The following is a 144179-nucleotide window of genomic DNA, read 5'->3' on the forward strand; positions in this document are numbered from 1 at the left end:
TAACAAACGAGAGAACTGAACGTATGGAATATTGCTTTCTAAACTGCGGTTATTACTGCCTGGGGCTATCAATGATGAGCAAGAGTTTCCCGGTCTTGGGGAGCTGCAGTGACTTCCCGCCCGGGGAGCGTGCGAGGGAGCCCCGCGGGCTCAGCCCCGTTCCTGCGCGGACACGTCAGGGTGTCCAGGGGCAGCAGGTGGATCCTCCTGTGCTCTGATACCGACCTGCTCGGGAGCGGCTAACACCAACTCGATTTTTGAAAGGAAGAGGGGGAAAAAGAAATGTTTGGCACTGTTGTTACTTCAGCTGTCCGAGCCTCGGTCGCGGCAGCTGTCGCTCTCCGCGCCGCGCTGGCCGCCCGGGTTTGAAAGTAGCGCGCAGCATCACAGCAGCTCGGCGCTCGCGTTTCTCCAGCGTCCCTCGCCACATCGTCTCCAGCTCCCCCGGCGGAGGCACCGGTGAGCGCTCCGCGCCCACCGGCGCTGCCCCGCGCCGGCAAGCCTCGCCGACATGGTATCACCCGAAACCCGTATCCCGCTATGGTGTGGTATATCCCGGCGCGGGAGGCGCTTCCCTCGGGCCGGTCGCGCCCGCCGCCCCCAGCCCGTCTCTTCCGTGGCGCTGAGAGAGCGGAGCAGGGGCGCGCCCGCCGCTCCCTCTCTTTGTGTGCGAGCGAGGCAGGGAGCGCGCGCGGGCGGGCCCGAGACACAGCGCGGAGGAGGGCGCGGAGCAGCGTGAGGCTGGGGAGCGGCGCGGGCGGGCGGGCAGGCGGCGGTTCTGAGCGCGCCGCGGGGGCGGGAGGAAGGTGGAGTGAGGAGCGCGGGGCGGGGGCGGCGGCGGCAGGGGCGGGGGGGGAGGGAGGGAGGGAGAGAGAGACAGAGAGACGGAGAGGAAAGGCGGGCGGCTGTGGCGGCGGATAATGATGGCGTGGTGTGTGCGGCCGCTGGGCGGCTGGGAACGCTGAGGGGAAGGAGGTGGCAGGACCCCCGCCCCCAGGTAGGCTGGCTCGGAAAGTTTGGGGCGAGGTACCGGGGCGGTTCCGCTGCGCGCCCCGCAGGCCTCGCGGCGCAGAAGCGCCACCACGGGGAAGCCCCGACTTGGGGCCGAAACTTGTGGATTCGCCCGTTGCGGGCGGCGCGGAGAGCCCGGGCCCCTCCGTCCTGCCCCGCCGCGGTGCGGGCGCGCGGTCCGGCCCGGGCCCGGCCTCCCCCGGGCGGCAGGAAGGGCTGGCGCTGCCCTCCCCCGCCGCCGCCCGAGCCGGCCTGGCCTGGCCCAGTCCGGGACGGCCCTTAGCGGAGGGGCGGCAGCCGGAGGTTGCGGGGGGGCTGCCCGCCGCCGCATCCCCCGCCAGAGCCGTCAGGTCGGTGCCCGGGGAGCAGCTGGGTCCGCGCGTCCCTGCCGACACAATGGGCTTTATCCCGCAGAGAGGTCTTGGGCTGCGATTCCCAGCCCGAGTTTCGGATGCGTGTCACACGCCGGCGAGGCCCCGAGTTAATGGAAACTCTCTGTCTCTCTGCAGATGGCTTTCCGGATACCGCGATCCGCGCTGGGGATAACTCCCGATGTGGCCATTCACGAGCTTTGATTTCTTTCTCTCCACGTAGCGTCCCCTGCGTTCCATTTCAATGCGAGCAGGGAGGCTGACTGAGTGAAAGGCTGCTTTTGGGATCTTCTGTGGGATATACACTGCCTGGTGTTGGAGGGTGGAAGCTTTGTGCTAGGGAATCGTTCTTCCCATTCTTCGTAAGGAGTGGTGGAAGCTTTCTCTTCAACAATGATGAAAACCGAAGGCAAGGGGGAGAGGACTTTAAGAAGTGCTTCTCCACACCGAAATGCTTACAAATCTGATTTCCATGCTATCAAATGCTCTTTTGATGGTGTAAACAATCCTGACAACGCTTCCAACAAAACAGGCTTGCATCAGAAGCTGAGCACCTCTTCCAATGGCGGGGGAAGTGACCCACACAGTCGAGGCAGAGCTGCCACTTACGGTAACAGAGTACACAAGATCAAAAATATGTTTCTGCAAATGGGAAGCTCTTGTGAAAGCAATCCACCAGCTGAGACTAAACTGATTAGCCGGGCCACAGCAGCAGAGTATGGATCTTCTCCAGGTAGTCCATCTTTTCTCATTGTCCAAAAAAATAATCTTCTTAATACAAGTACCAGCCCCAGTGGCAGTTCTGTGGATTCATTGTCCGTGTCTTCTGCTGCTGACAAAGTCATCCGTAGCAACGATGAGGCAGACTTGGACAAAGTAGCCCTGGCAGAAAAATTTTCAGAGACCAGGAAGCTCTTCGAGAGAAATATAAAACAGCGGAGCTCAGTGGACAGATATTCCCCCAGCAAATGTGAAAGAAGTGAAGATAAGAGGAGACATGGTTCAGCTTCTGATTGCAGCAATGTGGTGGACCACTTCAGTTTTAATACAGAAGCAAGTCCTCCAGTTGCACTGGAGAGGGCTGAAAATCAAAGTAATGAGGAGTTAAAGCACCAACATAGTAATAGTGGTTCCAAATCTTCCTTCCTGAATGCAGGGCCCATATCTAGGAGGCTAGAAAGCTTTCTGGGTGACAGTGATACTGAAGAATCCAAAGAAACTTCCAAAAATGATAATTCTCCAAGTCAGGACCCTTTGAGAGGCCAGCAGACTTTGAATTCATCTGCTATTGCTGAAGGATGCCTGGAGAAAGGTGCATTCCCCAAAGTGCCTGAGATCTGCAGAGATGAGCCAAGCAAGGCACTGGGAAAAGACAAAAGCGAGCGACTGGTACTTGAGAGAAGCCCGTGGAATATGGGCAGTATGCCTGCTCAGCAGATATCAGATAGTGTTTGCTCCTGGGTTTCTCCCACAGAGGTAACTTGCACAGAGCTGCCTGCACAAGATGAAACCTCAGGGCATGAAAAAAAAGGTTTGGAGAAAGATCACGTTGATGAAGAGAATCAGAAGCTCGTATGTGATGTACAGGAAGGGAAGAGAAGCGACTATGCCTTGGAAGTGGTAGAAGAGTTTATGGATGGCAGCAAGACCATTTGGGAAGAAGAAGGAGATGGGATGTCTGTAAGAGATGGTCCAGTTCCACAAGTACAAGATGTTCTAGAGCAGGAAGAGAGTACTGGAGAAGAGGAGCAAGTGTTAGAAAAGCAAAGTGAGGACTTCAGTGATTTTGGAATAGAGAATGCAGCTTTTGATGATGACAGGTACACAGAATCAGAAAACCAAGAGCCTGAAGGCAAAGAAATTTTGGAGGGAGAGGAGGACTATATGTATGACAGTGAATATGAGGAGTTTCCTGGACTTTCTGAAGAGGAAGATCCAGTGCCAGACCGAAAAGTCAAGTTCTCAACAGCTCCTATCAAAGTAAGTACATTTGAGTTTTCTTTTTTCTTTTTAAATTGTTTTGCAGTCAGAAATACTCAGGAAATACATTTTGGGGTTTTTGTGGTTTTTTTAGGTTCTAAAAGCATTTAAGAAGTGTAAATTTATAGCTTTTTTTCAATGCTAAGTATGAGAGAAGCTACCACTTCAGAAAATTTATTAGTTAGTCTCAAGTGATTTCTTAATTACAGCTGCTTCAGAAGATAGTGTAGTGAAGTACATTAGATTTTACTTGCTGGACTTTTTCAGCAGCAGATACAAACACCTTGACCTTTAATACTTTAATTTTTTTTAGAATTGAGGCGTTGCATTAGGAATTACTATTTTCAGCTTTCCTTTTGGCACAAAAGTTTAAAAAAAATCTAAAATACCCACCCACCCCGAAAACTTTGATATTCAACTTCAGACTTGTTTATGGAATTAACTATAAGAAAATATCAAATGAGTGGTTCTCATATTTTAAGATTCTAGAATTCTCTCCAATAATAATAATATATATGTTGTTTGGCTCTAATACTGATAAGGTGAATAAGCCGTAGGAGTGTTAACATGATTATTTTGGAGTTACGAAGTTGCAGATGTCAAAGTTATAGGGCAGACTGGCTAATGAGGAGTAGTGAAAGTTCTAACTTTAACAAATTAAAAAGATTTATGTGTCTGATCTTCCCCCACCAAAAATACCCACAAAATAAGTTGCTCCACAACTCAAACTATATTTACACATAGTCTCTTGCAGACTTGAATAATTCTAGTCTTTGTTAAACTTTGGAAGGAGAATTGGGAGACATGGACAAGGGTGGAATGGGGGACTGTACAGACTTTCCTCAGCATGCTTTTCTACTGTCCCATGACTGAAAGAAATAACTTTTAATAAACAGCTTTTACACTTTGTTTTTAGAGTCAGGACTCATTTTACTGATCAGAGGGATGTAAAAATTCTGTTGACTCTTGAACTTCCCACAGCACAGAGCTGTAATTTCCCAGTTTGCTAATACACTCTAGTGCTGTACCCCAGAAGATGTTTTGATTGTGGCAAAAAAAATTGGCAAAATGTGAGTTTTGTTGCGTGTGGGTTTTTTTATAGTCTCTCCATAGACAAGCTGACTTTATATGGCTTTCTTCTAGTTGATGTTGCTTTAGTGGTGACCTGGAGCAGTGAAGGGGAGAGTGCTGCTATTGAAAACTGCATAATGAGTCTGGTTAGGGCTGGGAGAGAGCCAGAGGGGCATCAGTCCATTTCTACATGCATTTGTGCACTCAGTATTTGAGCAAAGTGCCGTGTAGAGTCTACTGTAAATGTGTTAAGTGACTTCCTGCTGTAGGCAGGGTTTTCCTGATCATTGCTGATTTCCTACTGGAGCAGTGGCCCTTAACAGACTTTTGCCTTCTTTGCTGTGCCTATGCCAGACATAGTTGAAAGCCCTAGTAGAAATCTCAGTGCCAACTGTGATGGTAGCTCTTGTGTAGGCAAAACTCAAGTTTTGGTAACAAGCACTGTTGAATTATAGCTGCTTCTCTGAAAGCTACAGGAAGCAACCTGTCTCAGATTATCATTTACACAATCAAGAGATGAATGGTTAGAAGCAACTGGTAGCGGTTTCCTATGAAAAATAACATAGTACTTGCCAGAATGCCCCGCTTGGATTGGCAGAATAAACTGTACTTAATAGCAGTAGGGTTATTGAGATACTTTTTAAGGCCTTTAAATTGAAGCTTGTGATACTTGGCTTCTTTTATCCCCTTTCAGTGAAACTTGACTGTATCTTTCCTACGTCTGGTGTAGAGATCTCTTTCTGTGTGTCATTTTCAATAGGTTTTCCCTCTTTGTTTCTTTCGCCTAAGCAATGATTTCTGTTCCCATGTCTGCCTTTTTGCTTCATGTTTTCTATGATAATTAGTGGGAATAAGTCCTGGTTATATGGTTTTTGGGATTTGTATTCTATAAAATAAAGAATCCCAACTTTTTATGCCTACCCAGAACTTTCTTTAGTTCTGTATTTTTAATATCTCAATAACCTTTTAGAAAATCCCGGTTTTACCTCACAGAAGGAAATATCTCCATCTTTCTTCATAGATGGTGCACCTTAAATTGGAAGAGGAAAAAAAAATCTCAGTGGTAGCTAAAAGATTATTCCTGGGCCCTACCACAGCTTAGAGCAGTGCCATAGTGAGAAGTTTATCCTAGTAGCTTCTTCTTTCAGCTTTATTTAGACTAATAAGTTGAATAAAATGTGAGTGCCATTTTCAGACATTTGTAGCCGCTAGAGAAGGTCTGTGATTCTTCTCCTCACAGATGTTCCTGAGAGAGGCCAGGCTCCCCTTGCATTCTTGCTGCTTTCATTCTGAACCTCTAGTGATGACAAAGAAACCATCTGTGTCTCTTGCAGTTGCTGTTTAGCAGGTATCTAGTAGAGTTGAAGAATTCAAAATGTTCTGAATGTATTGAACAAGAAAAAGCACATTCTCAGATCTGCAGTGTTCTGCAGTGAGGGAGCTTTGACTGTTTAATTTGAAATATGCAAAAGGGAGGTTGGATATGACTGTTGGTAATGGATAGAACTTAAGGCACCTTAAAAATAGCATTTATACTGCTGCAACGAAGAGAACTTGATTAATATTTCTGTTTCAGAGCTTCTAGTCAGTTGTAATATTGGCAAGGTCTTTGGGTAAAAGAAGGAGACTGTGGAGCTCCCAGGGGTAGCTAACATTGTTAGCACTGCATCTGACCTGTGGTGGAGGTCTGTAATTGTTGACGTCTGAAGCAGGCCTTGAGAACATAATTTGATCTGATAATTTCAGGAAAGATGGAACATAATTACACAAATACTCTGTTATTTTGTGTTGCCCTGTGCCTGTGAAAGCAAGCACCAGATGAGACTTTTAAAAAGAAATGTTTAAATTCCATAGAAGCTGTTGATAAACGACATACGGGTTTTTTTACTTGCTGTGAGTGACCAGACTCGCTAAGTCCTGCTGCTGTTTGATCTTTCCAGACCCTGGGGAACATTTTATCTCGGTTCTTGTTTTCCTGGAGTAGTTTAGAGAGTGATACAATACAGTTATTAGCAGAACTTTGCAGCCTGGGTTTCTGTTATGGTACCTGAGCAATTTTTAGTCTCTTGTTGCCACATATGAAGCCAGTAAGGAATGTAAAGCACACTCTGCAGTCCAAGGTATTTGCAAGGGAACTGAATTTGCCTTTGTCTTGAAGTTTTCTGAGTAAACTGTGTAAACAATCAGCATTACGCACAAGGCAAATAACATCAGGTACTTCTTCTGTCATCCCTTTATATTTCATTTTGCCTTTGTAATGTAGATGTTAACTTGCTGTCAGTTATGAGATTACCTTGAAAGGCTTTAATTAACATAAATGTAATGACTGAGTGCTGTTTGATGTTTGTAATTTTGAAACTTTCTGTTTGGAAAACAAATGCTTGTTTTCAAATTGATTTCTTGAGATGTTTTCACCTCTGACTGTGTCAAACTTTGTCCTCCAAGCCTTTAATAGCACAGTGACTAACTTCTGCAATGATTTATGATCCTTAGAAATTATGTAGTTCAGGTAAGCTGAAAAGATAGTACAGCTGCTGCTGCTGTTTGCTTCTGTTTAGTTATCAGTTTTATCTAGTTTATGTTGCATGGGAGTGTCTGTTCCCAGCTTTTTGTGAATAATCATATATTTTGAGCTGGTTTAGTCAAGAAAACAGTTTAAAAAAGTAAACAGAACAACCCCCAAACCTTTATAAAGGCATTACTTTTATATTTGTCACAGCTGAGCATAAATTTGTTTCATAAGGAAACTGAAAGCAGTTTCACAGTCTGTGTGTTGTCCTAACCAGCCTAGTTTCAGCTGCTTCTGAGAGAATATGGGAATCCTTCCTAGTATTGCCATTTGTCTTGCACATCACAGTAAAGCTGTTCTATGTATAGCTGGGCACAAATGGTGGTGGTGTTCAGCCTTTCCTATTCTTCAGTGTTTTTAGTACAAAACTGCTTACTGTGGAAGTTAATGAAGAACTAAATGAGATAACCTTTGAATTAGATTTTGACAGCATACCTGCAAATGCTTTTAGAAGATGCACTTTTAGGACACGCACAAATTTTCTAGGTCAATGTGTAGACTCTGGTGTTTTAACACAATGTTGCAGTGTAGTGCTTCAGCTTCATAGAGCCTCTGAGTTTGGAACCGTTTGTTCGTGTACTTACGATGTCGTACACAACAAGGGGTACAAAATGCACTGCTTGGTTGAAGGTACCCAAACCCTGGACTGTGTTCAGCTGTTAGAAAATTGATAGCTGGTCAATTGTCAGCCATTGCTCAAGCACGTCAGTAAAGTACTTCTGTGGCATTAAGAAACGAGTATGTGATGTCGGTGAGGGTTGACAAAGGAAAATAGAGATTTGATTTGAGAGTAGATTTAAACAGAATTGACTTATATGTGGGAATTAATATTTTGTTTCTTGACAGAAGTAACATGTTTTTCTGTACTACTTTGTTTGGGATCTTTTCCAATGACAATTTGCTTGTTTAAAGTCGTAGATTTTAATTGTTTTGAAGCTCTGTTTATCAACATTATGACATTTGTAATGTAACATCAAAACAACTTCTCTTCATATTTTCATCTCAATCTCTCCATGGTGCTTTTCAGTGACTTTTCACAAAAAATAATTCTGTTTTGTTCTGTCTGCATCTGAGAGTATGGCATTCCTGCAACTTAACAGTATGAGAGATTAAAAATATGGATAATAACTGGAGGAAGAAGGTATATATTTTCACACACATTTGAAATTTTTTCTTACTTTGGGTTTTTTTTTGAGTAAATATAATCTTTAAACCTTTATTGAAAGTTCAGTTTTCATACAAGTAAAATGTTTCTTAAGTTAAATGTTTATTAAGCCTAAATGCATTTAATTCTTCTTATAGGTTTACCTGTGTTACAAAGTTCTGTACTGAATCTCTTGGGTGCCTTTATGGTTCTCGTTTTTTGAGGCTATGATGGTTGTTCAGCTGTCTGGGAAAAAGCTCTTTCAACTCAAGCTGTCTTTGGCTTTTTTCTTTTTTTTAATCATGCATCTTCTGATTTGATTTTTAGTAAATGTTTGATATGTAATTTTTACAATAGTAGATTGATTTGGCACTTCAGGAGTCTTTGGATAAGAGTTCTGTGCCAGGACATGAGGGTGTAGATCAGAAATCTGAATTGGAACAGAAAAAGTAAAGAATTTCTTTTTATATCCTGGCTCACTGCTGGAGCAGCTTGACTCTCTACATAATTATGTCAGTGTATTTCTAACTGAATTATTCTGCAGATGCAGTTAGACAACATACCAGCTGACCTGCTTAATGTATTTGATTATGCTAGAAAACTATAGAAAAATAAGAGAATGTTGAGGTTGTGGGGATCAGGTGAGGTTATCACCTGCCTGTCCTCACTCTCCTTTTCAGTCCCTCTAGCTTTGAACTTCTAGCAATTTCACCTGGATTTATTAGGAAGGAGAGAGGTGTTTTAAAAGGTACTCTTAAAGTACTGGTTGGTTTGTGGGAAATTAGCACTTGTATCAGAGGTGCATATTCATGGCCTCACTGAGATAGGGCTGCAGCTTTAGTTTAAGTTAGTTGTTCATTTTGGCTTAATGTTAGCTGATCACTACCTATTCCCAGCCTGCATTCCCAGCCTGCACTGTCTTTTACTTTGTCAGAACAGCTGTGGGGAGCAGGAGGGAGAAAAGGAGGTGAATATGACGCACTTGATGGTTTCATGGGAGATGATTAGAAGAAACTTTGAGGAGGTGGTGGGGATCAGCAAAGATAAGCAGATTTATAGGAGACAAGTTCAGTAGATCAACAGTTGAAGTGCTGAAAGATTCAGTGTCTTTTGATGATGAGTAGTGTTGTTAGTGTATGAGAATACATATCCTAGCTGAGTAAAAATGAACCAGAAGGAGCTGAAACTTTTTTGCAGTTTACCTCTGGAGAGATGGAAAAATAAGTTATCTCCTTTCCATATTATTCTAACAAAAAGAAAGGTGAACGCTAAGAAGAACATCAGTAAAAAGATGCTTGCCTGCATTATCTGAGTTCATATTTTGTAATCTTGAGATCATGAGGATTGTGCAGAGGTTATTACAGGGTTCTTACATTTTTATTTAGTAGGAAAGTATTATGCAATATGTCAAATATCCTATTTTTCAGACATTTTCTTTCATCACCCTCTAATGTGACTTGGCATAGTGAATTGACCCTTCTTTTTAGAGCTAGGGTATTGATCATTGCTAATGGTAGTATTAATGCAGATTAGGTAATTGAGTTGATCTGGTACCCCCGATGACAGGGTTATTTTGTTGTTTCTTCTTAAGGACTTTAGAGTACAGCTGGACCTGTGTTCGCTGTTATTCTTTTGAAGTTCCCCATAGTGATTTGCTTGCTGTTTGGATTTGGTTGGGCCAAGATTTTTGTTTTGGAATACTAAATAGATACATGTGTATCTATGTGGATTACCAGAGGTAAACTGTTGGTACCAAGACACCTGTGAAGTTTACAGAGGTTCATCATTGAATCACTCTCTTTATACACATATATAGCTTTCAGAAGCTAATTTTTTTATGTGCTCCCTTTTATGTGGTATTTTGAATAGTTTTTCTTCTTCTGGTCATATGCTGCTTATTTTGGAGCCTTTCAGTCTCTTTGTCAGTCCGAGAGCATTGCCATCTCAACTTGAGTTGCTAGAGGAATACAGCCGGGTCAGAGCAGAGCTCCTCTGCAGATGGAGATCATGAATTGTCTCTGAAGTTCTCTGAATACCTGATATGAAATAAAATCAGTGCTCTGAATCTGAATGGATGCTTTTCTTTGTCTTCAATATTTCTTCCACTGGGATTTAAAAAATAAATACTGAAAGTAAATGTTTCTCCTTCTCAAGTAGCTAGCGTAATCTGACTGAAATAGATGCCGTATTGTCTGTCTTATTCTTTAGCAGGTTACAGTGTTTAAGCTCCTGCAGTGAAAAACAGAACTAAAGAATAAATTTTACTGGTTTTATTGAGAATTTAAGTAGAGAATGAGACTGGTAAAAAACTGGTTTATTTATGATGGCATTGTCCATATGAAATTGTTTGTATTGTAGATGTGAAGCAAGATTGCGCTTTTGTCTTTATGTAAACTGACTTGGTTGGGGTTTTTGATTAAGTCATACCAAGCTGCAGTACCAAGGACATAAGTGTGCAAGGCCTGCCTGTCTACCTGGTTAGTAACAGAAATTGCCATCTTGAGTGTAATTGTTTATAATATCAACCTTTAACAGTTGCCAACCATTCTGAAAACTTTTTGAAGAGTAAAGGTGTGAGTATGTAAAAAGTCAAATTAAACACTGTATTTCTCTTCGCTGCTTCTGTGATTATATAGCCTGAATTGAGTTAGATCAGATATAGACAATTTTTACTTAAAATATACAAAGTAGTGCTAATGAAATACCAACCACGTAGCTTTTGGAAGTAAAGAGAAGAACAGGATAGCAGTAGCAAGATGTCTATTTGAACAGAAGAGGGATATAGTAAGAGTAAACTGTAAGGTGTACATTAGGCTTCAGTCCTACTTCAGTGCTGCAATTTCAAATGATTATTCATGAGCACTTCACATTTTGCCCGGCATCACAAAGGTCTCAGTTTGGAAAGCTGAAACTGTTTTCTATTGGATAATTTTCCTTGAGCTTTAACTTGTGTTTTGTATGTTGGCTTTATGGAGTGTCAGTAAACAGGCACATTCACAGTGAAGGCAGGTGAACCAAGGGCTGTGGTCCTGGCTGGGTGTGCTCCAGGCAGGGATCAGTAATGCTCCAGGGCCTCTCTCGGATGTTCAGTGTTGCTGTAACTGCCTGTGCAGGTGTTGTGAGGCTTCCCAGCAAATGCTGCAGGATTACATGAGAACTTTAAAGTGATGTGGATGTTGCTTCCATTCTAATTAGCTGGAAGCCCTTCCAAGCAGTTCCTGATTTCCTAATCTTACTGTTTAATTACTTTTGTAATGTTCTGCTTTGCATTAGGCACAAACAAATCTATATACTGGAAATGAATGATGGAATGGAAGTCTTTGGACTGTGATTTTTTTACTCTGCAGCACCTCCATGCAAGCACATGGTAAATTAGTGTTTGCCCTCTAACTAATTAATATTCTTCTCAAAGTAACATATATAAGTAGACATTCTTCTGTGCTGTGAAGAGTTTGAAGCCTGTGAAGGTCATTGTTGTTTTTTCTGTGATAATGCTGTTTTCTGTGTTGGCACTAAGATGATACAAGAAATTTTTAGTTCTGTAATAGTTACAGGAACTAAACAGTAGAATCTTTTAGACAGGCTCTGATGTCCAGCTTTTTGAGTGCTGGTCTTGTCTTGAGGATAAGCATCTTCATAAAAGATGCAAAACCAAGTTTCGTATCTTCACACCAAATTTTTCTGGTGTGAAGAATGTAGCTAGTTTTCCCTCCAGATAAATATATATGCTGTTCAAGCACTAAGTATGTTTGAAAATTTACCATTATGTGTCTAAAACAATTTAATTCAAATAATTTTTAAAAATTCAGCCTTCTATCAGAACTTTTTTTGATTCAAGTTAATTGTATTCATTCTGAAGGAAAAAGATTTTAAGTGAAACAAATCAACCTTTTCAGCATTTTGTCATTCGTTAGCTTGACAGGATCCAAAAGTTATTAATGTTAGGGTAACCTCCTGGATATATAACAAGCTATGGGAAAAGGCTTGTGAATTTCACATGGTTTCCATGTAAAATTCATCTGTTTCCCCTGTATTGAGCCAATAATTTGTGTTTGCTAAAGTATATATTTTAAAGATACCAGTTGCGGTACTAATAATTTTTAAATCTCTAGCTAGCAGTGGTTTCTGAATAGTAAGATTAGAATTTCTTTTGTCTGTAATGCATTTGATTCAGTCACTAAACCCTGCCAGACACAGTGTAGGGATGAACATGTTTAGCTTTCTCATCAGTCTTCTAAACTGTGAACTTACATTATTTATTATCCACATTTAAATGTTACTTTTGCTACTTGGCAAGAACAACTTGCTGACCAGTTCTGTATTTTCTGTATTAATATCAACATTTTTTTCTCTCTCATAAAAGATGAACACAATGTTATGATTCCACATGTACACAATAAAAATTTCTGTATTCTACCCTTGACTCTTCAGTCATAGTTTTTGTAGTGTGCTTTTGCTTTTCTTTCTGTTTTTGCAGTGTTTGGCTTCTGGTTATAAGTTTTACTTTTCTTCTGTTCTTTGTAAATTAATGTTTTTCCTCAAAATTATTTTTCTGAAGTTTGGAGAGGGTTGTGTTGTTCTTACTATTTGGAAATGGGGCCAACTTCTTGTAATTGTGAGGTTATGGTTTTTAGAATATTACCCAAATGTTCTCATACAGTTGTCAACTGTCACTTTAAGACAAAAGTATGAATTCTTTCTCTTAGTGAATTACTCAGAATTGATTTCAAATCAGCTTTTCTTAGAAAGGTAGTATGCATAAATATTAGGATTCTTTATTTGCATAGAAATGTTTATGCCATTATTTTATTAATAGCAGTTATAAACATCACTGGAATTTAAGTGACTGCTGGTTTTAAATTCTGTTATCCGCTTCTGGTAGATGAACAATTCCGATCATCAATTTTGCATAAAAATTAGCAAATTCCATAAGATTCTAAAATATAATTCTGTTACTTTTAAGTTGGAAGAGTAATAAATCATTTTTAGAAGTTCCAGAGATATTTTAATGCTGGTGGCTCAAGGCTTGCAGTGTACATAATGCTGTTGTTACACTGCAGCTTTGCTTCCCCAAATTTCTAGCACTTTGTAGTGTTGTGCAAGGAGTCAGTCATCCCTGTGGTAATGTCATTTTTCAGTAGATAGTAACTACTTGCATCATCTTCTGCTCTCTTAGACCACTGAGTTGTAAAGAGCTAAGAAAATACAGTTGTCACTGTCTCCAAAATGAACTACTGCCATTCTCCACATTTTGCTCAACCATTTGATAGTTATCTTTTTTATATTGTAGTCATACTGTTAATACTAGATTATATGTATATGAATTTATATGGGGTTTTTTTCATGCCTTGGTATTTGATTTGCCCTCAGGAACTCAGATCTTCTCAATAACAAGTTATCATTTGTCCACTCATGAACTTCCTTTTTATTATTAGTTTAAAATTAATCTTATTATAATTTGACTGTTTTTGGAGATGCTACTTCTTCTGTTGGGTTGAAAAATAAAGAAACTAGGCCAGTCTTGTTCCAAAGGATGAATAATGCTTCATTAAATGCTTCTGCTGCATATCCTATTTAGTGATTTGGGGGCTGAGGAGGGTGATTAATTTAAAGAACGTGGCCACCTTTTTTCTGATAGTGGTAGAATAAGACCATTTAGATGGTTTTTTGTCTGTTTTGCAGATTTTTTCTGTAAAGTTCATGGAAGACATACTGTGTGACCCTTGTTGTCTTTCTGTGTCCAGTTGTTGCCTACTGGTATCTGTATGAAAGTCACAAGGAGTTTATTTATTGACCTTTATGCAAGACTTAGGAATAACAGCTTCTAAGGAAGGTTCTTTCATTGTGGAAGACTTAAGATTTCTGAGAGTGGGTTTCTTCCTTCCCTTTCAGCTGAGTGGATCTAATCTTGCTTGCTGGATTGCCCATGCCACCATGGCTGGAGTAGGTGTTTTTTTGCAGGGATTGGGAAAAGTTTGTGAAACTGATCTCAAGCTGTAGTCTGAAGGGGATGCATGATTGCAGTTACCTGTTTGGGTAGTCTCAGCGGAAAATACAACAGTTGCTAAAATGTAGTAAACCAGTGTAAATGAACTTAGTGTCAGTGCTGCGTGTTCTTGATTAGGGAGATGGCTGCCGCAGCAGCCTTGAGTGCTTTTTGTCTTTCAGTGGTGTTCGATAAAACACTCAGTGCCTGCAAAACATTTAGCAGATAAACCTTATTTTTTAGGATAAATGGGGGTGTGATATTTTTCCTTTTTTTTCCAAAATTCTTAATTTAAAGGCAATTAATGAACATGCTGATATGCCTGTTATATATAGTTAATTCTTCCTTTCTAGATTTCTGTCTTAATTTGTGTTGTTTGTTTATCTTTTATTTTTAACAATTCAGAAACTCAGCTGGAGTGAATACTAAAAATAGTAATGTATGTAGCAAGGCATTTCCTTTTCCTGGGAAACTGCGTGATTCCCTTGCAAAATCAGAAGACTACATCTGTTTGAAACACTGCAATTGGCAGATGGTGTGGGGGGAGGGAAGAAGAGAGGAAGGATTTGGTGGAATGTGGTCCTAATAAAAAAAGTCACACGATATCAAAGAGGAGCTGACTGATTTCTTTTAACTCTCTGGTGCATTTGCAAAATAAAATCTGTTCAAGTAATTGGTTTGAAACTTAAAATGTTACTTCTATGCAAGCTGGAAACTGTGTGACAGCAGCAGCACCTATTAAATTGATGGTTGTTTAGAAAATGAGATCTCTGAAAATACCACTTTAATTTCCTTACGGATTGTCTTTCAATTATATGATGTTTGAAAGGAGGTGAGAAGACATTAAAAAAAGTTTTCTGTTATATTTCTTAGGTTTTCAGTACTTACTCAAATGAAGACTATGATAGACGTAATGAAGAAGTTGACCCTGTGGCAGCCTCAGCTGAGTATGAACTTGAGAAAAGGGTGGAAAAAATGGAAGTGTTTCCTGTGGAAATTGAAAAAGGTGCAAATCAAATCTTGAATATTTGCAGGAGATACTATGGGAACAAAAGATAAAACTATAAATGTATATTCCTGGGATTTAGGTCTTGAATTTTTGAATGTGTGTCTGGGGTTAGATTTGTGGCAAGTTCTGGTGAATTTAGTGAGTATTAAGTGCAGATTGTCGTACTGAATTGAAGTTTGGAAGGCTGCAGGGCAAAAAGGCTATAAGTAGTGTCTACATATAAAATATATTCTACTTTTTTCTCTTTTAAAGTGAATTTCTATTATCTTTTGTGTAGAAAGACTTGGAATGCTTTGCAACAACTCAGTATTGCTAACTGTTACATCATATGTCATGCAGCTAATGTTAGATTTTTGAATCCCTTAGGTGATAGGGGTCTGGGCATCAGTATCATTGGAATGGGAGTTGGTGCTGATCAGGGACTGGAAAAACTAGGTATTTTTGTAAAAACAATAACAGATGGTGGAGCTGCTCAGAGGGATGGACGGTGAGTTTTTCGTTGAATTGATTATGCTTTTTACAAATTTCCAACTGAGCCCTGTTGATTTCATTAGATATGCTGAATGCTGTGAATAAAAAAAAAAGGCTGAATGCAGCTGAGTGATTATTACATTCCTGCTTTATGTTAAATTTTTAAAAAGGAGGTTTTTTTAATAGGACATTTTTGCTAAGTAACTTACAGCATATGTGAGAGATGTTCAAAATGAACTCATGTAGAAGTACCACAAAATCATGTTGACACTCCAGAACACCAGTCACTGTGTAAATAATATAAAAAACATCGAGTCAAATACTGTGTAAATTTGAATTGGTGATTTGCATAGTAACAGAGGATGAGGAGACTATTTTTAAGCCATGAATTTCAATAGAGTCAGAATTTATCATTGTAAATACTAGTGAGTTTTAAGTGATATTTGTCATGTCAAAAATGTTTCAAGCCAAAATACTATTGTTTACCTGATAGCTAAGCATTTATTTATTTTGCAGAATTCAAGTAAATGATCAGATTGTTGAGGTTGATGGCATAAGTCTAGTAGGAGTTACTCAGTTCTTTGCAGCCACTGTACTAAAGAACACCAAAGGCACCGTGAGGTATGTATGTTTTCTCTGAAATAATAGTTTCTTTTTGTCATTTTTCATTCATGGATAATACAAAACCACAGTATGAAAATTTTACAAAGATATTGTGGAAGGCAACAGTGTAGCAAACCCATTTCCTAAGCATGTCTTAAATTTTTTTGCTGCAAGATAATTTGGTTTTTTTTCTGTAGGTTCCTGATTGGGAGAGAGAAGCCAGGGGCTGAGAGTGAAGTAGCCCGACTCATTAGTGAGACCTTAGAGCAAGAGAGGTGTCTGTACGAGCAGCACTATGCTCATGATGATACAGAGCAGGTAAAACATTGCTCATGCTCTGCTATGTGGCAAATGGTGGGGGTTAATCCAACTGAGGCAAAAAAAGTATAACAAGGCAACGTGTTAAAAACAGGAAAATAAGCACCTCATACACTACTGTTGTTAAGGCACGTGGCTATTGCTTTATCACTAATCCAAAATACACTTTTAACTGTCAGCTGTATGTGATAATTTTGTGCATGTCTTTCTTAGCTCTCTTTTGTGGAACTTTGATGAAGGTGTTTGCAAGTCATCTTTAACACTTACCATAGGTAAAATAAATTTAAAAGGAATAGTAACTAGTCAAGAAAAGTTTTGCAGCTGGTTGGATTCCTTGACTGTGTGCTTTGGTTATTGCTACTACCTTAATGCAAAAGTGTATGTGTTATGGAATGTCATGATTTTCTCATTTTGTCAGGATGATGACTATGATGATGATGAGGAGGATACATATGAGTCACATTTACATGGAAAATCTGTAGAAGTTTTTGATCTTCCTGAAAATGAAGATATTGGTTTACTACTGGATATGGATTCAGCAGAGTCTCTTCTTAAATTTAAAGAGGTGTTGTAGCAGTTTCTTAAACATTCTTTGTGATGCACTGGGGAGCATCTGAACCTTGTAGGATTTGGATATAATCTCCTTCATGTTCCCTCTCATTGCTTTGGGGTTTTTTCCCAGTGTCACCAATAAATATCTCTGGTAAATGTCCATTGAAATGTAGGTCTTCTGTAATTTTGTATATCCAGTTTCCCTATGCATATTTACATTAAACAATCTTTTGATTTAAATTTAAAAAGCCCTTGGAAACAGGTGGTAGAACCCAGCCCCAACTCTGTCCTTGTTGTCTGAGTATTGCATTAGATAGACAGGATGCTTTTCTTAGTTCTCCTGTGGCCCATTGGCTTGTGCTTGTGTTTGCTGCCCAGTAGAATGGCTTCAGCTGCAGAGAGCATGGGGGTTGTGCAAATATGCCTCTTCTGAATAGTCTCAAGTGTTGTTGTTAGATGTTTTTCAGGAAGACAGGAAATACATATCTAATTTCTTGGTTTAGTCCCTGCAGTCTTCTGAGATATCTGTGTACATAAAAGACTTGATTCTGTAGATAGGCGTATTTTTGGCTTGGAGAGTATTTTTATGGTGTGTTTTTTGGAAGGAATGGATTTGTAAACCCAATAGGGCATTCCAGACTCAGAATCACAACATAATTGGAAATAGTACGGTTCTCTTTTCCCAGGGTTTTTATAAAGGAGCATATTTGCTTTATTCAGGGCTGTGGGATTTAGTCAGGGACTTAAATGGTACAGACTTTGGCATTTAGGAGTCCAGGCTTCTCTGGTAGATTTAAGTGCCTGTCATTTTCACTCTGGGAGGAGAAAAATACACTGCAGATAAACTGTTTTATCAGATGCTATTTGCTGCTACATCAGCTTGTTTTTGTGTTGGTATTGGATTGGTATTTTGCAGATCTCTCCAAGTTTGGTCTTGTTGCCATTGTCTCTGCCATTCCTCTTGTCATTGAGGAAGCAGAAATTGCAGGCTGCTGATCTCTAGAGAACATTCACAATTTTTCTAGGTTTGGAAGCATTGCAGCAAGCTGAAGCTTCTTAAGTGCTGTATTTACTTGGGATACAATTATAATCTCATGTGGAATCATTACTGTGCTGTTACTGGCATAATCTAAATGAAGAATAGTCATGGACTCACCAGTTTTAATTTGGGATTGGTGCGATGTGCCTTGACAAAAAGAAAATCCCCACAGGGTTACAGATGGAAAGAGAGATATAAGGAGCAATTAATAACTTGTTAAAAAAATCTTTACATTTGGCTTAAGTGTAGTCTTTTTGATTTCTAATAATCCTATGAAGATTTGTGGTGTGAAAGTACATGGCTTAATTTTAAACTAAAGCTAACACATTTATTTTTAAGTACTGATTGTAAAAATATTTAGTACTGTTAAGTTTTTCCTTTATTCTGTCTCCCAGTAGTCATCTTAAGTGCATTGCTGCTTTTCAGTACCCTGGCACATTGAAACCTTATCGTAATCTTTTCAGCTTAATGCATAGACAACAATGGGAGATTTTTAGAGTGGTTATGTACTGGGGAACTTGTTTGAAGTTTGAGTAATTTTTAATTTTTTTTAAATAAAAGCCCATGATGACTTCTCTTGTAAATGACAAGTAATTATGTTGACTTTATGCCATTCTAACAATGGTTTGGGGAAAAAGGCTATCATGGAGAAATACTTAAAGCTAACATTTTCAAATGTAATTTTGTGTGTGCTCATACAGTTTTTTTCATCTGTTCCAGCTACAATTAAAACATGCAGTAACGATAGCTGAAGTGAATCAACTGAAGGAGAAAGTAAGTTTTCAAAGAATATAATTATTGGTAAGGTTTTTTGTGGGGGGTTTTTATTTTGTTTTTGTGGCTACTGATTTTACCAGGAATAGGCTGAATGCAAAAGGCGGCAATCAGTTTATGCCTCAGGCGCTCTCTACTTTATGCTGGACAGATATTTCTAAGCTGAAGAGCTATGCTCAAATTAAAAATAAAATAAAATAAAGAAATCAACCAAACAAATAAAGCCCCAATATCACATAAAACAACTAGAAAAAACCCCCAAGTCTCCACTTCAAAAGGAGCATTTCAGTATTACTGCTTAGAGTAGCTAAATACTGTGGACAGCTGTATGAAACAGCTCATAAACAAAAATGAGAACATTATCAGTGGATTGAACTTGTCTTATTTGAGATTTGGCCAGACAATGGTTTGTGGCTGTCTTTCTGTTACCAGAAAGTTATTTCTGTTATCCTCTTTCCCTCCTCAAATTTCTGACCTGGTCTGGCAGAGTGGTTCTTTTCCAGTAGTTTTGTTTTTTGCTGAAGATTGGTTCAATGCCTCTGCTTATTCTGAGAAAGTGTTTCTTGTTCTTTTTTGCTGCTTTTTCCACTGATGCAGATTTATACATGGCCTTTTTCTGAAAATACTGTGTGTGAGCAAGCAGCTTCTTTTATTCCATTGCCCTTCTATGTTGCCTTACTCAGAAATGCATATCCTAGGAGGAGAAGTTGCAGCACATTGCTAGGAACAGGTAGCAAGTGAAGAGGGCGTAGTGCTTCAGTTTGCAATAATTGTCAGTAGCAGTATCTATTGGGGTATTTCATGCCCTCTGCAATTGTAGAGGCAAGGCAGACACAGCTACTTATGACAGTTCCCTTTCTGATTTCTGACAGTGCTCCTCCTCTTTCTAGTATTTTTGGTATGTGGCCCAACTGGATTGCACAAAAGCTGTTAAAAATATTGGATTAGTACAACTTACAACCCCGTTTTTAAATTCAGTAAAGTCTTGGTCCTTTCAACATCCTTGTTCCATTGGCAGGTGATCTTAACTGGCTTCAAAAGCAGTGATTTATTTCTTCAGTGGGAGTGGTGTCCCTAGAGAAGGAAACATGGACAAACTAAGCTGTATCTTGCTTGTTCACTCCTCCAAGGCCCAGAGAGCTTCACATGTTAACATTCCCGTGTGTAATGTGGCTGCTGTCAAGCTGAAGGGGTGGTGCCACTTTCCTTTACTGAGGGAATATTTGGTGGTTTTGTACATCAGCTCAAGAAAAGGAAACCCTGCACATGCCATCATTGATTTGGAAGACCAGTGTCATATAAAGTTACCAGGGAATATAAGTTGGTCATGTTATCTTTATTCAAAAAGCTATAGGTAACAAAGTAGTGGGACAGGGAGCTTGTCTTATACAGGTTAAGATTCTTTATCTGCAGTTGCCTTTGAAGGTATTCAAAGTAGGCCTCTCCAGAGATATTAAGTTCTGATGAGATCTTGAACAATATAAGCTAATAGTACAAGTCTTGGTCATTTAATCTGTCTAGAAAGATGCAATACCAATGAGGAAGCAGTAAAAGACTCTTGGATTTCAGTTCTAAATTTGGTTAGATTAACAAGGGTTGGAAGAGTTGATGTGATTACTTTAAAAGTTGTGTCCTGTTTTCATATTACTGATAAATATGTAATTATTATTAGCTATTTTCTACTTAATCATGTATCAGCAACTGGTTTTTATTTCATCTTTTAGTTTAGATTAATTATGTGTTAATATTTTCAGTTAAAAGTTGTTGAAGCAGAAAAAAATGAATGGAAATTTAATCGAGCCCAACTACAGCAAAACTTGGATGAAAGCAAAGAGAAAATTAAAAAGTTAGAGACCTACTGGTTAGAGGCACAAAATTTATGCAAAACAGTAAATGAGCGTCTTAAAGAGACTCAAGAACAATGTGATGCCCTTGAAAAGAAATACAACAAGGCCAAGAAATTGCTTAAAGACTACCAACAAAAGTAAGTACCCCAAAATGCCAGGTCTCTATTTATTGCTTGAATGTTTTGTGCAACTTGGGGAAAGCTGTCAGCAATACCTAGGGGAATAGGATTTGCTTAACATACTTTCTTTTCATTTATTAGAGTGCAGGGAAGAAGTGGGCTACAAATGCTGAATTATTCCATACCTTACATCACCAACTTCTGGAAGGGCTCTCTGAAAATCTTGTTGTTGATTTTGATTTATAGCTAAGGAAAAATTCTTTAATCTTTCAATGACAACGTTTAAAAAACAACTTAGTTTAAAAGCTGTAATGTATCTTTACTTTTTTGGAAGGACTGCTTGAACTTTGATATGAGGTGTTAGGCAATACCTTTTGCTCTTTGTGAAAAACCCTCAGCTTGGCTAACTTCAGTGTTCCAGACAGAGTAGGCATCACAGGATATTTCATAATAGCCAGATACATGTCATTTAGTGTGAATTAGGTATATCTTGTAGGAGGAGTAAAAAGAATTTTGAGAGAAACTGAAAGTTTGGGGATGTGTATCTAGCCCACTAAAATGGCAGCATGAAAACAGTATCTTCAATCTGTTAAAGGATTTGGGTTTTTTAGTAGAAGTACTATTGTTTATTAGATACATCTGTGGGGGGCTCCATCACTATTATGTGGTAGTGTCTAATTGTTCTATGATCTTCCCTCTTAGCTAAAGAGGAGGTAATTGCCAAGTATTTGTAGATGTGTCCTGATAATAGAGAACACAGCTGTTGCTTTTGGTAGTTGCTGTGTGTAATACTCTTGTTCCCAATTTCTCCACTTGCTACTTACTTTTAAAGGCAATTTATTATGATCTTTTGCTCTGTAGTCCACATCCAGAAATGTTACTTTTCACAGTACATTTTTGTGCTGTTTGGTGAGCTTTTTAAAGGTCTCCTTTCCCCTCTCCTCCAAGCTTATCCACATGGAAGTTCAAAAGTACGTGAAGATGACTGCTAACATGCTGCTTTCCATTCCTTCGCTGTTTAGCCAATTCCCATTACTTGTTTGATTGTCCCTGAAGCTTTTGCATCTGTTGTAGATGTTTTATGCTTTTTTTCTGGTTTTGTATGTCATTCCATATGATGCAGGCAAAAACAGCTTTTATTTTTGGTTCCTTCTTGTAGTCATTGTTTCTTTTTTGTAAAACACAGCCATTGCAATTGCTGTAAGATGAACCAAGTAGAAACTTGAAATGCAATTTAATTTCCAACAAAGAATTTTGCCGTAACTTTTGGAAGGAGAATATACTGTGTGTGCATGTATCTTTGTGAAGAGAGTAAGATGTAATGATTGGAGTCGTGCATGTATTTCAGGCTTAAATGCATATGCAACTTGCCGCTTTTAAAATGAGAGATGGTTGTAACTTTGCAGAAGAAGTGTTGCCACGCATCCTTTTTCTGCCCAGAGCAAGTCACAATCATCTGTATTTTCTTTTGAACACAGTAGAAGCATACAAATAGATACGTCATTTTATGACATTATAAGATTAATGAATCAGTTATACCTTGCAGACTGATTTTTGTCACCATTCACTAATGGAATGCTTTTTAGTAAATGCAGTTGTGCATATTTCTATTTAACATATTTTTCTACGTTTCTGTATATTGTATATTTCTGTATATTGCTACTTCATAAACATGTATATATTTCTTTCACCAGAGAAATAGAATTTATGAAGAAAGAAGAAGATCATTCAAAGCTACTTGAAGAGAGAGACCAGAAATATGCAGAACAACTAAAAATCTATCAGGAAAAAGTAAAGCAGTATTATATTTTTAATAAACTTCTGCGTTCTTGGAGACATTTATCTCACTTCTGAATTTTAATTCTTACAGATTTCAGAGCTTGAAAATAAATTGAAAGCATATGAGAAAATGCCTTATGTGTTTGAAGGTGGCAGTTTATTGGAAGATGGTTGTCAAAGTCCAGACCAATCTAACAAACAGTCAAAGATACAAGAAGACAATGAAAAAGAAACCAAATCAATAGAAGAAAGAATAAATTCTTTAGATATGCTGGTTTCTGGTAAGTAGATGGTATTATTTTTTATTTACACTTCAGGAAAATTAGGAGGAGTTATATGTATAGTGGCTTTTTTGTTGTTATGAGAAGTGAAGCGTTTGCTGTTTCCTACTAACTGAGTAAATGTTTTAGCTGAGTCAGTGTGGATACTTGAGTTTAGGTTCCCCCAGCATTTTCAGTATAGTTGTAATGTATTTCTTAAATGTTGTGGGAAAGAGGAGGTGGATGGAGAAACAACTATTTTAACGGTTCTTCAGATTCTCTGTTAGTGAAACTACTAGTGGGACTCAAACACTAAGATATGTCAGTTAAAATCCCATTTATTTCAAGCTATAATTTACAGTAAACTTGCTATGATTTTTTGTTTCGTAATTTTGTGCACAGAATGTTATGAAATATCAAATGGAGGTTCAAATGACAATGAATAGAATGAATTTTTTAAAATATTTGGTAAATTCTTACTTTGTAAAGAGTTTCTGTCCTAAAGAATAATGTTAGGAAAGCACATCTGGGGCACAATTTTCATCTATTTCAGAAAAGAATTCAGTTTTCAATCCATAAGAATTATATTCTGTTGGATTTTATTATTTTTTAATTGAAGAAGTTGGGTAGAAGTATATTTCAAATTAAATAGAAGTTGCTATTGCAATGTGTAAAGTAGTGCAGTATAATATGAAAATTATTTTCATACAGTAATGGTTAATAGGTCGAATAATTCTGACTTAGATTCTGAATATTTTTCTGGACAGTGGGTTGGTGAACTTGCCTACCAGTTTTTGCTGGGGTTTTTGCTTGCTTTTTAAAAAAGTTTGTTTTTGTTGCAGATTTTGATGTTTTTGTTGGGGATACTCCCAGATTAGACACCAGTGCCCACAAAGCAAAAGCTCAGCTTGCTTTGAAAGTAAAACGCCAGCCACCTTCTCGGTCAAAGCTGAAAGAATCTCTTGGGGGTGGACAACAGACTGCGAATCTGCAGGTACTGACACTGCTACTGACACTGATGATCATGTGCTCTGGATACTGACCATGGGTTGAGTTTTATCTGTATTTGCAATTGTAAGTATTCTCCATGCTTCATTCAGGCTGTGGCAAAGCATCCTAGTTTTATGCTGCATCAAATGAAAAAACGTTTTAGGGTTCATGACATACATGGGAACTCTGGCATGTTTTTGTGGCACAGTTAATTTGAAGTTAACAAAGAACTGTGTGAGCTTGTTCTGTGCTGTTTCTGCTTGCTGAAAATTTTTGATACAGTGATATGTTGTGAAATTATCTTGTTATGCCTTCATCTGGAACAAGTCAGTTACCAAATTTCTTCAAAAACTAAAGTGTTTTGAAATGCTTCATTGTTCCATAAGTCATCATTTGAGTTCACAAGAAGTGTGCCAGTAAAATGTTCTCGTGTTTCTGGAAAACACCTGAAGAATTGAGGTATAGATAGGCAATATATAAGAGAGCCTTTAGGAGAAGGAGGACACTGAACTAATTCAGTGAGACTGAAAACTGGCTGCATTGAATTGGGATGGCTGATGTGTACCAGAACATTTCTGATTTGGCTAGAAAAAGTTTACTTGGGATAGGCAGAAAGATGTGTATAGAGGTGGGTAACACACTCTAAAATCAGATTGATATGATTCAGATGGTATGCGCAAGTATGTCAGTTCAGAAAATTTCCTGAACTGAGGAAATTTGCATATCACATCCTTCCACCCTGGTAAAAGAACAGACAATAAATGAGTATATGTCATGTTTATCAAAAAATAACTTTCAAATTTATTGAAGGATGAAGATTCAGAAGACCATGTTCTCAACAGAGAATCTTCCACTATGTACCTAACTAAGACCTTAGAAACAGGTGAAAAATCACCTCTCCCATGCCTGGATGACACAGATCAAAAGAGTGAAAAGCCTGAGAAAAGAGAAAGCACAGAAAGTCCTCTGGAGTCAAGCCCTTCTGCTTCCACACATTCTTCTCCAGTACACAAACCAAACAACGAAAATAGCACAACCACCGCTCGGTCACCTCCTCCTGAAGGGATGGGTCCAAATTCTCCTCAAGGGTATCTCAAGAATGTTAAGCAAAGAGAAGCAAAAGGGAAAGGGAAAGAAGCCAAGGGTAAGACTTATGGGTTTATTATTATTTTAATTCTTTAGGATTGAAATGTTACAAATTTTAGATGTAATCAATAAAAGTCCTAATACATTTTTGCAAAACACTAACCTCATAAGTGGCAGTGTATTGGAGAGTAAGTCTGATGGATTTCCTCATTCCCTGAAAAATTCATTTTTGGCTTTGTTCTTCCAGACATTATGCAGTGTTTAAACAGGATGCAGATTCTGAGAATTGTGGGAATTACCACATTACTCATCGTGCCCTCTTAGGATATTTGTCACTAGAAGAAGGTTAAAGGTATTATAATCAGCCTAGTCACTACTAGTCATTATTTGATAGGAATAGTTGGCATTTTTCTTATGAATAATTGAAAAAGGGATCTAATATAATCTTTTAAATGTTTGATATTTTCTGTAATCAGCTAGTACAAATGTATTAAGATAGATGACTTGCTGTCTCTGGTTTTGTCTGAGCTGTAGGGCATTCTTTTAATACCCTGAAACAAGATTTGTTTTATACTGTCCTTATTTTTATGTGTCTATAAAGACTCAAACAAAAATAGTCTAAAACAAATGCCACTTATTAAGACACATACCTAATACATCTGTGATTTTGCTTTCTTTTCTACAGTTTTTTTGTGATAGCAGAAGAATTGTAAACTTTTTTTTTGTAAATTGGCCGTGGAATTGCTAATTAATGCAGTACATAAGGATTGGTATTGAAAGCTTGCTCTTTGTGAACAAAATGACACTAAATGCTGTTTCTGCTAGATTGTTGCTTTCTGACTGTGTTTGAATGTTTGCCTATTATTTTATTGAATTAATCCTTTCTATTACCTTTTCATCCATTCATTTATCAGTCTGTATTTTAACCTACTGTGCCATGTTTAAGAAATTACCTCTTTCCTTAAAATACTGCCTCTGGAAATAGAGGCGGAAACAAATGTCAGTATTAAAAGTAATTGTTCTAGTTTTGTATTCAAACTGATAGGAAAAAGAGCCAGTTTAACGGTAGTTCTAATTTTTGGATGTTATATATTTAGAAAAAGTGCTTGACTAATTAGCTGAAGTTCTAATTTTCATCAGAACTACTGATTAGATATGCAAAAAATAAGGGGAAAGCTCTTGACTAACCTGACTGTCAGGTATATAAGCTTTGAGGTAATCCTTCCTGAAACATAAAATGGTTATTTGCTGATGGAGTGATGGGTAGTTGACCTCAGTTTTGTGTACTAAACAGGATTTTTGGTTTTTATGGTCCTTGAAGGAGTCTGTGTATATCATGTCAGGAGTTGTTTCGAAGGTAGAGCTTAAAATTTACTTTGTTTCTCAAAATGTGAACTGCATATCTTTCACAGGTAGCTGAGTTAGGAAACACATGATTTGCAACACAAAATATATTTCAATTATCTTTTTAAAATCTAGTACCCTGCGAATTTAAAAGTAAGTATATTTAGGACTTGCAGAAATCTGTCACAGTCCAATGAGAAGAGATCATGTGGTTCATGTCACTTGATTTTGCATAGTAATTGAGAACTTGGTATTGAACATGCTTCCTTTGGCAAAAAATTGGGTCCTAAGAGGTTGTATTCCAGTTTTGAAAATAAGAGCCTTGGAGGAGCTTCAGAGTCCCAGCTGTTTCTTCAGAATAGCCCCAGTTTGTATGCCATTTCCAGTGAACTGAGCTTGTCAGGAGCTGTCTGCTCTCCAGGCACTGACCATCGTGTGGGTTAGGCACAGCTTCTGGAGCGGGCAGCTTGTGCACATAACCCATGTCTGCAGCAGCTGGCCTGGCCCACCTACTGAACCAAAAATAGTACCAAAGGAGCATCTGTAATACTGCAAGAGTAATAAAGAAATAGTAAATGCTGTATCTTATACTGGTTGTGTGGTTGTGTGTTTTGAAGTTGATATTTTGCAAAAGAAAGAGGTACTTCTTTCTAAACCTGTCATAAACTAACTTTTGTTTGTAATTCATTAGAGCAAAACACTGTGGTAATTTTTACCTTTCTGTAGGCAGAATATAATTACTCTTTATCAAAAGGAGTACTTCTGAGTAATTGTCAGCAACTGTTATGTTGCCATTTTTCAATGGCTGGTACAGACAGCATGATGGGAAGATGCCACAGAAAATAGCTTAGGCTGGCTGATATGGCTGTAGTATTTTCACTTATTATCTGTGTGCAGGAATGGGAGTTTTAACACTGTCACTCAGGTCCTAGTATCTGACTTACAAACTTCATCATTAGTAGCTGAAAATTGCAGGTATTTTTACAACAACATTTTTATTTTTCACCTCTCTATGAAAACAGAAGAAAGGAAAAATGAAGACAGGACAGCAGAAACAAATGAAGGAATTCCACCAGGGAAGTCCAAAAGGAGATTTCCAGATTTTGGGTGAGATTTTACATGTGTTCCTTTGGAAATAAGTGTTGTTCTGTGTTGTTTTTGAGAATATTATGTTCTCTAAATAAACCAATGTTGAGGAGTCCAGTAATGCTACTTCATAACACCTTTGAAGATGGGGTAAAGCTTATTGAAGCCAGCTAACATTAAAGACTTAGACTGGTACTGCAATAAATGCATCATAGTGGATAATATAAAAATTAGCTGTTTTCACAGTCTGATAATGTAGTTAGTGACTTTGCTCAAGTTGCCATGCATTGCTTAGCAGCATTAATGTAGCAGTAAAACTGTGGGTTTCCTCCTGGTTGTATCCACTATATGCTAGGCTTCTTTAGGCATTTCTGTATTTTTTTTGGTTATCTGTGGCTTTTGAAAGGGTAGTGTCATGATTCTTAAATAGAATATGAGTGCCAGAACTTTTTTAATTGCATGCATAATCTGCAAAATTATGCTTTGTGTAACAATATAAATGTGGCTCTTTGTAACTGTTGAAGTTAATGTGAAAACTAACTTGCTGATTTAAAGAAATGTAAATGTAAGTGCTTTATGAAATTTGTGTTTTTACACTTCAGTGGATTGCGGAAATCTGGGGGCAAGGGTAAGAAGCAAGAAAAAGAAAATCTAAGAGGTTCTCTGGATAGCAGGTAGGTCTTTTGTTAGTTTATACATACATGCTTCATTCCTTAAATTTGTAACCTAAGGACTTCTTTAAGACTGTCATTAGTGTTTGATCCTAAAGTACATTCTTGTATAACAGTGGCAAAATTCTGTGAAGATTTAATGATACAGAGATGAGCTTCTGATCTCACAGAAGAGAGTAGAGGAGACAACCTTAAAACTGTATTTTGCTTAGGAAGATGAATGCTGAGTAAATTAGGTTAGCAATTACTTGAAATTATTAAATTGTGCGAAATACTGCAAAAATTTATGTTATTATATAACTCATTATTTTGCATGGATATTTTAAGGCAAGTATCAGTTTTCATTTCAAGTATCAGCTGCGCTGTGAAACTGGTAAAAACAAGTGGTGTGTTTTGAGCTTGTACTTGTTTTTAATGGGTTGGTTGTGTATTTGAGGGGTGGGATGCAGTTTTTTGCTGTTGTTATTTAAACAGAATTTCATCTGTTTATCTCAGAGGTTCCCGAGAACTTTTGGATGACTCTGGCAACAATCTATCAGCATCAGATTCAGATTCCCCTGCTCCTACTTGCATGCCTTTCTCTTGGTTTGGAGACAGCCACAAAGAGCCTCAGGTTTCAAGTAGCAGTCTGCAGGTTACTCAGAGTGGGCAGGATGGTTGTGAGCATGGTCAAGACAAGAACAGAAGCAAGGTAAAGATGACTTATTTGTGCTTTGAATGTTTAAGTGTTGCATTTTGATGAAGTAAAAATATCAGTGGTTAGTGTGTGGAAGCCTAATGACTTAGTCCTTTACCACATCACCTCTACAAACACTGCTGGAGAAGTTTGAGATACAACAGCTCTTAGAAGCCGGAATTGTGTGAGTGTTCTGTTCCCTCCTTCAGCTAAGCATCAGTAAGAGGCTATTCAGGCTGAAGTAGCATCGAAGGAAGAATCACAGGGCATGTTTTTTCACTGGTTGGTAATGCTAAAAGTAATGCTAGTTTCAGGAAAGCATAGTTTTAGAGGTCTAATCTGTTTTCCAGACTAGTTCATGGAGGAATTGTGCATAAATAGAGGTCAGCTGTCCAAACAGTTGGTCAGCCAGTTCTTACTGTACTGGAATGTAGGATTTGAGTACCAGACAGGTGGAGGAAGATAGTATCCTACTTTTCATTAACAAATAGAGTATTAAAAGCCAAGAAACACATCTACAGAACACTTTCTTCCAGGCTTCTGAGTAGCTAATAATTTAATAATTTAGAGCCTTTTAACCAGATCTTGAGAGTGAGTTCAGTCCATAATCAGTTCAGTCCATAATCAGTTCAGTCTATAACCAGTTCAGTCTATAGCCATAGAGTTTAAACTATTTGAAAGGAACAGCTTTAGAAACTAAAAGCTGTAATGTGTGTGCTGCCTGAATATTTGGTAAAACCTTTTTCAATTTAACACTGTTCCCAGCAATTTTACTGACTGTGTGCTCGTTTCGTTTGGATTTTGTCAAATTGAAAATTACAGATATTTGAGTGGTTTATTCTTGAGTTTCACACTTTTTCTTCACTTTGGATGGCTAAAATATGCTTTCATGTATTGGTTTTCTTCTGTGCTGTTAGAAAGAAAAGAGTTGTATATATGGAAGAGAAACTTGCCAGGTTGTAGTCCATGAAGTCACTGATACTTTGCAGAAATTGCAGATAACAAGTTTGCTTTCCATGTTTCCAGATGGTGACTGCACTAAAACACTATTGTAATACCTTTTTTTAAATATTTTGTTTCACTAGTGTAAACCTACAGTCCCTGTGATAGTAGTAAATTGTCTGCATACACAGTTTTTAAAAAGTACAGAAAGTGGTTTTAGAACCATACAATCCTTATTATAACACAAGAACTTAATAAGAGTAGGAATTTTTTAATCTCTGAAATAGAACGGTACTTCACAAAATGCTGCCCAGTGTGCATCAGTCTTGTGTATTTACAGTTCCTGCACTGGTTGCTTCTCTTGGAGCCTGCAGTGGCCAAAAGATGTTTCTGTAAATAACCCAAGAATTTGGAAGGTATATGCATAGTCTTGGATGCAATTTTTGATTAAATAGGAATGCACGGCTGGTCTCTTGATAGGCCTATTGAGGTATAGGTTGGTCTCTTAATAGGCTGTAGCAAAGCTGTGAAGAGTTGTTTCCTGTACAGATAAGCAATCAGTGGGTTTGTCTTTCAAAATCATTGATTCAGAGGAACACGTTGGTACCCTCTTCAATGCTCCTTTTTATCTGATTTGAATAAGTTTTGTAAGCATAGTAAAAGTCCCACTGCTGCATTTCTACTATAAGCACCCATAATGCGCTTAAGCAGCTCTTGAAGTTTTTATATACCTACTATATACACCTACTTTTGGCAATCAAAAAGTTACAGATGTTACCAGATTGAGTGCTCTCTTCCTTTCCACATTGTTCTGATGTCTTTTCTTCTTTTCTTTTTACTGGACTATACTTCCCAAGCTGATTACTGCATCAACCTTCCAGCTGGTTTCTTGCCTACTGGTTTGGGGTTTTTTGTTTCCTTCTCATGCTCCAGTATGTAATTGTTGTTTGCTGCTCTCTTCCTTAGTTCCAGTTGCAAACCAGCAGCTGGAAGATTATGCAAGTCTCCAGCTATATTCTTGCTTTGTAAAATGGTAGAAGAACAGATTCTCATGCATTCATTAATCATAAAATTATACTTTTCCTCTCCAAAGTCAGGCTGGTTTCACTTTGCAGTGTTTGGGGTCTTCTGTAAACATGGTGATGTGACAGTGGTTGCTGCTTCAAAAGAATGACTAATTGTTTTAGATCTGAACTTAGGGTTGATAATTACATATGTACAGTTACAAGGCTTTGGCTTTTTTTTGCTGTGAAAAGACATTAAAACTAACAAAGAAATGTGCTTGACCACTCAGAAGTGAGTCTTGTTACTAAAACAATATAAAAGCAAGAGACAAAGTCATCTTCCCAGAATTCAAGGGAAGAATACTCCTTTTTGTTGATATTAACTCAAAATTTATAAATAAAGAAATATAAATATAGCAATAGCATTTACTCCTTTTATGTTCGTAGTATCCCATGTGATCATGTGACAGCATTTCTTAAACAGGAGGTAAAAGTAGAAAGCCTAAAATAACAACTTTGTCATTTAAAAAATCTCTGTGGAACCAAGTCCTTTGTATTGTGTATAATTTTTGTAGTTGTGTTTTAGCGTTGATGATGCAAGGAATATAATTACATTCCTTATTACCTGGTTTCTGATTTTGCAAAATTTGCCTCTGAAAGTTACTATACTTGAAATGTTTTTGCTTTCTTAAAATTGTTCTGAAGTTAGTTTTAAACTTAGAGTTTGACAAAGTAGTGAGTCAACTTCTTGACCCTTGTGAAAACAAAAACACAGGAACTAAAATCCTGTGTGCTTGCAGACAGTTCTTAAATTAGTCCCTTGGTGTATTTCTCTGATACAATGCACACACATACATAGTGTTTATACTCATTGTTTTTCCAGAATACTACTTAGCTTCTGTAAGTGTGTATGCTGTCTTTCATTTTCAGTGCAAGGAAGAACAGTGTGGTATAAACTATATCCTAGTGCTTTAAATTATAGGAAGCATACCTATAAAACCTCTTCTGTCCAAATTCTATGCTATTCAAGAGTCAAAAATCCTTGCAACTGGCTCTAAATGCTTGAAAGGCATTTATAAACTGATTAGGAGCAGAAGGAGGAGAAAATGCTACAACTGGTGCTCAGATGCGTTACTTTTGGCTATGTTTTTATTATTGTACCTCTTAGTTTAGTTTGTCTGAGTTGTTCTTGATTTTCTCTCTAAAGGTAGAAAGAGTGAACTGAGGGTGGCTAAAAGAAAAGCTCTTAAATAGATTTTCAGTTTGGGTTGAAGTTAATTTGAGAATAAGTTGATGGAAAAAGTATTCAGTTGTTTCTGGTAATAATTTTTACATCTAAAAGACTGAAGAAGACCTAAAATTTAATGTAATTGATAAAATAATCTACATGGTAAATAGAACACCATTTCTCTGTCAAGAAAAGTACTACACACAGGTAGCAGAAAAACTCAAGTTGTGGGTGTTTTGTGTTCGTTGTGTTGTGGTGGTGATGGCTTTTTTCTTGAGCATTGTTGTGGTGTTTTTCAGGCTGAAAATGTGTATTAATAATTTAGAGTATAAGGGAGTGCACTTACAAAACAAAAATAGAATAATCCAGAAAACTGAGATCTGCTGAAATTGAAATCAGAACACAAATACAGAAGTGATAAATGAAGGTAACTACAAAAATGTAGTTCTCTTATAAAAGCACAACTAACTGGAGAAAAATATCCTTAAGATCAGCTTAATTTAGGATCTCAGGTTATTTATGCATATAGGGATGTGGTGTGGCATCCTTACAAAGTGTAACTAGTTGATTAGAGACTTAGAGAACATTAGAGGAAAATACTGGTAAATAATTACTTACTGTTTGTAGGCAGCAAAGAGTAGTGCTGAGACATAAGTCTTTAAAAAGGCAAAAGTAGGAGGCATGTTTTTGGCAGAATTATTTTTCACTCACTAGTCCAAAATATTCTCAAGGTCACAATCTGAGTTGGAAATGGAGGGAATCAACAGAACGCTACCTTCTGAAACACATTCATAGTGTTTGTGGAGGTTTCAGTTTAATGAAAGTTCATCATGAATAAGTCCAGTAAATGCATTTTAAATTACTTCTCCCACAGTGTGGTATGCCTGCTGAAAAAGTAACTGATGCTCTTCCTTGTGTATTCTAACACCATTTCAGGTTATGACTGATTATCTGCACAAGTTGCTCTTATTTGGGATATTGCTTTAAGTTTCTTACTGCGTTTCTGAATTCAGAAGTTTAACAAAAAACAAGTCAGATGCTTGATATAGTTAGTACCTTTCATATGTGTTCTAAAGGTAACTGAGTCATACTGTTTTTTTAACCAAAAATTAGATTTACTAGAATGTCACCTAATGACCTGCTTTTCCAACAAGTGAGTTAATAAAACATTATTTCCACTTGTTTGCAGAGTAGAATTGTCATAGATGATACATACCATAGCAAGCCAAGTTGTGAACTTTCAGGGTTAGTGACAGAACCAAATCTGTCAGGTCGTTCACACACTTTAACCTTCTCTTCAAATGAGGTGAGTTTCAAAGTGTGTATATGTGTGTTGTTGATGTTGTTGTTCACACTACAGCATGTTTCATAGAAACAGATGTGTGTAATGTGAAACTAGATGGCCGTTCCATATTTGAATGTTGAAGAGCGCTATAAAGAAACTGTTAAATGAGCTAAGGACACGCAGTAGTGGATGACAGATCAGCCTGTGTGCTCTGAGTCTCGTTATATCATAAAAATTGGAATGAACTCACTGATCAAATAGAAGTTTTTAGTTTTAAGTATAACGCTGTTCTGTTCCACTGATTTTAAGTAACTTCTTGGGTGAATTAAAACTGCAACATTTTTGACCTCGCCTTCACATCTTGTGGAGGTTTGTTTTACGATAAAATTTCATATCAATAAAAACAAAAGAAAAAAGTCAGAAAACATGGTGGTTCTGATATATAGGTAGAAATTAGACACCTGAAAGTGTGTTCATTCCCCTGGAGAACTAATTCTTTTGGCTACAGCTGAAACCCAAAGTCCACACTTCGGTAGCATTCTGAGATACTGTCTCTTTTGGTGTTTGACTGACGGACATCTTAATAAATTAAATCCTTTAGTTTAGGAAAACTCATTAAAAACAGAACATCGTTATCTTATGTAAAATTAATTAGAGGGCTTGCCAGACTGGTGGTTCATGAATGTAATGGGATTTTTATTAGCTGTCTTAAGTCAGTCATTGGTGAACATCTTATCCCAGTAATATATAGAAAGTCACCGCAGTCTTACAAACAATGTTATAAATTCACTGACATAAAAATCTGAGGTGTCAGAAATCATATAAATAGTTTACAGGTTGCAGTAGTGGATTAAGTTTTTGCAGGTTTTTTTTTGAGATAATAGTCTTAGATCTAATGAAAACCAGAGGAACTCCAGTTAATAATCTATCTTTGCAAGTACTCCCTGCAGTTTTTTTAATGGAATGCTTCGTGAATGGAATATGTGTTTCTAAAACTTTCAAGGAGTATAAATTATAAGGCTTTATTATAATGTCTTCTTGAATATTGTTCTTTGATCAGTATTACAAACTTTCAGTAGATTTTGGATTCTAAAACTAAAAAGCAGTTTATGACTAATTGTCCATGTGTAAAGTGATGATTTAAGCCTCTTTTTATTATAGACGAGTTCCAGTGTTCTGTCTAGTGCATATGTCACTTATTGTCCTGGTTTTGCGTGACCAGTGAAAGCTGTTTCTATCTTTTCAGTAATTACATTGAGTATCAAGGGCCTACTCTGAGGAAAACAAGGAACAAACTCTGAACTGTTTCCTCGTTTGGAAAGCAGTATGTGTGAACAAAATACGTAGTTCTGTTCGTTGGGGTTTTTTAAAGTTTGTAGTCTAGATCTGGGAAAAGTAATCCATCTTACAGCAACTTAGGGTATTTCAAATCACAGAATCAAAGGGGTTGGAAAAGACCTCAGAGATCATCAAGTGCAGCCTATGACTGGACTTGAACACCACCTTGTCAACTAGACCACTGAGTGCCATGTTCAGTCTTTCCTTAAACATCTCCAGGGACAGTGACTCCACCACCTCCCTGGGCAGTCCATTCCAATGTTTAATCACCTTTGCTGTGAAGAAAGGCTTCCTAATGTTCAACCTGATTCTTACCTGGCTAGCTGAAGACTGTCCTCTTGTCTCTTGGTGCCTGGGAGAAGAGGCTGCCCCTGCGCCTGACTACACCCTCCTTCCAGCAAGTTGTAGAGAGTGATAAGGTCCTCTTGAGTATCCTCCAGGGTAAACACCCCAACTCTCTCAGCTGCTCCTCATGGGATTTGTGCTCCACAGCCTTCACCAGCTTCAGTGCCCTTCTCTGGACCTGTTCCAGCACCTCAATGTTCTTTCTGAACTAAGAGGCCCAGAACTGGATACAGCACTCGAGGTGTGACCTCACCAGTGCCCAGTACATGACAATCACTGTCCTGGTCCTGCTGGTCACATTATTCCTGATACAGGCCAGGATTGCCCCTGGCTTTCTTGGCCACCTGGGCACACACTGGCTCATGTTCAGCCGCTGTCTACCAGCACCCCTGGACCTGTCCCACTGGGCCACTTTCCAGCCACTCTGCCCCCAGCCTGTAGCACTGCATGGGGCTGTTGTGGCCCATTTGTAGGATCCAGCAGTTGGTCATGTTGAACCTCATGTTCTTGGGTCTGGCCCATCCATGCAGCCTGTCCAGGTCCCTCCGCAGGATTTTCCTACCCTCCAACATCGATATTCTCACCTAACTTGGTGTTGTCCACAAATTTACTGAGGGTACACTCAATCCCTTCATTCAGATCACCAATAAAGATACTGAACAGGATCCTTAACTTAAGCTCTTACTAATTTCTGCCTGATGGCTGTTGTCCAGAGGGGTTCATAAGTATGCCGCAGGAGTCATGCTAGCCAGTGTAACTCCAGCTTGCAGAGGAGTGGACTCTTGCACTCTGCCTTATAAATCCTGGAGTTGTTCGGAAACTAGAGATGGAAACACCTCTTAGACACCTAGCTAGGGGCAGCACTGAGGGGTCTGCCTCTGCTGGACAGGTGCTCACAGGCAGTTTGGGCACGTGACTGCCTGCTGAGAGTTCAGTTGTTAGTAGCCAGCTAGTTACAGCAGAGACACTTCACACAGATGGTTAGCAAGCTAGTGGGTAATCCTTCTAATGTTCCTAATATGCTAAATGGTGTGGTGGCAGTGGTGTTTTCTTGGGCTTTATATTTTTATCTCCAGAGCCTTTATTTGCTTTCTGAGTCACATGCATTTTTATGCAGGAGCACATGGCTTTCTCATGCTTCCATACCTTAGAAGTAGTTTTAGTTCTGCTTTCTGAATTTGCAGCTGATCTCTTTCCTGTGTGTGTAGTGGCTGTTTTGGGGACTCTTAACTTCACTGTACAAACACAGCTTGGCATGTTCCTTCTGCGTCTGAATGGACATTTGAGGGAAAAAAAAAGATGCAGAGGTATTATTTAATGACCAATAATCCTTACTCAAAAATTGGTGTTCTTCATCTTATCCTTCTACAGTTTTCACTTTCCTTTACTCTGAAAAATAGTCACAGGTTCTTTCCCTAATGTTGTAGTGAAAAATTCAAATTTTATAGTATTAAATATCTGTGAGGAGATGATGTCTGTGTTTTAACACAGATTCAGATGTTGCTACAACTTCTGGTTTTAGGGTTCTGTCTTTACCAATATGAAGTAAAAGGAGTTTGTTAGCAATTGATGATGCTGAAGCTGCAATTCATAGCTAAGCCTGTAGAATCCTCCATAGTGCAGTCTGTTAGATGCTCTAATCTGTGCTGTTTGGACAAATTGGTTTAGAGAGTCCTCAAGATTCTGTTAGGGGACAGCAATTCTCTGACAAAATGAAAGAATCTGAGTCTCTTTTTTTGACAAGAATACATCTTCAGGTACTTTCACTCTGAAATTACAGAAGGGAAGTTCTTGCATGGCTTACACAGATTCAACAAATCTAGAGTGAGTTCTAACTGGAATAAAACACTTCACACATTTTTTCATGTAAAGGAGATACATAGATACATACACACCCCCACTTCAAATTATAAAAGTACGTTGATATATTAAAAAATATGTATATGACAGCAATATATTTTAGTATTTCTTCAGTGCCCTTCTCTGGGCCTGTTCCAGCACCTCAATGTCCTTTCTGAATAGAGGGGCTCAGAACTGGACACAGCACTCAAGGTCACTGATAGACCACACCTGAAATACAGGTACAGCCTAAAATGCAAAGTATTTCCCCTTTTTTTGTACTATTCATGAACACTTGTTAGTATGAGACAAAGTTGCCAATATATTTTTTTTTAATTGCAATATCAGGTTGGGGAGTACTGTTAGGTAAAATTATTTAAAATAAATGTGCATTTTTAAATTCCCCTGCTAATTTATCCAACTAATCTTCTTTGTATGAAGCATCTCAAGCTTGATAGCTTGGATAGAAGACTCAGTTGTCTTGATACAGATGCTGTATAGAGCACTTCAAGCCAATCCTCTTCTAGAGCCCTTTGCTGTTATTTTATGCAAATTGCTATTCTCCTTTCACACATCAGTAAGGCAGATGCGTTCATTATATCTACATAAGCATTTTGATTTGGATAAGGAGTTCATTTTTGAAATAAATATTCTGATTGTTCCCACTTGCCTTACTTTGATTTATCTCAGAAATCAAATCAGATGTGCTCCAACAGTAGTCTTGCTACGTTCCAGCTGCTAGTGGCCATTGAGTCTTTGTGATCAGACTCAGGCTATTTGGAAGTGAAAATCCTTTGAAATGCTTGTAGTGTGGATTTTGACACTCAGCAGAAACTGTTCAGCTCTACAAACTCATTCCTATTTTTATGGCTTGCCTCTTAATGTAGCCACTGTCCTTTGTTTCACAGACCAGGGAAAGCAAAACCATTTTGAATATGTGTAGTCCTTCACTACATTGGAAATTTGAAAATTCTGTGTTTCCCCTCATATGTGTCTTCCATCCTGCATGCTCAGATCCATTGTGTTGCATGATCAGATCATGTGACAGGCCTACATCTCACTGTCTTTGACTGGTAGTCACCACAATCATTTTGTTACATCAATCAGCTCTCCCAAATATTCCATCAAATAAGCTGGATTTTGTGAGATCCTTTTGGCTGGCAGCTGTAGTTGTTCACCTGTGATTTAACATGATCATCTCTCAAATCTGTAACTAGAAAACTCCTTTTTTCCATGTTTTCTATTTATAAATGCATGTAAGGCCTGCTGGAAAAGGGGAACATATTTTCTGCTGTTTGCAAATATCTTGGATGAGAAGTCTGCAAGTCTAATGTAGCCTGTACTCAGTCATGAGCTGGTGAGAGATGATTCTGGATGGTTAGTAAAATTTCAGTTAACTGATGTTAGTCATTCAAGTACCACACAGGAATTTCTTCTCTGCAGACACTGAGCTCTGTTGTGTAGCTTTTCTTTTGTGATGAAGTAACAGTGCTTCAGGAAAACAGCAGTACCTTTTCCCCTTGGAAGCAAAATGAAATTGAAGCAGGGTGCCTCAAAAGCTCTGTGAGCTGGCAAAGTGTATTTTCAGTGGACGTCTACAAGCTGCTATGTTTCTGAAATGGTCATCTTCTATTTGGGCAGTCCTTACAAAATGTCAACCTAATAGCATTAGTTCAAAGAACAAACAGTCTTCTCTTGACAAATGTACAAAATGTAATAAAACTGTACCTAGAACACTCACCAGATTTACTGGCTACCAGAATTGTTTTTATTCTGGATTTCCATCACTTAACAATAATAATAGAGTTGAAGTGCTTGATAATTCTTTATGCAGTGTAAGGTAGCATCTAACATCAAGATAGAGCTACCTTAACCAACTAACTGAGGAAGTGTGTTCATTGTTTGGATAGGTCCAATTTACCATTTATGTTCTCTTTCTGACTTTGTGTTGTATGTTGAAGTGTCTTGTTTATAGTAAATTAGGCAAACTGATCTCAAGAACTTTAGTTTTGGAGTAGAGCATGTATAAAAATGCACTTTGTTAACCAAACTCACCTGACAACTGGAATTCAACATACAGTCAAGTAAAATAATGCTTATGGTGACTTTTCTCAATTGGCTAGGCATTGGATGATGAATTTACAACAACAGGAAAGCAAAATCAGTGGCACAGCAGACCTATTTCTGAATGGACCACACAGCAAGTATGCCACTGGTTAATGGGAATGAACATGGAGCAGTATATCACAGAGTTCACAGCTATGAATGTAGATGGACAGCAGTTGATGCAGCTCGACAGCGAGAAGCTGAAGGTATGCGTACATCCCAGGACTGATTTGTAACTGTATAGGTTTCACTGCTTATTTAGACATATTTTTAACTCACAAAGTCAAATTTCCTGGTTCTGTGGCTTTTTAAGGGATAGAGTTACTTGCTCTTGTTATTCTGAGTTGCTTTTGAAATACTTGGAGAGTGTATAGTTAGGTGCTAATTGGTAATTGATTGTAGAATTAAAGGCTGTTTATAGCCAGAAAAATAACAACTATTGCTTCCTTGAGGAAATGAAAGGAAGCATATTTGTCCAAGGAGTCTTGATACATCTGTCACCAATCTCAACTAAGGTCATACCAAAACAAGTTCTGGCCAATTTAAATAGAATTGCAGGATCCAGTTTTAGAAATCCGTTTCTTCAGCATTTCGTCTTCAAATGGGAAGGCTGAAATCCTATCGGTGACATTTTAAATGTTTCAAGTTTTTACTCCTGCTCCAAATAACATATTCTGAATCTTCTGAGCCTTTTCTTGCCATATTGCACCTGGAAGCTGTAGTATATATGTATCCCTTATAGTTCTGGTAAATTCCTGCAGTTTTTCTTTCTTATTAGATTATGAGACTGCATTATGGACAGGCAAGGTGTGCAGCTAGAAGAGGTTCATTGGTCTGCTCTGGCGTAAGGCAAATTATTATTAATGATCAATAGCAGAATGTGAGGGGCTTAGGGGGAAAAAAGGTGTTCTAACTTCAGTCTCCAAAATGTGCCTGCATTTTAAATAGACATGCAACACTAAATGTCCTGTATTTTATAAAATTCCGTGCGCACAGAGAAGATACCAGTGGCTGGCCTGTCAGTGGCTGTCCCCAGCTGCGGAGCCTTGGGCGCCGTGCCCAGAGCTCCGTGCGCGCCTGGCGCCCGTCGGGTGACCGGATCGCTGCTGCCACCTGCCGCTCGCAAGCGGAAGTGTGCCGTCCGTGTCCTGAGCCGCTTCCTAGTAATGCACCTTAAAGTCCTTCAAATTAAAGAGTTGTTACCGAGTAAAAATTCCTCGTGTGTAAAAAGAGCTAAGAAAATATCTGGACACTAATACCAATGATGTTATTTTCTGGGAGTTCGCAGGGGTTTACATGTTTGTAAATGCAACACGAAATTGTTATTTCACAACTGAAGACCTAGCCTTGGTTTTCTTACCCACCTTGTTACCCAGATAATTATTTGCAGTGTTTCTGCGGCCCTGAATCTTTATTTTTCAAATAAACAGACTATCTTGTCGAAAAGCGAATAACACTTTCTTATACTGTTTATGCACAAGCACTGTTAACAGTGCTATTGAAAAAAATTACTGATGAGGTTTTGTCTTGTTTTCCTCCTCCAAAGGCTTTGGGAGTTACTAGTCAAAATGACCGATCAACAATAAAGAAAAAAATTAAGGATATTAGAAAAACACAGGAAAAACTGGAAAAGCAGAAGGAAAAGGTTCAAAAGAAGGAGAAAGAAGTTCGCAAGACTGGCAGAGTTGTGGCCACTCTTGAATCAAGCTGCTAAAATGACCATTTTATTTTAGTGCAAACTTGCCTAATCTGGAGGAAGTTCAGCAGATTTGTATATAATTGTACAATTGAGGGAGGAGGGAAAGTGCAACAGTTCAATGTGGTAGGTGGTTTTTTACTTTTTAATTGTGGTCCCTCCCCATTACAGCCCAATAAAATGAAATAACGTTTTCAGTATTTTTATTTCTAGTTGACTCTGCCTGTACTAATGGACAATAATTTAACTTTCTGCCTTAAGTAATATTTCTGCTTCTAAGGTGTCATATGCCCTTTTCATTAAATCGATGTTTGTGAAAAGTAGAATACTGTTTTAAAAATCATTCCAGTATTAGTCAACTAGCATTTGATAGAGCTGAAGGTGATAGAGGGACAATAGAAAAATCCTGCCAACAAATTCAGTCTGTGACAGTCTGTTTATCTGTTGCCACTAAAGATGTATAGTAAAAATTAAGTTTAAGAAATGGTAATGTCAAATTAATTTAAAAAGAAAGCATGTATTTCAAATTTAGGAATATTTTAATTCTTTTACTTCCAGAACTTCATTCAAAGTTCACTTTAGCAGCACATCATTTTTGAATTCTGTGTGTTGCAATTTACTGAGAAAATAACAAAAAATACAAAGTAGTTTTCACAAACTACGTATCCTAAGCATAATACTAAGTTTTCTGTACACTACCCATATGGTGTTGGGACAAGGTTTAAGCCTATAAATAAGATCCTTTTTAACCTATTTTTCCTAAATAATACATAGTTTTATAGATTTATGCTATGAATAAGATCAATTTGCAATACATGTATTTCTCTTTTCTACATGCGACAAGATTTTTTGTGGACCAAATTTATATATTTGCTAATTTTAAACAATACTGTTTTTCAGACTTCAAATACTGAGGGAAGAATTGTAGGAAAAATTATCACTGACACCCCAGGTTTCTGCCTTGTATTTAAATGTTCAGTTGTAGACTACAGATTATTTCTCTTTAAAGGAGGATTTGATTCTTGACATAGCTTAGAACATGACTTGGTGTTTTGTATAATTACATACTATTTTCTAGGCATACTACAAGAGCACTTCCTTAATTTAGATTATTCCAGAAACATAGACTAGATTAAATACCAATTCCACCCTAGAACTGACTAGAACAAAACTTACATAGTTCATTTATGTGGACCAAGTTCTCCTTTAAATCTATGGACTGTTTTTCATTTTAATTAAATGAATGAACCTCACTGTTGGTGTTTCACATTTATTATTTTTTTGTATAAATGTCTTAAGAATTTCAGCAAAAGGACTGTGTGGAAATGCTTCTGCACACTAAGCATTTCCAAAACAAAGTTTGAAAATCTTGGTAATAAATACTTTTTAAAAGAGATTATATTTCAGTTTTATGCATTATTTGGTCAAGATTTAACTTATTTACTTTGTTTACAGTAGATTTGAGTTGTGTGCCAAACTTACAGACCTTGAAACAAAGAGGAATGCTGCCCTACTGATGAAAGAGAAAGGAATTATAAGTATGGAATCATCAAATACTGAGGATCTCCCATGTAAAACCACCATTTAATTAATTCAGTCAAGAAAGCTGAGTGTTTTCACAGCTAGAACATAGAATATTGCTAGAACCCCATACTACCTTCTTTCTTTAAGCGTACTGTTGCACCCTGGGAAGTTTTCTCCTGAAGGAGACTAGTGGAAGTGATGGTTTCTGAGGTTTCCCTGTGTGCAGAGCTGTTACAGGTAAGGAGGGGCCACAGCAGGGATGATACACTCCCCTGGCAGCCGAGCATGAGAACACTGATGATCAGAGCCCACAGCGTTTAACATCTGGTGGATGTTGAAGGAGAGGGCTGGATGCACTGAACAAGCTCAGTACCAAGCTACACAGTCACCCAACAGAGTTTCATTTTCACAACAGTTTTAATGAATAAATGCAGCAATTCTTTCAAAAAATTAACACAAACCAAGATTAACTTTACAGTGCAAGACTGAGCTAATTTGCATACAAAACTATTATTCTCAGCATTTTGATAGTATACTACTTTTCTGTAGTCATTCACTTCAACTTAACCAGTGTGCTTGCAATGACTTCAGTAAAGTAATGAAAATACTAAACACAAAAGTTGTCTTCTGCACTTCTATTTAAAGTTATCAAAGATCAAATTTTTAACTATGATTAAATATTGTAAATCAAACCACGGTGCATTTGTGTTTCCACCACAGTTGTCTGGGGTTGCAGGCAAAGAGATAACTACAAATATAATTATACAGCAAGTTGCTCTGGTAATCAGAATTCAATTGGAAGTTAGCTGAGAACACGAAAGAGACTTTATTACAGTAATATCTAAAATACTTAATAGACTTTATAGAAAACAAACTGTTAGCTTTTCTTCAGAAATACCGCTTGTAGTTGTCCGATGTTACTAAAATCAGTTGAGTTAGTTAAAAGATTTAAAGGCTAGAATGCTCAGCTTCAGACCTGATTTTTTTAAAGCCCTTGCTGTAACTTTCAGCTTTAGTTTAGCAAAAGCAATAGCTGCAAGTGTCCCTTCCAGCATTTGTACAGGCCCCATTTTAAACTATGTGGCATTTCTCACATCTGTTGCAGGGCCAAAGAAGAGAACAGCTCTCAGTTCTCTTCAACTTGTAGGCCTGCAGATTGAAAGGTGTGCCAGTTATCAGCTCACATCCTTGTAAGGAAGAATAGGGGCCTCAAGGTGCCCACAAGCTTGAGTGGAATAGGTAAGCCTACTGATCTGGTGGCAATGAAGACACAATAATCCTCCCTCAGACTGTCTGTATACAGCCCAGTCTGTAATGCATTTCTGTTAAAGTTATCTAAATTAGCTTAACCAGGGTATGAAACCATTTTGTTGTTTTGCAGAACTTGGCTAGGGAAGTAGCAGGTGATAAATCTTGAATCTTGCTCAGCTGCAACTAGAGTAGCAAGACTTCAATTTCCAACATCCTACCTATCCCCTTCACTTGTGGTATCTCACCTTCTGCTCTGCACAGACATAGTAAACTAGCAAAAGCTAGGCTTATTGTTTCTGAGATAGAGTATGCATGTCTGCTGCAGAACAAAACCCACAGAATTACATGTAGTTTAATTAACTGAGAAAAGGATTGGTTCCCAGTGGCTTTAACTGCATCACTCCAAAAATGCTCAGGAATGACAGGGATCGAGGTGCAACACAGATGTGTGTGATTTGAACAAAGCTCGTACATAGGCATTAAGTTGAATTCTTAATTGGAAGGACTCTGTATCTGAAATGTAAGATTCATTCCCCTCTCTGTCTTCCCCTGTATGTTGTGATTTGTCTTTGATTAACATATTCTGGTTATCATGTTTATGTTATAGTGTCACTTCCAGTTACTACAAAAACGAGGCCAGAAGCATATCACAAATGCAAAGGTATTTTCAAAAACTGTTAATTCCACTTATTCTTACTTACTCCTGAGAAGACAGTTTATACTATCAAAGTAATAGAGATGCCCTATTACAGACAAATTTTAAGAATCTGTTTATTAAAATAGTTTCATTTACAGCTGTATCTGACATACCCAAGTCTGAGATCTTACAAAGGTCAGAATGTTGATACTGCATTTTGGCATGACCTATAGAAATACAGCAAATGCAAGACTAACATTTCTCTACTGTACACAAGCCAGTGCTGTTTTTTAATTCACAATGATCAGGGCAAGGTAAGTTTTTCACATCTATTATATATTCACATTACAACCAAAGAAATAGAACCGATGCCACCACATACCTGAGATACGTTATACCAGTAGTAGCAGTTAAAAACACTTTTAAAAAACTTTTATCCCTACAGAGGTGTGATTTCTACAGCTGAAAACACCACCTTGATGTAGGCAGTGTATGTAGGCAACATATCTAAGTTTGCAAAATTAAGCTTCAGCATGCTTAAGATAAAAGGAAGTGCCATACACTTGCAAAGGTATAGCAATGAGCTCAATATTTCTTACACAAATTTTTCATTAATCTGCAGAATTGTACAATGGAAGAATGTTCCAGTGAGCTTTCTTAATAGTTTTTCTAATAAAATTATTTTTTAATAATACAAATTAATACCAGATGTGATAGCTGTGGCATTGATCCCTGTAAAAACCAAAATATTGTTCCTTTGACTTAGCTCTGAAAGCAGTCATAAATACAAAGTGAAACAAATGAAGTATGACCATTTTTTAGAAGTGCATGTTTGGGGGTTTTGGTGGCTGTTGGTTTTTTAATTTCAGAAAAGCCTCATTACATTCAGATTTAAAATTACTTTCACATATCAGAAGTGGCTCACAATCATAAATCAGGTCTTCTAAATTCCCTTTACAGACAAACCTACTTAGGAGCTGCTGAGGAAAAAGCTACATACTCCGAAAAGTGGTCATGTCCTTTGGCTCACTGCTTGGCACACACCAGTCATCAGCTTCATGGTTTGCTTTATAATGTTTCCAGGCTGCTTTGTTGTATACAGGGAGTCTTTCAATTGATTCTGTTGATAAGGCCTGTAAGGAGAAAAGGCTCTAGCTGATGATTCTTTTTAATTGAAGTTACCATAACAGGACAAGGAGTTCCATTAGCAGTTCAGATTACAGCTGCTGATAAATGTAAAATTAGAGTGTTACAGCATACCTTGATGTAAATAACTGCATCTGTGCCATAGCCTTCTAAGGAATACAGTTTCAGGTCTCCTTGGAAGTACTGTGCATACAGACGTGATATGGGTAAGCCATAACCAAATCCAGCCTGATCAGGAGAAAACGTATACTTCCATTAATTGCATCAATCAGTGGCATTTTCTGTTTAAACTTAATAGGTAAAATAGACAAACTAAGCATGATGTTTGACAGTAACAGGAGTTCAGGTGTTAACTTATGCCATCCCCCAAGCTATTACATACCCAAAACAGAAGAATGCATGAATGATTGTGATTATGAGAAAACTATTTGATTTCTTTGTCAGGCAGGGCTGGTAGGTAACACTTCTTGCATTATTTATGGTAGCTTTTTGAAGAGATGCCATTGGAGAAAACTCTGCTGTGTGTCTGCATCACACTTCATGGAGCTACTAATCTTAAGTACTCAGAGTTCTTAAGTCAAATACAAATCATCATCAGTATATATAAAAAAGGTTCAAGACACAACGTATATGACTTTGAGGCTTATACTGAAATTCTACCAAGCCCTGGCTGCAGTAGCAGGACAGAGCCCTGAAGTGTTAAGTGTGACTTTTTTGTTTAAATACTAAATATTTTGTTTAAATACTAATTTTTGTTTAGGTTTTAGAGGTAATCTCTCAGTGAGCTTACACAACACTCCTCTGTAAAGATCTCATGTTTAGTAAGTTGCAGAGTCATCTACATGCAGAACTACATATATTTTTAAATGATGCAGTATGGGAGAATAAATACAGGAAAGCTGTTCAGAAATTCCGATTTCTGGGAGCTTAGGCTTTATTTCTTGTGCATTTATTACATTCACATGAGACCAAAGTGGATTCTTCATATGCCCTCTCACATCTATGTACCTTCATCCTTGCTGGGGGTTGGTACAATTGACTACACAACACAAATGAATATGGCCTTGATCTAAAGTCACTGTTACAATTATTCTTTCATTCAGTGGCTACAAATATAATTCTGAATCCTGCTCTCACTGTAGTATGTGCAGCATAGCTGATTTTTAGATTTAGTAGAGAAAACGAGAATCTTGAACCAATTTTGAATAATTTTTGGTATTTTATGCCGTTTTTCAGTTATTTTTTGAAAAATACTTTAATTAAGCTTGAATTAAGTAAAATTCAAATATTACTCAATGTAATATCTATAAAATCAGCATTTCATAGCTTTAGCTAAATGGTTTTTGTGACAATGAGACCTGTCCAGGATGCCATGGTATAAAAGTCTTGCTTACCAAAGGTGTAGCTCGTGATGTCTCAACACGAGGACGTGGTGCTGTTGAATACATATAGTTGAACAGTCTGTCAATTTTCCTCATAGGAACACCACCACCACGGTCACTCATCTGGAACAAGAAGGAGCATTTAGCTTTATATCCCCGAATACAGTTTTATAGAAGACAGCTTCTCTCAAACAATAAGGCAGAAAAAATTACAGTAAAGTATTATTTGAAGGTATGTTACAGATTTTCCTACTAAGTTACAGATTTTCTTTTAATTCTCACCTTCAACAATGACCAAAGACAGATGAATACTTCCCTTTCATCCTTTATCCAAACCATTAAATAAAATACTGCCATAAGAAGCATTCATAATCTCTTGGAGAAAAGGAAATTCTGCTTGAATTGTGCATTACTTTTATCTTGTTCATCACACACTTTTGTCTGAAGTCACTATCTATACCTTTCAGCAAATGCTGAATACTGCCATTTAAATATGATTTACTAAAACCTGTTACTTGAAGGAGTAAGTCAAAGGAGTTACTTTACTACAGTTTAGTTAGACCTGTGAAAAACACAGTGCTTGCAGCTGGTCTTTGAAATCAAAGATGAATGTTGTACAGAAAAAAGAAGGGGCAAACTGTACTTCAGGAGGTTTGTTTTGTGTGGAATATACAATATATATTTCCCTTTCTTCAGTTGTTTCACACCTGTATAGCTCTGTCATTGTCACTTAGAAAATGTTGACGTTACAATTGTATAAAGATGCTACTTTAGTCATGGTTGCTTCTAAGCTAGGCAAGACACAAGCAAGTACAGGATTCTATTGCAGAGCTCTCAGTGTGACTGCAGCCTCTTCATGAGGCAGTATGTGAAATCCCATAAGGGCTTTTACTTACATACATCATGACATACAATCTATTGAAGGAACCAGATCACCAGCTCAAGTTACTTATACGCTGCTCATGACAGGAAAAGAAAACCCTAATCAAAATAACTTTCAGAATAGTAAAAAAATTAGTACCTTCACAGTTAAATCCTCATTTCCCAACGTGATGTGTACATGAATTGCAGGATAAATGCCTCTATCAGCATGATGTTCCATGGTGGCTCTCATTGCATTCTGTAATTTCCAAGTACAACTTAAATCCTATTCACTTTGTATATTAACTTAAAATATCATTTAGTAGTTATTTTTATCATGTATTTAAGAATCAGAACAAATGTATATTGGTTTAGAATGGTTTTTTTAATATTCCTAGTTTATTCAGTATCAGTATATATTTAGTTTATTAGAATACTGAGACTTCAAATATTTAATTTTTTTAAAGGAAACATGAATAGTTTAATGTACAGCATTTGTGTTCTAGAATTCTTTATAATGCACATAGTACATGCAATATGGCACAAAGTCCAAGAAAAGACTAGGAATAAACTGCTGGAGAAAAGGTCTGTAGGACATGTTACGTATTTTACCAGATTTTAAAATACACAATTTATGGGATATCTCACTTGCTTCATTAACTAATGTCTTCATACATTTTAAGATTTAAACTGTCTATTCAGAAGGTATTCAGTGGCTGGGTTAAAGAGATACATCTTCCAAAGCTGTTCATTTTGTATGCAGTTATTGTTTCGCTAATAGTACAGGGCAGCTGTGTTGCTGCAGTCAAATGGCAAGAAGTTTGCACTTGCAAAAACACACTGTGATCTAGAATCAGTTTCAAAAGTCAAAGCAACACAGTCTCAGTAAACAAAGATGTAGGAAAGAATTGTGTAATTAATGGGAAGTGCACAGACCTTGAAAAGTTCAAAAACCATGTGATAGAGATGTGATGGCACGTACACCACTTGCATAGGCTGTCCTGGTGATTTAGCTGGAGAGAAGAGAGTCTAAATAACTAAATGGCAAATGAGATGTCTTTTATTCATTCCCACAGTAATCCAGAATGTGGATTTGTATTGTTAAATTTAAAGAAGGAAAATTTAAACAGAAATCTTTCGAAAAATTTTATGTTAATCAAAAGTCATAATCAAGATTTTAAAATGTTGCTTGCTGCTTTAGAAATTAGTCTTAAAACCCACTATGTGATCACTGACTAGGGCATATCATAGTTGTTTTCAAATATCCTCCTCATAGGTATCACAAAGATGGAACAGAAAGTCTTGTATAAATCTTTAATGTGCCACCAGAAATGCAGAGAGGGTGAAATGCAGTAATGTCAGGTGAAGAAACATGAAATCTTAGCAAGGGAAGGAGCCTGCTAAACTTTGTTATATCAACAGCTGTAGAATCAAAAACTTCTACGCATGTCAGTTTTCTGATTAAAGAGAGGAATGGGGAAAGCATTCTGCCAGATTAAAAAAAAAACAGTAGATACAGAGAACACATGAACTATGTGAAAAGCAGAACATTTCACCACCAGCTCCTTTAGAAGAAGCCATCATGATGTTCAAGAGCATGCCTCATCCACATTCACTTACAATTCAACTCTTCAAGGATAAGTTCTGGAGAGCTCATGTAATATAAATCACAAAGTCTCTTGGCATTTTCATAGCCATCTATAATAAAGAACACAGGAAGTTACATTTCCCCCTCCCACCTTTTTTTTTTTCTCCTTTAGAATCTACAAAAATAAAATTTTTGGAAGTACTGAGCACTGTCAGGGAGATTTGTACTTTTCAGAAAAACTGCACTTAAAGGAAAAAGAAACAAAATTGTATTTCACGTCCAATAAAACTTCTGTTCCTGGTAGGCAAAAACAAAACAATATATGCATATCAGGATGTGTATTTACTCTTAGTATAGACTTCCGTGTAAGTTTTCGGGATTCTTAACATCTGAATTTACCTTTAATAACTTCAACAACATTGCAGTTAGGATCAATGCTTCCAATATGTTTTGGATGAGCTGGATTAATTTTCCCACCAAACAGTAAAGCTGCCAAAAAAGAAAACATCATTTAATATCCAGTGTAACTTTATAATTTTAGTTTGTGTCTTCCATTTTGCTAAATAAAAAATTTAGAGGCAATCTATAATTTCAGTCCTTACCATACTAAAAATCTTACTATTAATAAATATTTTAGGAATTGTATGAAGAATGAGTTATAAATGGCAAGGCAAATAGTATACTCCTAGGTGGCACCTTAGTACATATTGAGCACTTAAAGGAAAATACAGTTGACATGGTACAGACACCATTTGCCCTCCTTTTGACACTTACAGTGTTGATTAAGGAGCATTCTGATTGAGATGCGACTCATGTAGAAGCGGTCTAAAAAATACTGCACGTTCTGGGAGGTCACTGGATCAATGCCAAAGCTTTCCTTGTATTCTATTACTCCTTGAGCCATCGTAGGAATTACATCATTGTGGCGATTCCGGATTTTTATCACAGTATCTGTAAAACTAAAATGAATTCATTGTTACTATTTCACTTTCAAGGGAATTTAATCCTCCAGCAAACAGTGCCTGTCTACAAAAATGAAGACTTACAAAAATATCACATCTGCCTACTGCAGTAAGAAGGCAGGCCAGTCTTTACAGCACATTTCAGGTGACTAACATTGAAACAATCAGTAATCCACTATTTTGAATGTTTATAAAATTTTTATTTATTTATTTATTATCTTGATTCTACTAAGAGAAAGAGAAAACTGTGCCAACTGTTTTCATGCAGAACAGTCCATGCCTGTTAAATGGCACTTCAGGTCAGCCAGCACAGACCAGAGCATTCTATAGAATGACATTATGCTGAAGTGCTTAATTTCCTGTTTTAATGTACCCTCCTTTTAGGGACAGGGGATGACATTGCTGCAGTTCTTCTGTAAAGATTTGAGATAGGAAATTTTTTTTCAGCTACAGATTTTTTGCCAATTCTCCAGTACAATATTAACAAGAAGTATGTGACAGCAAAGCCTTACCTTTGAATAGCCCCTGAATCTTCTGAGCTTTTGTCCTTAAAGTCAAGAATCTCCTGAAGACTTTGGACGTACCTTTCAATGAAACAAAGAGGATAAAGATAATTTCTAATATGCCTCCCCAGATCTCTCTGGTTAGCAATCTGTGGTCTTCCAATGTTGTGTGTTTCCAAATCATTCTACCTGTGTCCCTGTGAATTTTGTTAGATTCCTTTGAATCCATTTATGATGTTTTCTTCCAAAATTTCCAGAGCAATGCATTCCACAATTTAATTAGAATGCATAAAATATCATCTTTGTGTTTTAAACCCAGTAGGTGATCACTTATTTGCAGCCCCTGCGTGTTCCTGTTAGTAGAAAAATCTTTCCATTTGTGCATGATTTAAGTATTTCTGCCATCCCTTTCCTGAGATACGTATTTTCCAAGCTGAACAATTCTATTTGGTTTCTCTTCACGTAGAAATTGTTCCAACCCTTTGATTATCCCTCTTGGTCTTTTCTGTTCAGGATGGAGCTGCATGCAATTCAGGGGAATAATGGGCTAACACAGTGGTACAATTATATTCCTACCCATTGTTTATTTAGTTCCTAATACTATTTTCCTTCTTGCCATCAACTGACATATGCAGAAAAATATTCCCAGTACCATCAACATTTCTTTTTCCATTGTAAGGAAGCAAGCACACAGGAGAGGAGGTTCTTCCCTGTGTTCTACTTTGCATTTGCCCAAATAGAATTAATTTCCCATTTGATCAGTGTATCTAGTATCATGAGAATGTAAGCATTTGTGTTTCAGTAAGAATTCATTAAGCTGTCTTCATTGATACCTCTTTTCATATTCAGTCATCTAGTCAATCCCACTTACTGGCAGATTTTGGCAGATAACTTTAAAAGCCTTTACAGAAACTCTTGTGCCTTTAGCAGTTGCCAAGTAATCTCTTTGTTTTGCTTTCATCTTTAAAAAGTTTATGCCTAAGTTCCTTACTTGGAAGCAAACTTTACTTTTCAAATAATGTCTTTTTTCCTTTAATACTTTCATGTTCTCTCTGTTGTTTTATGTTTTGGCTTTGGTAATTTCCTACTGCTTTTTCTTCATATTTTCTATACCTTTACTCTCAGTCTGCAATAACCTGTCTTGTAAATGGTTTCTGTTATGTTTTGCAAGCATTTTGTGCCTTAGTTTTCTTCTGTTGTTTTCTTCAACTAGCTTCTTCACTATTAGGTTAGTTCCCTATTAAACACTCTTCTGGTGGATTTTTTAAAAAAAATTTTGATTCCTCATACATGAGTGTGTGAAATACTTAATGATTTTTTAATTCCCTTGGGGTTCTCTAATTGCTCCTAAATGCTTTTTCCCCACATCTGTAAATTTAGTTTCTGATCACATTGGTATATTTAGCATCTCAGTATTAATACATGATGTTCACGTAACAAGCCTATGAATGTCCTTTCAGCAGAAGAGAGTGACTTCCTCCAACTTGTGTATATGCAGGAGGTCACCCTTCAAGGAATGGAATGTCACTGTTCTTACCAGCTCTGCACCAGCTGCACTGAAGGTGTTCTTAGGAGGTTGTCTGGAAGCAAGCTTATTTCCTTCATTATGTTTGCCAATCTCACAGGCAGCTCTTGTCGCAGAAACATAAATGAAGTCTTTTCACAAGCATTTTCAGATCCTAAGATCAATATGACATCAGAATGAAGTCAATACTATGGCAGAGAACTGCACAAACTTACTTTCTTGCATAAGAGGCCTATACCTTGATTTCAAAGCAGACTCCACCAGGCTGTTTTTTCATGGCAGCAGCCCACTTGTATTTCAAAATCTATGGCATACTGAAACCTTCCTGTTGCAGTAATGAGAATCTTCAATATATGAACAGAAACCAATGCAACAGTTTCAGACCTATACTGTTCAACTTTAAATATGGCTTCTATCCATGTATATGGGTCATTTTATTTGCAGCAAACTCTAACCAGCACTGATCCAACAGTGTCATTCTGAGCATGTCAGAGAAGCAAATGAAACCAGCACAGGAAACTATTTATGAGAAGGATGCTTGAGAAAGTATCAATAGTCCCATACACCCTGCTTTTCATCACTGATCTTAGTGAATTATCATAACTCATCCTCAAACACTTTCAGAAAATAAATTCAGTAATAGAGATCTCATTTTCAACTCAATCTGTTATAGTTTAAATTCAGTCTTACCGGAACAGAAGTCAGTTGAACGAATTCACATGAATAGTGAGAAAGAAATGGAAGAAGGACAGCTACTCTGCTTAGCCATTAGGATACTAATACATTTACATTTTTACATTTTTAAAAGCTAGAAGTGTAAATACTGCCTCTTTTGATAACCGACCTGTCCTTTTGTAAGAACAAGTATCATCTGTGTGGGTGGCAATTAAATGTATTATTAAAATCAAGACCTGCTTGTACTCCCACAAAGCTTGTTTTCCTAGGTGAGAAAAGAAGGTGCAGCATGGGGAAGAGACTAAGGAATGCTGCACTTCATTCTCAGCCAGACTTCTTTGTAGACTTAAAGACTGCCACATAAACAGCTTCTGAACCTCCTAACCTGCCCATCTGCTGCAGTGAAGTGTATACTTTAGGTCTGGTGTTTCAGAACATCTATCTCCTACAAATTAACTCCAGTGTTACTGCTCGGTTCACTCCTTCCATTTGGCACGGGGAAGTTGGGGAAGATTAGAGGAAGGGATGAGGAAAGAAAAAAGGAAGCTGGGACTGCCTTAAACATGAAAAATCTTCACCACATTGAAATAGAGCAGTTTACTTTAAAGCATGCAGACTCAGACACATAATAAACTACACTGATGAAAGAATGTCAGTTAATAAAAAAAGTGAATAATTTACAAGAAATTCCTCCACAGTGGCACTTACCAGCATTATGCACTGTCTACATATGACCTCTGCCTAGAAACCTTTCATTCTTCTCCCTACTCAGATCGCACAGGCATGACTGTTACTGGCCTTTCCCTTCTTGGGTAAAATTCCAAGAACAAATCAGACTGGAGGTATTAAACTGTAAATATAATCGTTAAATGCCTCATACACTCAAAAAATTACATTTCATTAAATAGTTTTTGTATCTGAAGGCCTTATCTTTGCAATCTTGGGTCAGATATGGAAGGCAGTATAGAGCAGGCAAATTGAACAAACAAATGACTCTCTTCCCATGTGCAGCTACAGTCTATATCTAGGCAAAGAATGGATAAAACTCCTACAGAAAATACTGTGGTCTTATAACCCAAGATCAGACCTGAATTTGCTTACAGAATATTTCATTTTTTAAAGTTAGCTTTATCAGATTTTATTATTTCGTCTTTGACTGTTCTCACTCTTGCAAAAGGAGAAAAAAAAGTCCTTAATGAAAAGACCATCAGATTATAATGGCTACAGAATGTCTTACAGAGAAATGTCTCTGTCTTGCAGTCTTTTTTATTTCTGTTACTAGTTTTTACTCTCTGTAAAGGATCTGTAAAGATTAAATCTATAGGGATTAAATCCTTAAGCAAAAGAGAGGAAAAAAATATTGTAGAAGTTTTCAAGATTATTTTTACCTTATGTTCAGGTACTAAGAGCAAAAAAGTAGCCTATCTTTTGACACAAGGAAATAGTGTGCCTTGAAAATAAACATTGATTTTATGGCAAGCATTTTATCAGTAATGGTAAAATAATACAGGTCAAAGCAAACTCTGAATTGCAAAGTTCTTTGCTTAAAAGTACAGCAGCAACAGAACATATGGTGAAGTTCCTGTTGGAATCTGGAGTTTTAAATGTCAGATACATTTCATTGCCACAAGTGACACACTGAATAGATGGATGAAGTGATAGCAGATAATTTTGAGAAAATCTTCTTTTTAAGTCTTCCTGCTTATACAAAGTTTGGGGTTCTAGGATTAGTTCTCACTTAGGTTTTATTTGCAAAACTATAAAAAAGCCATGAAACTATTAACTAGTTAAATATATAACATGTAAACATGTATGCACAACAAAGTGCCTTGGGTACAGAAACAGAACATACTATAGAATGGCGCCCACCTCAGGCTTTGAAAAGGTGTCTCAGTGTGACTTACACAACCTTTCTCTATTTGCTTTGAAGCAGAATAGAACAATTCCTGTGATCCCTTTTCTTTCCAAGCTGACAGTCAAACCTGGAAGCATTAGAAGTGGTTTTGGCACTGAGTGTAAGATTGAGTATCCTGTTACTGATTTACTCAGTTTCAAGGCTAGATTCCAAAACCTCCAGGATGGCACCCGTTGTCTGCATCCTGTTCCTTTTCTCACACACCTTTTAAAACGGCAACATTTGGCTGGGGTGTTTCTGTAGGGCACAGGCCAAGTGACTGAGCAGTGATGACTGTTCCAGCCCCTCGGTGCCAGCTGAGGCTGAACGCTTCACGTGTTTGGAAGATGCCTTTAAAAGGCTGCATGCTGCTCAGCAAAACGCTTAACCAGTCTCACCTGTCTGAGTCACTGCTCTAACGCTACAGTTGTCACAGCTGTTCCCATCCTCTCCCCAGCACTGCGGGCTCTGCAGGAAAACACCCAACTAGCCTGCTGGTGCCAAAAACTGGAGTTTTCAGCTACATTTCAACCTTGACACAGTCGCGGTCTCTGGGAATGAGCCAACTGGGCTCCCTTGCCCCAGAAGGAAGCAGAGCCCCTTTCTGCCAGAAATGCAGCATTAACAGATAAGCAACAGCCGGGCAGCGCTGACGGGGTGAGGGGTCGTGGCCGTCCCGCTCCTCACAGGCACCTGTGGGAGGAGGGGCAGCGGTCGAGGGCGGCTCGCCGAGGACTCACCGAAGTCCAGAAATTGCTTCATGGAGAGCGGCGAGGGGGAGAAGCGTGAGTAGAAGTCCACCTGCTGCGGGATGTTGCCCGGGGCAGCGCCGCGCAGAAGAGCGCGCAGCAGCCTCATGGTGCAGCTCCGTCCCCTCAGCTCAGCCCGGCCCGGCCGCCATTTCCCGCCGCGCCGCTCCCCTAGCCCCTGCCCAGGCCGCGGCCGCCTCCGCCGCGCCGCCGGGAGGAGGTGCCCGAGGGGGGTGGGTGTCTCCGCCCGGCCCGGCCCCGCAGCGGCGCTGGGCGGGGGAGAGGGCGGCTCGGAGGGAGCGGGGCGGAGGTGCCCGGAGCTGGCTGGCGGCCCCTCAGGGGAACGCTCAGCTGTCCCCGGCGCCTCGAGGGCCCGACGGGAGGAGGCGACGCTCGCTTCGCGGAGGAGCCCGGCCGCGCACAGGTACGCGACGTTACGGGTGCCGGTGCCGCCGCCTGCCCGGCGAGGGGCTGCGGGTGCGCCCTGCCCACAGGCGGGGAGCCGTGAGGGCTGTGGGTGCGGGGGCCGGGACCGCAGAGGCCGCAGCGAGGCCGAGGGATGCCCGCGCACCAGCGGCTCTCGCTGGGCACTGCGGTGCCCGGAGCTCGGCCATGCGGGCTCAGCGCACCCGGGGCTCTCCCTCGGCCTGGGATGGAGCCGTGGCGGGCGGCGGGAGCTCGGCTCCCGGTGTGAGTGAGCCGCGGGCCGGAACGGGAACTGTAGAAGTCACAGAAGGGCCGGCGGGAGGGCAGAGCCTCAGCCGAGGGCATCGGCCGGGCTTAAACAGCCGTGTGTCTTCTCGCTGTGGCACCTGTGTCTGCCCGGCTGCTGGTGGGCTGCGGTTTCTTTCAGTTACCAGAGAAAAAGATAATGAAACAAAAACCACAGGGGAAGAATAGGGCTTCTGCTTTTACAGATACACTCCTGATCGGTCGGCAGTGACCACAATATGTCTGTGTTGGTAGAAGAGCACTTGGACTGTGTGTCACAGTGAATCACTTTACTGCCTGTTAAAATGCAACATGTGAGGTACCAGACTGTGTATTGAATGGTTTATTGTCCTGCTCTCGTAGAAATATCTAGAGTACTAACAAAAAAGGCCATTAATAGTGATTATAAGCATTTCTGATAAGCTTACTGCAGTATAGATGTTAAAGACATCTTTGACACTAAGCTCTCATCTCCATCAGATAGCTCTGTCGGCACAGATAAATTTTGATACCTCATAGCTTGAGCTAGGTGTCTCAAAAGAGGGATCCCCAGACAAAGAAACCCCTGGGCAATTATTATTACGATCTAAACTCTGCACACAACAGTGTGGATCAATAGCCATAATAGAGTCTGGGCCCTTCTTGACCTTCATTGCTTTGCTGTTTTGTTACCGAGTGTTTGCCATGTGGTCATTTTCACATCCTCTTAGGTCTGTTTCTGTGGTGATTTCAGTCAGTTCTGTAGTCCATATTATAATGTGGTTGCTCCAGCTATTAATTTTTGAGTAATATTTAAATTACAGTTTTGTCTATTCTAACTATTAGCAATGTTTAGGCTGTTAGTTCCAGGTTTCACTATGATCCATCTTTGACTAATGCAATATAGCCATATAGCTCAGCTTGCTATGACAATTTTAGCTACCTATGCCAAGCAAGCACTTTAGCTACTTTCATATAATATGAATTTTTCAGTAATTCTACCTTTGTTTTGATAAGCATACCTGCTTTAATAATTTAGTATTTTATGTGAGTTTAACCTCGTGCCCTAGCAGAGTTTGAAGGCGAGATTCACTTTGTTAGTTACTGCATAGGCCGTAATTCACACACAGGCACAGTGTTTTGTATATCTATACCTGTGTTCAAAGTTACTCTGAAAAGTTCCCCTTGAGTTCAGTGGAATGCCTCAAATCCATTCACATTTCTCAGTGGGCAAGAGCTGCTCCTCGAGGGCTGTAGGGGGTTGGTCTTCCCTGTATGGCAGGCTTGAGGGTTCATGAGCTCCAGGTGGTCCTGCCTGGAGAGGTGCTGGTCACAGCCTGCTGGGGTGTGCGAGAGTTCAGAGGGCCTCTCTTGGTACTGCTCTCTATTGGGTCAGGAGATGCTTGGCTTTAGTCAAAAATATATTTCCATCCTATCTGTAAACCAAGTTTTAATGTACTGGAAATTTTGGGGGAGAAAAGTCTGGTAACAGTGGTGCAGTTTCATTAGCACTGCAGCTGAGGGAGGTAACTCCTGAAATCATAGAGCAGGCCTGAGGAGGTGTGGGAGGGAATGCACCATCACAATTCCCCATGTCTGAAGTCAGTTCAGGTGCTCCACTGTGTGGTCACCTCTTGCTTCTCTGCCTATAAACAGGTTAATGCTGTGTTCCAGTTGAAATTGGAGAGAAATTTTTGGTTACCTAATTATTATGGTTTTGTTAAATGTTAATAATATGTATCAGGAAGGCCTCTTTGACAGTGCCATCCATCAAGTTATTCTCCACACTACATACTGAAATAATGTTCAATAAGAAGCATTATCCCAATTTACCTTTAGCATTTCAGTGGGCAAGGTGCCCTCGTGACCTTCCCTTACAATTACTGTTAACAGTAGATTTTACCCACAGTGAAGAAACATATATAGTGTGGAATATGCTATAGTTACCATATTGATTAAAATAAAGAAAAGAAGTGAGAGTCACCAGCCTGTGGGAACTTGCTGGTGTGTGAATCAAATTCGGTTCATGCTGGCAGTGGTTGCTCCTGTGAGACAGATAAGCAATCTTTTGATGGCTAACCTGATCTCCAGTGGAGATGTGCTGGTTATGATTCCCAGTGCCATTCCTGAAAAGAGAGAATAACAATATTAACAGTGGATGATGCCCTGCATTCATTTGCTTTTTCTATTGTGGATATTTGTATTTGCCCCATAAATTTATTAAATCAACTTTTCAATATTGATTGGTTTCCTGCCTGGGTACCTGTGACTTATCTAAGACATCAGAGAGGGGATGGATATCCTATGGCATCCACTAGAGCAGTTCTGATACAGCAATCACATTAATCCCTTCAGTGCTTTGTTGGATTCCTCCCATTTACAGCTGTCTTGTTTCTTGCTAATGTTGCATTGAAATACAGAAAACATTTGATTCAGTCGGCCTCCAGATGCAGTTTCCTGAACTGCACCAATAGTATGTGAGAATGAAGCAGGATTAGCCTGCTTTTTTCATCTGGTTTGTAATCCAACCATACCTTCATCTTTATGCTGCAAAGTGAATGGCATGTTCTGCTCTGGCCAGGGAGTGCTGGGTAATGGGGCAAACAGACAGCTTGTCTGTCTCTGCAAGGCTTCTACAAATACAGCTTGTTGGCAGGTTTTGCTCATTGCTGCTTGTAGGCCCCTCCTGGAACACCAAGGAGTAGCTCATGCTGCTCAAGTTTGTAGTAGTTTGGAACTTCTACTTGAGAATTGCTGTGCTCAAAGCCATTTTATGATGTCCTCTCAGCTGTGAGCCAGCACTAGTTTAAAGCAGGGTCTACAAGCAGTACATGGAGTCTTTGCAAACTGTTGCAATTTCTTATGATGGCTCTGGATTGGCTTCATCTTTTAGATGTATATATTACTGTGGTGTTGTTTGGTGTTTCAGCTTTACAGACATGCCTTAAAAACTGGCCTTCTGCCTAAACTTATCTTTGGACAGCAGTCCCCAGGCATAAGATGTGGCAGAGGCTGCCAAAGGCTAAATAAATCATTGTGCATTGTAAGCTAGGGATCATACACAGTCACGTAAACAGAGAGCACTTTTCTCCGAAAAAGTTGTGCAGGATGAGCAGTCACAGAAGTAACTGCAGATAAAAGAATGGTGGATAATTCTTTAAATGCTGTTTTCAGAGAAGAACCTCTCTGTTTACCTAATGGTGTTTCTTCATCTTGTTTAAACAATTGATCAGATCCTGATCCATGTAAACATGTTCTGTTAGAATATTGGAGAAAATTTTGAATGCTTTTTCTCTCCTAAAACCTGTTTCTCTCATTGATGATTTTCTAGGGGCTTGCTCTGATGTGATCCAGTGTGACACTGGCCAGAGCTCTAATATACTAATTTCTGTAAATTCTTATGCAAACCAAAAAGGAGAAATGTATTATTTTCATTATTTTGCATTTTTCCCTCCTCCTTTCACGCTTATTGGTGTTGTTGAAATTCTTATACATCTGGATCAATAATTTAAATGGGACAGAACAATTCAGACCTCAAAAGAACTGAAAACACAATGTTTAGTTGAATTTCAATTTTATTTATTTTTCAAGTTCTAATATTGCAGGGTGTTACATAGAAAGAGTTTCCTGTTTGTTAAGGTGTTACTGGAAGTCATCAGTTCTTGGCTGCTGCATGTACTAGTGCTTTTTTCCTTTTTCTTAAGGTCCTCCAAAGTAGGTGCAGCTCAGATTAAGAAAAAAGCTTAAGTTGCTAGGTATGAGTATCTTTAGAATATTTCTTTCTTTTCTTTCAGTGGTTTATATGCTTGGCTGCAATGCCTGCACAGTCACCTGGCCCATCTAGCCAGTTTGTGCACTTAACCTGCACATTGTTTGTTCCTCTTCGGTTTGTCTTCATCCTTAGGTTTTTGTCAGTAAGTTGAGCTTTTGCTATGCTAGACAAATTCTTAGGGTAACATTGGTTTGTGTGGCTTTGGTCTCTTTTTTGTGAGGAGCTATGACCCTTATGGGGCTCTTCCAATTTGAGATAGTCTTAGGATTCTATGGATGTCTTTTGGATACAGGAAAAATATACTACAGAGCTACTGAAGTTAAGCATTAATGTTTTTGGGGAACAGGAACAGCAAAGGATTTTGTGGACATTGTGGATGACTCTCAGCAGCTGTCAGAGGCGGACTGCTGGTCCGGGTGGATCTCTGGTCAGGTCCAGGATGGCTGTTTTCATGTTGTTCCTCCTTGCTAAACTGGAATTGGGCAGAGTGCCTTGTAAGCAGGCTGGCAGTGATGCTCTTCTCAGCTCTGTACTGGGGTACTCTGTTGGACCCCTCCACTTCAAGAAACCAAGCAGTATCCTGCTAACATTTCTTTTAATCAACTTATCAGTTGCATTATTTCACATGTTCCTAGCAAAAGTATTTGACTCCTCTGTCCCTTCCTTTCCTATCCTCCCAAGACACTAGGATTGAGGGATAGAATACATAGTTGGCATTGTGTATCAGTGATGAGGGGGGATTTATCTTGGTCTGCAGCAGCAAGGACACCTCCTCTTGCAAAAATCTGTTCTCTGTGTTTTCTGGGATATTTGAGGCAGGTAGGGCACTGAAAAGGTGCTGTTTGCAAACAAACGTTTTGCAGAGCTAGAAAAGGAAGAAAGGGGTCTTTCTTGCAGTATGAAAAATGTAAACTGCAGGTCCCCAACTCCTTCATAGTGACAATGTCACACCTTGGCTGGAGTTTAAGGCCCGTTACAGCAGCAGTCTTTTGGGATAAGGAGTTTTGCGGTGGTTTTTTTACACGGCTTACAAGGTTAGGACTTGGCAAGGTTCATGAGCCTGTAAAAGGTGTATAGTATGAATTATGATTGTGGGGCCTGGAAAGATAGACATTGAAAGGTATCTGAGGACTGGAATAAAAAACTAAAGCAACCAGTTTAGTTTTTTCCACAATCCCTAGAGGGAAACACTCTCGTGCTCTTCCTGTGCCACCCAGCTGAGCTGTCTGGTGAGGCAGCTGAGGCACGTCCAAGCGTGTCCACAGGCTGGCTCAGAGCACTGGCTGCAGTTGCCTGGTTGTTTGTCACAGTTTGGTCTCCTGGTCTCTGCAGACCAACTGCTGACACACTGGCTTTGTGTGAACTTTGGAGAAGTTACTGCAGCTGTTGAACGTGCGCAGCTCCCTGGTTGTGTGCAGTCTGTGAAGACACAGTGCAGCCATGATCATCAGCATTGCAACAAGGCTGCTTTATGGGGATTGGTGGTTCAGTGCCCCTTTCAGAAGTTTCATTTTACCTCATGTACTGATTCTTGATTTGTGTCCAACTGAGCAGTCTGTTGCCTTTTTCCACATATAACTCTTATGGACAGGTGGCTACTGGAACTGAGCTGTGGTGGTCCCTTAAATTGAAAGGTATATTCTCTTATAAGGTGTCTGCTGTGCTGCAACAGTTAAACGTATGGAAAGTATTGCAGTTTACCAACATTCTATTTCTGTACCTTGGATGATCTAGAGTCTGTATATTTTTGTATAGCTATAAAACATACACTATATATAGTGAACACTAAGTTTTATATATCACGTTTTGTACACATACAGCATTAGAGTGCTGTACCACTGTATATATTGTATAGACTACATCTAGTACTATTATGTGTATGGTATATATGAGCATACATATAAAGCCAAATGTAATAGATTTGCTCAAAACTTACTCTGATCAGCTACTTAACTTCTGCCAGTTGATATTTTGTCTTCTTGTAGACAAATGTTTGTGGCCATCATTTAAAGTAATTGCTTAATAAGAGCAGGTTGAGTTCTTGTCTTTGAGATGCACTGAAGGGTCTAGTGACATTTTCTGGGTCTAATTCTGGAAGCTTCTTGGCCTCAACAACAAGGAGTGGCCTAGCAAATATCCAGCTAACTGTTTTCTTTGGGCTTTGTTGCATCAAAAGGCCTTTCAGCAACAATGAGTAAAAGCATCCAGTGAGGGCTAACATTTTAGAGGTGGAGCCACATTTTGTCTGTTGGGTTTGGTGGGATTTTTTCCCTGCATAATTTTGGCTTTTCCATAGGGCTTTTTTGGTGGAATTGAAACTACCCTGCAGTTGTGTTATATCAAATTTCCACTGCTAAATAAATACAAATAGGTATACAAAACCCTTGACCAGTTTTGGGGGATGTAGCCATCTCCACTACTTACTCAAATACTCGTCTGGCACTATTTAAGAAGATTTTTAGGAGGTTGCTTGTATGGAAGGGCTCTGGGGCAGCATGAGTGCAAGCACTGAGTGAGGAGAGGGGAGCCGTGTCCCGGTGGGAGCTGGCATGTGGGGCTCTGACTCCTACACTGCTGGCAGCAGCAGCAAGCAACAGAGAGGTGTGAGTTTGAGACTGTGCCTTATCTCTGCTGCCCCTTATCTGCCCCTTGCATGGTGCAGGGCAGCGAGAGCTACGGCAAGGCTGAGAGAGAACCTGTTAAAGCCTGCCACTTTCAGCCTCTTCTTCTAGGGAACTTAACTGTGGCCACCTCAGTTAAGTATGATAAAATCATTATTACCAAGACCATCTTTAATTTAAAAAAATTTATTTCACACTTCTTTACAAATATCCACAGGTAATTTCTAATCATGGAATGATGTAGCATTCTCAGCTGGTATAACAAAAGTTTGAGATAAAAATATACCAGTGACGTGACTTACTTTTTAAAGAACTTTAACACTGCTAAGACATTCATGTTCTTAGATGAGCGCCACAATCTGATTTTATACTCAGGGGTATTTCTCAAGCTTCTTAGCCCCTGATTAGCCTGGCTTCTGATGCTGCTGAGCCTTTAAGCAGATAAGCTAGGATTCTAAAAGATATTAATACATAATTAATTATGTATTAATATCTAAAGATATTAATACATAATTATTATGTAAGTGTTCATAAAGTCAGGGTCATAACACACTGAGAATATCTAGTTTAATAGACTCATCTTAGTTAACCCTAAAGGTAACTTTATAGGTGACCACACCTTCCAAGAAGGTACATTCAAAGTTAGCAGTAAAAATAAGACATTTGACAACTGCCCTCCTAGCAGGTTTTTACCCTATGAGGGGAAAAAGTACCAAGAGGTTTTTGCATAGTTCATAGTACAAGCAATTAACATGCATACTTTGAGCAGAATTTTGTTCCACATGGCATACACAACTGTGAACTAAATCTTTGTTCTTAAATAGTACCAAGGCTTTAGAATATGGGTAAAAAAGTAAACTCTTTAAATCATTTTCTCAGTTATGTTACAATAACCAGATTACTAATAACATGGTTCTACTTTTATCAACATTCAGATATTCAAGATGATTCAGTAGTCTCGACGTGGATCAGCTCAGATCCTGACAGTTAATGTAAGTAAGGCATCTACGGCCTCCAAGTGCTATACAACAGTTGCAGTAGTCAAGGCCTTCTGCCAACCAGGAAGTCCTTATGAAGCTGGAAACAGGTTTCCAAAGGACTTTTCACTTTCTTGCAGTGAGGATAAAATGGTATCTAAAACATTACTTCACTTTGGTGTCCAAATTGTTAAACAGTCCACAGTAATATACAAATCATGTTACAGGACCTGATGTTACAAGCATCAGGAAAAAGAAAGCACCCATACACATCATTTGCATAAATATTTACATTTTAGAAAGCATTGGCACCTTCAGTGATTTATTAAAATGCAGTGAAAGCCTCAGGTCTCATAATTTGAAGTTCAAACACAGAAACACAAAAACGAGAACAGTGGATTTAAAAATTCAGTAGTCTTCGGCCTACCAATTAGTCAAAGACAATGATTTATAATAAAAATAAATACAAAAATGACTAAAATATATATATACAGGAAATACATCTAATATTCAAGCCTCTTAAAAAAAAAAAAAAAACCTGTGTATATTTGTTGTGAGCAAGAATCACACAATCTGATCTTAAAAAAAAAGAGCCCAAAATCAAGCAACATGACCCATTGCACGTGTAATTTAAGATGATGCTTTTTGTTAAGCCCTAACTACTGCAGCAGGCAAAGATTATGACTAAAGCAGACTTGCAGGTCTTCAGTTATGCTTGAACAAAGTGTTATAAGGCCACTGTGTGTTTATAAAGCACTGTGCATTGAGGGAACAATGGAGAACTCATCTTGACCTTAATCATGCATGCCTTAAATAACTAGGAAGAGAGTCGGGATCACAGGAGGATCAGGTCTGCTGTAGTGGTTTTGCTTATTTTGCAGAAAAGACCCCACATCAGCAAAATATTATCTGAAGCGTGGGTTAGATTTAAGGGGGATGAAGAGACAGTGTGGAAATTAAATGAGGCAGATGAAGTCTGTTAAAGCCATTTTAACTGTGCAAATAAAAGTTTCAATATAAGTAGTAATATCTACAATCAAACGGTGAATGCATATAGTGTTCACAGGTCTAACTCATCGTGTTCCATGAATGAAAACCTTAACCTCTATCTGAACTTTGTGGATAAACAACATTTTTGCCTAAGAATAACTTTCATTTTCATTCCATTTGGTGAACCACTGTTTTGTCTCAAGGTCTTGGCTTTTCCCATCTTTGATCTGTCGCTCCTCTTTTCGAATTCTTACAGCGTGATAGCGGGGGACACTGTCTTCGTACCTGGAACGCCGGAAGAACCCGCACTGCGCACACAAGGAAAACAACAGTTTAGTGTAAGTTGCTGCCAAAGTACTACACCTGTAGAGGCAGTAAATTCTTCCTTCACACAAATATGCAGATAAGAAAATTGAAAACAAAAGTACGTAGGCCAAAAATGTAGCATATTTAGCTGTAAAAATGTGAGCCAGGAGGTCTGCATTAGCTGTTCAGCAGCAGTTAAAGACAAAGGGCATGCTCTGACTATCCATGGTAATCAAATACCTTAAAAAGATTCCCTCCAGTACAAAGCTGTTCATTCATCTAATGAGGACATTTACTGCTACACACAGGAAAGCTGCTTCTCCTGAATCAAAGGTAGGTGTGTACTTCAGTGTCTTCCTGTATGATGACATGATTTACCTTAAGAACCTACAGAAAGATTTCCAGAACATTCAAAAAACGTTACCCTAAGGGTCTTGGTTTTCAAAGCACCATTTCCACTTCAGTCACCTGAACTAACTTCACATATGCTGTATTAGAAACATGAGTCTTGCTTGCCATGGAAAGTCACCCTGGATGAAACCTGTAACAGCTTCTTTGCACTCTGCAGTTTTTCATTCAAAGCTGCTGTAAAAAGTGATTGTGAATATCAAGGCATGGACTAAAATTCATTTCCAAAGCAAAAGGGAGCAATGGCCACAATATACAAAGGTAACGACTGGTACACACACAGCTTTACATCCTTTGGATGGATCTCTGATCATCCTTATGGATCAAGATTCAGGTTAAGAGACATTGTGCCATCCAGCTGTCATTAGATACTGCTGGGGGTAAGAACATGTTAAAGCAAGCAAGTTTTCTTTCATAGTATTTAGGGTGCTGGATTTTTTGGTTCTGTTTGGTCAATGGTTTGGGGGTTTCTTAATATTAGAACTTATATAGAACTGAATTTTAAAAAAATTACAGTGAGCAAAGACTGTGAAAATTACAGTGAATTACTGTAAAAAATTACAGTGAGCAAAGAATTTTAAAAAAAATTACAGTGAGCAAAGACCAAATCATTAGCCAACTCACAGTTTCATTAAACACTATTTTCAAATAATTAATTAAGAATTCCTCCCCGCTCCCTTATCCCAAGCACACTTATGGATACAATGTACATGCACAAAAGTGGAATAAAGGTTGCTGGAAGTATAAATCATCATCATGCATCTTGTAACTTCAGCAAAGTGTGTTCTTAGAGGAGTACCTTAGAACTCAAGTAAAAAACATGTTTCTACAGAAATAAATTCTCATTATGAAAACCCTTCTCCAATGTAAGCAACATGTACAGCATGCACTAAAGGTTAGTAAAGCAAATTTATGTATTGTTGCTGCAGTCTTATCTTTGCATCTTAACTCTACAGTGTTGATTCCCACCTTGCAAGCTTAAAGACTTACTTGTAATGGTAAAGCATAAATTAAAAAAAATACTGAAGCCCATTGCAACAGATCACCATGTTTTTAAAAAAAGAAAAAAGAAAAAAGCATTTTAGACCAGGGTAAACCTCTGTGTGTTCACATGCACCAAAAGCTGAAAATCTATCAACAGAAGGAGCAAGCAAGTATAATAGCTTGAAATCCAAAAGTTAATAAAACTTATGCAGAAGAAGCTTCACAGTTAGCCACTGCAACCATAGCATGTGCCACAGCTAGAAATTAAAAAATATCATCAGTTACCAATTACAGAAGTAGATCAGTACTATGCATCAGAAGTAAGTCTCTCTTTATCAGATGGCTGAGCATGGATCTCAGCCTTGTGATATGTGGCATCGTAATGATCTTTCTTATTTCTCTTGAAGAAACCACACTACAAGGAAGCAAGGTATTTAGTCATTTTTTGTGGACTGGAAGAAGTCAAACCTATTAAAACTGACTTAAGTCTGTCAACTGTCTTCCCATTATCCCTTCACAGGCCAAAAAACCAAAAATTAAAAAGTCATCACAAGAACTGAGCTGTTTCTAGCTCTGAGAACTTCTTGGGCTAACTTGATCTATACAATAACAGAATGAAATAACTTATAAACAGAGTAACCTGAGAATATTATATCAGAGGCATTTTGATAAATTTGTAGAGAATCTGTTTGGGGTTCTTTTAAGACAAGCTACAATAAAAGATGTCCATAGCGAGTGAAGGTGGCTGTGAAGAGCAGAAAGAACCCTATACAGAAAGCTGTTTGTGGACTTGTGCATGGGACAGACAAAACGCCAGGATGTAGAACAAAACCAGTTACTGCTTTGGCCCCTTCAATACAAGCTTTTGTCTTAAACCAATGATGTATCTGTCTTTCCAGTATGATGTTTGTTCTTCGTAGAACAGCACAGTCTGTGTCATCAAAACAGTATTTTTCACTGTGTGTGCATGTGAAAAATGTTTGTTATTTTCATGCACAGTAAAACACTAGAACCTAACAGCCCACCCAGTATTCATTCATCAGGAGTATTTACAGGAGCAGCTGGGCATTTTTTAGGAAATAAGGAAATCACAGCTATCCTATGGGAAGCAAATTGCAGCAAATAGCTCCTCAAAGCTAACTGCTGCAGTTTCACTGGGAAAAAAGTGACAGATAGGATATTCTTCACCTCCTCTTCCTTAAATAACCTTCTGCTATCTAATAACAGCAAATACTACTAACCTATAAAAACTAAGAATGAAAGGATTGCTCTGTTATACCTGGGACCACAAATATCAGGCATTTTTACAAAGGTAATTAGAAAAAAAGACACTTGACTTTTTCTTTTGCAAATAGTTAACCATTTGTTATACCTCTTTATTTATTTAAGGTTTCTAATATAAAAAAGCAATAATAAGAAATTCACTAGCACACATGGCTATATATTAATACTGTGCTTTTGGTTATTTTCATCTACTATCAGTTTAATGGTATTTCTGATGTTATGAGAACTAAAACATTTCTAAATAGCTCACATGAAGGTTTACACCTAACTGCAGAGGCTCCCAATGGCTCTATCTATCTGTATCAAACTATGGCCTCTGAACATTTGTCTCAAGTTTCATCTGGAGCTCAAAATACTTCCTTTTAAGGATGCGAAAATAGAAAAATTATGTAACAAGTCTGCCCATACAACCATTTTAATTCCAAGTGTTGCAAAACTGAGAAACTGATAATGTGTGATTTGTGCAGTTTTGCCCTGAGTCCCAAATACTTAATTAGTTTGCTATCTTGTCAGTTAGAGACCCGAAAATAAAAAATAACCAGATTAATAAAAGCTCACCTTCCATAGTAAGAATACCAATAGTGCAAGCATGAGTATTCCAGCAAGGATAGCCACTGCAATGATCCACCATGGAACTCCTGTGTAAAGGGCTACTGGTTTTGCAGGAAATACAGTAACACGCACCTATGGGACAGAAAATGTGCAGGTGGAAGGAGTATTTTAGAAGTTACATGTTTAATTAGAAAGCTGCAATTTATATAGTCTTACTTCTCCTCTAACAAGATGTCTTCTACAAAACGCTTTTAAAGAAAAAGCTCCCACTGGTATCATGTGAATATGGTAATGAATTTTTTCAACCCCATTAAAAGGTAAAAATGATCAATAATTCAAAACTCAATTAGAAAGTTAAACTTTTTCGCTAGTTTTGTTTTAAATTTGTTTTATTCCTGGTCTTTGGAGATAAGGTAGAACAACCACAACCATAACATGTGGTTAGCATTAAACACTGAACCTACCTGAGCAACTTCATTTGTGAGTTTAACATTCTTAGCTGCAGCAGGAACACTGATAGAAGCCCTAACAAGAATGTCGAGGTAATTCATTTTTGAGTATTCCTGTTCCAAAATAAAACACAAATATTAGACACAGAACAGGAAAGAACTGTGACCTTTCAAGAAGGCCAGGTGAGAGGACTTACCTCTAAGAAGGTGCTGTTCCACAGCCTGGAACGCAGCACAATAGATGCCTTGCTGTCAAAACCCTTCAGGGGACACTTTATATCCACACAGCGTGCATTCACATTGCAGCTCTGCAAATACAGATTTCTACATGTAAGTAAGATCACATCTTCACAAATTGTTTAAACCTCACCCCGAGATTAAAAACTGGATTATATGCATCATACCTACATGCAAGAATCACTATCTGTTTGTACTGATAGCAATGGGAAAATACAATGAAGATGTTATTACTTGCTTATTTTAAGGTAAGTAACTATGCAGATATTATTTCCTAGTTCTTCCTCACAGTAGATGATCTAAATGCTTGAATTTTAAAAGCATCAATATTTGGATATAAGATAAAAAGAAGAGAAAATTTCTTTCACTCTGCCAAACTCAGAAAAGCCCTCTTTCGAGCAGTGAGGAAGGTATCTGACAAGAATACAGCTGTTGCAATATCCTTACCAAGGTCTTGTATTTTCTTTCTGAGAATAAGGAAAATGCCTGGCCATCTGTAATCTGCTTCTCTGCAACTTCACGCTTTCTTCTTGAGTTATAGGATTCCTACAAAGAAAAAAAAGTTAAAAAACTAAAAAGCAGTTTATCATAAGAATCTTTTAATTCATACAAGCAGAGAAACTAGAGCTCAGTGTTTTCTTCTTCCAAAATCAGCACATGACTGATAGCATTATATAGCCCTACTTACCTACATTTACTGCTAAGAATTAAATTTGAGATTACCAAAAGAAAGGCCAACAGACTATTTTCTTTAATAGGGCAAAGGGAGGTTTCGATTTATAAAGCTTTCAGTGCTATTTCCATTTTTATTTCTAGATAAAGAGTATTAATGGTACTCTGTTAAAAGAGTAAGAATGTACTAAGGTCAGTAGATGCAGGTTTTTTTTAACTGTATACTAATTACACTCAATTCAAGTTATATTAACTGATACAATGATCTGACAAAAACAGGTTTACGTGCATGCAGTTTTAATGGTAGAAAATAAAAATTCCTCCCATATAATCTTAAGATTATATGAAGAAGAAAAAAATGCAGCTTAAGTTTTAGGAAAAATTTTGCTAGATAGGCACAATCCAGGGCTATGAAAATTGCTTCTTATTATCATTGTTGTAAAAAAATAAATTTAGGTTCAAGCCCCTTGTCTTCAGAAAAAGGACATGGAATGCCCCTAGGCTGGGAAGATATTAGTTATTTGTTGTTTTTTGAGTAAGAACTCAGATGCTTCTATTACTGAGCAGTTTTCAATAATACTGATGAAGTTTGTTAGAAGAGTCAGCAGTGTCATCGTGTCATAGCATCTATCCTTTAGCATATCCGCCTCATTAGCTATTATGAATTCTCCTGATAGGCTGGTCAGGTATAGGGCTTGTGAGCTAGTTAAGACAAAAAGTAACTCCTTCTAGAGGCAAGCTCTCATGCCTTACTCCCACTTGCTGTGGGGTGCTTCCATGTTGTACCAATTCACCGACAGAAGACAGGGTAACATACCGCAACATGCAAACTGTTGATTTCATTCTCGGGCTGACAGGAGACTTTTTCCAAGCCTTTGGAGTCTATTTTCATCAAATAAAGCAGCCATTTGCCATTACTAATTTCTTTTGGCCACTGGATGTCCAGGGAAGCAGTGCCAAATGTTTTCAGTGGTCTACCCAAGTTAGTTACCTGTTAAAATAAACCTTCTTTAAACTGTGAAATACTTTTGAGAGGGATTTTCTTCCTGAAAACATTACTGTTTTGGACAAGCTTTAAGCATGCAGCTAACAGGAAAGTCAGATCAGATGAAAGGCAGTCAAAATAGTACAAAGACAAAGCATATACTAAAACTAGCATACTTTGAGAGCAAGTAAATACATAGAAGGATTAGAATTCCCTAACATGAACTTTTAGTGGTTGATTTTCAGAAATTAATCTTCACGTGAAACCACAATTCAAATTTAGAGTGAACAAATCAGTCCGTTGCGTAACTGAGGCAAACTGCAAGTTTCTGATGAACTCTGACACAGAGAACAAGGTCTTGCTCTTGTAAGTCTGAAAGTTTTTTCCCAACTTCTTTTTTTACTTTATTAGTTTTACTGGTCATGCTAGCAAGTTTTAAATCAGATATTTTAACTGCTGCTGCTATAATACATGGACCAGGTAAAGAAAGAAGTAAACGATTGACAGAGATGGACTTTAATTTCTCATAGTCTCCTCCTTGCTGTATTCTGCAGAAGACCAAGACAGTGAAATAAGCTCACACATTCAGAGGGGCTCTCGCAGCACCTCCTTGTGCTGGCTCTGTGCTCAACCCACTCTTGCTGCCTGTGTGCACCAGCCAAGCCTGAGCAGGCCCCAGGCATGTTCTGCTTTAACTTTGTTCCCTCCCTGCAGGGGCTTTTATGCCATACAACTGAATGTGCATGAACTGCTCCCAAAAAAAAGTGTGCAGGCAGCCTTAGGCCACTTTCTTAGAATATGATCATAAAATATCAACACCTAAAGAAGCTATAGCCCACAGTCAAACTGCATGTTCTGAACAGGAAGTTAGGATCTTGGGACAAAGGAAGCAAATTTCATTATAGCAACTTTTTTAGTATTCATATGCATAAAGCAAGAAGCTGTGCATTTGATTAAAAGCAGCTGTTGGCATCAATCTAAATTACTCACTCTGAATTCATACTCTATGAGGTTTCCGATATCATCTTCAGATTTCATTGCACTCTCACCAATGATGTTGCCTCCAAAATATACCTGAGAAGGCTTAGCAACTCTGTTCAGGTGGGGGTGGGAAAGGAGAATAATCAGATTTTAATGAGTCTGAAGCACAACTGTCCCCAGACCCCCCAATCTGTCATGCTATCAACACTTACCCAGTGAGTGATAAAAGCAATTCAAGAACCACTTTAGCACTGGCTGTAATTGGAGTCAAATTAACTTGAGTGCTTGTTCTACAATGAAAAGGAAACAATGGTGTTTATTTTACAAATTTAGTGGGTTTCTCTCTACTATTAAATTACTTCAGTGAGTCAAACAAATAAATTCAAAATGTTTACAACTGTATATCAAAGCAAAGTGCAGGTGCAGACACGTGAAGAAAACTTACGTTTCCAGCTTCAGGTTAATGTCTAAGTCTGTTGTATCAACATTGACCTTAGTGGTACTCAGGATCAGATAAAAGGTTACCTAAACAAGAAAAAAGATAAGGAAATACATGAGCTCTTTATAAGATATATTGATACATGAAATTTTATGGAACATTTCAGTATTAAGTTCTAGAGTTAAAAAGACAGATCCAAATCAAATTTCCAGTTGCAACACACAGGACCTTTGGATGACTGCAGTCAGTCAGAACGAGATCTTACAACTACAGTAAAGTAAGTGCAACTTACATTAGAATTTCTTTTGAAAGGATTTCCAAGTTCACACTCTGCTTGAGAACCATTTTGGTTAGCACCACATGTTAGCTGTTTCTCCTGATTAAACAGAACACATTTACAAGTAAAAATATGCTGGAAATATTTCAAAATTTTCAGTAGTTTTTCTCTTAAAAATACTTACAGGATAACCTCTCATCTCTCTGAATGCAGAGTATGTCAGGCTGTCTGGAAAAGTTGCAATTAGTTTAGCTTCATATGCATCTTCACCGTCTTTTTGTGGATTTTTTACATCAGATGGATTGTTTGTCACGGTTATTTCCAGGGCAATATCTTTCTGGTCTTTCAGAACAAGCACTGGCATGCCCTTTTCACTACAGAAACAGAATGGACAGGGTTCTGTGCATTAGAAAAACAAATGTGTATGCAAGTTTGCTTCTTATGATTGTTTACCCAAATACAATTTCCTCATACTGGGGGAGAATTACAGTAAAACTGTGAACATGCATAGTCATAGGTTTTGTCCCCCACACCATTATTTCATCTGACAGTGGCCAGCAGTGAAGAGGAAGAACAGGATAATAAATCCCTCAAGTAATCAGGAGTTTATAGTATTTCTGAACCAGCATTTGCATCTGACTCATGTAGTGATGACTTTTCTCCAAACCAATCTAGTGACTTGCTTAATACTTGTAAAGTATACATGGGTTTGGCTTCTGAGTGTGGCACTCACTGCTAAAAATGTCTGACTGCTGGCAGTAGATAAACATTTGTTTGTTTGTTTTATCCCTGCTCTAATTTCACTGGCCCTCCAGGAAGGAAGGATGCAGCAGGGTGCTGGGGCATGTGTTAAAATTAAATCATCGCTGCATTTCTCTGTAACAACTTCTCTTGGGCTACAAGAGCAAACTCTGTCAATTGTCATACAGTCAAGTTTCATCTGCAAAATAATTAACAGTGTCACACAATAAAGTACTGCAAGGCTGGTTTAGAATATAATTTCTCCAGGTATTAAATTGGCTTGTTTTTTTTTTTTTAGCCCACCCCTGCACTATTGTGGCCACTTAGTATCCATTCAACTCTGAACCACTTTTCTTCTCAAGCTCTTCCCCTCTGCCCTCATTCCTCACCCTGACAAATCAATACTACTACGAAGGGCTGTGTTTGCCAGACACAGAAAAGAGCTGCTCTCTTTCCCAAAATCCTCTCCTAAAAGTTCTTTTAAGACTTGTTAATAATTTGAACTTTAGAAGTGCATGAATCGAGACTTACAGTGGTAAATAAGTAAACCTGTCTTCATTTCCCTCTCTTGTACAAAACCGGTACTGAAGCTTAAGGTTGCTGTGACATTCATTGTCTTCTCCACAGCCTTCTTTTAAGAACTCCACCTAAATAAAACCAAATCGATTTTACTGCCTGACACACAACAGTAGCTTAAAATCAGATTCCTGAAGCACACTGAATAAAGCATCTACATGGAACTCACAAGGCACTTTCTTGGACAGAGTTCAGATTTTAACCTGACTTAATTCTTGCCTGTTGAGTTTTGCTTTGTGAGATACAGCCCTTGATGCTGGTAGTTTAGAACTTTAAATGTGACTAAAAAGCAGAGTTGGATAATTCTAAATGAGAGATACCCTTATTATGAGAAAATACAAAAAAAAAATACATCTTTAAGTCTGATTCTCCAATAAGCATTGAGGAAATGAGAATTTTTAACGGAGATATTCCCTCCGTCTATGTCACTGCTGCAGTCATTGCCCAAGTGCCATTTCAGCACCCTAACAGTGGAATAATTAAGAGTATACATTATCTTGTTACGTTGGACAAATGTTCCCAACAGGAGACAATGAATTTCTATTTTTAATCAAAAGTACATTTCCTCCTAAACTTATTGGGGGGAGGGAAGAAACCGAGGAGATATACCATCTTCACTTTTGTTGCAGAAGAACACGGTACATAGTTTGTAACATGTTGTAACAAGTTCAGAACAAAATATAAAATAATAATCCAATAGTTACATGTCCAGTGCCACCCCAATTATTTCCTTTGGACATAATTTAGTTTTCTACAGTCTTTAAAACTAAGTTATTTGTACAAGTACAGATTTTTGTGAGTATGTGATACCAAAGGCTTACTTTTGTGGTCTCTGTTTCAGATTCATTTGAATTTAGAATTGGTATAAGATCTGAAAGTGCACTCTCTTTTCTCTTGGATGGTGACTCCAGGCCAGCAATTTTAACACTGACTGATATTGGAATGGGACGTAGCTTATCTTTAATTTTTTCCTGTTAAAATATTTTAAATTACATCATTAGTGTACAGTGCAGAGAAGAAAAAAACAACACAAAGATGAGCTTTTGTACCATATACAAATTCAGCATTTTCTAAACATGTAGGAACACAAAGAGCCCAGTGCTATTGTCCTTTTTTTCCTCTGGTTTCCCAATCTGACAATTTGTCTCACCATTAAGCCAAGTCAAGGGAGCACACACCAAGCTTTCTTGCCCTGCCCTTTTGTCCACTCCAAAACCCATGGGTTAAAATTCTCTTCCTGAACAGTCACACTATAAAAATCTGTAACAATTATTTCTTTTGGAAGCAGCTCTCCGTTTTTGGCACTTAGTTGCTCTCTATTGTTCTAAATTAGTTCAGCTCTACTGACCTCCAGAGTGTGCTGCAGTGCCTACAGTTTTCATCCATACTTTGCAAGAAAGGCAAGAGGAGGAAGCAGCATGTGTGCAGAGAATAGTAAACTATGGTGGGTTTCTATTTTTGAAGTTTTGTATTGCATATGACTTTGAAATTAAATACAAAATTATATACAAAGGTTCCTTCCATGAGGCTGCCAAAAAAAGAGTGGATCTAAATGAAGTGGATCTAAATGGAAGATAAATAAAATACTCTCCCTTACCTGCAGTATAAGCTTTGTAGTGACACACTCCCATGAGTTCTGTCCCCTGAGGGTTGTACTTGCAGTGAACTGATCAGACGAGTGGTCATTGAAGCGCACCCTGGAGGGCAGGCCCAGCTGCCGCCTCTCATTTTCCACTTCAAATGTGTAATTGATCTCTATGTGAAAAAATGAAGTAGGTCACATTAAAAAAATATCATTGCCATTTTAAAAAGAACTTTAATTTCACAAGATATGATCTTAAGCATTATTCTAGAAGACTGTTCCAGACAGTGCTGGGCTTCACAAATTGTTTTCAGTCGTTAAAAAAAAAAAAACAAACAAACAAACAAACAAACAAACAAAAAAAAAAAAAAAAAGCCCAAACTTTCTCCATGTCAGTTTTGTCCTGCCACAGTTGAGGGCCAGGTACCCCATGTGTGAATCTAAAGAAAATTTCTAAACCAAATCCTATTATTCCCTAAGTAAAGCGTTCCCTTGGGCATGGGGGCTGGCTGGGGGAGCTGTAATTGCTGTATGGAGCCAGCAGAGGGCTGAGCTACCCGCTGTAAATACCCCAACCAGAGCCAGCAGGATTCTGAGGTCAAGATACACTGGTAATGTTAACACTGAAAGCAGAAGTGTGACTAGAGCTGTCCAGTTGTTTTCCTAGATCTGAACTTGGTGCATCTTTTAATGATTGCTTCACTGAGCTAATTCAGTGCTGCACCGATGGAAACAAGACTGAGTGTGCCAAAGCACTGAGAGCTGCTTCAAGCACTTCACCTGCTAAAGGACCAGCACTCATTTGGGCACAGCCTTTGGATTTTAAAAGTAACTGAGAAATTCAAGACAACACAGGAGAAAAAGAGTCATTGGCCTAAAGTTCTTCTCATTTCCTCTCAAAATCCTACACAGTTCTCCAAGAGGTAACAGCAGCATTGTAACAAAGTGCTTTACATCTTTATGGCCTAGTCTTCCAGTCTTCTCCTATTAATGCAGACTTTTTGTTTTAGTTAATGATTTCCACAAAACCATTTTCATGAATACAGGACAGGTTCACAGGGTAAGCCTTCAATAAGAAATAATGCTCACTAAGAATGTATAAAATTGACTTTAAAAAAGGTTTAGGATTCTCTAAAGCAGCACTAACCCAGACAGACAAAATGGTTTGGGTCTGTATAGAAGCCATTTGCTCACTGGCAGTTGTATTACTCAAAAAGCTTTAGACTGGCATCCACAGAACAGCTTAACACACCAGCATGGCTCTAAATACAGACTGTGCAACAGCTGAGCCTAGCACTGAGTCACATTTTAAATTTGTCAGTCACTGTCTGAGATGACTCACTATAATTTGAGTAATATGTTTCCATGATGAACTCAAAAAAAACCAAAAACAAACCATGTGACAAACAGATCAAAAATACTTATCTTCAGAACTTACTTATTCTTGGATTTAAATCTCTGGGGTTTGCAGTATATTTAAAACATGCTTTCACATCCATCCTGTAAAAAGTGCCAAGAAATTAGCATTAACTTTTATTAAGGCATGGTCCAACAGAATGTAAAATTTCAACTGATCAGTCTTATGACTGTGGTATTTACTGCTTACTAGACTGAATTATAAAGCAAGAAAAAATGGTTGATAAGCAATTAAGAATTTGCTCTTATGTGTCTACTCAAGACAAAGCTGTTCAAGCCAAGATACTTGTGTTAGAAGTCTGAAGAGGCAAGGTGACATTAATTTTCAAAAAGGAACGTTATGAGAAGGACATATTCCACACATTGTCTTTGGAACAGTAGGCTGAAGAAATTCAGGAAGTCAAAATGAACATATGCAGATACATTTGCTTAACCTGCATGACTCTGATATCCCTTCACTTAAACATGATCACTGAATGAATTTTGACATATACCAATATACCAAGGCTCTGATAATTTCTTTTTCCCTTTACCTGATTTCACCATGGTCCTCAGGGTTCTTTTTCTTTAGATCAATTCTATCAGGCTGTACTGTAATGTTTCTTCTAATGCTTATCACAGGCCGAGATCTTCATGTGGGGGAAAAACAAGGAATCAAAAGAAGATGTAAAAAAAGAAGTCATTTCTGTTAAGATTAATAAAATAATTAATGTGAATATCAGATTCCCTCCACCCAGGCATTGATTTGCAACAAAAACACTCCAAGAAACACAGAGTTTGGCTTTGACACTGGTTAGAAAAAACCTGAAAACTTTTAAAAGCTAAGCAAAGATCACTGAGAACAACTACAGATCCTGAGTGGGAAGCAGGCTACACTGATGTGGTGTTGCTGTTGTCTTTCTGTACACTTAAGAAAAACAGAAAATTCAGTGGAGGTTCCTACCACCAGTAGTAATACAGCCCCTGGGAACAACTATAGGTACTGCAGTTCATTCAGATTCACGTTCACAAGAGCTTTAATTTGGAGCCTGGTGGCTGTGGGAAATGCTATTTCCTGCTTCCTCTGCATGTAGGCTGTAACCATACTTCTGCCTGACAACTTGTCTTTTTTCTGGAAGGGAGAAGACATTTCACATGAACAAATGAATGAGGTGATCCTGTTCCCACTAAAGCATCAAAAGGTTGTTTAAAATAGCTGGTAAGCCACCTGCTCCACTTAACTGGGCCACTCCTTTTACTCTTTGTCACCAGAAGAGGTTTTTGTTCTCACCTTGGTAAAAGGTTTTTGTCCTGCCTTTATCAGCAAAAGATTAAAGCTCCTTCTGAGTAAGCAGAATCCTAAATAATCTGACCAACTCCTCTACCACCTACTCTGTTCTCTTCCACAAGCCACGTGAGTTGCTTTTCTTGGGGGCTGTTCCAGTGTATTTAAGAACATTACTATTATGTGCACAGATACTATACACCTTGGAGATGGGAGCATAAATTGTAGGAAAGGCTGTTCTGCCTGAAAAGTAAAGTTGTTTCTCCCAAAGCCTGGTGTAATTAATTAAGGTTCCATATATAATACCTGTACACGTTTACAGAATCTGACAGGGAACCAACAGCAACATCAGGGTAGGAATTTTTATCCAGGTCCATATTTCCAGCAATAGAGTAACCAAAGAAATTGGTGTTTGTTTTTTCACCATCAAGAATCTAAAAAGCAAACAGATTAAGGGAATTCAGACATTTAAAAGTGATAAAGGTAAAATAAGTAACAACTGAACATAACTGTCTTACAGCCAGAGACAAAAGAGGGAAAGAGATACAATGAAGTAGGACCTGTGAAATAGGACCTCTGTGTTCAGTTCAGCTAAAGGATACTGAAGTGCCAGGATGATCTGCTCTTCTTCCAAGAAGTTACGTGGCAATAGCAGTGAGTACCAGAAATTACTGATCTGCTTAGTTCATGTTTATTTACAGTATTCATGGACTATAAACACTTGAAACAGAAGAACTATTCTGTAAAGTATTCAAGCAGTATTCTAGGGAGTATAATAAAGTTCCATTCCCACCCTGCAAACTGGACACAGTAACCCTCAAAACAAAACAAAAAAAAACCAACAGCAACCAACCAAACATTTTTAAGAAGGAAGTGAAACAGTAGCAATGAAAGAGAAAACAAAGAAACTAATTGTTTTCAAAGCATCAGATGTATTTTTTAAAAACCCAGAATTTATTTATCTATACATCTTTTTCTTTCTGCACAAATTAGTAGTCCCAATGGATGGCCCGAGAAATAAAAATATATATTAATATCAAGAATTCCTAATCTTTCCTGTCAGCAGTGCAATCTTTGAAGGGCCCTGCAACTTTCCTGTATACCCAACACTCCAGTAATAGCAATGGAAAAGATGGATAATACCCCTGTCATTCTTTTAATTTTGTTCAAGAGTCATTATATAGTAAAGGTTATTTCATTACCTGTGCTGGTTTCGTATTTATTCCATTCTTGGATCCATGATAAATGTATACTTTGCCAAAACCATCGTACGGAGCCCCTACTGCAATATCTGGTGAAAATAAGTTGCAACATCTAAAATCATTCTTGCTCTTTCTGCAGCATGCAATCAAATGGTAAGATGTTACAAGTCTAGCGTTGGCCAAACAGTCTCACACATTTTTATTGTCACTGTTTTCCATTTACCTGGATATCCGTCCTGATTAATATCCCCAACATTTTCTACTGCAAGTCCAAACATGGAGTCAGTGGTTCCATTTAAGCGAAGAGGCTTCACCCCTGCCCATTTGCCCTGGCGGTTCATGTAGATGTACACGGCACCCCCGATATCCCCACTTCTGTCGAAGTACTGCGGGGCCCCAACAACGATGTCCTGCCAGCTTAGGATGAAAAGGGGAAAAAAAAAGAAAAAAAAGGCAATGCATTTGTAGGAGAACTCTGAAAAATAACTGCTAAGACTGTGAGCTCAAGATCAGCTGCCCAGAGAGCTGCTGAACAAAGACTAAAATGTGCATTAAACTGGTTGGGCATCAACAGCCCCGCTGACACTGCAAGCTGGCTTATTCCCTTGATGGCATACAAGGACCTTCTATGGTCTTCTTGGGGTATGAGACTGGTTTCTTTTTTATATGTTTACAATAATTGTTTAAATAAAACTCTTCATTAGCAAGGCAGACTCCATCCTGATTGATTCTCAAGACGCTCACCATTTCCTCCAGGAAAACATGGAAGGTGGGCTTTGTCATTCCTTATATTTCTAATGTGAAAAACTAAAGCAGACATAAACAAGATTGCTATACCAGCAGCAGGAGTTAATCACAGCCATACCCATCACTGTTGAGGTCCACAACAGCAACATCATAGCCAAAAGAGGAGGCCAGCCCTTCTCCTTCAAACATGTGCTCCAGGGAAAGTGCTCTCTGATTTTTTTCTTTCTTTAGTAAAACTACTGCTCCGCTGTGGTTTGCTCTTGGGGCACCAGACACAAAAGTCATCTCATCTTGGGAGACAATGCCTTTACCAGAGTCCAAAGAGAAACCTTTAACAGAGAAAGAAATAAAGTATAAATTAACTAAGTAACAGCTTGCATCTTAATATGAAAAAATAAACGTTTCCCCAGCTATATTAAAGTGGTTTATGGAATACAAGTTTTGTCTAAAACACAGTGTGCTATGGCTGGGAATTCTCTATTTTGTTTGCACTGGTGGATGCATATTTGCAAGTCAGCACTTTTTTATGTTCCTACAAACACTCTTCCATACATAACAGTTAGTGTTTCCCCACAAAACACAGTACTTCATTGCTCATTTGGACCTGCTTTTCACAGACCCGAAACACAGGATATATACAGCTTAGACACAATTACAGCTTTACCACTTGAATATAGCTTGAGTACTTCACCTCTGGCAAAATTATCAGAAAACTTCCTGAGTAAAGTCAGTATCGTTCTATTACAAACATGCAAATTGTTCTGCACAAGCATTCTCATATGAATGATGTATGCAGTATTTGAGAATCAGCTTCCACAGTAATGGTGAAATGGGCAATTTTGAGTTCATGCAGTCCTAAAAATGACATGTCCAAATTAATTTAGTCTTACAGTACATTTTAAAATATGAAAAACCAAGTTAAAAGACTATATTGCTAATACCAATATAGCCAGTGAAGGCCGAAGTAGAAAAATGCCTACTTTGCAAGGAAGGAAGATATCAGCCAGATGGGAGTCTTCCTCTGAAACACTTCACCACTACTTTGGAGATTCTCAATTACAGCAATTCACAATGAGACAGTTCCAGAAAAAACTGAGGGAGTCCCAGCTGTGGGAAAGATGAGAAGGTTCGGAGAAATGCATGACAAATCAGCATTTCTCTCAAGCCTTGTTACTTTGCTGTCTCCCCTTTATCTGAATCCCGGTTTTTTTTTATGCTTTACTTATATTTGACATGAGAGGGGATAGAGGGGAGAGGATCATGACAAAGGTCTGGAGATTATGTCTGACCAGATGCTGCCACCTCAAGTGGTCACAAACCTAAGTAGCTATTCATCATTACATCCACTGACTTGTCCACCTGTATGCTGGGAGGCAATGTTTTGTACACAAACTGATCTGGATGAGTATCAGATACAGCTGTCAAAAATAGAAGACCTATAAATATGAGTGAAAGATTGAAGAGAAAAAACATAGTAGTTAAGCAAAGCATAACCACATTTGCTTAAGGTGTAAACAGACAGAACAGTAATGCCTGGGATGAGCTGGCTTGCCTGGAAGTGGTCCTGATTATTACAAATCAAGGCAGCATTTACATTTAGGAGATAAATGCATTGGTTATGCAAGTGGAAAAAGATTATATGACTACTCACAGCAAAAGGCATCAGCCTCCACAGCGCTCCTCAATTCTTATTCCACAGAAGATGCTATCAGCTTGTCTAATCTAAGCTCTTAGGGTGATTTTTCTAGTTACCTTTACACCCAGTAATTACTGCTGATATTTAACAGAAGTTTATGTTCTCTTTCTCCTAACATATATGTAAGCTCCAAGTTTGCTCTCTTCTTGACTTGCTTTTTTACTTTTTACATTAGCAATGCCCTTCCCATCTATTCAGCTTTCCATCACTCACACAGAAATTCCAGTCTCAGGTTACCAAAACTCTGTTTGTTGCATATGCCAAAAGCAGTGGATCAACACACCACAGAAATCTGCACTGGAACAGAAGGATTCTTTACACTTAATGCCTTTCCAAAAATGCAGCATAGCCTTTTCAGTGTATCTCCGTGGTGTACAGAAAGGTCACTGGCCTAAGGACATATTCCTGCTTTCCTGACTGCACTAAGAGCAAGAGATTCACTCCTGCAACACACACATGAGTAAAATACAAACAGTACTTATATTATGGCATTTTAGAGGTCTGTTAAAAGCCACTGGAGTTTTAAAAACAAAGAATAGAAGAATTGCACTTACCTACCAGGAGAGAAAAATCTACAGCCTTAACAGTTACTTACAGAAACTCAAATTTTGATAAACTTTCTGATTGTACAATAGCAGAGACCGTGCAACTAAGAACTACAGACCCATTCATTGTACTGACCCATCACAGTGATTATAATCACTCCTGGAGATTCCATAGGCCCTGGCACAGCTTTTGAATCTCACATTACAACAGCAGCTCTTCTAGGTACTTCAGCAGTATCATCTTACACTTCAAACTGGCCCATAAATGTGGAGGGAGGCTGTGGATTATCCCGAAGAGTTAACATGTTTTACAGGGTCCACACTGGAACATCTGCTCCCACTTTAGATCATCACACCAGGCTGGGATCACAAATGTTTAAGAGACCTAAAGCGATTTACCACATGTACTCAATCCTACCTAAGTAACTGTTAGCTGGAACAGGAACTAGATTCTTATCCTGGCGGCTCTCATCACCAACTTCGTAAGGCCCATCATCAAAGATACCCAGATCATAAAATGTCTGATTCTTTTGCTCTGCACGAACCACCCCTGAAAAAATGAAATGATAAAATAAAAGCAAACAAATGATAAGTGAGAAAAATAACAAATAAATGTTCCCAACTTATATTAATTATGATGAATGACACAGTGACTGCTGTTAAAATTGGACAAACACAGAATAGTGCACTGGGTTAGTGTTTTGTCTCTGTGTGCCAGAAGCTCACACTGCTCTACAAAGAAGCCATACAATGATCTGGAAAACATGGAGTACTAAAGAAATTCTCAAAAAAACCCTATTGAACTGGTTTGGTCATAAACCACCCTCATCCTGTATTTCTTAGCCTTAGAAAGCTTCTCTTAAAAAGGAGGTAAGTACACAGGAATTTTTTAAAAAATTACATTTCATTATGACAAACACCAGCATTATACTTAGAAACAGTATTTGAAAGAAAAAAAACTATTGTTCAATAAAAAGTGTGCTTCCCTTTTATCAATTGGCATAATTAAGGTTTTGGCAAGCACAAACACGTTTTTCCATTACACAGAAGAGTACTCTTAGGACTGTACTGGCACTTCTCTGCAATTAAAGTAAAATGGTGTCTGCACTCAGTATGCTGTTTCAGGTCAGTCAGATTTTGTTGACAGATACATGGAAGATTAGGTTTTCACTAAAGTACACCTTGTGCCAGAGCTTAACACACCGATTTTGCACGGTTCATACATCAGGCACAGGTGCACGAGGTGGAAAAATGCAGTGCTTGGAGGATCAGATGTTCTCAAGAGGAAAGTATTTACAGCTGTTGGTGTAATGAAGTGTGATGGGAAAAATCACTTCTAGAGACTGAACTGGGCATTTAGATGCTTCTTAATATAAACTAACAAAGAATATCCAGGGTTTTTTCCCCTTATGTTTTGAAGAATCTCCTAGATGACACCGAGTACTTGGCTCTGAGATTATCCATGAAATTTTACAGGGACATGCATGGATTTTGATATGAATAAATGTATGAATAATGCAACCCTTCAATATTTATTTTGGAATGTACTGGTTTCCACAAACTTCACAAAGAATAAAGGAGAGAATATTGCAGAATAAACAAGAGTTCAGCAGCTATCTAACATTTGCTCAAATGCAGAAAAAGAGCTGGTCAAGTAACTCATACAAATTTAGTCATTTGTTCCTGTATAGAAGTGTCCAAGTAAGCCCTCAATCCCACCGTAAGATTAAGACTAATAAGGAGAAAATCTGCTGTACATATGTGCAAAGTTCCGTGATTCATAAATACACACTTATTTAAAGAAATTTCAGTAAATGTTGATACAGAAGCATAGCATTTTGTAAAAACAGGGTAAAATCATTACATCCCTATTATCTCCTCTCCCCTTAAAAAACAATTAAAATTCTGGATGCAACCTTTGAGAGCAATCTAGAGGAAATGGGAAGGGTAGGCAGGAAGGAAGCCAAGTCATACCTTTCCAGTTGTAAGTGCCTGGGGCACCAAACACAATATAATGATAGTCTCTAGTAAAAGTAGCAGCAACACCTTGCTGACAGGAACCAAACTTCTCATGGCCTCTTAAACGACCATCACAAAAACTCCACACTCCATTATCCATATCATCCTTAATAGTGAGGTCCTGGCTCAGCACATAGCACCTTCCGATGATATCCCGGGTTTCCTGCACTGTGTTTACATACTGCCTTTTCTCATAGCGATGTGCACACGTCTGCAAGACAGAAGAAACAATGTGTGATGTGTCTGTGTGTCCTACACGGGTCAGCACAGAGGCAGCGCTCATTGAGCAGTGCAGTCCCTCCTGCTATCAAGGCACCCTGCAGACACACCAAAGTGCAGAATGCAATGTTTCCTACAGGCAGCACATGGGAAAGGTTGGGCACCTACAAATACAGGGCAAAGCAGTCTGCTTCATGGTCAAGGAAGGCCACAGGGTTAAATCCCTAAAGCCCTTCCTGATACTAAATCCCTCTCTTCCAAGAAGTAAGGAGAAAACCACCCTCTCTCTCAAAGAAAGAAGTAGCTGTTTCCCAACAGAGCTTAAAGGACTGACACACCCATGGCAGGACACAAGAAGCTGGTTCAACAACCATCTATCCACGACTATTGAGAACTTGCCCCTTACAGAAAAGTGCCACTAAGCAGAGGCTGAAAGCTTCTCCAGTGGAGGGGAGGGAAGTTGCTCCTACTTCCCCTGTTGGATGTTCCACTTACAGGGTAAATGTCAATGGGGCAGAGCTGAAGCACTAAACACATCCTGTTCCTTATCCGTTCAGACTATCCTCTGGGAAAAGAATTCCTATCAAATATTTAACACAAAGGATGAACAGTGTAACCCCCAAACCATTGTAAAAAAATGTGAACAACCAAATGCCTTTGCCAGCAGAGTTTCCGGAAGACTCAGATGTAGAAGGTTGTGTGAAGAGCACAAGCAAAGTTTGTCTCAGCTGACAAACCTTTTCTATGGTTCCTATCAAGGCCTAAATGTTATGCAAACACTCAGCTGCTCCACATTAGAGCACTGAAGTACTGTCCTGCTGCAGTGACCTCCAGGCTGCTCACACCTCATCTGAGAAGTGCATTCCCCACCTACCATGAAAAGACAAGACAGCATTAGTTGGTGGCCGATTATTCAGTGAACAGGACTGCTTCCATGTGTTCCTTCCCACTTTGGGTTCTGAGGCAGACCAAAGCTAGTTATTACTGCCTCTAAATGCTTAAATAACCAGATTCACATCCTGAATCCCTGCCCCCAGGTTTGGAAGCAGTGACATTAACCTCCAATTAGATGAGGGAGCTTCACTGCACACCTGGTTTTATGATGTATCTGGTATCCTGCAGCACCACTAGAGGTTTTATTTAAACTGAGAATGTTACTTTTAAACTCTTTCTCTGGTAACTCCCAAAAACCTTTTCTGTTTAATAGAAAATAAAAAGTATCAATGTATTGTATAAAATAAAGAATAGCACATAACCTTACTGCAGTGCAATCTAGCGCAGTGCAATGACCACATTAATTCACAGGAGCTACTCAGTGGAAGTCCCTGATGAAAGCTAAAGTGAGGCTCATCATCTTGGAAAACAGGCTGGTAATAACGTGCTACTTCTACAGCCTTATACACTATTCTTCCCTATTTCTGCAGCTAGTAGTATTTAAAAGAAAAAATGTGTATATGACCAAAAAAAAAAGTGTACCCCTTGAAAATAAACTGTCCATCATAGATTGTTAAAAAGGTTATATACAGAGGCTAACTCATAGAAAAATAATTTAAAGCTCTTACAACCTCAAATGCCTTATTTTGCTAAGGAGACAATTAAGTCCTTACCTACAAGAAATCAAAGGAGTAAACTTAGGCAAGTTCCCTTTCAGCAAGCTGCACAGAAACACAAACCATTCAGAACATGTACTGTAGACCCCAGACGTTTTTGTGAGTCAGTCCTTTAGCACTTACCACCACATTTCCTCCTGGCCCCTGACTCTGGACAGTTACACCCATCCATTGGTCTTCTTTACTCTCCATCTTTGGGTCAGCTGCAAAGTATCATAAAACAGCTTGAAATATTAACAGTTCACGTTTTTTTTTTTTTTTGTTTGGTTTTTTGTTTGTTTGTTTTTTCTTGAAGCCCATGTCAGGGGAGACTCTTCATAAAGAACTTAATACAGACAGTCTGCAGGTGGCAGTGTCCGTACATGCTATCACTAACAGCATCCATTTTATCAAACTTCTAGCCTATTACTTCATGTTACATCGATTTACAAAACAATAAGAATCTACCAAGATTTAAGCATCTCGTAGTAATTTAGCAATTAAGCTACAACTTACTGTGATGCAAAAAGTAGTTATGTATAAATGTCTAGAAGAAACTGTCTGATACACTGCCTCAGGAAAGGACATCAAACAAGAACAATCAGTCAACTGTTTCAATTCAAAACAAAAGCACTGAAAAACTTACTCTCCTCATCAAATTTGACACGCAGGCAATTTGTATTTGGAGATGCAATGTCACAGCTGTACAGCCCTCCTGTTCTGTTGGCTTGTTGGGCTGGAAAGGCCTTTTCCCGAGGAGCTCCAACCAGCAATCTGCAGGGAAAACAAATAATTTAAAGGAACATGTAGAAGGAATATTAGAAAAGAGAAAGGCAACAGAATCAGAAAGTGTTTTCACCATGTTGCTAGAGGTTTGACATGTCAACATTTGAAGGTGGATGAAAAACTACACCACAGCACTGCTCTTTTAAAAAGAGAAAAGGTGGGGAGGGGAAGGAGAGAAGCTGTATAGCAGCAATGCAGATTACAATTATTAGACCTGCAAGCCAGTACCTCTGTTGTTATTCCTGTTATTGTTGTTGCAATATTCACTGAGAGTGGTTGATAAAAAGTAGGTGTCTGGCAGTTTTGGGAAAATCATCTTTTTATCAGGGCATCAAGTGGGGTATTTTTTGCCTTACTAGAAAAATGTACCATTTAAAAGGTACACTTGAAAAATCAAAATTCTATTATAAAAGCCAGGTTACTTAATTTAAAAATAAAAAGTGTGCACAGAACTCCAGAAGTATGACATGAAGAATGCATTCGTGTGAATTTCAGCATGACTGCAGTAATACAAATGAATCAGCTCATATACTGAGCTGTGCTACGTGCTCAGCAGAGTCCTTCCAGATAGAGGACACATTCCAGTCATTACTCTGTGGCTACTTACTCAGCTGTGATTTAATAAAAGAATTTTAATCAAGTTTGAGCTCATTATGCCAAAACCAGGTTAGCTTTTTCTGCAGCTATGCATGTTCCATTTTAGCTTTCTCATTGGCAAGCAAAACCTCTTTCTGCAGGTCAGAGGTAGGGGTAGAGTGTGGGGATGCTCTTCCAGCTATCACCATATCCTTATATTGGCAGATGAAACACAGACACTTAAAACCTAGGAACTTTGCAAATGAAGAGCAACAAAACCAAATTCTTAATTTCTCTTTACCCATGCTCATGGTATGATTCATTTTATTTACTGGGACTTTTCCCTGAAGGCCTGTGGACATGGTCTACTGTAACTACTTTCAATTAGGTTTGAATGTCCAAAACCACGTTCCAGAATGCATATTCAGATAACAAAATAATGCCCCAATGTCAAGAATGCAAAGTGGGAGATGAAAACCCAAGACACTCCAACACACAGACAATTTTACTGATTTTTCTATCCCCATGGTAGGTTTGCCTTGTTACTCTACAGAAAACAGAAGCTCAGCCATACGGTATACTGAACATAAACATCTCTGAGCATCACTTCCTGTCAGAGACTTAGCTTTTTATTATTTATGATGACTTAGTATCTAATGTTTATAATGAGTCCAATGTCAGAGAAAAGCAGACAATTGCTATTCCTCATGTAAATTACAGAAAGAGATAATTCTAACTGTTAACCTGAATCCTGATTTTCCCCACACATCTTGTTCAATACATGCTATAAGCTAATTGGGTTTTTCCTGGGCCAATCAGACTGCACAGGTGTTAATCTACAGAAATGTAACATAATAAACCATTAATATAATTTAATTTAAAATAAGTATCTATCAAGTGACAGTGTTGAGGGGAAAAAAATCCGAATTCTCTCAAACCCTGGCATAAAACTACAATGTTTTTAGCTCTAGTTACAATTAAAACATGTGTTTTCCAATTTCAAACTGAAATTCTGATTTTTAACCAAATGAATCAGTCCAGTTGCTCTATTGATTAGAATTATTTTAATTATTGATTTCTCTTAATTACTTCTTGAAGATACATGATAATAACTGAAGTTCCACTGCCAATTATGAGCATCTGCTGACTTACAGGAACAGATTTACTCCCTTACAGCCCCAGATTCATAGCCAAATGTGAAATAATCCCCTAAGATTAGAGCTCCAGGACTGGTGTATGATGTTTTAACTAAGTGCCCTTACTGAGAGGGGGCAGGTTCGGGGGGTGCTGCCTGCCCTGCACAGACATCAGTGACCCCGGCTGTACCTGTGTGAGAGCAGCTGTAACACAGCAGGGAGAGCCGGCCCCTGCTCTCCAGACAGGGACCAGCAGAGCAGCACATCCCTCCATGCAGCCCTAGGGCACAGCTACACCCACCCTACCTCACTGTGGTGTTACATTACACCCAAATACAACAGCTGAGGAAAGAAAAGCTCCGTTTCACCACTTCTGCCAAGTACTATTCAAGTCTCAGAAAAGGTATCAAGACATCTTACTGACTTTATCTGCATCTGGAGCAGACCTTTAGATAAGTGTGTGTAGAAAACACGCTTCATAAGCCCACATATCTCCAAGAAGCAGAAGAAGGTGAGAACTCACTGCCCACATTCAGGTAGGCACCATGTAACTACAGGTCTGACTCCAGATGCACAAACAGTCTGTGAACTGTAGGTCTGGCTGCATTTAGAAGAACCAGTCAGATTCTGGAACAGCGTGATTTACTGAATGCAACATACCACGTTCCTCTGGACTGAGGGTGAGCATGCATTAACTGCAGAGGAGCTACATACAGCACTAACAGTGCCATTGCAATCACAAGCTTAATATCCCAGGTCAACACTCAGCACAGCTGAGGACACAAAGCTTACCAGTGTCCCTACCAGGGGGAGCGAGGAGGACAAACCTGTCCGTCTGTCCCTGCAATTTCGCTCAAATTCTCCTCCCCCACTGGATACAGAAGTGGGGTCCTTTTATATCTTGTTCAGTGTTTACTGTGCTAAGTCCTGTGGGTGGGACTGCAGCCAAATCTTCCATTCTTTGTGGGCATATTTGCAGAATATGTCTTGGTAGGAAGTGTACTTGGTTAACAGAAAACATTTCTGGGTATCAGGCAGAAGGAGACCACGTGGCCTACGCCTCACCTGACATTGCCACCCCCAATGCCACAGCAACACAAACCACAAGCCCTCCAGCTGATTTCCACACCTGCACCTAGAGGCACCATGGCATACTGAGCTTTACATTTTCTTCACTACTTTATACTTTTAACAACCAGCATTCAGCAAGAACAGTTAGGTGGACACTGAGAAGAAAGGGTGTAACTTTATTTAACCAGATATGGCCCAAAAAGAGTCATTAAAATCCAAAGTAAAATACACAAGCTTTCCATTTCAACACATACTACAGAATATTAAGCAGTAGGGTGCGGATTTTAAAACCCTCCCTGCTTTAATTGGTAGTCCTTGAAATGTTTAGTAGGTAGCTGTGGCTCCTTTGCAGCTAATGAAAACAACAGTTAGAACTGGGAGTGGTTTCTGCTCACAGCTATCGGAACTCCCTCCAATACTGCTCATAAAACTATCTTGGTTGCTTCCAAAAGGAAAGTCGAAGTGCAGATGCGAAAACCATCTCAAAAGAAATCCAGAAATTGTCCAACCTCCTGGAAGTATTCCCTCACTCCACAGCGAAATTCTTAACTTCACTTACAGCCTGGGCAACTTCACTTACAGTCCAAGGGCAACATATGATTTTTGCAACGTATTTCAGAGAAGAAAAATTACCACCAATTCATTACAGTTCTGTTTTGGAAAAAACTCTCAAAAGAAATCAAGTAAAAGGAGGGAGAAGATCTTCAATGTTTTTTAGAGTAAATATCCTGTTCATCAAAGTAAGAGGCTTCCACTGAGTAAATTACATTTTGATTTAAACAAATACAAAAAATACCATAGTCTGCACTGAACTCAGATAGTCTGCTATCTCCAAAAGTTTTCTTCATTCCTTAAATTCTTTCCTTTTCCATGGTGTCCTTCTACCCAAGGGCACCACATCTTTGCCAGCCTTTCTTTAAAAGTAAAATAAACACACCCATAGTGCCTGCTCTGAGCCTTAACAGGCTGGAGTAGAAATCATGAAAGTGTCTCCTGGGTAAGAAACCATTAACTACTTCCACATATAGGTGAAATAAAGTAGTCACTGGTCAAAGTAATTCCCAGTTTTGCAGGCTCTACTGAGCACAAGTTTCAAATGGAATATTGCTGTCCTCAGGCAACAATGCTGCCACTGCAGACTTTGCACTTCATTATGTTTTCAGAAAGACTCAACAAGGAGGGCAAATTTGGAAACTGACAAAGCTAAATGCCATGAAATGGCTCACCCTTGACTGGACAGTTAGACTCATACATCCTTTCTCTCTTCCAGTTCCAGTGCCCTCTTGGGAGAGTTTCACTAAATTAAGCAAAATGAAGAAAACAGAGCCACTAGCTCTAACTCAATTTAAATTTTACTACAAAATCACCAGTCACAAGTCATCTATCAAATGTTTAAAACCTCCAGGCAGAGACCCCTGATCACAATGTGGGCCCTGATCTACAGCCCTCGACCTGAGGTGTATTTTCACTCCTCTGCAATGATGTGGTCTCACCTGTTCTTAAAATTAACAAACACAGAAGATGGATGCATTTAACCACCACAATATTTCAACTGAAGTTGGTCAGTGGGACAGCCACTGTGTGTGAATATCGGTGGCCCCACCCCTTCTTCATGCTTGGATTTGCCATTCCACAACAGAACCAAGTCACAGGACAAGAGCACCACAGACTAATTAGCACAGAGAGATTGTCCCTTCACACACTCAAGCTGCTAATCGGAACTGGAGCTGAACCATGGGCTCCTCCAAAAAAAAACCTCCCTGTGTCAGCAGGCAGCCTACCTGTGATGCTTTTCACAGAGACACCCATCATGGTCAGTATGTTATTAACAGCTATTTTAAGTGATTGAATATTCTCCTGATCTGCTACTCCACAGCTACACTTTGGAACTAACAGTGCAAAGCTGTGGCCAAGTACATCATTAATGTCCTCTGTTGCCTGGAGGCTTGGCACTTGAAGGATTGCAGTTTTCATTTTATTTCTTCAGCCTTTTTTAGGAAACAGATTATGACAGAAGCTAGAAAAAGAAGCCAAAAGCTGCACAAGGACTAGGGCAAGCTAATACAAAGCAAAACTGGAACTACAAAGATACCTGTTGTTCTGGAAAGGCCACTTATTATTGACTTTCTGAAAGTCACATGGAAAAATAAACACTTTCCCATCACAGTCCAGAGCCCAGCCTGTCTGGATTTGAAACAGGTTTTACAGATCTCATTTCCATTGGTACAAAGCGTTTTTCTTAGAAGAAATGGTACAGTCTGCCCCAAGTTTGTGTTTCAAAATCCAGTTTTCCATTTCAGACAGCACTCTCTGGCTTTAATCAACAGATACCTCATAGATTTCATACTGTCAAATAACAAGTGCAACCCATATACTACTTACAGGTTTAATTTCTCCCTTACAATCTATACATTTTTCAGATTTAAAAGAAAGACCACCCGTGCCAGGAACAGACCTGACTACGAACTGGTACTGTAAAATATGTATCAGACAGTTTTATAATTAATTTATGATAAAGCTACAGGAGAAATAATGTTAAAGGGATTTTCACTCAGGTTTTCTAACATGGCAGTGCCTGGTACAGCATGAAATCTTCTTAAAACAACATGTGGTTTAACTCAAGAGTGACAAGTGCACAATTTCAAAAAACTTAACTTGGGAGCCAAAGTCCTGGCACTCCCAGCTCAGCCCCTGCCCACAGTCACCTTGTCTGCACTGGAAGGACTGAATGATGGGAGTCCCACCACAGCCAGCTGGGCACCACCCAGCCACTCTCCTCTGCAGATGCACTAAGGTGCAGCTCCCAAAAGCAGCAGGACAGGCACGCAAGAACAGCTGCAGCAAAGCAGCCGGGGTGAGCCAGCAGTCCCCAGCTACCCACAAGCACAGAGAGAGGGCAGTGTCCATCCCGCTGTCCCACCACCGCAGCCCCGCTCTGCTGCCAACAGCCCCCCCAGCAGGGCAGGGCCCTCCCCGGCCATGGCCTCGCCCGGCGCCGCCCCCGCTCCGCGCACAACGGGCTCTGCAGAGGCAGCTGCTGCACCGAGGCTGTGCTGTGATCAGTGTCCTGTGGACATGGCTCAACAGGCTCAGAAATGAGGAATTACTGTCTCCTGCACTTGGGCTGCTGGACATTCATGCCATAGAAAACCCCAGAATTCATTTATACTTCTTCACATTTGCAGGACTTGTCTCTGTATCCCCACCTATATAAAGAGTTCATGAAAAATTAAAGTAACACATCATATATTAGGTACATGTTTTAGAAAACAAACAAGAAAGCAATAAAAATACGGAAACAGTTGCTTATTAGTATTTGAAGGCACTACTTGTCTGAGAGCTAACAACCTTAACAGGCATATACTGTTCATTCAATGTCCAAAAGCCACTTTAAAAAAATTATAGTAGTTCTAATTCAGCACAAAACAAATATTTGGGTTGAAATGCCACTCCTCTATTTCCTTCACAGAATGAAGTACATCAGTTTTATTTATCATCATAATTAAACTATTAAAAGGCATGAAAGAAGTACAGCAAGAGGGATGGACATTTTACTGTAGAATCAATGAGCAATATAACACTCTACAGCAACTAATACAGCCCTGCAGAACTGGAAGAGCAACTGCTCCTCATGCATAACCCAAGCCATAGCTACTTCACTCATACATCTATTTATGAGATTCCCCCCTGCTCTTCCATTTCCAGACTTACCACCATCTCCCTCTGAATTGTGGGGAGAATACCAAGACAAGTTGAAACCTCCTACACTAGATACACAACCACATAAATTCTCCCTGATTCAAGGTCTGAACAGAAGTTCATCACATTTAGTTATGACACACCAGGCAGCATGCCAGGGGAAAGGAAGCTCACTCACACCAGACCAACACTGGCACCCCTGAGCTGAGCTGTGCCCTGCCCAGCTGCCAACTTAAGCCTGCGGGAGCGGGCTAAAGAACTCTGCATGTGCAGAAGAAGCGTGGACCTCCTGATACATAACCCCTAATAAGAGCTTCAGAGAATGAGTACATGAACAGCCATCACACACACACTTGAACAGCCCGAAGGCACTTGCATGCTAAAGCACAGGTCTGAGTATTCCTTCAGTCTTAAAGCCATCATAGCCCCGGGCTAAATGCCTATAATCGGATCCACAGTTTGAGTAAGACTTTTCTTGAAGCCATGAGCTTAATGACAAAAGCAGATGTGTCACTGGGTACATGACGCATTATGCCTCCACACCTTCAAATTAATTGAAAACACAGGCACTCAAGTCACTTGAAAGAACATCACTCCAATAAGGTATTTTCCTAGGAGAAACAGGTCATAGCCTGTGCAGCGGGGATGCTCAAAAAGCCCTTTTTTGTATTTCATGCAGATACTCAGCCACTGATCAAACAGATCAACAGAACTAAATGATACATTCACAAGAAACTGCTCTTTATACACATCTGTGGAAGAAGAAACCATTATATTTTACTATTAATAGGAATGTTCAAACTGAGAATTTCAACCAGCTTTAAAACTTAAGAACAAGATTTTTTTGCAAAAAAATACTATGTTTGAGACTATGCCAAGAAACCCACTGCAATCTCTTACTCTGTATATTGCTGCTCCTCCACATGCACACATACCTAATTTTACACACATCCCCTCGTACATACTTTTTTTTTTTGCCACTCCCTACATTCTCACTTGAGCAGAATTTAGAATTAGGTTTTTTTCAGGTATTTTTAACACCCTGTGTTCCTGTAAACTGCAAGTTGTACAAATACTATTGCAGCTATTTCTAGGACTACATCTGATCTGACAACAGGAGTTTTCTTCCACTATATGCAGAAAACACAGCTTGGCTGGGAAGAGAAGAAACTTACATCTTCAGCAATATTCAGGGACCACACCACATAATAATCAAACATTTCTCTAGCAGAAAAATAAATTAAGTGGATAAAAAGATCACAGGAACTTGCAAAATTACAACATATTTGTTGTAGCAGCTACCGGAGTTGGCTGTATAAGAAAAAAATATACAAAATTTATTTTTGCATCTTTGGCTAAGAAAACATGGTTTTCATTTGGGAGTTTTTCACACTACACATACACGGATAATTAAAATGGCTTTTCACACACTCTGCTAGACATCACTAACATCTAAGAGCCAGCAGACTAAACCATTATGCAGCTTCAGCTGCGCTGATGACAAAGTGCAAGGCTAACAAATCTTTATAATTCCCTTAGCAGAGTATTGTGAAAGGAGCAGTAAGTAAAGGACACAAAAAATTCAACCTCCCATGATGATGGTGTCCTTGCTATCTGCAACAGCTGCTTGCCACTTTTGACCACTTCCAGGATAAACATGCATTTCCTTCAGACCTTTGACCCACGCATGTGCTGCTGAACAAACAACCCCAGGCAATACAGGAGCGAGTTGTCTCCAGCATATTTGCAATTCTTTGTTTTTTTAAGATATATTTTATAGACCTGCTTTTGAGAAAGGTGACAATGACAGATGAATCATGCAGAGACTAAGCACATACAGCTCCATTTCAAAAAAAATGTCATCTTCGCTAAAAAGGAAGTAACATTCAGTCTAAGACAATTCTGCCATTCCTATGGACACTAACTCAACAATGCTGATCATTCCTATCTGCTGCTCTCTATTTCTTAGATAATCTCTGAACACCTTGAAAATAGAAAACAAATGCAAGGAATACAGCTTAAAAGCAGCCTAGAAACTCACTAGCTGGCAGTGAAATCCAGTGCAGGATCTCTCTGTGTTATCCTAGAGGGAACAGAGTACATTTTTATGCTGTAGATGGCATCTTAACAGGGCCCATCCCATAAACCTCTCCTCCTTTTCTCTTTGATTCAGCAGACCTTCTCCCTTCCTAACACAGTCTAATCATCCTCACACACATTAGCTCAACTCCTTGAAGGAAATCTGTATCAGGAAATTACATATTTTAGATGAAGTTCTGTAAGAGGAAACAAGAAAAACAGCCACTGCTCCAGCAAAAATTATCAATGCATACTAGTAAATGCTCCAAAAATCATAATGCAAGAAGCAGCACCTTTTGTCTTTCACTGTTATTTTGGTACAAAAATCTGTCTCAGGTACTTCACAGCAGAATACACACAGCCTGTTCTTTAAGCTAAACCAACATAACTACACTTTTCCAAAGTAACTGCTGTGGAATTCTCAAAATAATCTTAGAAAATGTGATACAATACATTAAACCCAAGGGAAGTGCATTTTAACAAGAATACAATATCTTTGATGCAAGAGCTGCAAAAGGAGCCTTATTAACCTATGGTATAGTTAATTTATTTTTAACATACAGAATGATCCCCTTAAAAATAGAAGTAAAACCTTTTTTTCCACATTCATGTTTGTTTTCTAGGCTACATTCTTCTCCCATTACTTTCAAAGCAGTAACTTGGTTATGTATATTGCAATCAAAAATATTTAGTGCTAATAAAGGAATTATTCACTGTTTTCCAGACTATTCTGCATAGTTCTTTCATCAGATATTTGTGTGCTGTTACCTACTCTTGCTAAATACAATGATAAGGTGCTCATTTTCCAGCTCATGTTTCACAGTACAGACCACCATCTGCTCATTTGATAATATGGATTTTTACTTACTTGCTCTTAAACTGACATTTGCCCAATAGCCTTATCTCAGTCTTGTCCTTTCCACAGGATATGCCCTCAAAATGTGGCATTTTTACAGTTTTGGCCAGAATGACTCATCTAGACCCAGGCTGGTTCTGAAATATTTAAACAATTATTTTAAATGCAGTTCTTTCAAAATGATTGTGCTATCTCCAATGAGAATTTAGCAGAATGCATTCCTTACAAAACTTACAGTTGCTCTGGCACAGGCAAGTGGAATTTAACAGAGGAAAAAGGAATGGTCCATGCTGACTGATGAACAATTTACTGCTGTAACGTGCCAGGCAACCCAATATGCTTATTTCATTTATTTGGTGGAGACATCATACAGCAACAAATTAGATCAGTAATCATTCTTCTTTACTTGTTAGGCCTTATGAAAAAAACATTTACGAGAAGCCAATCTACCTGTCTGGCTTCTGCCACCGATAACCAAGAACATAACTCAAAATCAGTACTGGGGAAAAAAGCCAGCCCTCTGCAGTTTGCTCCTCCTGTAACAACCACACACCCCTTATGCAACATAAATTTGTCTCACTTCTTTCACCCATGATATTTCTTTCACCCAAGGATCTTTCTTGAAAATCTGTCCCTTATCATAACAAGAAAACTCTTCGACTACTCCTCCTTCCCAACCTCATTTGATCCTGACCTTTGCCACAGGACATCTATCTTGGACTCCTCTAGTATCACTAAGAAAGCAAATAAACATACTAAGCAGGTTATCCAAGAATAGTTTGCATTGACAAAATCAGAGAAACATTCAAGAGAAGAAAATACAAGGAGCAGTGACACAGTAAAATCGCAGCCTAAGGAAAAAGGAAATTTATTGTAAATCCTTTCTTTTTAATTGACAGAAGCATTAACCAAGGCCCATCACTATTACAACTTTTAAACCTGAAGGTGCAGATATGCATTGTTTTAATTCAGTTCACCCAAAGTCTGAATTACATTACACCACCTCTGCATGCAGAAATTGTCATCTTCCACTGCAGACCAGCATCATCCAGCTCTTTGTTGCTGGAGCAAAGTACCTCTGAGCCCAAGCCCCAGAGCACACAAAAGTACTGGCTAAATGCCACAGAGGAGGCACTGCAGCAGCACAGCAATGCCAGCAGACCTGCTGACCTAAGGCAACTCTGTTATGTATTGATATAAAAGCTCACAGTAGAGACGTGTAGTGTCAGCAAAACCTGTGACAAGTAAAATTTTCAGTAAGACACTGCAATTTTTAGGATTTTATGGCCAGTAATGGTCAGTGTAGTCTTGACAAAGTGCCTATCCACAGCTTTCAATACAGCTTTTCAGCTGATGGGAGAATCCTGAATGTTAGTAACTACAGTATCTTCCCTTTTTGCCTCACACAATAACAAGAAGCCTACCTGAATTCAGCTCCATACTTCCACTGAAAATAATATCAGAATTACTTGCAAGTAAATCTTTGTGGGTCTCTTGCAAGGCAGGATAATTTGTGATTCTATCATTCTAAACCACAAATAAAAACTGGCTAATAGGTGTTAGGTTCACATTTGGACTGACCTTAAGGGTCTTTTCCAACCCAAGTAATTCTAGGATTCTATGAAAGTAATATACAAATTTAGATATTCTTGATGTTTGTGTTTTAATTCAAGATGCTTAAATCATTGTGAATTACAACCAAACTGGAATGGACTTGCTGGACATCTTACATGGAGTATGCATACATACAGACCATATCTCTATATATTCTGTAAAATTACATATATGTGACTACATGCACTATATATATAGTGAGTAGCTAGTAATTACATTTTTATTCTAAGAGTAATACATTTATAACATGTAGTAGCTAATAAATGTATAATCAGTGTAGTTCCCATCTAGAAATGCTGGATACACTCACATTTTCATTACAGGACCACTTACATTTTAACCATGTTTCTCCTAAGCTATGCCCCCAGTCTCAGATCCCTCTAAGCTGCAAACCTTCTACCAGTCTGCAGATGAAATGTGCTGCTGTTGTGCCACCACTTCCCTGCAGAACCAGAACTCCCTTTCACCATATTGATAGAATAAAAACAGAACAAATTTACACAGGGCAATAAGCCAGCCCCTTTAGAGCTCCATCAGCCTTTTCTGCTGCTTGATTCACTATGCTTGACAATGAACCAGAAGCAAACACAAAAATCCAGGGAGACTGCCTTGGTACCTCCAACATTAATGCTCCACAACGCAAAGTTTGTATTCAGCTGTCTTTCATACCCACACACCATTAGCAGTCCACTTTCAGTCACCATAAACTAAAGCTTTTCTCCTCTCCATGTGACAAACTTTCCAACTCTTCTAACCTGAAGATACTCAAAACCAAAATCTTGTTACTAGTCCATAGCTTTGTACTCAGTACCATTTACAACTAATGTCAAAGCAATTGAACAGTCATCTGTTCATAATGCTGAAATTAAGTAATTCATTAGCAAACATGGCATTTGTAGCTAACACTAATAAATTAATTTGTCATTCAAAGCTAATACAAAATCCACAGTATTCTGTGACTAAGAAGATGGTCAAAAGCAAATACCATGTTTAATCAAAGGCTATTTCAGCTGTACCTTTATTTGTCACACTTCTCAACATTCTCCACCCTCATCTTTACAGAGGGTTATTGTAATGATTAACACTGAACAATCCTGTGTGAGGAAGAGGGAACCATTTCACTTAACAAATGCTTAAGTGAGGTAAGAGAAAAATTACACATAATTTCATTTGTTTTACCAAGCCTTGCTCCAAGCCATTAGCCCTTGAATACACTCCATGTATTTTACCTTCTCTCATTTTCTTGTTTTTCCAAAGATGGATTGATCTTACACAGGTCTATGACAACCTGTTTCTAATTTGTAAAACTGGAGGGGTAGAAGGGTGCTCAAGCTGACAGGTTTCTTTGAAATAAGGGTCCCTGCCAGATGAGATTCTAAGTATCACTTTTAATTACGCTTCAGTATGAATTGGGAGTTTTTGTATTTTTGGCAACTACTTAACAGTGTTCACACTTTAACTGAGTTTTGAAATTAGCATCCATTCAAGAAGAAAGGGTAAAATAAATCCTTCTATCTGACTAAGAGATAGCTGTACTTAAATCCAGTTTTGCAGCAGAGGTAAGACAGACCAGAACGCATCTGGGAATGCAGAGGTATTGCACCCCTGAGTCCTGCTGTTTCAGGTAACAGACAGCATGAAGGCATTAGACATAATTGTTTCTCAGCAGAAGACCTCAGTATGACCTCTGTTCCCGTAACTTTCTACCTTCCCCAAGTATCCGGACAGCAGATACCATTTGTTCCATCTATGAAGAATCAATCAATTTAGAAATTGCATGAGGTTTCCATGGAAAAGGCCACACAAATCCTCTGGTATTAGCTCAACCTAGCTCATTTTTAACTGATGTAAAAATCTAGCCTAACATGGAATGCTTCTCTTCAAGATTCCCCAACAAACCTCCTGCTTCAGAAGACAGAGCTCACACAAAATGAGCTAAACACAAATCAGCCCCTAAGAGTTTAGCATATTTAGTGTCTTGTTCTCTTAAAGCCACACACTACTACTCTTACAGACACAAAAATGATGTTCAAAGTGACTACAACATGCCCGTTTGATGTAAAAGGTTTAATTCCAAGCATACTACCCAGCAGCTACCCAGGGTAGCATTCCAATTCCTTATGCTAAAACTCGTGGAGTTGAAAAATGGCCAAGATACCTCATACTCAGAAGCGCATGTCACCATAAAATGCAGTTCGTCTAGTCTGGTTTTGTCTCTAATAGAGACCCTTGCTTCTCATGAAAGCCGGGATTCAGAAAGCCACGTCAAGGCAGATAGCATCTGGCTCTGCTCTTTCCCCACATTGGATTGCCTGAGGAAGCACTTACTAAACATACAATACAGAACTTTCATGCCAATAATCTCTGAGGCATTTCAGCCAAATAGTACATACCAGCTTGAATACTGTGACTGTCCTTGTGTTTCTGCTGCTTCTTTCTTCTCAGTAATTGGCTGTCTGCATATTCCTACACATTCATTCTGCCTGGACTGACAATACAACAGGAGACTAACAAGCTTCAGGCACTGCTTTCTTAGTAGTACTAAAATGAGACCTGTGCAAGCATAATCCTGCCAAGAATTAAGACAAAGGCCTCTGGAAAGAAGCTCACAGATTTGCATTTCATTCCTCAGGATGCTATGGGTCATTTTATCTGCTACATGGAAGATGAAACATGGGTGTATGTGATTTATACTCCTCCACACACTGTAATTTTTATGAAATCACACAAGAATGCAAATGTGAGCAAAATGAGCCCACAGGATTTTTCAGTTTACCACCTAACTTTAAAAAGAATATTATTTCTTTCCAGCTTCCTCCTCCCGTTAACTCTATATGGATAATGAGCATATCTTGCCTTGAATTAAAACTAAATATTTGAGGAGGGGGCATTTATTTAACAATAATACTTTATGCTCACACTCCATCCAGCACTACTGGATAGGGTGGGGTTCAGCACTGCTCCGCTTTGGACACAAAGCAGCAAGGATGCTGGAGACACAGGAGCCTTACTTTGCCTTCGTAATTTCCCAAAAGAAGTTTCATGCATATACCACTAGCCCCGACTTATTTTTCCTAACTTCTTTGTATCACCTCTCATCTGCACTCCCGGGCAGGATACTGTCTTGAACAGCAGACCCTGAGTTACCGAGGCTGGGTATGGCCAGGGAGCCCAAACCCGAGATGCCGGGCAGGCTCCGGCGGCGCAGATCCCCGCTGCCCCGGGCTGCAGCCTGCCGGCGCAGGACAGCGCTGCGGCGGGAAGGGCTCCCAACGGCGGCTTCTCCTTTCCAGCCCCGGGGACCTGTGGGCGCGGGTGCGGCCCCTCGCTCGGCCGCACGTCCCCGCCGCTCGGCGCTGCCCCGGCTCCGCAGCGCCCAGCGGCAGGTGCTGCCCCATCCCTCCGAGGGCCCCCGGCGGCCCGGCCCCGCTCCCGCCGCCGGCCGGACACCCCGCGACGGCTGGCGACCCCGGCCCGCCGCCAGGGGAAGTTTCCCGGCGGTGGAAGGTAGGAGGGTCCCGGCGGGCGGCCCGGGACGGGGCTGGGCGGGGCGCGGTGCACTTACAGCCGTTTCTCCTGCGGCTGCAGCTGCCGGTGCATGGCCAGGGAGAAGCCGAAGAGGCTGCCCGTCTCCCCGCTCCAGCTGATCACGTTGTCCGTGTCCAGGTTGAAGGCGCCGGCCAGCCCCGGCAGGAGGGGCAGGTAGAGGACGAGCAGGGCCGCCATCCGCTCTCGCCCAGCACGGGAACCTGCTGCCAGCGCCATCGCCGCTCCCCGCGCTGAGCGCGCCCGCCGTGCCCCGCCGGCTCCGCGCCGGGCCCGCCCCGCCCCGCCCTCCGTGGGTGCCCGGCCCCCGGCACAAGCACAAAATGTCCCCGGGCTGGGCCCCTTCCCCTGGGAGGGGCAGCCGAGGGCGTCGCCCCGCCCGTGAGTCGCCCATCATCTCCCGGGGCCCCAAGGGGGCTCCCCGCCTGCTGTGCCCCCGCTCTCGGATGTCTTTGCCCTTCACGACACAAAGTGAAGCCGTAGCGAGTGGCGGGTCACGGCCGCAGGTGAGGAGCGGGCCGTTGGGGAAAAGGGCAGAGAGCTCCCGTGTTTGAGACATCAGACCGTGTCCCCCTGCGGGGCTGATACCGGTCTGGCTGCTGCTCAGCGATATCAGGTCGGTCCGGGTACCGGACACATTGCCCAAGTGTGCTAAGGTTGATACAGAACTCTGGACAGCATGATCCCAGTCTGTATTCCCCAAACAACACATGCAAGAGAAGAAGAAAAAAAAAAAAAGGAGGAAAAAAAAAGTATCTCTCTTTTCCAGACTATTCACAGACCACAAGAGAACAGAGACTGAAGACTACCTGAATCTCCTCCTCCAGCATTTCTTATCTCTGAACACATCTGAAAATTTCTTACTCCTACCTTTTAATTGCTCAAAAACGGTATGTGAGTTTGGATCCCAGGTCATTTTCTCTTATGCTTTCACCCATAACTCCAAAAGGTTATTTGCTGGCATACCTTATCAACTTAACCCACTCCAGAGAAAGAAAGCGGTTTTGGTTTTTGAACAGAATCTTGGTTTAGTGCTCTGGATTAGGGAAGCAGATGCAAATTTTTAAAACCTCACAAATACCAAGCAGCATAACAATACTCAGTTGTTCTTTTCTACTGATATCCAGGGTACAAAGAGAGAAGCTAAGATTCCAGAGAAACTGAGAAAAGAGCAATTGAGACAGAGCACTCAAATATGTTGATACTCCAAATAACTCCTTCTGAAACAATACTCTGCTCCCACGGAGTTAATCCAAGCTACTTTTTCCAGAGTAATTATTCTAGGATAGCTGCGTGTATAGACAAGTCTTTGGCTCAAGTCCAAAACACCCTTGATCAAAAGAGGGGAAGACAACGCACCAGAAATGTGTTTCTAATGTGGAAACAAAACATTTTGTTAAATTAGGCTCCCAGATATTTATTGCTAATAGAGTCCTCTCCTGGTTTCTCCTCCATGCCCAACTGCTTCAAAGTCTTAATCCAGTGTTCAATCACTACCACAGCAGAAAACTGTACTGGCATAAATACTGCCCTAGATTCACTAAAGGACCTGTAAGAGGGAAGGGTCCCAGACTAATTACAAGCTGTTTTACTACAATCCACGTATTTCACAGTAATTAGTAAAGATTTGAAAATAAGTTCTTTAAAACAGTGTTGACATCTGTACCAAAGTCTTAGCAGTTTGCCTTTTGGGACAATCAAAACTTGAGTGCTTTTAATACTCTTACAGTAACTATAGTTACCTTTGAAGTAATGCTTGTACTCAACTTGCAAGAAGTCACAGAAATACTGTCATCTAGAGCTTCCTGAATTATACTGGCACACTAGGTTTATCTGACTGCTCCCCCTCCCTCTAACCAGCACTGCCTGAGCATGTTGTACCTGTTTGTTCATATCCGCAGAGATTGCTGAGGGAAGACAGAATTTTCTCATCTCCAGATGCAGTAACGAGCATTCCAAGACATAGTAACATTAATAATTGTCTCAAGGGACCACAGCGAGAACAACAAAAATAGAGTGTGTACAGGGTGGAGCAAAACTGCACACGAACAGCTTAGAATTACCTTGGATGGTCTCTCATCATTTCGTACTATTTTAATTTGCTCTAGATGAGGAGAGAGGAAAAAAAAAGGTTTTATAAATATGTCAGTTTCCTTCCTTTGCTCTTCCTCCAAAACAAACATGCTGTGAGTTATCTGTAGCTAACACATACTTCAGGAATTCCTCTTTTGTACAATCCTGGTATAAAGGGGGACCATATGAAGATTAGGTATGATGGCAAATTAAACATGAGCACTCTGTTATGCATAATAACAGCGATTCTAAGAAATGCAATGGCCAGATCAAAGCAGTTTCTCCTTTTTGTAACAAATGTTCTGCTCTTGCTGAGTTTTCAGGATGTCTGCTTATTAATGGTGTGTTGATACTCAGCTGAAGGGCTGCAAGATGTCTGCATGTTGTGTCTACACAATGAGCAAGCCTCAATGTGCAGACACATGTATTACTGCCAGCAATACTTTCCTCCTCTATACAACCGTGTAGCTAATTACAGAGTAAAAAAAATTCATTTCTGGAAAATAAAAGAGGTGGAATGCAGAAGCTACAGCTTGGCAAGACATTTTAAGGGTTTCCCTAGAAGAAAGGCAAGGCACAATGTTTTACATTTCTGAAATTCTATCCTTTGTATTAACAATATACTACACAAAGAAATACACAATTTGTGGATGTTCAGCTGTGCAGCTTTAATGCAGCACATCAAATGGTCCTGAAAAGACAAAATATGTAAATATCCCCATCTCATTTCCTTTTTAAAATTGCTTGATTTCATAATTTCTTAATTTATGTAATTCCAAATTTAAAAAATGATACACCAAAAAGGTTTGGTTCACCATACAAGTTCCAAAGATACAGCATTGTTTCAATTCAGAAATATAAACTAGGTTTAAGTGTTTGTAGCCCGAATGGTTGGATGGTTTCTCCTGAACACAATAGGCATACCATTTCTAGAACTGCATGCTCTAGAAAAATATTTACATTTATTGAACAGATGCATCTTAACAGCTACAAGAAACACCTGCAAATGCAGCCAGGTTATCAGACTATCTTTGCCAGTATGTCCTCATAGTTGTTCTTGGTTCCCTAACAATCATTAGAAATAGCAAACAGCAGCACAGGAGATAAAGGGGCTCAGAATGGTAAGTGAAATAAACTGCTCAACACTATGTAAGCAAAATGTTTTGCTTTAAACAATCTAAATCCAGAGCATTAAAATAGTTATATCTACACACTTGGTATTCTGACTTACACAAACATAACACTGATTGTATTTATGTCATTTATAACTGGATGAGGAATGTTTCAGTCTCTACTATCTTTTCAGAAAGGTTACCAAAATGTAGCTTTTTTACTAGTTGCTCTGTTTAAACTACAGTTCCAAATGAAGATGTTACTACGTTCCTATGATGTCTAAAACAACAAGATGACATTCTGCCATCCTTTACTTGCTTGTAAAATATTTTACCTTGGTAGACATAGTATTACACAAATAAAAATATGAGCCAAAGGAAATATTTCAGTCCAGACCTGGAATTTTGGTGAACACTGAGACCAGTGTATACAGCAGTTCTTTCAGTCTTTCACATCTAGAGAATGTTTTTCCACCCAAGTTGTCAGGTACATTCCTTAAGTAGTTTTAGAATGACGAGAACTGTTTGCAGAGTAAACATCTATGTAAACATACACAGAGGTACTTTATGAGTGTAGCTGGGCAGAGATCAGAGAAACACTGGTGCCAAGTGGGTATCAAGCAGCCATAGTTTGGATTTCTGTGGAAGGAATTAAAGATACACCTTCAAAATTACTTATAACCAAGGCATAAAATTGCAGTGGTTTTGAATGTATCCCTATGTTTTAATTCACTAGTAACATGTAAGATGTAACATGTAATCTCACTATGTAAGATTTGCCCCACCATAAGGTAAGATGAAGCTGAACCATCATTATAGACATCACAGGCACCTGTGCAGCCCCATTCTGTGGTTCTCTCTGAAAGACATATCCCCAAAGCTCCTACATTACCACAGCTGAAACTTGTATCCCTGACTGCATCCCAGACCCATCTATACCATTCATGCTTTCTTTGATCCGCCATATGTCCTGCACATGAAACCTTGTCTCCCTTGGAGAACTTTTCACCAGTGTAGAGAGACATAACCTGATATCAGATGCAAATTTTTGTGTAGTTCTAGCCAACTCTCCCTCAATGTGCATCTTCCAACTAATTTGCACCAAAGCAGCCAACAATGGCTTATAAAGAAGCAGAGGAGATCTAAAAGGTAAAGGTATTTCTTGGGTAGGTGTTGGCAGGAAGGGAAGAGAGAAGGCTTACAAGCAAGTTATTCACAGGATCTCCCTGGAGATTTTCCCCAGGAATTTTGAAAGCAAGACAAACCTTCACAGGACATATTTTAACCGCATCAAGAGCCAGAAAGGATTATTGTTCAGGACACTTTCACTCTCCTAGCTCACCGAGACCTGACTAAAGAGTCTTTGGCTATCACCCAGAACACAATTCCACGCAACCTTGATAGCACTTGCCTCCAAGAACTGCACTGGGTGCTGATGCTGGACAGGACCTAGCCCTGGGACAGAACCTGCAAGGCACAAGATCAGGAACTCCAGTCACTCAAGGCCTCTGGTCTCTAGGTCACAATCTGCCTTATTGTAACAGCACAGCTGAGACCCCGAGCGCCTCTGGCAGCAAACTAGTGGAAACAGCTGCTTGGTCATTTACACACTTGTTACACCTGTTCTCCCATCGGGTCCTGGATCACACCCAGCTGTGAGGTCAGCCAGCTGGCTGTTTGGCTTCCATGGGGGAGGTAAAACTCCCTCAGATTGCACTGAGGCTTCCAGTGATTTACAAGAACCATGCAAAGAAATTCAACCTCTTTTTTTTTCCTAATAGATTTAATTTTTTCTATAGCCACTGTCTTTAAAAATTCTGCCATTTTGGTACTACAGCCAGCTCATTTGCATGTGCCCACCAAACTGTGTCTGCCACTGATTCAACGGGACCTGTGGTCAAGACATGTTTAAACATGGTTTCAGACAGCTGCAGACAAAGCCAGCAAGGGCTGCTTCTCTGCTTAAGGTCTAAAGCTAGCAATCTCAGAAAGACACTTCCTCTACTTCCTTTTTCTTCGCTAATAGAAAACATGTCTTCCTTTTTTCTTTTTTGACAAAAATAAATCTTACAAATATATTCACTTTTCTCTTAATGAATAGTTAATTCACTAACAGTGAATCAGATTAACATCCTGATTTCTGAAAAACAAACTGGACAAGACAGACTAGAGCACCACAGAAATCTTTTTCTAGTTCTTTTGGATCACCACCAGTTCTTTTCCAGAGAATTTATTGTTTTAATTAATCATAGTCTTTTAAATCAATCCATAATGAGTAAATTCAATCTTTTGTTATATTAAGTCTCACTTGCTAACATACTACTAACAATGATGAAAATGTTAATTATGCAAAGGCTGTTAAAAAAAAATTCTAAATGAATTCTTTAAAGGCCCAGTCTACTCAGGATCTGAGCTACTGACTCAAGGAAAAGCAAGTTATTCTCTCTCCCTGCTTTGCCTGTATATAAGCCCCCTGCTGAGCAATGCAACCTTTAATTTCTGGAGTTTCATAAGTTTTCTATAGAAATGAAAGATTCTTATACCCTCGTGCCCATCTACCTGTACCATTTTATATGAAAAATAACTATCAGATACTTGAACTTTCTCATTTAGTCAAACAAATTAAGAAATTAAAATCAACAAAATAAGACAATCTGTTATCCAAGGAAGAATTTTTTTAAATACTCCTTTTTTATCCAACCTTGAACCATTTATAGCTATCAAAGGAAAAAAGACTGAGGATTGTCTGCATATGCAGTACTTTCCAATTACCTGCTTCTGTTTAATTATTAAACAACTACATTAGGCTCAACAGGAAAATTTTTTTCAGAATAAGACTGCTCACACATGAGTTAATCAGAAACAATTTCATGTTTAAGCAAGCACTACAGAAGTATTCAGATTAAAAAAAAAAATTAGTTCCTCTGCAATTCCAGTTTTATTCAATGAAAATATTCATTGCATGATGCTACCATGACCAGGCAGGCTTAGTGAATGAGCTGCAAATCTAATCAGTTTGGCAAAGGGTTTTATGGAAGCTGCTGTGCTGGCTTTGCTGACTTCAAGTGATTTTTTTTCCTTTGTTCATTTGTTGCAAACAACTAAAATCTAGGTCAAGGAAGGAAAGGCCGTTCATTAATTATGAAAGTGCAAATTTTTATACAGTATTGGAAAGGTTTCAAAAGCAGTTTTGACTTCTGTATTCATTGTGTATTCTCACTATTTTCCCCCATCTTTCTATATATCTAAATTTAGAGCACCTTCATATGAAAAGGTAAAATAATTGTGCCTTGTAGGCAATCAAAATTGAGTTTTAAACAATTATTTTGGTAACGTTATTAATTGGTAAAATATTTATGGCACAAACACATTTCCACATTTCTGTACTCTGTAACTGCTCTAGTGTTTATTTTCAGACCATCACTTTATTGGTCATACTCTCTAACTTAATTCTGTCAGGGGTAATTTTTTTTCTGGGAATTGTAAAAGGTTTTGAACTTTCATATAGTAATCACATTTAAATAAGCCCAGTCTTATTTTATGTGATAAGAGGAATTATTATAAAATATGCATTATAACAGCTATATTTTTTTTTTCAACTGCAATCATCAGTCCCTCTGTGGGTGTGCTGGAAGTGCTCTGCCTTGTTTGTTTACATGTCTTTCACACCAGAAATCTCAAAGACAACACCCCAAACCTATCCAAGCTCATTCCACACATCTGGGAACACAAACAAGTGAGGAAGGTAAAATGATACAGTCCAGGAGAGATGCTCTCAGTTTTCACTAGGGCTGTACCTTTCCTGTCATTTCCTGCATGACACATATGTATTGCTTTCTTTACTTGTGGGTGTGTATTTTTAGGACACACCAGACAAATACTATGTTTTCTAGCATACAAGCAAGTAAACTGCTGTGAAGTTCTGACCACTCAGAGTGAAGTACATGCATCAGTTCCTGTTACTCAGCTTCTTATAAAGTCAGTCAGCATCTCCAAGGATCAAGGTCCACTTTTAAGCAATTGAGCAACCTAACTGGCAGGTAGATCAAGGCATAATTTGCTTATTGACTGCAAATAAAGTTACAGTAACCCATTTTACTGTTGAACTGTTCTTAACAGTAATAAAATTGCTCTTGCTGTTTACTGTTGGTGCTCTGCAGATGACAGAACTTGTTTGGACATGGGTTCATCCAGACCACTGTATTTATGGACAGTTTCTAATTTATATAACCCAATTTGTATTTATATTATTGATCTCTACAGCACAGTGGAAACAAGATATGCAAATAAATTGTACACTGTGTGAAAAGGGACTTTCTACTTCAAACTTCCCTGCCCTGCTGTTTTTATATGATCAGATGTGAATTAACATTTTATAGTCATCTTTTATAGTCATTCATGATTTTATAAACTTCTGTCATATCCCACTTCAATAATCTCATCTTACACAGAAGCTTCATTGTCCAATTCATATATCAAATAGATATCATTTTCAACACTTTTTAACAGTTTTTAAACACTTTGGGCATTCTCTGTACCTTTACATTACGCCTCTTGAGACAGAACTGTCAGAATACCACAAAACATTCAAGATAAAGCAAAGACATGGATTTAGAGCAGTAGCATAATTATACACCCTGCTTCATATGGTATTCCATTTGTAATTCCTTATTTTTGAATTTCCTAATTCTCTTTCCGATTGCTATTAACCACTGAGATGATGGTAGATTTACCACAGGGAGACCAAGATCCTCAGTGGAACAAGTTAGTACAAAGTCAATTTTTTAATTGAAGCAAGTTTCTTTGTACAATATGAACCTTAGTCTTTTTATTTTATTTCTCAGTCATTTATACAGAAACTTTTCTTTTGAATCAGCTTTAATTTTGACCCACAAAAAATTTATAGAGGCAGTAAAGACTAGGTCCTTAATGTTCACATCCCTTCTTCGGTTTTCAAACATAGCAAATGGCATAAATTCCCCCGGGATTTCTCACTGGGAGAAATATTAATTCCTCCTATTTTCTTCAGTCATCTCTTAATCTACAAAAGGATCTTCTCTTCATTGCATACCAGTTTAAGTTCTTGAGGGCTCAAAGCAACTTGAAAAATGCAAGGTGATTGTGACAACTGACTCATCTTTTTATCTACAGGGTCATTGCCTGCTTGAAAGAATTCCAAGAGGCATGATGTCCCTTTGCAAATTCTGTATTTTCCATGTTTCCACTAATACTGCTCTCATTACAAATCCTATTACATTCCTGGATTGAAAATCAGCTTAGTTTCTGTAGTTTCTCCAAAACACCCTATTTCAAACTTTCTCAAACGTACTCCCCTTTACCCGTCTGGTACATAACAGTTAAAACTCCATTTGAGGGAGTGCAGAAATTTCATAAATGCTCTCATTCAAATCTCAAGGACAGTAGTAAATCCCATATAAAACTCACAATTAAGAAAATACTGTATCAACTGATGTACTGAGGAAATAGGATGAACACACACAGATTCTTTATTTCCATGCTCATAATTATGCAATTATATCTGTTAGAACACATGTAATTGCCAAAGCAGAGCCTAAAAAAAAAGGCAGGCTGCTATCTGTTGCTTATCCCCAGTCTTATCAAGCTGTGATCTCAGGAACTGAAGGAGCGGCATGAACCCAGAAGTCACGTCTGCCCTTCTGAAGGTTATGAGTATTTCCTCCTCCCTTTGCCCCTCAAGTTACCAGCAGGCTGTAAGTCTCCTCAGTATAAATGCTGCCAAATCCATCTTCTCTTTCCAAACAGGCTGCTAGTAGCAACTGACTTACTGTTACAATTCAACTGGCAGCATGAAAATCCTTTCGGAGAGCAAGAATCCATTAAAGTCTCTAGTTTTCTTGGGCTCGTGCTCATCTTCCAACAATGGCATTAGTAAAAGGGAGTCTTTTTAAGCAACACTAATTTTCTGAATTCTCCATGGTTTCCTATGTTGTATTCTACCGTCATCTTGTTTCTTATTTCATGACAACAATCGGGACTGTCCCCTGCACTCTTACTTGTTTTTTTCTTATTCACTTAGTGACTCAGAACAAAAGCACTTCTCAAATACTTTACAAGAAGACCTGTCTCTTTCATGTTGAAGAAGCTGCATGACTACAATAAGCCAACACCTAAATATTTGTGTGCCCTGTCTCCACATGCCTTCATTAGAGAGACATAACCTTAGGTGTTATTCATATGAATACACATTCATGGACATAAAATTTTCGGCAGTTCCATATTACCCTACTTATAAACTGTGTAGATGATTGCTGTCTCCTGGCTGAGCAATAACCTTCCAATGGATCAACCTCTGTCACCACAAGGGAACGGGATTCTCAGCACACATTGTTCATCTCTACATTAGCAGGGAGCACTCTATGCTATTTCTAAGACTAGGCAGGTATTTTCCTTGCACCAAAAGGGATGGCACTTAACCCCTGAAGTTCCAATGTGTTGTTATCTAGTAGTCAACAAACTTCTCATTCTGATCCATACTGTGCAACATAGCATTTAACCTAATCCATAACATTCAGAGACCACATCCAGCAAAGGAATTTGTATTTTAAGCTGCACAGCTCCACTGTTTTGCAACTTACCTCTCTTCCATACCCTGTATATTTAACCCTTTTAAACTCCATAGTATTCAAAAATACATTATGCAGAATGAAAATTCATTATTTAAAGTTATAAAAACATATAAAGACTTTATTTTAAAATCTATAGCTCAGAAAGTAGTCTTTAACTGTAGAAAACCTGAAGATTTTCCCACAAATTACTAGTGGAAATAAGAGTGGATCTAAACAGAGAGGATGCTTATATGTTCCTAAAGAATAACAAGAAAGATTAGTTAGGATAGAGACAACAGAAAGTACTACTTTTAAAAGTTTGGTGGTTTTTACTAGTTTTTATTTTCCTGAAAGCTGCAGTTCTAGAACTTCTAAAAAAGAACTTCTTGAAAGGGAACATAAAACCTAAAACAAGTTTCTAAAACCTTTTCCTATATTTCACTTGTCAAAATCAAAAAGGGCACATTTGGCGCAAATGAAATTCTGGCAGTGACAGGGCTATAGTTACAGGGCTTTGAATCATTAGCTAAGTTTCCCTCTTACTCCTATTCCCTCCCTTCTTTCCTTTTTCTCTTAATAAAGCAGTGACTGGTGTGATTCTTGTTATAAAACTTAGTATCTTGAGAATATTAATTTTTTCTAGCAATTCTGTTATTTAGCTTGAAAAATGAGGGGACAGTTGGAAAGCGACATAAATAATTTAGTGATATTTAAGCCCTAATCTTGGACATATGCTGACTTTATTACAGAAGTACTTCTAATAATTGTAAAGGAAGCAATCACTGAAATATAATTAGACATGAATAAATACATCGAAAACTGAGGGCCTAGTAATCTTCTAAATATAGGACTTTAGTCATTTTCTTACTTAAAAGAAACATGTTCAAAATGAAACCTTCAGACCACTCAGAAAAGGCCTGTGGATACCTGACAATGCCTGACTTCTGGACCACATGGTCCAAAAGACCCCTTTCAGACAAATAGACTGATGTGCTGAATGATATATGCACAATCTCAACTCCTGCACAGTGTCCATCATATCCTTTGAGTGGTACTCATACTAACACAGAAAGTACTCAGTTGTGTCTCCCTATCCTCTCCCTGCTCTTTCCCAGAACATCAGAGTCTGGTGGGAAAATATGCAAAGCAGGTGCTCAGTGTCACTCCACAGAGCTACCTCAGCTAGCACAACACCACCACTCTGTTGTCACCTTTTCTGGCTCTTGTGTAACTGCCATGTCTGTAACTGTGGGACACAGCCTGTGGGGATGAGCAGGTAACCAGAAATTAGGATTTTAAAGCATTTCAGTTGGGACTTTGGTTTATACTACTATCTTTCTTTTGCTGAGCCACATACAGAGCAAAATATTTATCTTCATTTCCTTAATACCCATTGTTACTCTTTAGATATGAGTGAGGTTCAGAGCAGAGTGCTGGCCCTTTGATATTTGAACTATGCAGGCTCCTTTTCAGAGCAGGAGAGTGCAGGAACCATATATGCTTATCACCTAAAGATGAAAGGGGCCCTGTTTCTCCACTGCTCAGTTGCAACTGCAAATATTTATGCCTCAGAAACTGCAGAATAAAATTATATCATGACAATTATTATTCCAAACAGACATTACTATGAAACCGCCTCTAATGTTAACCTGTTAGTGATGGCCCATTATTTTAGGATTACAACAGCTGCCTACTCTTATCAGTTATAGAACAATTCTTTGATCAGAACCCAGTTCATCCTTCTGCTTCTGATTTAACCTTACTGAATTCTGTTATCTGAGTTTGGATTTACAGTAGTACAATATTTTTGCATTTTTGTCATCTGATCTCTAGAATAGTGTCTGACTGTCCTTTGGTTTCCACAATTTCATTTGAAAGTCACATTAGTGCATTTGAAGACCTTTTAAAAAGAACTGTATTACCATTATACAAAAAAACCACAAAACTTCTATTGTGAAAAGTAGGTTACCTTGGGTTATTGTTTCCTTACTTTTCTGTCCTGGTAACACAGAAATACTGTGAGCATCTCAAATGTCACTGTAAAAGAAGAACTGAATTTTTCAGAAATTCCATCTCATCCTTGCTTTTAGTTTAAGAGGGATCATTTTATCTGCAGCTAGAATCAGAGCTGTAATAAGTAAAACCTTTTTATAATTCTGAAGGCACAAATTAGAACTAAAGTTTTCACATGACATAAAACTGAATTGTAAAGTATAAAGCAGCACATTATTTTGACTGCTGTAAATTAGGGCTACATAGGGCTTCAATTTTTATAAAAGCAACAAAAATAAAAAATGCACTGAAGATAATTTCCATTCTGTTTATTCTTAGACTCTTAATATTTAAACTAAAGTCACAAATGCAGGTTAAAGAAAACACACCAGGCCATAAACAACCAGCACAGACGACCTCAAATCTTCTCTGCATAACTATGCTTGAAAAAGGAACACTCTCTTGGATTGGATAACAAAACTCGTTAAATAAATTAAGCGGAATGACTGAAAAATAAATTTAATATACCAGTTGGCACTCATTGGAGAAAGGAGAGGGGAGATGACATTCAGCCATTTCTCCTCTTCATGCTTCTTAGTCAGCATTCATTTACAGGCATCATCCCTAATCACAGGCAGTGGTGAGGTTCCCACTCTGTCATTTTCTCCTAGCAAACTGAGAAAACAAGGTCTTTTCACCCTTCTTATTTAGAGTGTGGACCCAACCCTTTATCATGAGAAACCTCTTCCTTGCAGCAGTTTAGCATCCTCCCACACAAACACTCCTTCCCTAAGGGGATCACCAGCTCTTGCTTTTCCTCTCTTTTAACACTGTAATTACTGGGAATTTTCACCTCTTTCACTGTGTAATTGAAGATTTCTTTCTTGTCTGTGCCTCTCCAGGCTGGCAGACAGGCTGGGGTCTCTCCTGAAGACACCTCTTGCCCCTGAGTGAGCTGAATCCAGGAGAAAAGTAGGGACTGACTCTGCAGAAGTCCCCTGAATAACTGTGCATCACAGAATTTCTCTCAGCACTCACCACACCACAGCACATACCAACAGCATGTTGCTGACCTTTTCTACCCTGTGCCTTTGGGTCAGGGTGCCCAACACTTGTCTTCCATCCCATACAAAAGCAGTGCACATGTTAAAACACCTGATGCTTTGTTCCAGTGCCAGCACAAGACTTTGGGGCTGTTGGCACCATGGCTGTCGACCACATACCCCAAGCGCTGGAAGGCAGGAGGAGAGCAGTGGGACAGAAAGCAGTTCAAATGCTGACTTCATGGTCTGCAAAGGGGTGGGGACAGGATAAGGGAAAAGGAGAGCAGTATAGACAAGACTGAGCAGCCTTGATGCCTAGAAAGTGAAAGCCAACTAAGAGTTCTCATTTCTCAAATCTCATCCTCATTGCTAAGCGCCCTGTTTGTGACTAAGAGGTGACACCAGTCTATTCTGAGCAGAGGAACTTCTCCCAGCTACACCATCTAGGGAGGGGGAACTCTCAGGAACTGGGTGCTCCACCCGGGACCCCACAGTTGCTGTGCTGACAGCTGATAAAAGCACCCAGGCAATCCCTACTGACCCTGGGCTGCAAGGTCAAACTGTACTACACTGTTAGACAGCTATTTATAAACACTAGAGTGAAACCAAATGCCTCTGCTCTGACTTCTTTACAAGGCCAAACTCAGCCTTCAAATTGGTCTATTTCTAGCCATCCATTCAATCCCTGATTCCAGCATAGGTGTTACCCCATCCAGACATACAATTCCTGCTGACTTAGCAAGGTCCATGTTACAGCCGCAGCAAGATGTGAAACTAGGCAGTATGAGGATTTGACAAAATGGATTTTCTTGCTGTTCAATTCTTCCTGTTACATATAAAGGAAATTGCACAGCAGTGCCTCACCCTCTAACCCCTTAGGTTTTTGCATCTTTGTCCTCAAATCCCACTCAATAAATACCACTTCATATTTGATATTCTGATCCTCCTTTCTGCATTAGAGAAGTCCTGAGCAGTTGACTTACAAAAAGCCTCCTTCCTAAGTTTGCACAGAGCATCTCTGAGGCCAGGAAGGGTTTGCATGAATACAGTAGTATGGCTGTGAGAACATGCACATAACCACAATCATCACGCTACACATGCACTAAACATGCATCTAAGCCAAGGGTCCTTGTAAACCAACAAACAATCAAACCCCTCAACTTAGTAATGATTTAGAGGAAATTTTTTTTCTAAAATAGAACAACAACATTCTAAAAACATTCCCTGTTTTCTGAAGCATAAGTGGAGTTTCAAGTCTCCTCATAAAACTGCAATAAATATTCTTCATTATTTCGCCACTTTATTAGCTATTTTGAGGACTGAATTACATGGAATATTCCACATATAATGCTATTGGTAGCATATATTAATTTTACAAAGCTCCAGTACTGTCCATTTTCACATGGAGGTTATCTGTGGCAAATGAAACACAGTAATATTACTGGGATGTAGAAGAATCATCATTCTGTCTGATGCAAGAGGAACTTGTAAAAAGCTTTAGAGGGCAAATAATCAGTCTCTGTAACAGCTTTCCTCTTTAGAGTTTTGGAGTTGGCTTGTTTCCTTTCAAGTGCCGAAAAACTAGAGGGGAAGCAGTTGCTTCCTGCATAAAAAAATGCTTTGCCATTTACCCCAAAAAGCTGCCTGAAATAGTTGCTGATATTTTTTCCCCACCTCTCCAAATAAATGTGTAAATATGTAAAAAAAAATTGGTCTGTCTTCTCCATCCTCTCATTCACCTTTGATATAGATCAATCCCCTTTCAGCTGCCAGTGCTCCCCTGGGCAGCAGAACAGGACATGTTCTGAATTTCCAGTTGCCATTCCAGCTGCAAAGTCTCTTCTTCCTCCCACTACTGCATTTGGCAGAGTATGTTTATGGCTGCTTCTGGGAGACATGAATAGCCTTTTTAAGGAGTGGCATGGGCCACAAGGACAAAAATGCCCCTGGCAGGAAACTGGTAGTGTAGGAATTGTGTCACAGGATCTCCAACATAGTATCAAGGAGTGATGCAATGAGGACATTCAAGAAATTTCTCAGCAAAGTCACTCAAGTTATCTCTTCTCACAAATAATTGATTTCCCAGAGTAGTGCATTAGCAAGTATGACTGGGTTTTGTAGAGATCCAGAACACAACAGACATCAGTAAAAGTTTTTCTGAACTCGCAAGAGTACCTTCTAGACAATCTGTCCTCACAGAGCGGGGAGCAGCTGCCTCTCCCCATGTCAGCCCCACACTTTACCACATCCTCTTTGTCTTCACTACTGGTTTTCACTGTTGATACTAGGTGTGTTCACCCACTTAGACACCTTTGCTAGCACCATGGAACAAAGCAAATACAGCTCTTGGAGTTTCATGGAAAACCCTGAAGAAAATGCAGCAGAAATGGAATAACCAAGTATCTCCTGATATCAGGATACAATATGAAGCCCCCAGGTGCCATTCTTCCACAGACCTCAGATAACACATGATGTATTATGGTTTTTATTCCTCTGCTCTTTCTCTATGGTCTCATTCTATGCAACGCTTAACCAGCTGCACCCAGCCCTCACCCTAAATAAAATAGAATTAGTGCCACAGCATCCAACCAGCAGGCAGCTGCCAGATCACGCAAGCATGCAAGTTCTTGGCAGATTTTGGAGTCTAGCTGGCAGCTTTAGAAGCACAGAAAGGAATTATAATAATTCTATAAATTGAGATTTTCCAACAGCTACTGGAAACTGCTGGCTGGCATCTTGGGACAAGGACAAAGCAGAATTTCTTGCGGTGGCCACATACAGCGCCATTCGGGAACCTCGGGTGACTTCAGCACATTAAAGCTGATAATGAGCTTGTGGCAGTGCAGCCGATCACACATGGATGAGCATTCAATTACTCACCCTGTGGTTAACAGGCAGGGAAAGCAAAGACTACAGCCATGCAGGCCTCCACAACTTTCATTTCATAAAGCGCCATTAAATCTCCATCAAATAATGACAGCTTTGTCCCAAAGGTCTGGGGCTGAGCAGGGGGTGGCCCATCTTGTTCTGCAGAGCCCTCGGAAAACCAGTTCAGGCCCTCACCCACTGATACAGGGGCATTACCTACTACCCCCTGAAGTGCTGACTTCAAGATGAAATATTCCAGCTTCATTCCCTGCCTCAAATACCCTCCCAGCCTTACAGACCAGATGCGGTTTTGTAGTTCAGCAGTCTCAGAAACAGAGATCTCTCTTTAAGTCCTGAAATATATATTTTGATTTCTTTCTTAAAGACCTAGTTTGAGGAATTGATCTTTTTTATCACACAGATGTGAAACATTAAGTGTAGTTGATGTGGAAAAATTTTGTAATGGAACAAAATTATTTCTAGTACTCTTGCCACAACCTGTGAAGCTGTATTCAAAAATCAATTCAATGAGACTCATGATGGTAAACATACCATCAGCAACAGCTTTGCTTCCTTGTGAAGATGTGTCCTGAGAAAAAATGGTATTTTCAAGGATCTTTATGTGCCTAAATAGGCAGATATGTTTGTTGGAGATTTTCTTTGGGACTGAAACAGAAAAAGAGTTTAATTACCACTGAAAACAAGGTAACCTTAAAATCAAAGTTAGATCCTCAAACAATCAGGCATGTTGTAAAGTGTACTTTTTTATCTGTCTGCATATTTAAGCACCTGTATATATTTAAGACATACCATTCCTGCAGTGCTGTTGTACTATATGTGTTAGCTCTATTCTTCGTAAATAAATTCCTACTCTACCAAAACCATTTATCTGATGATTGTGCCCTCACCAAAATGATGATTAATACTAGGAGTTAAAATGCTACTAACTAGGAAATCAGATTATTATTTTTAAAAAACAGCATTGAATAGAATCTTTTCACTGCTTTAGGAGTACATTATTTATTAATCTTAAGGAAGCATTTTCTAAAATAATATTTTTAAAAACCCCAAAACCACAACAAATCAATCAAATTAACAAAAAAAAAGCAGTCCACAGATATTTCTCTTGGGGTCATTCTTTTAGAGTTGGTGCAAGCCATCTTTAAAATTCTCTAAGCTTTGCCATAAAAAGTATTTGGGGAGCTAGCAGAACTGACACTCCCAATTCACTTTAACTTCTAGGCACAGCTTCTGCTCTTAAACTGTACAGTAAATACAAAGTGAAAACCATTCCCATTTGGTAAATGTAGGTATGCTGCCCTTGTCCTGCTGTAGAAGTGAACCCAGCCACAACACTGAACAGCGATATTTGGAACAAAATTCTGTCATTCAAGGCTGTAGTTATTTTGTGACCCACAAAAATGCAGATACTTAGACCAGCCTCTGTGTAACTATTTCAGTGCAGTATTTGAAAGGGGTGAAATGGTAGATGACAGAACAAAATTAACATTTCCAGCTTCTTGTCTCAGTCAGTTCTGTAACCAAACCAATTTAAGATGAAAGCTTTCAAAGTGTTAAGTTTTTCATAAAAAGCTTACTGCCAACCTGCCCAACTCAGCCGCTGGAGCTACATGGGAACAAGTGTGGATGGAGACTTACTTACACTTAACTCTCTAGGGCACCATCTGCATTGAAGATTTTCTAGCAATATACACCCAACACAGTGACACAAAAATCTGCTTTATTCTCCTGTCAGTAAAATCTCTCTCCAGATGACATAAATTGGTCCTTCTAAAGATGAATTGTAAGTGCTCGCCTGCATGCTCCTGTTATGACAAGAAGAAAGCTTGGACATACTGTAGAAAGGATGTGGACCATCTGACTTGGGTGCTACCAAGCAGAACCTGCCCATGAGTTTCTAAATTTTTAAACTTTAAAATAAAGAGAAAAATAAGCACTGCAACATCAATTATCATTGGAAAGTAAGATAGTTGCTACGTCCAGTTTTAGAAATCAGTAATGTAGACCATAAACAGAGAACATAACAACATTTCTAGAGAGCAACTACATTGAACTCCAGTTTTCTAACTGAACCTGGGTACTGTTTTTGAAGACAGAAAGGTGCCTGTTTCCCAGCTTGAAGCAGGATCCTATTCTTTTAATGATGGAAGCAGTGTTGTGGCTACTATCATCAATAAACAAATGAAAAAAATTAAAAGAAAAATAAGAAGAAAACAAAAAAAAGTCTTCAGCTATGCAGTTAAAATCTAAGTTCCTCAAGTTTTGCTGATTTTGTGACTGGCACCAACCCCACATTTGCAATGTCATATAGAATACCAAAAACAAATGTAAATGGGACAGAGGAGTCATGCATGACAATCTAAACTAGAATCAGCAGATTCCACCACACGCCCACCCCTACTGCCTGCCCCAATTCAGTGTGAAAAGAAAAAAAAAATTAAGCATTTGCATAAATATATTTTGTATTTGCTGATTAATTTTTCACAGCTTTGCAAATACTTTAAAGTAATGATATTGTCACAATGGCTGCACAACAAATTTGTGTCTAAACAGATAAAAAACCCTACATGCCTGTGAAGGACCCAGCAGCAACCATTCAGGGAATGAATTCCTTGGAACTGAGCATTCATAATCCAGTGCCTACTGTGCATTCACTCCCTTCAATGACTATGGTAATTAGGTTGTCTCATGTTATTGTGACTTACAATCTATCTATGGGGACACTCCAGGGGAGCTCTGGGTCTTAAATCTACTAATTTCACATTTAGAAAGACTCGGGCATTACAACAATGCTGAATTGATATGCAGAACATTCCGATAATTTTAAACACTTGAATCATTGTCCTCACATGAAAAAAGATCGGGGCTTCCCTCAAGCACACATTGTGCAAATTCACTGGGTGTGTCACGGCACACTGAAATGATGTTTGCCGAAATGCAACTGGGCCATGGAAGTGGGAGTCGATTAAGTGGAAAATAAGGAGCCTTGGGCACAATGACCTTTATAAATGACACACAAAATTTAAGCTGAGATTTACAGCAAACTTTTCTGGTCAGTTTTTTCTATGCTGATAATAAACCATCACATATGGTTAGTTCCTTGCATAATTACAACCTTCTCAGGAAATGTTGCTCAATCATCTAGCTTCTGGCTTTAGCAATACATATCACTTGATCCAATCCTAACAACAGGTCAGACAAAGCTAGTCTAGTAGTACCATCATGTTAAATAGTTCCTCAGTGCCTAAGTATTGGCAGTCCTAGATGATTAATAGCATGATCTCACTCTACTCATTCATTATAGACAAATGGGTAATCATACAGAAATTTTGCAAACAAGTTTCCACTTTAGACCAGAGCATCAACCCAGATCAGGCGAACAACCTAGAATCTAAATCTGTATGAGAGTTTGGGAATCTTCTTATCATCTCCTGGACTCAAATCTAACCCAACTGCCAGACAGGTCATGACAAGCAAATATTCTCTACAAATTTCTGGACATTTGACAGATGAGCTGTGAGTGTCTTGCAGCAGCTGCTCTTTTAGAACATTGCTAACCCCACCTTCCCAGCCCTTCACCAGCAGCTTAAGTAAGTGCGGGAATCTGGGAAGGAGAGAAGGAAGGCAGAAATACACATTTCCCTTCAGCCCTGACAGAGATTGCAAAGAAAGAGGAGGGCAGACACCTTAGAGTGAAAAATGTCAAACTGCCTCGTAAGATTTGACAGGTCTTCCACAACTTTCATTAATGCAATAAATTCATTTTTGAGAGGGTCAAAAAAATTCAAATCACTGCCACGGTGAATGCTAAAATTATACCCTATGAGTTAGATAGAATATAAAGTATGTACAGGTTCTCCACTGACAAAACTGAATGTATTTATCTTTTTTAATTGAATCTAGCCATATAAAATTATCCTGGTAAGTAGATTAGAAATCTTACGTACTGGGGCCCCATGTGGTTTGCCTTTAATATTTGTGCATTCAATTACTCTTTTTAAAAAGCAGGGATTATTCATTGCAATCCTAATGCTATATTTACTCAGGATTTAGGCCTATTTTAAGATTAGGCTTGACTTAATTGTACCAAACTATCAGCAATGTTGGAGTCAGACTACTGTAACTCATTATCACATATCTGCCTGATACCTGCATTCTACAAATCTGTGAAGAAGAATAAGAGAATACTTCCTCTTGCTACTGCTGGAATAAAATTAGAGGATGTCTGGGAAGTCTGAAAAGCAGTTTTATCTAGATGCTCGAGTAAAATACTTGGTTTTGGATGAAAAAAGATGAAACATGAAAGCTGTCCTAATAAAAATATGTACGGCAGAGGTAATTTACATCTCCCTACATAACTCACAGCAAAAAATTAATTGTAGCAGCAAGAAGGCATTGCAAGAATCCACACTGTGGACTAGGAGTCCACACATCAATTGCTTCATGCAACATTGATGCAACACTAGGAAGAGATGAATAATCAGTTATTCCCATCTTTTCCTTACAAGACATTCACTGGCATCTCTACTAGACCTGCACAAGGATAGTGCTTAAGGCATCTCAGCAGACATGAACCAGACACTGCCCAAGGGCAGAGAATGGCCCTCTCCTCACCACATAACACCGTCCTTCATTTCATCAGCAGTTCCTTCACAACAGCAGTTGTGCCTGATTTCCCCCTCTCAGCTTTTGCAAAACAAGGAGGCAACTTTGAAAGACTAAAGGAAATAGTTCAGAGTTCCATTAGATTGTCACTATTTCTGCATTTACACCTTAAATATCACAGCAAATTGCAACTATACACTTTCTTTCTAAGTCACTTGTTATCAACTTCTGTGTTTGACTATTAGCTATGTAAGCATATGTATGGGCATCTATTTACCTTATTTCTAGCCTCTCTCTTCCTCACTCACATTGCAATTCCTAGGGAGATTCCCACCATAGTTTTGAGAAAAGCCTTCTAAAGCATCATGCTACAGATCTTGCAGAAATCCTAGCTTTGACTTTTAGGTGTAAAGTACTGTAGAAGTTCAGTACAGCCACCTGTGGTTCCAACTCTGGAGATACACAGACTGTATTATTTATCTAATGAAGATGAAATGTTATCTTAATTTGTAAGAAGAGATTAAAAAACAAGGGCAGTAGCTGCCAGGATAGGAAAAAATGCAATTCCTAGGAAAATATTTGCTTTCATCAGTCAGGAAAACAGCACTGTAAATCTGCAGTATATTTGTCACTGGGGAAAAAAAAGTAAGATAGTTACCAAGAGTCTGGTTGTTTTTCCTACATTGCAAATGGATTATTGCATGCAAAATCAATGTTTGGTATAGATAAGAGCAGGAAATTAACAATAGTCACCACAGTTTTCAATGCAAGACAATATAAGCTTTCATAACATAGAATAAAAACCTTAGTCATTTTAAAAAAAGGTATCCATAAATATATAGGTATAGGCATTCTGGACTTCTCTATCAGTGGTCAGTAATGAAGCAAGATAGCTAGGATCAGACCTTACTTCTGACAACGATACTATTATTCATCAATTTGCATCAATTTCAGAAAACACCACACTCCAAGCTTCCAATTTAGACTGACTTTATATTTTTTTCCTGAGTAAATGCATCCTGTACTATGACAGAACAGAAGCAAGCAGGCATTCTTTAATTTACAGCACACAGACAGCACTATGCAGAGTACCTTCAAAATCAGAAGGCATATAATACATCCTTTTGTCTCCTAATATACAATGCCAAGGAATTTCTCTGTTTCCTTACATCAACATGGCATTTTCAGCAAATGTTTGTAATATAGAAGACGTAAATGTTTCTATTATTATTTGGTTAGAAAAAATAAATAAAAATTATTTGGAAGTGGTAATTTCTACCTTGCAGAGAAAATATGATGCCAAAGAGTCCAGAAACTCCATTATGAAGTGGCTGTTATCAAAAAAGATGTATTGTAAAAACATAGAGAACTCAAATGGTTTCTGATTTTGAAACAGACAATCTGTCTGAAATTCTAGTCAAAGACTGAAGTGGGAATTCTGCCTTTGGGATTTATCTTATACACAAAATAAATGTTTACTGTGGAACAGAATGTAAGGTATACATGAGTCATTTTTAACCACAGTATTTCCCAGATAAACACAACTGCTGTATTCATCATGAAAATTAATTCAGTTACGTAGATAGTGCAGTTTATAAAACATCTGACAGAATGGAAAAGGTATTTGGCAAGTCCTAACTGGTATTTTTTCTTTAATCTTTCAGGCGCTTTTTGGTTGTGAAAAAAAAAGCAATGAAAAGTATACACAGAAAGAAAAATCTGGTTGGAAACAAAATCTATTCCCCAAAACACTGGATGCAGTTGCAGGGATCAATGAGCAAAATTAGGTAGAAAAAGCCCAGTTACTCTGATTATCAAACCCCCATGTGGACTAGGTGCAGTGGTGCTTACTTTCCTACAAATTACCAACTAATCTTTCTCTCTTGTTTAACACAACAGAGGGTTAAATCACACAGGTGTTCATTTCCAGGTGTTTCTCATATATTGTCCTTACCTAATTACTCATTCACCTCATTTGGTGAGGCTCTAGGAGTTGGAGCCAAACACTCCTAAACCCCTGAGATTTTTTAAGAAACTAGCCCATATTTCCCTCTTTACATACCCTTGTATGTAAACAATTTCACAGGTTTCTGAGAGGACAGTATCTTGCACAGAAGCAGTCACCACCTGAATCTCTCTGGATTCAAATGGAGCACCAAGGAATGCAGAAACAAGGAAGAAAACCACAAATTTGAATGTGCTTTTATAATATAATTTAAAAAGAACTGGATTTTTAAGGATCATTTTGAAGGAAAAGCGGGTAGCTAACATGTCAGGACAAAGAATGGAGTTGCTGCTAATGACCCTATCTTCTGCTGCTTAGTAAGTTAATTATATTAAAGAAAACCAGAGCAGAGGAAATTAGAGGGCATGTTGATGTTTCTATTCCTTCCAAATCAAAACACTAGCCAGCATGATGTAGGAAAGCCCCTTTGGGTTACATACTCTGAGAAAGCTCTTGTATATAGCTTTGGCAAAGCCAAACAAACACACTAAGTATACTTGGGTTTTAATAGCCACAGGCTATCCCTACTATGGTTGTGCCCTCATGCTTTACATGTGCTCAATAAAGCAGAAATCCACCTTTCATGTCAGACCCCAAAGAATATTACAGCTTAAAGTGGAATTGAAGAACAGAAATTATCTCCCGGAGCCAAACGTGTTTGATAATCTTGGAATGGGTAATAAAACTCTTCTGCAATCTTTTGCATGAGCTTCCAAGAAGTCCTTTGTAAGAAGATATTTTCTGAATTTGTATCACAAAGCTACTGGTTAGTAGCAAAGTTTTCCAGTAAAAAGCTATTTCCAAGTTTCTATTCCCAAAGCATGACTACTAGAGCTTTGTAAGAGTGATGTCAACTCTGCTGAAATAGCCATGGGCTCACAGGCATGCCCAGCAGCTCCAAGCAGCTGACACAGCTACTGCTAAACACCCACTCTCCCGCAGAGGGATAGCCGGGCTCCTGAAAAGCTGGACAGTGTAACATGTACAGACAGTGCAGCCTGCCTGTCCCTACTTGTATCCCGTTCTCAAGGTGTGAGCATGAAACCACCCTTCTAACAGAAAAAAAAAATATATTATTTTGGTACACTCTGATATAAAGGATGGAAAATAATCCAGACAAGCCATTCATTTCAATTTAGAAAATATTTAAATTAGAAAAGCTTAACCCATTTGGGATGGAGGAAAAATAAGTGGCCCTTTTCAGCACCAGCTTAGTGGCATGATCCAACCTATGCCTACCAACCTATTAATCCAATTTTTTTACTGTGCTCCAGAAAAACCTATATCCTGATGATGTAAGTATCCTGAAAACCCACACTCTACAGGATGCAGTGACCTGACAAGAGATCCTTATGCATTCAAGACTATGCTTGCCTGCCACAGCTAATACAGTATCACAGAAAATAATTTAATTACACAAAGATGAAGAAATTCAGAGAGCGACAGCTCCCAGTCTTATGCATAGTGCTTATCTTGGGCATAAAATCAGCATCAAGAACTATATGTACAACAAGGAGATTTGTTGCTCTAGACCTGTATATCTGAACATAGCACTAGCACAGCAGCACTCTGCTGACCTCACAAACTGTCAGCTACAGAACGCATAACAGAAACATCACATTTTCTTGACACAAGCAGAAAAGCAGAGAACAGCATTTCAGCTGCTGTAAATTGCCTTCAGTAGCAGCAGGCCAGCTGGAACACAATCCACACTTCCCTCAGGTTTGCCACACCTCCTACCCCTCCTCAGATCTGCTGGGACTAGCCAACTCCTCCATGCACTCAAGAGAACTCAGTGCAGCCTGGTGAGCAAGCTGTGCAGAATTTTTAAATTACAAAACCCACGTCCAAGTTTGCCAAAATCAGTGACCTACATTTAAGAGTAAATAAAGTATCACCAAAAAAAAAAGGGCAGGGGGACAGGTTTGATTATTGTCAGTTGATTCTTACAGGTGTTTTGCTTGAAGATGCCAGCAAAACAGCACTTCATCAAACAGCTACTCCCCAAAATCATCTGCTGCTGAAACACTTCTGTCCTAGTTGCTTACTGAAATGTTGCTTCCCTTCCCCCAATCCCACAATCCTTTCTCAGCTCATGAGGGCTCTATTTGCAATGCTACACAAAAGGATTAGTTGTTTCAACTTTTCTGTTTTCCTCTTTCCAAACAGCTTCAGTCATGTCTCTTTTGAGTGATCTCAATAGCATTTTACTCAACACTCTAGCCACCTTTTTTTTGGGATGGGGGATGGGGGGAGTTGGGGGCCTAGGAGGGGGAAGGAAAGAACCAAGCAATTTGGTTTGACATAAGTACAAAATTAAATCAGAATAGTAAAAATATGTATTCATTTTAAATGCTGCTTTTGTAGTCCTACATCTCTGAACCAAACAAGCATTTTCTGCACTTTAACCTTTAGATAAGCACCACAGGAAAGCATACATTAAGTAAGCTAGAAAACAACAGGTTTTAACATCATTACTCTTCTCCTAGGTTTACCAGTGGTATATTCTGTGATCTCAGATAAACCATTCAGCTTGTACTTCAGCCTTCTTAACTGTAAAACAGGTAAAATGCATGCTAAAGCATCCGAGAATATTTTAAAAGTTTTGAAATTGAAAGCAACTTTGAAAAGATTGGCTCTAATGCCAACTATTATTTTCATATAATACAAACTGCACTGCTAAGGGAAAAAATATCCTGACTGCATAATCATTTTTAGAACAGTGGCTTCTGTATATGTTCTAGATGACTTTCAAAGGAAATGTCATATTTTAAAATACATGTGCCACTACCACATTTAATAGAAAGTCATTCCACGTCTTTTGGTGCCATGAGTCTTTGGAGCCTCGGCATAAAAGCATTTGGTTTTGTACTAGGCTATAATCACTCTGCAGGAGCTGTCAGGATTTATCACATCAAAAATACATGCACTAAAAAAAAAAATAAATAAAGGAGTGGTTGCCCAAAGAGAGTTTGGTACTTTAGAGACATTAGAATCTATTTCGCTAATAACACCTATTTGTGCACTTGGTCTTTGTGGCTCAGTGTGATCATATTGAAGTATTGCCCATTCTCTCCAAGAGGCTTTTGTTGTGGCACTTCAAGGGCAGATCCTCAAACAACAGTAAGTGTTCAGGAGCAGCCAAATTAGAGAGGCTCAGGTGCTAGGAGCCACATCAAACCCCAAAGCCACTGTGAGGATTTACTCACAGTGCATCAATGTCTAGTTGGATATTTTGTGCATCACCTGATTCAACAAAGTTGAGAGCATCAAATCATGTAGTGTCCCAGGCTTGGAAGAACTGTTAACTGACAACAGAGTTTTTCAATGTGAGGTTGTCAGAGATACCAGCAAAAGACATCTGAGAAGTGTTCACTGACCCATGCAATTCACAGGGATGAGGCCACATGCAAAGCTGTTTGCATGCGAGGAACCAGCATAGCTTAGTAACTCGTCCTTGTGAACATTTGTCAGAACAAGACCTTTCTCAATGACTTTTCAATATCTGTTTTGAAATCTATACAGCCCTATTTTTAAAAAAGAATAAAGATCTAATTTCTTTTAGATGCCAAGAAACATAGGCTCTTGAGTGATAAATTATTTTCTTGAGGAATAATTAAACCATCCTTTAGAGAAAAACTTGTGTGATCGCTTCTTTAAAATAGAAAGCTTCCATTTTACAAAAGGCTTTAGGCTCAGCAGTCTTTCAGTAGGAATTTATACATATAGGAAAACTCAAAACAAAACAACCCACCAACAGTCATAGAGAAGAGCATGGTTTCTGCCCCTACAAGAACTACTAACACCATTATGCAAGTTATATATAGAACTGCAATCCTGCTAAGTGCATCAATAGCAAAGACTGTCAACACACTACTGAAAATATTTCAAAACAAATTACGGTATCAGTAAATCACATTCAACTTCCACTGCCACGTATACATTTGCCTTGAAGTTAGAGATCCAGGAACAAGGAGCTTAACAAGAAAAGGTATTCAACTAAGAAGGTTAAGTGATGAACACATAAATAAAGGCAATGTCCTGCAACAGCTGAAGCATAAAAAGCAAAAAACTAAACAAGTCTGCTCTGGTTTTAAGTACAGTTCAAAACTGTTGAAGTCTGTCTAAAGCAGCAAAAGATGGATGGATTTCTGGGGGAGGAAAGGAACAGAAATCACACATTTCCATTGAACTGTTTCAAACTAAGGGCATCGTACATTTTTCTAAGCTGTAGTCTTAGACTACAGGACTCTGTCATTGAACCCATGGAAAATCCATGCTGTCATGTTACAATATTGGTTTTCTATCCTGCTTTGTATGTTGGCATTTACCATTAGCAAGAAGTCACAGTGACATCAAACCAAGACCTCAGCTTTGTTAAAAAAAAAATACATTGCTGTGAGAAACAAAAGATGGTGAGTGCAGATCTTCCAAGACATGTATGGCAGATCATAATATTAGAAGTTAGCAAGACAAAGACACAGTCAAGCACTGGTCTTTCCTCGGGGCAGTCTCAAACAAGAGGTGAAATATTAACCCCCCTGAAAGTCAAGTGAGATTTTTACCACTTATTTAAAGGAAATAGGACCTTGGTTTCTTAGAACTAATAGTATCTTCTCTGTCCAGTAAAAAAAATTTAAAAAAAAAAAGAAAAAAAAAATCTATATAACTAATCGCTATTATATAAAAAGCTGGTTTATAGCACTCTAGCAGTGTATGCCAAACCTGAAGAGCCAGACTCAAGAGAATGTATTTTTCCAGAGGTATTAATTTTGATGGAAATAATATCTACTACTCTCCTGCATTAAAAGATTTCAGCTATACAGCTTTCAGAGTCAACTTTCATTTCTTTTTATGTTAACACACTTTTCCTTTTGAGCTAGCTATATATTTTCCTTTCTTTCAGCTACCAATGCATTAGCCCAAGGTTAACTGATAGCCTTGGACCATCAGCCCATTGAAATGAAGGAGCTCCTTGCAGAACACAAATGAAATCCATAGATGGTAAACATACACCAATCGCCTTAAGCCAAATCTGGGCATACAACACATACCAATACCTTGGCAGCACTGCTGCCATATAGTTACACTTTTGTTTAAAACATTTTTGTCCAGTTTGTTTCAAAGCTAATAGCCTTTTTGGTACAACATCTGCTTCTCTAGAGCCCTAAGGTCAGAAACATCTTGCAAGGTGGCTTGAAGAAGAGTGAAGCAGGACACCACAGTCTACTATCTATCTTATGAGCCAAAAACTATGGGAGGGTTTGTATCCACGTCTGAGCTTTGTGACAATTTGCAATTTTCTGCATTCTCAGATAACAACAGCAAGAACAGCAAAAACAGTCCTCCAAAGTCCAACTGGCTTAAGAAAACCTTTTACAAAGTTGTTCTGCTTTCTCCATGCCCCACTAGTCCCTAGAGAGAAAAAAAAAAAAAGGGGGGGGGGGTGTGGCTGTGTAAGAGTTTTAAAAGAACCTTAATGGAAATTTCAGTTCAAAGATTTGGATTACTGCTTATCACTCTGTCAACTATTCTTAGGGTTAAAATCCTTAAATATTTTAAAATAAGTCCACTTAGCCACTTATCTCTACCTAAAAGATGTGAGCAACTTGTTCCGCAGTTCGTGAAACAGACTGTGCTCTAAGCAAAGCGCTGCACATCCTGCTGTTTATCTCCAGGTTATGCTGAGCGTCACCATCAAACAAGTGATTTGGCCCACGTTTAGCTGAATAATATTTCCCATTGTGGTACTGAGAATTTACTAACAGCAACAGAGGAGCAAAGAAGCCTTAACAGAAGCACTGTATTGTCCTAATCCACCAGTTAAGGAAATCTGAACGTTCCCCTACAATAACAATTAATGACATTACATTTTCAATAAAATTGACAAAGCACCTCCACTCCCTAGAGGACCAGATCCAGGATGATAATTTCTGGGTTTTGTTTGCCTCTTCCCACCCATGCCTTTACTCCTGCATTTGAATGGGAGAATAGATTGGATGGTGAGAAAAAATATTACTATAACTTCCCCCTTGGCTTGGTTTCCAGCTTCAGCAATGAAAAATCACCAACTTTTTGATACTCATGCAAACATTAACATGTTTGTATCATGTAGATCTGTAACATGATTAAGATTTCAAGCAACAAAACACATGCAAAATGCAACTTCAGGGAAAGAAATTGAAAATTTGTATCTAAAACAAGTGACCCTGCTAAACCAAAAAGCAGCTGGTGGAGTGATTTATGGGTCTATGCGAGTTGTAGCTTGGTAATGAGCTGTGCTGGAGGATGACTCAGCTGAGCAGTGAGTTATCTGAGCTGGAAAAGAGAAAGCTGAATTATAGATAAAGTTCTTTCTCAGAAAAGGCTGGCTGGTTGGCATTTTTGTCCTTGATTGTCTTTGATTGATTGTCCCTGGCAATCTGCTGGTCATGACTTTTAAAGTACTCTCAAGATAAAATACTTCAGCAAACAATAATAGATTTTGAAGGCAGTTTTCACCTAATAAAAACAAAACAAAAACAACCCAACCAAAAAAAACCCCAAGAACAAATCCAGGGACTTTACCAAATTCTAAGAAAGAAATGTGAATTACACAAAATAAAGCAAAGTCTTTAGGAAGGTTATTAAAATTGCTCCTAAGGCCTTTTATTTCCCCTGGGTTTATTTTTACTCATTTTAAAGTGTGCTTTTGAAACCAACAACATATACTGATATAGTGATACTTAATAGAATTTTCTCTAGTTGGTATCAGACAGCACTAGGAATGCAGCTTTACTGTTGGGTGATTTTGTTCTTCCCAGTTATTCTCAATGTGCCTGCTAATATGCTTAATAGTGTACACTGAATCTGCACAGTCCCTTCTCCCTGGGCTCAGCTGGCAGCCCATCATCTTCTCAAACTACTCTCCCTGTTGCCATTGTATGAAGCAAATTATTCTGTGCACTTCCAGGGAGAAGTCAGAAAACTGAACTCAGAATACAATACCTCAAGCAGTAGTTTCAATTAATTATTTCCTTACCTGTCTTGTCTAACTCAGAGCATGCAGGAGTTGTGGGTGTGTACGGAGGTACAAGACAAAATGTGTGATACAGGCTTGAGCCCAACTGAAGCTATTTACACAAATGTTCTCCAAGACTTGCCAGTCACTTGAAATAGATCATGTGTTAGTAAATCCACTGACATCCAGGACCAGTCAAGTTTTTGGGTGAGAATTTCAGGTGAGTGATAGTTAAGCAGTGTCCTGATGAAGCATCTCAGCTGTTCAACAAGCATGCTGGACACATGGCTATCACATGAAGTTTAGTCTAGTAGTCTCATAGGCTAATTTTAAGGAAGTTCAGATCAGAACATAGGTAAGGTCCACAGCCTTGCTTCATGACTCAGACTGCAACCACAGGAAAATAAAACAAGAAGCAAGTCATAACAGCAGACTGACCTTAGCCCTGAGAAAGCTCAAGAGTGCTGAGAATACTGAAATAGAGAATTGCATGAGAATACTACTATCTATCATGGTTTCTTGTAATAACTGCAGACAAAAGACTTTGCAAATGTTTCATGTTCCATGCTATTTGTCCCCAGAGGGCTGCAGGGTAAAGCACAACTTCTGAGAGGTGAAGGGCACAAGGAGGCAAGAACCTAGGGCGAAGGTGTTCAGCAGCCATGAAACATGAAGATCGACCCCTTTAAGCAGTGATGAAACAACACAGGATTCAAAAAGCTCTTTTGAAAGGTCACTCATCAAACACAGGAAAACAAGCAAGAGCAGTCTTGGGAAGTCTAGGACTATAACACAGACCCAGCAATGCTCCAGTCTAGCACACATCTCTCAAAAAGTGCTTTAGGAGGGCTGTGATCAAAATAAAGCCTCTTAAATGTACAGGTTTTTATGCTAACCTTGTGATTTGAAATCCTGAGTCACCCACTCCAAATGCCAGGAATTCACAGTGCTTTATATATATACAGGTAACTAAAGAGACACAAAAATCTTGCAGGACTTCTATATTTTCCAGATATTAACGGTATAAACTTCTAAAATAATTACAAAGGACTTGAGCTATGGTCTAATTTTCACAAGCATGTTAAAAAAAACCCCAACTAAATACAATTTGCTTAATGTTACTTACCACCACATAATTTCATTTATGCAACACTGATTCATCGAGTTCTTAATTTTTTTACGAAGATCAAAGGAAAAAAGAGACTGCAGTCTTATTACCAAAAGAGCTATGCTTCTGCCTGAAAAGATCTATCATTTAGCACCATCCTACAGAATAACTGGTTTTTATCTTTTTGTTTTCATTGCTCCTTGCATGCAGGGTACAGAATTTACAAGATCACTCCTGTTTGCAGTAAGCTAAAGCAGAACATACAACACATTTAAAAATTGAAACGTGTCCTTTTTCCTTCCATGAACATACACATACAAAACTCTGAACGGGAGAAACATGCTCCCTATTGTTACCTATAGAAAGAACTGTAAAAAATTATTGTTAACAAGGATAAAATTGCAAAGGCAACATCTGCTCAAAAGAGACCATTCAGGAGATTTACTGCTTCAGAAATCTATGATAAAGTAAGTTAAGATAGATAATGGCTAGTCATGGGACGTATGAAAAAGTGACTGATTATACATTGCTCCAAACCACTGGTTTTCATTACTGACATAAATCAAAGTTAGGCAGTAGCTTAGCAAGTCTTAAAAGACAATAAAAAACACCAGTAAAAAAAAACTGGCAGTCAGATTTAGCAGAGAATGTTGTGTCCAGAAATACCAGATGCCTTTATAAAAAAGAATGTTTTGCTAAGCAATGTCTGAAAAGTTTTTGCAGCCAAATGGAGCTTGATCTTTAATAGCTGAGCAACAGAGGTCCTTATTGTTTAATTAAACACTCATTTTAGCTGACATTTATTTAAAAACCTAAAATGAAGTGATTTTGCTGCAAGGTAAGTAGGTGAAATGGAAAGAGTTTATTCATATAAGGCTAGGAGTCATGAATGAAACAATGGTTTTAGCATAAAAAGAATCTGCTGCTAAACAAGAAGTTACTGTGAAACATTACATCCAGACTAGCTGATTTAATAAAATGGCCCTTTGATTTGAAAATACTTTCTGCACCACACTTATGGAAGGACATTTTGCTCTTGTTTCCATTTGTGGTTGCTACTACTCACATCCATGAAGACAGTGTCTCTCCATCAGGCATTAGCACATCTACCAATAATTCTTAGATAATGGCTGAAAAAAAATCTGATTTGATTTGGCAGGTGTGCCGTGGACTTTTCTATTATTCATTTTATTTATACACTGTCTTGCTCTCTATTAAAAATACTGCAACATTCCAAGAAGTCACATGCTCTTCATATAAACACAGAAATAATTTTGCAGATAATGGGACTGAGTAGATGCTTTTGAAGCCAACAAGCCTATTTCCTCAAGCACAAATGCCATTATTTTTAGTGCCCAAGCAAAACCAAAAACTAAGTGCCTGATTTTCCTGAAATCCCTCATGCTGCAGCTGAACCCATCCTTCATCTTTGTCTCCGAGCACCAGCCATCTGGCTGGTGCATGAGGAAAAAACCAGCCAAGGTAAGCTTGTGGAGGGCAAGTGGGTGCCTGAAGTCTGCCAAGCACCACTGTACCCCTGACTGGAGAAAAGGTGTACCCTGGTGGAAGACATGCAAGAGCACATGCCAGTGGCCATGCACAGCCTCTTCTGGGAGTGTTCCTCCAACTTCCCACCACACAAACAGGGAAGAGGAACACTCAGACATTTGCCAGGCAACAAAGCTCCCTCATCCATCAGGTCTCCTCCTCGCCATTTTCCCACAGCGCCCCTGTTGCAGAGGGGAGACACACCAGTTTTTTGGGTGCTCCATGGGGCAGTCGGGTCTGCACAACTGCAGACATGCAAAATTGGCACAATTTCATTTGGAAAAAAACCAAAGAGAAGCTCTGTGGATTATCCAAAACAATACCAGATAGAAACTGGTATGCATTTTGGAGTCTTTAAAGAGCAGAATTTCATTAAGCATGCAAGACCTAATAAGCACAAAAAGGAAATAAGCAGGCGCTGTCATAACAGGAAACATACCAAAGTCCTGCCTAAACTAGAGCTGGCTGGGAAGTGAGCTATTGTCAGGAACCCATTTCAGACACTGATATTGCTGATTACCTTGAGCAAGCATGGCATAATGGCCAAAAAAATCCCAAACCAAAGAGACTGGTTTGTTTATTTTGTGGGAAGCAGATCAGAAACAATCTAAATCTTAAACATGCATATCCTAAAATATACCACTGTTTCACTAAAGTGGACAGAAATATTTCAAGTTAAAGGATGGTTAGAAATAAGTATAAACACACAAATGCACATCTCTCTTAGTGCACCTGACTGGGGATACACATACCTTGCTGAGAGCATTGTCATGCAATTCATGCAGGGTACATAATTTTCACTTCTTTTATCAAGTTTTCTGTCAAACTACTACATTGCAAATTTACTACTAAAATTGCTTTGAAATTTGAGAACTTTTTTTTTACTTTTTTTTTATGTCTGGAGGATGGAACAAGGGATCATTTTACTGCCAGTTAGTATACTCCTCGACAATTTATGAACGGTACTGGATTTGGGTTGGTCCTATCTACAGGTTTGTTCTTCATAATTTTCTAAGTGGCACTAGCATTATTCATCTGCACCAAACATGCTCTGTTCCAGAAAAGCACTTTCCAAAAGGTTTCTAATCCTGCTAATGTAGTTTCGGTTCCCTGATCCCAGCCATCCTGGAAATTCGTGTGTATCACAGCTCCATCCGGCTTTGAGATGAAATTGGGATATCTGCCCACACCAATTTGGAACTGACTTATTTCCCTTCAATGGTGTGACATGGCTGAGAGGCTAAAAAAAACTCCCAACTGCAACAAATCTGAGGCTTCCCCTAAAGGAAAGGTAGTTAAAGGCACAGGTAGCACAGCACTAACTAGGTACTTGCTAAACCTCCTCTCTCATTTACCTTATAATAGCCTGTCTCACGGCCCTTTTTTCATATTGTGACCATATATCTTCATGCTAGAGAAATCCATTCATATTTTGTCTACAATCTAAGTTAAAAAATTGAACACTAAAACACAAGCATATCTGAGCAAATAAAAGCATAAAATTATGGATATTTCCCAGTATGAGTCAGTGGGGATGTGGGAATTTCTAAATAGAGACAAAGCAGCAAAAACAACAACATGCCACCAGAGAGTTGGTGTTGCTCCCTGGTAGTCAGCAGTAAGGATGTCTTTTACCATTTAGAAATCATGCCGGTTCCATTATTTGGATCCGAAAGCTTGCTGTGCAGACTACAGGGCAAGCAGGGAAATCCAGAGGTAGATACTTAATTTTTCATGTTCCCTGTGTGAAACAGCAAGGCTTGGTGTATCAAAGCTCCATACAGAAGGCTCATTATGTAAGTGACAACTATAATATTAAACTGAATAGAATGATAATATAATTCAAGAAATCTAATTGCTACTGTGCAGGAAATTCATTTTCTAACAATACAAAGCAAAAGCTGTCTCAATCACTAAAAAAATCCACCCCTTATAATTTTCTTCATTTTCAATTTTATAAAAATGGCCTTAACTCCTCCTAGAGACATCAGCACTTAACTAGTCAATCAATTACCAGAATCAATCATCACACCTGCTGTCTCCATTGTTATTCCTTAAAACAAAGCATAAGTACAGGAAAACATGTACTGACTAGAATCCACCAGAGGCAAATTAAAAAAAGAAAACAAAACCAAAAGAGTATTCTAATTACTAAAATGAAATACCCTTTGAAAACTGTAAATTAAAATTATTCCATCAGAAGAGAAAGAAAAGTTGCAAAATTTACAAATATAATGTATTAATTTGGTGGAAAATTAAAATAATTTGAATGTAATATTTATCTGAAAAGAAAAACCCAGCTCTCAATAACTCTGTGCTCATTATTGTCAAAATACCTTGCCAAGGTAACCACTATCATTAGTCTTACCTTTCAGATGGCAAAACTGCAAAGACCTCAGCAGTATCAGAAATCTTGAAATTAGTAGAAAAGCTGCGAAAGTAAATCATATCTCTCATCTCTAGTGCAGAGTTTCAATTTTAAACTTGACCATTGAAACAGTAAAGAACAAAGACCAATTTCTCAATATTCTGTAATAACATCAAGCATTGAATATAGACCCATACTCCCAAGTTCAATATTCTACTATTCTTATCTCTTAACAGAGAAAAATCATCTAAGACAAGGAAGGGAAGTATAGGAGTATTACGTAAATTTTCTACCAGTGTGACCTTTCCAGATCTCAACTTCAAATGAAAAGAATCACTACAATCATTAATTGTGTTCCTGTCTTCATCTGTAGGTTTAATACTTCCTATAGATATGTCACCATGAACCAGATTAATCTAAGAAATGTGATTATTAACACACAAATACCTGACAATATGTGGTGTGTTTCTATTTATTCACGGTAATAAGGCAGAAATTTTCTATGCATATGCACCAGGAATTCTCCCAGTGCCTCTGACAGGAGTCAAGAGTCTGCATCCCACAGCAGCATATCTCCAAATTATTTAAACAGAACTTACAAGTGGAGATGGCCTTCTATACAGGTAGAATAAAAGCTAGCACAGCAAAGAGGGCAGCACCTCATCTTAGCTTTGCAGGATGTGCTTGTGAAACAATACCCAAAACAATCCTTGTTTTAGAGCTCACTGTGTGACATCACTGCATAACTCGAGTTTTGATCTGCAATCCTTTACTAGCAGGACCTATCAGACAGCTCACACAAGGGCCTGGGGCTCAATGTGCCAGCAGCAGCATCCAGGGATGGAGTGTCCCACTCTGCAGTGAGCTGAGCCTTGCAGGCTCCCACAGGCACTGTCGTGCAGGTCTCCCCACAACCTCCCCAATGGTAGGGATTGATGTAGCCATTATCTAATATCATGAGCAACTGAGAACAGCAATGGACTTTTCAACCTCAATGGGCTGCATGGCACTCCATGTTAACTTCATTATAACAGCAGACAACTGTGAAGAAACAACATGCACAGCACTTTTAAAATCAATGGCACCTCACTTTATGAGTCAACTCAGATATACTCTTTTACAATCTCCTAAACCGGCCTCTTGAAGGAAATAGTTTGTATAACCACATACAAAATAATCTTTTTAAAGTGTACCATGTTTTTTTCCATGTCCTCACAAAAAAAACTACATTTCCCATTAAAAATCCCAAACTGCATAATACAATATCATGCACACTTTACTGCAAAGTCAACACAATGATACAAGAAAGGAACAACTCTGTTGCATGAAAAAAAGCAGTATCTAAATAACCCAGAAAACATTTCTTTCACCAACATCAGTTTTCTAAGAGCAAGATATACTGATTTTTTTTCATTTCAGCATTTTAATACAGTGCAGTATTTTGAGATAAATTTAACACTTCAGAATATCTAAATTTTCATTACATTTACCTCTTTGGGATTTTCAGTCGGACAAAAAAATTACACTGGTCTGGTGACATGATATGTTATGTGGCAAATCTTTTTAAAGCAGAATTTTGGTGACTTTACTGAACTACTTTCTACTTTGCCACAAACACCACAGCAACAACAATGTAGGTGCTATCTGCAAATGGGTAATGTGAAGGTGTTTAATACAATTCTTCAGAAAAAAGAAACTAGATAGGTACATCCAACACCAGACTCCATTTCCCCATGACTCCTCCATCTCTAACTAGAAGTGAGACTGAAGGGCTGCACATACCATTCACTAAAAAATGAACAGGTTATGGGAATGTGTCAGTTCTGCTGGAGGATGCACAAAGTTAGTTGAATTTAGACAAGATTTCTTTTCATGTCAGTGAATGCTCTTTTTCAAAAAACAAAGCCATGTCTCACTTCCTGATCCTGCTGCTGGGCAGGGTATCCTGCTACAGGGTGGAGCATTAAATTGTTCAAGAAAAACGCTGGCTGGCAGCCAGTGGAAATTTCATGTGCTATGGATCACACTTCTATTCTACTATGATTCATCTGCTTCAGCAGCCACTGGTGATGGGTATATGTGGCATGTGCCAGAGAATATATTTTCTACTACAGTAAAATTTGCCTACAGAATATTTTATTCTTTCTAATGTGTTTAGTCTAGGCTTATCTAGAGACAATAGTAAGTTCTACAGCTATTTTATGGGCAGTTATGGAGTTAATATCTTAAATTAGTAACCAATAGTGTAATGTGGGGAAAAAACCTGCAACTGGGAATTGAGGCTTGGGAGATTCAGGCTGGATATTTGGGGGAAAATATCTCCAGCAAGAAGCCATTCTGGAGAACCTAGAATAGGTTAAATTGTCATCCTAGGAGGTTTTCAGAATACACTTAGACAAAACTACAGCAGACCCAGTGATTATTCTGCCTTGAGAGGGATATGGGATTAAATGTTCTTTCTAGCCAATACCTTATGACTCCACAATTTTATGTATCCTCAGTGTTTCTGATTAGTCGGAGTCTCCAACGTGAATAAGAAAGCAATTTCTGTCTTGAATTGTGACAAAAAGCCACACATTTTTAAACACCTTGACTTGCACCAAGTGGCTACAAGTCATTGCACTGTGCATCCAACATAATGTAAATACAAAATCAATAAATATATTTAAATATTTGTGTAAATATTTACATAATAATATATAAACAAATACATATAAAATCAGAGCCTCCGGTGGTAATTTGCAAGGTTTCCAAAACTTTTAACCAGATAAATCAAAATAAATGAGGTGTTGAAATAAAAATGACAGGCAACCCTTTTGTTCATCTGGCATAATGGAAAAAGACATGAGCTTCTACAAGCATCAGCCTGAATCTGTGGAATTAATTTTTCTTCAACCAACCTTGGAGTCAACCTTGTTACCTTTTGCTTCAGATTACAAGCTGGATTCTTCTCAGCTTCCCTAACACATTCATGTATTTAAAGAGGAAAAATTGCCTTCAAACTGAAGCCATCCCTTACAAATTTTTCACATTGATGAGAAAGCACAAGAACAGAAAGAGTGTCACTAGTACACAGAAGAAGGTACTGTGATATTATAACAATGAACATAATGTTAGCATAGGTTTTCCATAGATATAACACTGGTTTTTATTTTTTATTCAAAATTCCTCTTTTATTACGCATTTACTCACTCTCCAAGGTTAAGTGAGAAGATGGGGTAGGAAGCCCAACTACTGTACACCTTGTTTTGGATTTTATGTGCATATGCAACTTCATATTCTTTTAAACCCAGTAATCTTATAACTATATGTCATTGAATGTGCTTTCTATTGCTGAATGAACATTCTTTAAATGCATGAAGACAGACAGGCACGCTGCTGTTCTGACTGAAGTCAACAGGACTTACCAATGGATTTAATTTGAAGTCGGATTAGGACTTCTGTGAAAAGCTTATATATAGAGAACCATGTACTGTAAAAATGTAATCCTTTAGGGAAAAAAGTCATTTATAAAAGCCTTCCTGTGAAGAAAAAAAAAGCACACTATAGACTTAGGTAATCATTTAACAAGCTCGACAGCTGAAAGTAAATAATTCTTGGGCAAAGTTTCTAGGATGAAAGGTTTGACCTGCGCTTGAATCTAAAAGCAGCAAGCTGATTGACCTTACGATACTGTGGTTTTATTTCAGGAGCTGCCTTCCCCCCCACACTCCCCTCCCCCAAGCTTTCTTCTGAATTGCATGAATATTTCATGACTAACTGTGCATACCATGGCAGACAAAGAGCTAATAGATTAGTAATTTGACCTGCTATTTATTTGAGGTGCCCCAAACATGTAAGAAGGGAGACTCTGATTTTTCTTTAGAACAATCATGAAACAATATGGTTGATTCTAGAAACTTTACTTTAGCTGAGATAATTGGAGTGGGTGGAAGAGGCAAAGGGTATGGTAAGAATTCACATCTGGGAATGAAAGGAAATCAGTGCACAATACAGTCAGACATGATAGAACACTCTTAATCACTGCAGAAAAACACTGAACTTCACTGCATTACCTAGAAACCTTGTTTATACTGCTTCTGCTTTACTTTATCAAAGGATTAAAAAGACCCAAGCCAAACAAAAAACCCACATCATAAACACAGAAAGAATGAGTTATGTCACATTTATACTGTAGAAGTGTAAAAGAGCTCTTCAACTGTCAATTTTTCTTTTCCTGATTATGAATATCAGTTAAAATTGATGGAGAAATCTCTTAAATTACATTCAAGAGTTGCCTGTAAAGCAATTCTTGGAAACCATGTCTTAAGATCAATTATGATTGAGGGATCTTGCTAGTGAAAAGCATGAAGCTTTTAGACAAAGCAAAGTCTTTTGGATAACTAGCTAAACATAAAATGGAGATTTCATTAATCCCTTTTTCTTCTGCCCTCTGAACAACAATCACTAAAAAAGACAAGTAAAGTACTTGATTTACATGGAAGGAAAACATTTAACTATGAAGCCATTTTTATGCATTAAAAAGGTACACTTTTTCATACACGTAGAGTCTGAAGTAGAAGACAGCATTTAACTGAGCCAAAAATTATTTTTAAAAAATCCAAATCCAGACGGCATCAGTCCACTGTATAGCCAACATCCAAATATAAAAATTCTTTCACAAGTTCAGATAATTAGAAATTACCAAAAAAGTGGCTAGAAAATGCTGCACCACAACATTTAGAGACACACGTGTGCATCAGCACAGATGCTAGGTTGATCAGACAATTTCTAGCCTTAGGTGCCTATTTTCTGTTCAAAATGACAGACTCTGAGGTTATGATAGTTGCACTTCAGCCTGTTAGTTTCTTGACTGCTGCGTGCTCTGATTGTTAGTTGCAGCATTTCATTTGAGTTAGGGATGTCAGGCACTCACATTCAAAATATACGCAACTGTGGAACAAGTGTGCATAAAGACCAAAGTTCTGAATTTGGTGAATGTAATCTGCTCCTACTTTCAGGGAATTTATAATTTATTTTCTAGACATTGTTGAGGAGGGAAAAAAAGAAAAAAAATACTATTTGCCACCTTCAAGTAATTCTTCCACAAAATCATTGACCAATCCCTGGTCGGGAAGCCATCTACAGATGGAAGGCTCCTTCTCCACTATCACTTCTGTCCATTTTGAGCTTCTTTTGCAAAGGGATATTTGCATATTTGCTGAAAACATTTTTGGTAACCTATACAATGAAAGCTTTTTATTATCATCCAGTGTAACAGAAGTAACCTCTGAAGTCTTTAATCTTAAACTGGAAACGTGGCTTCACAGATACAGCTAGTGAAGAGGTGAACAGGTTAAGAGTAGGAATGAAATCTACCCTGAAAAGGAAACTGTGTTACTAGACATTGCTCTCCAGCACTTCTATTAGCCTGCAAGAAAGCAGCTGAAGGTAGTCAGAAGTAGTCATGGTAGATAACAATTCTGACACAGTTTGGCTGGTATTTAAATTGTAGCTAAACAAAGAAAAAAAGGCAGCTAAAGCTCAAAGGATCTAGGTATCTCAAACCACTCTGGTTACTACAGGAGAACACTGAGGTCAAGCAGTGCAGAAGGAAGCACAAAGTCCTGAAACTTTTTTCAAATGTCTATGGGAAAGAAATGGTAAAAGTCTGAGAGGAGGTGTCAGAGTGGGGATTGGAATTAATGAATTTGTTTTCTGTCTCTTGCTCTACTTATTCATCCTGAAGATGGTTAACTTATTCATCCTGAAGATGGTTAAGTCATTTCACCTCTTCTCCTTTTGTTCTGTAAAACTGGTATTATGCCCTATCTGGTGCATTTTTAAGGCACAGCAGAGTGAAAGCTGGAAGGAAGGAAGCCAAGGAAAGAAGGAATTCAAACTGACCCACTCAGCAGATATGTAAGATAGGGGAAAGTAAACCTATTTATTCCTGTGCAAGACTGGTGTGATCCTGTGGCTGGCTGAAGCACAAGCAGGCAGCTCACAGGCACTAACATGCTGGATGCCTCACCAAACCCATCTGAAATTACAATGCTGCTATGATTCATTAACACTCCCAAACACCATACAAAATAGCTAGGCAGAGTAATAATGAAAACCAACATTAATAAAAAAATCAAACTGTCACAAGACCAATCTGCTGCATCTCAGATTGAAAGAGGGGTGATATTTTTCTCTCTGGGCATTAGAGTCTTTATTCAAAACAATCCTGAAGCAAACTGTCTCCCTGGACAGAGCAAAATGACAGTATGGTGGATCATCTTTAAAAAAACTAGATGTCTGCCTCAAAAACAGACTAGCCACCCTTTTCTATGGCTAATGCCAGGAGCATGATACCTCAGCAGCCCTTGGTGCTCAGTGTGCTCTGGGTAGCTACCACATATCAAGCAGCAGTTCACCTTTTGCCTTTGTGTCATTTCACCTTTGATCATCAATCCTTTCCTTCTTGCAAAAACTACTGGCTTCCACAGTTTCTGTAAGGAAAGATCTGAGTAAACAACAAGTTCCTTTTTAGCCTCAAGGTCTGTCATGAGCCTCTCTTTCGAGGTGTAATATTTATCATTTCATCCCTCAAGTGGTTTACCAATGTCTCTTCCATATCTGCTGCATGGTCTATGGTCTTGACTATAGGTATACATCATTAAGTAGACTCAATTTATAGCTGTTAAAAAAATATTGAAACCTGTGTACATCCAAGTTTTCAGTACTTCTCAAAAAACCCAAACAGATCAGCTATTTAAATTTAGAGTGCATCATTTCACTAAGCAGTTCTCACAAAAACCCAGGACAGCAACAGGTTTGTGCTACAGCAAGTCACAAGTTTCTACATTGTCTCAACAGATTTAAGCTGCAACTCAAATCTCTACTGACAAGATAATTATTTCATTATATAAATGAATAACATATCAGATTATAGCAGTGGTAGCCATAATAGTGGCACCATGATAAATAGTAATTAATCCAAGTATTTCCACAGTCCCCTTCACCTGTCAACCCTAAAGCATTCTATAGATTAAAGTAGTAACCCCATCCTTGGCAGGGAAGAAAACTGAGGTTCTGCAGTGTAACAGCATTTGCTCAAGAAGGAGCAGTTGTAGATCTCAGACATTTCCCTGTTACTCCCTAACTTTCTTATTTTCTCTAATGGGTCATTATACACACCCTACAATTTGGAAGCTTGATGGTGCTTTTGGCTTTAGTAGCTTCAAAGGCTTCAAAAGATCTGTCATGTACCAGAGAGGCATTTAATATCTCAGACTTCAGGACTAGCTGAAGTCTAACTCCTGCTGATGAGAGGACTTTATAGAGGTGTGTGGTAAGTCAGCCACATATTAAAGTACAAGGTCTGCTCTTTGGCTCTTAGCTGTCGAGTAATAAATAAAAATTAATGTGTAATGGCACAATACCTTCCTTGGGCACGCTTCCAATTCCTGCTACAAAGAGCCTGGAAAACTGCTAAGAGCAGCTCAAGTGAAGAGAGTGACAGGAGTACTCCAGCAGAGTGACCCAGCCATGTTCTTGCCTTTGATCATTCTCACTTCTCTGGTCCTGAAAATGTGATTGCATCAACTTGCCTTTTATCTTCTTCTATTTAATCTGCACTAATGTGTCTGCAACATAGCTGAAGCAAAATCATAGTCTACATGTGGATTCTAGATCACCTTGAAATACCACACTAACATTGATTTCTAAAAGCGGATCTTGATAATAAAGGCAGGCAGCAGCAAAAAGACACAGGAGACATTTTCCAAGCAACTAACAAATTCTGTAACTCAGATTCTGTGCAGAGATTTACCAGAAGGCTGAAGGCCCCCTAGTCTCCATCCCTTATCTCCTACTTGTCCCATATCCAAGCAGTAGTATTACTCATGTTATTAACACTGGATTTAATTTACTTCCTGGTAAGAGAGAGCAGCGTATGGCAGCACAACAAAGGAACAGGAGGAAGGAACAGTGCAGGGGCTAAAAAGAACACTGAAATGTTTTACGTGGCTGTAACATGAAAACCGCAACTCTTCTTTCAGAGCACCTGTACTTCAGGCAGCACCCTTTACTTCCACCGTGCAGCTCCCACAGGGAAGGGAAAGGGTGATGAGGACATACAGCAGTGCAAATAAATAAGTCCATGTCATTTGTATCAATCTGGAGGGAGGCAAAGCAGCAGTTTGACTCAGACATGCAAAGAAAGTTTTACATTGTTGAGATTTTTCTTGGGGTTGTGAAGCATTGTCCAAAATAACCTACCCAGCCTTGCTCCCGAGCTCAAGAACTCTGCAGACAGCTTTTGTATTCTGGCAAAGGCAAAATTATCCAATAGGCTGAGCTGCACAGGAAGATAAAGATAACATAGATAAAAACCCCAGTGTTTCATAAATCTTGACCTCGCAGTACAAGTGCATAACAACACATGCAAGCTTGTATCTCCACACAGTTACAAAAAATCCTCAGATAAAATATTTCACTACATATACTTCTCTCCCTGCACGAGGCAGACATGAACTGGACCACTTAATTAACTACTGCAGGATGATCAGACACAGCAATGATGAACACACAGTAGGAGTCTAAACAACAGAAGAGAAAACTTCAGCTAGTTGCTATATTTCATAGTACCGAGAACAGCATTCTTTTACACAAATAGCAATGTTGAAGGTTTTAAACAGCTGATGCCCACTTTGCTAGTATTAGGAGACATGGCATTTTCCTAAAACTCAAAATTCATATTTTCACATTTATTCCCACTCAGAGTTGCAGTCTGAAAATGTCAATCTTTCAAGTAGCACAATCATGAAACTTTTTTTGGCTTGGAAGGAAACTTGAAGATCACAGAGTTCCAACCCACTTGCCATGTAGAAGGACACCTACTAGACCAGGTTGCTTAAAGCTCCATTCAACCTAGCCTTGAAAACTTCCAGGGATGGGGCAGCAACAACTTCTCTGGGCAAACAATTCCAGTGCCTCAACACCCTCACGGTAAAAAGGGTTATTTTTTCCTAATACCTACCTCTAAACCTACCCTCTTTCAGT

At 38.8% G+C, this 144179-nt stretch overlaps 3 protein-coding genes and 1 long non-coding RNA gene across 11 annotated transcripts; 2 read left to right on the plus strand and 2 right to left on the minus strand.

The window, feature by feature from the left end:
* Positions 1–387: 387 nt before the first annotated feature.
* Positions 388–41938, plus strand: LOC115905844 (neurabin-1-like). Of its 7 annotated transcripts, none has more exons than XM_030952529.1 (19): positions 388–459; positions 1521–3362; positions 15006–15138; positions 15508–15628; positions 16129–16233; positions 16413–16533; positions 16952–17098; positions 18845–18898; positions 20653–20882; positions 22559–22655; positions 22735–22924; positions 23746–23897; positions 24704–25037; positions 27346–27430; positions 28012–28083; positions 28576–28771; positions 33120–33236; positions 38861–39049; positions 40390–41009. In XM_030952529.1, the coding sequence occupies exons 2-19, from the start codon at positions 1776–1778 to the stop codon at positions 40555–40557; spliced, it is 4098 nt and encodes a 1365-aa protein (XP_030808389.1). In that variant the 5' UTR covers positions 388–459; positions 1521–1775; the 3' UTR covers positions 40558–41009. The 7 variants fall into 7 exon arrangements, with proteins under 7 accessions (XP_030808389.1, XP_030808387.1, XP_030808386.1 ...); XM_030952527.1 differs by having other exon boundaries at positions 402–514; XM_030952526.1 differs by lacking the exon at positions 388–459 and adding an exon at positions 574–735.
* A 533-nt stretch (positions 41939–42471) lies between these two features.
* On the minus strand, positions 42472–55445 carry PDK1 (pyruvate dehydrogenase kinase 1). Its single transcript, XM_030952535.1, has 11 exons — positions 55228–55445; positions 51931–52072; positions 50403–50474; positions 49703–49887; positions 49328–49417; positions 48961–49038; positions 48277–48353; positions 47501–47599; positions 46492–46602; positions 45212–45325; positions 42472–45084 (listed from the first exon to the last, which is right to left on the minus strand). The coding sequence occupies exons 1-11, from the start codon at positions 55343–55345 to the stop codon at positions 44944–44946; spliced, it is 1227 nt and encodes a 408-aa protein (XP_030808395.1). The 5' UTR covers positions 55346–55445; the 3' UTR covers positions 42472–44943.
* An 85-nt stretch (positions 55446–55530) lies between these two features.
* Positions 55531–67967, plus strand: LOC115905848. The gene is made up of 3 exons (XR_004060885.1): positions 55531–55660; positions 63255–63311; positions 64543–67967. It is a non-coding gene; the product is annotated as an uncharacterized LOC115905848 (long non-coding RNA).
* On the minus strand, positions 62477–101085 carry ITGA6 (integrin subunit alpha 6). Of its 2 annotated transcripts, XM_030952534.1 has the most exons (26): positions 100839–101085; positions 86103–86230; positions 85601–85680; positions 83604–83859; positions 82048–82179; positions 79507–79717; positions 78865–79058; positions 78642–78730; positions 77746–77873; positions 76709–76804; positions 76198–76259; positions 74775–74932; positions 73999–74148; positions 73133–73248; positions 72045–72234; positions 71876–71959; positions 71590–71669; positions 71357–71434; positions 71154–71256; positions 69996–70169; positions 68954–69052; positions 68467–68577; positions 68285–68383; positions 67827–67952; positions 66270–66399; positions 62477–64594 (listed from the first exon to the last, which is right to left on the minus strand). In XM_030952534.1, the coding sequence occupies exons 1-25, from the start codon at positions 101036–101038 to the stop codon at positions 66292–66294; spliced, it is 3252 nt and encodes a 1083-aa protein (XP_030808394.1). In that variant the 5' UTR covers positions 101039–101085; the 3' UTR covers positions 62477–64594; positions 66270–66291. The 2 variants fall into 2 exon arrangements, with proteins under 2 accessions (XP_030808394.1, XP_030808393.1); XM_030952533.1 differs by lacking the exon at positions 66270–66399.
* Between the last annotated feature and the right edge of the window lie 43094 nt (positions 101086–144179).

The sequence above is a fragment of the Camarhynchus parvulus genome, chromosome 7 (genome assembly GCF_901933205.1).
Source record: "Camarhynchus parvulus chromosome 7, STF_HiC, whole genome shotgun sequence".
Classification (NCBI taxonomy): Eukaryota; Metazoa; Chordata; class Aves; order Passeriformes; family Thraupidae; genus Camarhynchus; species Camarhynchus parvulus.

Excerpts from the sequence above, each read along its gene's own strand:
- PDK1 (XM_030952535.1), bottom strand. The coding sequence starts at position 55,345 with ATGAGGCTGCTGCGCGCTCTTCTGCGCGGCGCTGCCCCGGGCAACATC. Across the intron at positions 49,039-49,327 it reads TGTTGTTGAAGTTATTAAAG|ATGGCTATGAAAATGCCAAG; the intron begins GTAAATTCAGAT and ends TCTTTATTATAG. Across the intron at positions 47,600-48,276 it reads TGGTTTTTGAACTTTTCAAG|AATGCAATGAGAGCCACCAT; the intron begins GTCTGTGCACTT and ends TGGAAATTACAG.
- LOC115905844 (XM_030952529.1), top strand. The coding sequence starts at position 1,776 with ATGATGAAAACCGAAGGCAAGGGGGAGAGGACTTTAAGAAGTGCTTCT. Across the intron at positions 18,899-20,652 it reads TGAATCAACTGAAGGAGAAA|TTAAAAGTTGTTGAAGCAGA; the intron begins GTAAGTTTTCAA and ends TAATATTTTCAG. Across the intron at positions 28,772-33,119 it reads AAGACAAGAACAGAAGCAAG|AGTAGAATTGTCATAGATGA; the intron begins GTAAAGATGACT and ends ACTTGTTTGCAG.
- ITGA6 (XM_030952533.1), bottom strand. The coding sequence starts at position 101,038 with ATGGCGCTGGCAGCAGGTTCCCGTGCTGGGCGAGAGCGGATGGCGGCC. Across the intron at positions 70,170-71,153 it reads TCATAGAGTATGAATTCAGA|GTAACTAACTTGGGTAGACC; the intron begins GTGAGTAATTTA and ends TTATTTTAACAG. Across the intron at positions 68,384-68,466 it reads GGAACAGCACCTTCTTAGAG|GAATACTCAAAAATGAATTA; the intron begins GTAAGTCCTCTC and ends ATTTTGGAACAG.